General features: G+C 44.8%; 1 protein-coding gene and 2 pseudogenes across 6 annotated transcripts; 2 read left to right on the top strand and 1 right to left on the bottom strand.

Annotated features, from left to right (window-relative positions):
* Positions 1-32,249: 32,249 nt before the first annotated feature.
* Positions 32,250-108,893, bottom strand: Vrk1 (VRK serine/threonine kinase 1). 6 transcript variants are annotated; one of them, XM_048431239.3, is made up of 14 exons: positions 108,754-108,893; positions 75,755-75,919; positions 68,364-68,419; positions 61,636-61,705; positions 60,750-60,837; positions 56,845-56,953; positions 56,638-56,730; positions 54,116-54,248; positions 53,292-53,412; positions 52,889-52,947; positions 49,332-49,510; positions 37,333-37,420; positions 36,306-36,377; positions 32,250-32,647 (listed from the first exon to the last, which is right to left on the bottom strand). In XM_048431239.3, exons 2-14 carry the CDS (start codon positions 75,912-75,914, stop codon positions 32,616-32,618), a joined length of 1,260 nt encoding a protein of 419 aa, XP_048287196.1. In that variant the 5' UTR covers positions 75,915-75,919; positions 108,754-108,893; the 3' UTR covers positions 32,250-32,615. The 6 variants fall into 6 exon arrangements, with proteins under 6 accessions (XP_048287196.1, XP_048287195.1, XP_048287198.1 ...); XM_048431238.3 differs by having other exon boundaries at positions 37,333-37,423; XM_048431241.3 differs by lacking the exon at positions 36,306-36,377.
* Positions 41,401-42,096, top strand: LOC148120447 (small ribosomal subunit protein uS5 pseudogene; annotated as a pseudogene).
* On the top strand, positions 79,855-80,044 carry LOC148120448 (Nuclear RNase P; annotated as a pseudogene).
* Positions 108,894-144,179: the final 35,286 nt, after the last annotated feature.

Below are 144,179 nucleotides of genomic sequence, written 5' to 3' on the forward strand. Positions count from 1 at the left end.
AATTAACCCAGGGCTTAAAACCGGGGCAGTTACAGCAGCCCCAGACCAGCCCTGGGGAAAGGGCTGATGTCATCCCTTTCCATTCCAGAAAAAGGCCAGCGTGGCTACCATCTGAGCATTGGACACCAGGCTCCTTGGTGGCCCAGAATCAATTTCCACCCTCATGGTGCTGCAGCTCCATTTGGAGTCATTAGGAGTCTGACCCTGAACCCAGTGGGTTAGGCCCTTGGGAGCTACTCTTCCCCCTGACTGATTGAAAACTGGGGTCCATCATAAAAGTCCAGTCCACAGAAAAGGTCAGCCCCTGGGGGCAGCCTGAAGGGAAAGGAAAGAAAGGGTTGTTCCAAGCTGAATTACAGCCACCAAGATTCAGAACAAGTGACAGTCTAATTGAAGGCAGATAAAATCACAGTCCATCCCTGCTCACAATCCTTCAAGGGCTCCCTGTTGCCCTGGAGTACAACACAAGCTCCTGGAGTGGAATACAGGTCTCAGTGCACATCCGGGTCCCTCTGCCCACGTGTCTTCTTAAATGACATCTCTGGGAATCCCATCACACATGAGGTCCAGACACTCTTGGCTTTCCATACCCTGGGCCTTGGCTCCCACTGAGTCCACTCCCCAGGGTCTTGATCAGTCCTGTCTTTCTTCCAGGTCTCACTGCAGGGTCATCCCCTTGAGGAAAATGCCGCCCTCAGCCACTCACCCCTCAGGTCTCTCACTGCTGTTCCCACGTCAGCCTCTTCCATTCACTGCTGACTCCCCAACTCAGCTCCCGTGACATCTAGGGGCCTGTGAACTACTGTGCCTGGTGACAAAGAAGGAGTCTCCAGGTACCGCCAGGCATCCTGTGGGGTGAGAACAGCTCCGGTTGACCGCTGGAACAGACCAGAGGCTTTAGGGACACAGAGACTGAGAGCATGACCCGAAGTGTCCCCTCTCCCTGGGCGGGGACCCAGCTGATGCAGGCAAAGGACGTGCATTCCTCTCCTTCTCACCACCGCCTTGGGTTCGAGCATAGGAAGATTAGTGCTATGCTGAGAGTCACCTGACCACGCCGGGTTTGCCAGCCAGCCAGACACCTTCACACATGCCACCCACTGTGTTCCCACCTTGACGCTCACCCAAGATCTGAGTCTTTACCTTGTTAGTGGACCATTGGAGCCACCCTCTGCCTCTAGGTCAGCTGGTGTTTCTTTCCAGAAACCGACAGATGTCCTCCCCACTGCTACCCATCCTCCATTCCCTGCTCCTGCCAGTTTCTTGGCACCTGTGTTTCCCGTTATGGCTCCGTCCCACAACTCTAGTGAGCTAGAAACTCGAGGAGGGCTGAGAGCAACAGAAAGGTCGCCTCCTTCTCCAGTGCCTAGCTTAGCACTGACATTGGTTCTGTGATGGGAGGTGGGATGGATGGATGGATGGACGGACAGACATATGAACATATGGATGGATGTGTGCTAGGTGCTCAGAAAGTGTGGAAGGAGGAGAAGGGAAGGGAAGGAACCTGTGCGGTGGGGCTTGTGCTGGAATGTTCCAGGACCGAGTGTGAGAACTGGCTACTGAGTTTCTCTAAGTCCCCTCTTTAGCCATCCAGCAGCCTCTGTGGACAGCTCTGTCTCTCTCCCCGAATTCCCCCAGAGAGAGAACACCCCCAGGACTTGTGAGCAACTCACTCTGCTGCAATCCTCTCCGCCAAGCCAACAAATAGATTCCAGCCCCAGTCACACCCATCACCAACAGGGCGCTCCCTGGCAGAGCTGGTCTACATGGTTTGCCCCAAACCATCCTTTCCCCCAGGACAAACGGAGGATCAACTGTCCCCACCCACCTCTTCCCATCCCCAGGAGAGGCAGCGAGGAGGGATGAGTGGATCCTTGGGACCTTATGCCTTCCATCTCAGGCTCATCTTTACAAAAGAAGCCGTGTTTGCTGGGAAATATTTTACAAAAGGCTCTCTTCCCACAGGCGGAAAAAATGTAATCATCTCTTTAGTGGGGAAAAAAATGCAGTTCCTTAAAAACACAACCATCGCCTGCATATGGCCTGTTTAAATGCATTTTATTAAGATTTATACCACTTAATGGTGGCTCAAAGAATGGCTACATAAACAATATCATTTCGGTGTGGGAGGGCTGGAAATAACTCCTCAATGGAGCCAGTAAAAACTCAGAACTTGAGCATGCTGGTGTGGTAGCGTTCAATTAATGTCAGGCCTTATGGGTTTCAATCTGGCTGGAAATATATTTAAACAAATGAATAGATACAAATGTTGGCTCTTCGGCCAGCCAGAGCTTTAAAAAAAAATCCATTTTCCATCCCATTTATAATAAGAACTAATTTGAATGTAATTTATCTGAAGCACGACATTCCCTAATTTTTACACACAACCATTACTTACAGCTTAAGTAATAGTTATATCCGTGGATCTCAGTGCACTTAATTGAAAATAGATGCTATTAAAATGCAAGACTTAATCCGTCAAAAATAAAAAGCATTATCCTAAAGAATAATTGAATACTCAGGCTCAGACCAAGAGGGAAGAGGGGGAAAGGGCCTTTTTTTTTTTTAAGAGAAAAAAAAATACCTCCCCTTTAAATACAGTACTTCTCTCTCTTTACATGGTATTAGAATTATGTCAGAGTGAAATTAGCCACTCTCGACCCGTTATTTCAATTCCGATTACCGTTGCCTCTCATCCGAGTGTCAGACTTGGCACAGGAGTCAAATCCGTCTGCCGAGGAGTGACATGTCAAGGGTGACAGTGACAAATTGTCACTAAGTGAGGAATAACACATGACAGGGCATGTGTCCGTAATGAGGCATATGCATGCCAGCCAGCCTCGGGACGCGCGAGGCTGAGGGCGGAATGCTGGAAGCACTCCGGGTGCCGCGGGTTCTCATTAGGGCTCTGTGCCTCCCTGGATGGGGGCTCCCGTCATTAAAATAAATAAATAATAAATGTGCGCCTAAATGAACAACACAGAGACAAAGCCCGAGTCTGCATTGTTAGTGACTTCTGCTTTGGAGGGAAAAGCTTGGGAATCAAATGAAGCCCTTCCTGGAACCTCTCCCTCCAGCCTCAGGACGGGTTTCTTCACCCCTCTCCTGCTCCCACATCACCAGGATCAGGGAAACGGGAATGGCGGGAAGAAATGAACCTCGTGCATTCACAATATCCCTGTGAGCACTTGGAGCAACGTCCAGTTTACCACAAGGATCTGCTTCCCAGCGGCAAGGAAGGGGATTTCTAACCGTCCTCGGGTGTAGATAACTTTTTCAGTCCAAGAAAAATGCAAACGGGGGGAAGGGGCAGCAGGTATGAGATGTCATCATAAAAATTAACTAAAAGAGACCCCAGAAATACAAAAAATTAAGAATGGTTTCTGGGTCCCTGTTGCTCTGCTTCACTTCGTTCTGTTGTCTTTAATTTCCCACAGGAGCTCTCTGAGGCTGTGGGCTCTTCCCATATAAAGCACTTTCATGCCCTAGCCATGCAGACATACAAAGTTCTGCTGGATTTTATTGGATGGATGGATGAGAAGTAGATGGGGGGGAGATAGGTAGTTGGGTGAGAGAAGGAAAAGAGGATGAACACAGAATGGATAGCTGGATGGGTGGGGTGATGGATAGGTGAATGGACAGGAGATAGATAGGTAGGCGGATAAGGGATAGATAAGCGAATGGATGGGAGATGGATGTGTGTTTGGATGGATGGATGAACCCAGGGATATATCAGGCTGGGATGGATCTTTAGGGAACCAGCTATCACACTGAGAGCTTAAACTATGTCAAGGTTAGGGGTTTGAAGTCGGAAGTGCCATAGTTGGACCTGTGAGCAGAAAGATGGCCTAGCTTCAGTGTGGTTGTGTGTGAACAGATGAGGCTGGGTGGTCAGAGAGAAGCCTGCAACCCGTGTCTACAAGTAAAATAACCAGGCATGAGATAAAGCCCTAAGGGAAGAGGAGAGGGGTGTGCGATGTATGGGGTAACAGAGTAGCCAATGGCAGTTGTTAGCTGGCTGAGTTATCAAGGCAAAAGAGTTCTGCTTCATTCTCAGGCCAATAGGTCAAGGTGGCCAAACAGACAGAAGAAAGTAAAAGGGAACGGTACACTGACCATGCGACGGTGCTGAAGCCCTCGGAGGGCTCTGGATTTGGGAGCACTTGGGTAGAAGGGAAACCAAAAGGGCAGAAGTAAACTCTGATCAGAGCAAAAGGAGAGGACACAAGGGGCCGTGTCTGTCCATCACACAGCACACACTTCCTGCCTGCCCATCTCTGGTGTAAAGGGTGGGTTTCTGCTTTAAATACTACTCTGTATAACTGCATTTTCCTCTTAATAAAAAATACTATGGGCATTTTCTTTTGTCGTTTTTTTCCATGGTATCATTTTAATAGCTGTTCTAAAGATTGGAGACACTCTAAATTTCCACTGATGGGAACCTAATAATACCGTGCCCACCAATAGAACACATTTTTAATTAAGAAATGATACTGCATATTAAGAGGTCTCAGGTTCCTTATCCTCTTGCCTTCTGGCATACTTACCTAGCTGAAACCTTTGGGCTGATGAGATGACTCGATGGGTAACGGTACCTGGTGTCAAGCCTGATCCTGTATGAAGAAAAATCCTTCCCAAAAGTTGTCTTCTGACCTCATGCATGCTGTGGAGCACACACACACACACACGGAACATATCCCAGCACATCTACTGGGCATCATGCTAAAACACCATTACCCCTGTGCCACCAGAAGCCTAAAAAGGTGGCAGTCCTGCAAGGAACCTTTCTGTTTACACTGCTTGCCACTGTTCTGGGTTCCAGCGGGAAGAACAAAAAGTGGATTTAGGATGATGTGCAACTCCTCAGGGAAGCTTCCAGTATAACAGTGCTTAACCAATTGCTGCCAGACTCTGGAACCCTGGAAGCAATGAATCCCACAGAACACTGCCTATACCTCTCAGCCCCAGGGTTACACAGCCCCAGCTGGAAAAGTACATCCAAGTCCAAGCCCACTGTCCTGGGAGCCCAGAGAGCAGTGAAGTTAATGGGAAGAAGCAGCTTTTCTAATGGCATCTCCTGCCCCCCTGCAGGACAGCTCCGCAAAGGCACCACCTACCCCTGTCACTGTAACTTTGCCCTCTGGTTCCAGAAAGTCAGAAGCTCCAGAATAGGTCCAGTGTTGGACCATGCTGGGTGTGCAAGGATATAAAAATGTCTACATAGTGTGCCAGCAAACTTCCTGAAATGGCCAGGATGGGAGGGAGACTGGTGCCAAGCTCAGTGCTGGCAGGGGTGAGCCTCCAGCAGAGAGGGAGGCGCAGGAAGGCTTTGGTCCACCTAATTAATTTCAAGTGTTTGGGGAAATCAGAGAAAATTTGCTGAAGACAAATCCCAGGCCTCCAATTGGACCATGGCTCCCTTTGCTTGTTTCTCCCTCAAGTCTAGTTCTCATGCAAATGCATCCCTAGCCAACCCCTCTCCTCCTGTCATGGCCCCTCCCTACCACCAAACTTCTAGGGGTGGGGGCTGCCCTTCCCTCACTCTATAATTCCCAAACTTTATAATCCTGGCAGCCTAGCCCGTCCCAGGCAACAAGTGAGACCTTGGAGCTTACAGGTTTGGGTCTGTGACTGGTCACTAGCTGTGGGGTCCCCCACTTGGGGATTCACACCAACACTCACTGTACCCTCACTGTTGATCTGGAAGCTCTCTGTGTCCTGGAACTGAAGGAAGAGACATACCTCATGAAGCAGCCAAACTCGTGCATCACACAAAGCACGGAGGGAGGCTGTGGGAGCTGGGCGAGGCAGTGGGAACACTCTCCAGGGGCAAAGATTGAGGGCTGAGGGCAGAGGGCCGGAGAGGAGGAGGAGTACTGGGGGAGGGGCACACGGGCTACTACAGCAGCGTGGTTCACGTGGGCCACACAGGAAAGTGAGCTGTGTTCCAGAAACTGGAAAAGAGCAGACTGCCGGGGGCTGACCGACAGCCCAGGGATAGCCAGGGCACGATTTACTTCTATGTCAGGAAGTTATAGGAGGGGTCTCCAAATGTGGAGAGAAGGGGCACCTAGGCAGTTAGATCTGCTGCTGCTCATCCTCAAGCAGAAAGGAGAAAGTGCGAGACTCAGTAGGCCCCTGCATCGCCAGCTCCACATGGTGGGCTCACCTTGCTGAGGATGGGCATTACTGCACGAAACTTGCCTTTCTTTATCATTACCTTTTAGACGATAAAACAGATATTTAGTCAGCATTTACTTCGTAGCTCTAGAGGAGACTTAGAACGCAGGCAGATGTGAATAGACAGATGTGAACAGGTGACATGCAAACACCAAACACCCTTTTACACAGACTCCACATCCGTGGACTCAAATTCACTAAAGTCCTGCAAGCTGCCGCCGCCGCCGCTGCTGCTTCTTCTCCTCCTCCTCCTCCTCTTCTCTCTTCTTCTTCTTCTTCTTCTTCTTCTTCTTCTTCTTCTTCTTCTTCTTCTTCTTCTTCTTCTTCTTCTCCTTCTCCTCCTCCTCCTCCCCCTCCTCCTCCTCCTCCTCCTCCTCCTCCTCCTCCTTCTTCTTCTTTTAAATCAGTTGCTTAATTTGTAAGGGTGTTTTGCCTGGGTGTATGTATAATGTTCATGCAGGTCCCATGAAGGCCAGAAGAGGGCATTGTACTCCCTGGACCTGGAGTTGTAGAGTCACCATGTGGGTGCTGGGAACTAACTAAATCTGTGTCCTCTGGAGAGTAGTAAGTACTCTTACCTACAAGCAATCACTCTAACCCAGAGCTTTTCTTAAGAATATTTGTTTTATTGGATTATTTGTTCTTTTGGTGTCCAATTTCTTGAGTTCTTTGTATATTTTGGAGATCAGACCTCTGTTCGATGTGGGGTTAGTGAAGATCTTTTCCCATTCTGTAGGCTGTCATTTTGTCTTGTTGACCATGTCCTTTACTTTACAGAAGCTTTTCAGTTTCAGGAGGTCCCATTTATTAATTGTTTCTCTCAGTGTCTGTGCTGCTGGGGTTATATTTAGGAAGTGGTTCCTTGTGCCACTGCATTCAAGTGTACTTCCCATTTTCTCTTTAATGAGGTTCAGTGTGGCTGGCTTTATATTGAGTTCTTTGATCCATTTGGACATGTGCTCAACTATGTTCATAGCAGCTTTGTTTGTCATAGCCAGAACCTGGAAACAACCTAAATGCCCCTCAACCGAAGAATGGATAAGAAAAATGCGGTACGTTTACACTGTGGAGTACTACACAGCAGAAAAAAATGACGAGAGCTTGAATTTTGCAGGAAAATGGATGGAGCTAGAAAACATTATTTTGAATGAGGTAACCCAGACACTGAAAGACAAGCATCACATGTACTCACTCATAAGTAGTTTTTAAACATAAAGCAAAGAAAACCAGCCTACAAACCACAACCCCAGAGAACTTAGATAGCAATGAGGACACTAAGAGAGACTTACATAGATTTAATCTACATGGGAAGTAGAAAGTAGAAAAAGACAAGATCTCCTGAGTAAATTGGGAGCATGGGGACCTTGGGGGAGGGTTGAAGGGGAGGGGAGACACAGGGAGGGAAGCCGAGAAAAATGTAGAGCTCAATAAAAATCAATAAAATAAAAATAAATTTAAAAATTTAAAAAGACTATTTGTTTTATTTAATTATGTGCATGTGTGCTATGTGAGTGCAGGTGTCTGTGGAGGACGGAGGCCTCAGATTCCTCCAGAGATAAAGCTTAAGGCAGCCGTGAGGCTTATAACACGGATGCTGGAAACCAACTCAAGTCCTCTGTAGAAGTGTACGCTCCTAACCACAGAGCCATCTCTCCAGCCCCCAAATTAGCCTCTTACATAGCTGTTGGATGGAATCCAGTGCACATAGAAACATCACGAAGAAACGAGGAGACAAGAGGAAGTCAGCAGGATAGATAGGAAAGACATCCATCAGGCTTCTCACAGAAGAAACACCAATAAGGCCACAAGTATTAAAGACACCATGTGAAAGCAATCAGGAGGCTGAGGGTATAGCTCAGTGGTAAAGCACGCACTTTGCATGTGCAAGGCCTTGGGTTCAATTCCTAATACACACACACACACACACACACACACACACCTGGGACATACAAATGCGTGTCTTGTGAGTTTGAGACAGTGTAGAGGCTCAACAGGGGTGATCATTCCACTCGGAAACAGTGGCTACTGGGGAATAAAGTGAAAATATATTTCAATATACAGGGACAGGATTTCAAATGGCCACTAAGTCACCAAGATGTAACAGACTACATTTGGGGTTCTGATGTTTACTAAACACAGCTGTTGGCTACTTGTGATTGGAAGTGCTTGAGAAAGCTTGGACACATTAAGGAGCTGAGCCAGACCTGAGGACAGTAGGGACCTGAGGGTTACAGAAGTTAGAACTATCCTGGGGTGGGGTGAAGTCATGAGGCTACTGACTGTGACCACAGAGACTGGGAGAGGGCAGAACCAGGTAAACCAGGAAGGCACTCTGCTGGGGATGGTGACAGAATGGATTGCCCCCGAGACTGTCAGGAATGTTACCCTCACTGGCTTCTACGTCAGGAGAGGTTCAACATGACTGACAGCGGTGAAGGTCAGAGATTGCCCCAACACTGTACAATGAACTGAACTGGGTCTAGGAAGATGTGTGTTCAAGCTGGATCCCCTACAGCTTGCCATAGAAGTTTCTAGAAAATGAGGAATTTGTAGAAGCTGGTTCCAGAGAGCATTGCCACCTAGGGTCTTGCTGGGTTGAGAATAGGCCCTGACCCATGATCGTGAGCCTTGTGAAAAGGTGGGCAGTGAGGGATTTGAGACAGAGAACCAAAGAAAAGGCTATGACATGACGACAGAAAAAGAGAGCTGATCCTATCCCATAAGCAAGGGCTGGGCCCTATCAGAAGTCAGCATGCAGCTGCCCCACTGGGCTGAAAGCCAAAGGCCAGCTTAGGCTTTGAGATAACAGCGTCCTGGTGAGGGATCAGCATTCTCTCTAGGCACAGAAGGTTTAACCGAGGGAAGTAACAGGCACATGCATGATCTTTAGTCAGGACAAAGAGAGATAGAAGCCATACTTGCAGTGGGGTCTGGCTCCAGCACCCTTGCTTTGAGCTACGCAGTTTGGGGTGTGACGTTTCCCCCTCTGGGAGGTCAGGGCCCATGTGCCGGGGGCCTCATTGAGAATGTGTTGGCAGCTGGACCTCAGGAGCAATCACTGCTCCTGCAGGGTCCTACAATGTGTGCTGGGTTGAGAAGGCTCAGTCAGTCACCACAGTGTCCTTTCCTCCTTGTGGAGGCCTGGGACAAGTGGCTTCCAGGACACAGGGAGAAGATTGGGTGCTGTAACAAATAGCACAGAGAAAACAATCCAAATATTCTCCCCGCTCTGGAGCTGGCAACACGAAACCAAGACTTCAGGTGGGCTGGCTTCTTCTGGGGGTTGGAGGCAGGACCTGTGGGCCCCCATTTCTCCGTGTCTCCATACCACACCCCCTCCCCTGAACACGCACTTCCTCTAAGGTCCCAGTCTTGCTGGATGAGCCCCTCCATGTCCTCCTTTCAACACTGGACCTCCGTGAAGACCCTTCTCTAAACAAAAGCCACGATCCCAGGAACTGGGGGGTTTGACCATATCTTTGCGGGGGGCTGTAATGTAACAAATAAAGCTGGAACTCCTTACCCAGTGGAGTGCCTGGACGTTTCTAGAACTCAGTCCACCTCCAGTTTCCTGGGGAAGTGAAGAGACGAAAGGGTAGAGACGTGTGTGGAGACAACACAGTGAAGGGCCAGGCCCAGGGCCATGCTGTGTGCTTCAAAGCACAGCTTCATACTTAAGCGAGTTGTTTTAGTTTTGCTTTTAAACCAAATAAGCTTCAGTTCTCTTTTCTGTAGATGAAGGGTAAAGTGTACTGTCCCAGAGTGCCATGAGAGTTCCATGTGAGCAGGCCTGGGATGCCCGGGCCAGTGCCAGCACACAGTGATCTTCAGTAAACTGACAGGCTCCCCACTACCAGTGTCTGCCACACCCGTGCTTAGCTCCCATGTAAGAAAGCAAGAGGATGAGGAAGGCAGACATACAGGCCTGTATGTGAACAGGCCATTTATAGGCTCTGAAAGGCCACTTACAGTCCCCACAGGCTCGTTTGTTTGAAGACTTGGTTTCTAGTTGGTGGTGTTGTTCTAGAAGTTTTTAGGAGGTAGCAATTTGCTGAAAGAAATGGGTCAAAGGAGGGACAGACACTTAAGGTTTATTGACTGGCCCTGCCCACACGCAGTCCTCTCAGCTTCCTGACTGCAGAAGCAATGCCATCAGCTACTGCACCTACGGCCGGGCCCTCCCCTAGAACTGTGACTCAGAAGAAAGCCTTCTCCCCATGACTGCCTTCTTGTCGGGGTCTGGTCAGAGCCATGGGCGAGTGGCTACAACACCCTCACTGTACTTGCTCACGGAGAAACCCATGCCCCTGGTGATTCGGAAAGATCCCCAACGCTGCAGTTGGTTCCCATCAGCACATCCTCCATGGGAAAGGCGGGTTCGCGGCTGCTCCCACCACCGACTGGCAAACGTTTTATACTTATTTACAAGGCGGCGCAATTATGTGTAATTATTCCATAATGCAAACACATTACCAATCCTTACAGCGCCATTTTCCCCTCCTCCTAAGGAATCTGGCTGAACTCAGGGTTAAAGATATTTTGTGTAATTGAAATTTGGAGCAGGTGTGAAAAGGGGAAGCAGCCTTCCTGACTGGGGTTAAGGAAACCACAATGAGTGTTCTTTGTAAAGCTGGAAAGCTTGTCCAAAAGAAAAGTTTTCATGGATGACAACAGTACACTGACAAACCAGGAACTCTACCAGAGACCACAGCCCCATCCCTGTGGTGTCATTCCTTCCCATTTTTATAAGTGCGTGTGTGTGCGTGCATGTGTGCGTGTGTGTGTGCGTGCGTGTGTGCGTGTGTGTGTGCGTGCGTGTGTGCGTGCATGTGTGTGTGCGTGTGTGTGTGCGTGCATGTGTGCGTGTGCGAGTGTCTGTGTGTGTGTGTGTGTGCGTGTGTGTGTGTGTGCGTGCATGTGTGCGAGTGTCTGTGTGTGTGTGCACCTGTGGAAACAGTTTTTCTCCTTCCACCATATGAGTTCCAGGCATGGAACTCAGGTCTCCAGCCCTGTGACAAGCACCTTTACCTGGTTAGTAAGTTCTCTTTCCTGCACTGCCACCCCTTCCCCATCCCCGGTGCCTACACTCCTGACATTTTTATGATCCTGCCTCCCTGCCTCAAAGGAGAGGCTTACTAGCTCATTTCATCCACTGGCCTCACACCCAGAGATGCAGGAAGTGCCGAGGACACTGGAAGCATGCGATGAATGCCTAGTCAATAAGCAAGTGTGGGCCAGTGAGATGGCACAGCGGGAGGAAGCATTTGCTGTGCAAGCTTGATGAGCTGAGTGCAATTCCCCAAACCCACGCCTAAAAAGCCAGATATGGTGGCTCACGTTTGCTCCTACTAGGAGACCAGAGGAGGCCACAAGACAATCAGCAGAAGTTTATGTCCACAGTACAGCATAAGAGAGACCCTACAAGAGAGACCCTACCTCAAAAACAAAGCAGAGAAAATACTTGGAAAATTATCCTCTGACTTCACAATGTCTGATATGTCATACATATACTGCATTACACATGTGCTGGTGGGCATGCACACACATACGCAAATAAATAAATAAGCTTTAAAAATAAGCAAGTGTATAAATCTTCAAGTCATTCCCTGAGGGGAAGTAAAGGACAAAGAATTAGTATTTTGTGAGTGCTTCCTGATCTATGCAAGCCACACAATTTTGTGTCATCCTGACATACACTCCCAGGGTGTGCAGTTTCATCCCTAATGACAAAAGTGGGGGAAGGCAGAACCCCAAATCATGAGGCTTTCCTTCTGAGTTTCTCATTGGTAAACACTGTATCAGCTACTATTGCTGCATAACAAATAACCCTGAAGCACAATGGCTTGAGGCCTGGAGAGATAGCTTAGTTGGTGAAGTGCCTGCCAGGCAAGCATGAGAACTGAATTCACTACCCAGAACCCACATAAAAAAAAAAAAAATCAAGCATGCTAGCACATGCTTGCAGTTCTCATGCTGGGGTGGCAGAATTAGGCAGATCCCTGGGGCTGGCTAGCCAGCCAGAGTACCAGGTCCCAGTGAGAGATCATGAGTCACAAAGCTAGGTGGATGGAAGCTGAGAACTGACTCCAGGTTGACTTCTGACTTCCACACTAACCCACATACAGGGTGCTACCTTCAAGCCACATCCTCACAGGCTGCTTCTCCCTCCATTGGTCTCCCACGGACACCAGCACTACTGGATTAGAGCCACCCTGTGCCAAAGTCTCCGAACCCAGCTGACCATTCTCAATTCAGCTCCAGTGAGTCATACTCCAGAAGTCAGGGGAAAGTTTTGGAAACAGCCTGCGAAGCAAGTATCACAGATTCAGGTCCAGTACTTTCCACAGATAAAGGAACAGACAAGCGTTCGGACATTTGACTGTGGACGGCCATTCATGCTGTTAAACCTGCCCTTCTGCAGGGATTCCGGTGTCCTGGAGTTAACCACACATGAACCAGGGAAGAAAGCTGGGATACCATCCCACCAAGGCTATCTGAAGTTGTTCCCTTTCTCTTTAATCCCCAAACACAGACACCTGATAAAACACAGCCCAGTACTCTCCCCAGAAAGAAAGTTAAGGTATCAGTATTACACACAGTTCCAGTTTGAACTCAACTTGTAACCACAGCTAAGGAGCACTCTGCTTGAAGTCACTGTTCTGCGGGATGTGGAAGGTTATTCCTTACCTGTTCTTCATTCCAGTCACATGTTTTTCATCAACACATATCTTTTGAACTCTTTAATATGAATGAATTTCTGACTTGAGCATACAGCACACATACTAAACCTAGGGATACCCTTGACTTGAAAAACAAAATGAAGTTGAATTGACTCTTTTACCTGGGTCTGACCACAGGCCTCGGGGTGGGGATGGGGGGTAACACCCCTCACCTAGTAAGGAGACTCCACAGGCCTGAAAGGCAGGGAAGGTCTGTGGATGCCCCCAGCTTCTACATATTTGGGTCTGAGAAGCAGGGCATTTGTGACTCTGGACCCAGTCCCAGCAATTTCATGCTCTGGCTTGACATAAGAGTGTACCAGCCAAAGGCTCATGTGCTGGAAGCTTGATTCTCAGTGTAGAGTCACTAGGACATGGAGGAACCTTTAAGGGCCAGAGCCCGGTAGGAGGTGACTGGGTCTTGGGGGCCACTTCTTGGTAAGAAGGGATTAAGGTAGTTCCTTTAGGACCTGGTTCTTACCAGCACAGAGTAAAGATGTGTGTCTGCACCACTAGCCCAGCCCTGCCTATTATCCCATTCCTTGCCAATTACCCAGCCCTGCCCACCACCCTACCCCCTGCTCACCACCCCAGCCCTGCCCACCATCACTCCCCTTGCCCACCACCCCAGGCCTGCCCACCTTCCTGTCTCACCACGTGATCTCTAACTTCTGAGGCCACCATGGTGACACCATCCATAGTAGGTCCTTATAGGTGTCCCTCAATGGGACTGCCCACTCAATTTCCAAAACTGAACTAAATAAATCTCTTTTCTTTGTAAGCAAGCTATTCAGCCTCATGTACTCCATTGTAGTAAGAGAAAATGGATATATACTCACCTCTTAGCCCACTATGCCAAGAGGGCAGCTGCCGGGGGTAAAGCAGAAGGCACTCTAGGTGCAGAGCCAGGGATGGGGAGGATCGTTTCTTGTCTTGGGGATTCCCAGTGAGCTTCATGACCTCTCTTCTACCAGCAAAGTTCCACTCCTGCCGTCTTCTTCAGGACGCCTCATCATCCTTCGTGCCCTGTGCCTGGCATGGCTCTCCGCTGCTTCCCCACAACGAGAATGTGTTGGTCACTAGTGTGCAGGTCTGTGTGCTTCTGCCAAGCTTACTCAGAGCTTAACGTCTCTTCCAAGCTTAGAGATTACTAACCGGCATGATGGAGATGCCAGAACGGCAGGGGTCAGACCACAACTCTAAGTTAAACAGCTCTGGCCTGCAGGTCAGAAACTGTGAGTTGAAATCAGGTCCCCACCCAGCGTGAGCATTCTCCATAAGCAACTCTGTGCTGCGTTAGAGGAAGGTGAGGAATGCTGAGGGGCCAGGATGACCGGTCACAGCAGAGACTGCCGGGCAGTGCTAAACTCTACCATGCCTCCCTCACCCTGAGAAATTAAAGGAACAAACTAAGAGGCAAGCGGCAAACAAACAGCTCTAGGCATCTGGACTCCAGAGGACAGGAAACAGAGAGCTGAAATGTCTAAGGCCCGATAATGGTTTAGTAAGTGCTTGCCATGAAATCCTGAGGAAAGCCGGGGATGACAGAGCATGTTTTAGCCCCAGCACATGGAGGCAGAAACAAGGAGATCCCTCGAGCTTGTGTGCTAGCCAGCTGAACCTAACTGGTGAGTTCCTGGAGAGTGAGAAGCCCTGTCTCAAGAAAAGAAAGTAAATGGTGTCTGTTAATTGAATGCAAGTTCATCCTTTAGCCAGCCAACACTCACTCTCTCTGTCTGTCTGTCTAAGCCAGCAACAGATTACTATATAGAGTGTTCAAGAATAGACCAGATCAAATAGATAAATGGGGGAGAAAGTACAGGTAACCTTCAGAGAATGAAAACAGAAAAACTAAGGGCCACATAAAAGTGATCATGTGTTATTAATCAGAAAAAAATCATCGTGAAGTAATGACCTGCAAAAACAAGCAGAGTGTCCTGGTTGCCTTTAACTGTCAACTTGACACAACCCAGAACCACCTGAGAAAAATCTCAGTGAGGGACTGTCTACACTGGGTTAGACTGTAGGCATATGTTTGTACGGGTTGTCTTAATTGATGTGTAAAGACCCAGACCATTGTGGGTGGCACCATTCCCGAGGCAGGGGTCCTGAACTGTATCCACGGAGAAGCCAAGCTGAGAACAAGCAAGTTAAGTCCGCATGCATTCATTTCTCTCTATTCTTGACTGTGGATGTCACGTGATCAGCTGTTTGACATTGCTGCCTCAACTTCCCCACAATAATAGAATGTAATCTGGAATCACAAGTCAAATAAATCCTTTCTCTCCTGAGCTGCTTTTTGTCAGGGTATCCGATCATGCATAGGAATATTAATAAAACTAAAACATAGAACCATGCTTGGTTACTATAGACACCTGCCATGAGCAAGCTCAAAAGTGGGTTCATAGCCAAAAGAATTCTCACATTGGCCCAGAGGGAATGTGTGTGCAATACCGATGTAGCAGCATTATATAGACACCACAGCTCACTGCTCTCCAAGTCCCACCTGTGTTTTATAATTTACTAAGAAAGAAAAAGATACTTCTAATTAAGGGCCAAAAGCTTCCCATCACTTTGAGTTTTTATCTTCATTAAAGGACTCTCATCCTGGGTTTAATCTTAAGAAGATATAAAGGCAGTCACTGGTACTAGACTCTACTCTGTCACCACCACCTCAGAGCTTTCTGAGTTACCTTCTGATAGAGTTGTGTCTTGGACACTTAACAGTCACAGAGAAGCAGAGTCTGGTGTCCCTTTTAATGCATGATTTATTGTTCACACATCACACTCCAGGGAAAGAGAAACACAGCAAACGAGTTTAACAACTTAATCCAGCTCTATGTGCTGCTACTGATATCTGAAGGCAGGACCTCACTCATGGACTGTGGGTAGGGCTCACACAAGCAGTCCAACTGCCCAGTGCACAGGAAGCCACCATGTCCACCTCCAATGTTGGGTGTGGGGGGGGTGGTGGAGGGGAGGATGCTGTCTCTGCAGCAGCTGCAGAGGGATAGTCCTTGTTGATGATGGCGGCTAGCTGGGCTTGGCCTCAGCTGTACTTAGCCAGGCCAGAGACGGAAGATCCTGACTGAGGATACAGTCTCTGAAAGGGTCCCTTGTTGCTAGCATAGGGGCTCTATGTGCTGAGGGATGTTGGAGAACAGTGTCTGCTGAGCCTCCTGGAGCCTGGGATTGTATGAACCTTCAGAGTCCTTCAAAGGTTTATCTCTGTCTCAAAGACTTTTTGGTCCCTGCTCCTCATGGATGCAGGCAGTCAACTCCCAGGACTTTTCTGGCTAGAGCCAGGTGCTCATTTCTGATGTCAGCACACTCTGCTATAAGGACATTGAGCAGGAATGCCTCCATCTTTGCATTTGTTTCCAATTTTGTATCCTAAGTGTTCACCTACAAGTTATCAATGCCAGTTTGTTCCACACAGCAGCATTATAAGCATGAATCGAGAAAAGTGTGGTAGAACAACCTTGTAATCCCAGCTCCATAAGTGGACAGAATCACGCACGCATACACACACACTCTCTCGAATCATTGGGCATCTCCTAGCATGCGCCACCACCATCCCCAACACTCTCCTAAGCTACGGTCGCCATTTGTGCAGCTCTAGCCCTGGAGAGGTGAGGCAATGCTTTTGTGGGGTCAGAGAAGCAGCGTTATCACAGCCCACACAGCAAGCATAAGAGGTTGAGCAGATTTGGGTGTTACATCGTGGGCTCTTCAAGGCATAGTATTCATAGGTGGAACTGGTGGGCATCTAGACACAAGGAAGAAGTTGACACAGAAACATGTCACAGAGCACCAGGCAGGAAATGCTAACCACACATTGGCAAACTAAAGCAATGTGGCCCAGGAAACAGAACCTTCCTGTGGGGAGGGAGGGTAAAGAGAGGAGTAACAAATTAAGTCAGCACTTAACCAAGATAACCACATTGGAGAGTTTTTAAAACCCATGAGAGGTCATTTTTTCACCTAATGCAATCCTCCTGACTCCTTCCCAACACTGGGGAAACTGAGGCTCTGAAAGAGTGAGATGGGAAGCAAGCACATATCCACAATTAAAGTAATTCATTAAAAATTATTAATTTAATAAGTAACTAAAAATTTGAAGCCTCATCAGGAGCTGGGGAGAGGGCTCAGTAGGTGAGAAAACTGGCTGCTCAAACATAAGATCCTGAGTTCAAGTCCCAGGCACTCCATGAAAGCTGGGCATGGCTGTGTGTGCCTGCGACTCCAGCCCTAAGGGGAGAGACAGCAGGGTCTCTGGCCAGTCAGCCAGAGAAGTGGCGACAGAAGGTCAAGGGAATAAGGCAGAGAGAAAGGAAGACAACTGGTGCACGCATGCACACACATACACACACACACACACATGCACACACAAACACACAATAAACAAATGAGCGAAATCAACAAAGAAAAGCAAACAAACAAAAGGAAAGTCTGATCCTCAGTTACTCAGTACAGCCAACTCTGGAGAGAATGGCAAAGCATTCTCTATTAAAAATACTCCCAGAATCGGTTTCAACAGAGAAGCACAATTTGAAAACTAGACAGGTGACAGGGACTAAGAGTCCGTTTCTAAGCCAGCTAGTCACAGGCTTCTCCTTCCATGCTCTGTGTACCTGTCTTCATGCATAAGGGAACCCGGCGCCCCGCCACCCCCACCTGCCCAGAGGCATCACCCAAGGAGGAAACTAGTTCTCAGAATTACATGCTGTGAACTATTGAGAGGAAAACCACAGAGTCACCCAGGGCATCCGAGAGGAGCCCTGGCATTTCTGGGCTGGGAATCGCAGATTGCGTTGCCTTGGTGAGGTCCTGGGCCCTTGCTCCCAAGGGCACCTGGGACAGCAGGAGCTGGCGAACAGTGTGACACTGTCACTCACCAGGAAAAGTCACTTCCCAAAATACCACATGCTGCAGGTAAATGGAAAAAAGGTCAGAGTGGTGTAGGTGTGCGTGGTGTCAGCCACCTCGTACATAAGAATTGCCTAATTACTGAGAAGATACTGAAAAGCGCAGAATATTCCTCTAAGTGGCTCACCCTCGAGGCTGGCGACAGCAAAGCAATCTCAGAGCAAGCTAAACTCATCAGAGCCCAGGTTAACCCCAGCCTTGCCCATGCTTACATATAAATCAGTCTTAAAAATCAGCAGGAACATGCCCTAAGTATCTAAATCTTTGTGTTCATTTCATACTTAACTGACGTGACTAATCATGGGTTTCCCCCTTGCCATTGAATTTTCATGATGGAGGCTCAAAAAGTATAAATTCTACCCATTCGGTTCAGAGGCATGTATCACATAATATTTGGATAAATTACATTTTGTTGACTTTTCACCATTTAGCCAAATTCTGAAATACGATGGAATGGTACTGTGTCCTCCTTCCATAGTTAAAAGATCAAACCCATTTTGAAGCAATATAATTCTTTTCAAAATCGCTTCAGAATTCCTTTATTCAGTTCTATTGTGTTCTAGGCATTGGGCATCAAGGAAGCTGGGGAAAAAAAGCTTTCAAGTGTTTCTATGAACTTGCTGAAAAATGCAGATACATAGTTTCCAAAAGGAGCTGTTTGCACAAGAAGGAGACACCAGATTGGTGGGATCAGGTAAAGCTTCCCAGAGGAAACAATGCTGGACTCTTAAGAGAATAACAGAAACCGAGTGGGAATCACAGAAAGGCTTTGGGCTCATGGAGAGGCCCCTGCAACAACAGGGAGGCAGCTCTAGGGAAAGGCAGCTTGTTTGGGGTGCCTGGGAGTGGCAAACCCTGTGCTTCTCACTGGGTGTCTGTGCATCAGAGGGAGGAGCTCCTTCCGCCACCCTTTTCCAGAACCGTCAGAGTACAACTGTGAATGAGGTCACTGAGTGTCCCCAACTGCTCTAGGAAATACGCAACCGTGTGTGTGTGTGTGTGTGTGTGTGAGTGTGTGTGTGAGTGTGTGTGTAGGTGGTGGATGCAGACAAGGTGACAAGTTTCCAAACTTAAAATTCCTGGGGGAGTGGGGAGGCTCTTGGATAAAGAGGATTCCCTTTAGAGGTCAGAGGTCACAGGAAGTGATCATCACAAGAGAAGACTGGGCTGGTATCCAGTTCAAGCAGCATCTTCACTGTGTCACAGTAGAGCTGTATCTCTGGGGCCCCAAACATGGGGAGCTTGGGCTCAAGCACAAACCCTGCAGTCCAGTATGTGATGTGGATGAATAACTCTAAACACAACTGAATCTCATTTTCATATGAAGCAACATGGCTTCAGTAGAAACATGTACTCAAAAGTCAGGTCATATTTGTGATTTAAAAACAAAAAACAACTATCTGTTGTTTATCTGAAATGCAGATCTCACTTTGCTTCTGATGCTCATGCCCTTCAGGATTTCGAGGAGAACTCAGACGCTGGGCCTTTGGGGAGATGATGAAGCCCCAAAAGTTTCACTCTTGGGGCGGGATGGAATGTCCTTTCAAACTGGTCTTAGAGCCCTTCAGCACTTTGCTTTTGTGCCACATGAGGACATCATTATCCCTTCCGTCACTTGAAGCAGCAGTGGACATGGCTATGCAACACAGACTCTCCCAGCTTCCTGACCTCATAGTGCCAGCTTCTAGAACTGTGAGAAATGAATTTCTATTATTTAAAAATTACCAAGTCTGCAGTGTTAGGTTACAGAAGCAGAAAGAGACTAAGGCAACATCCTGTACTCCTGTACTTCTATCTGACAACACTGATCAAAGTGTAAGTATTGGTCAGTCCTACTTCACATCTGGGAGATGTACATCCTTCTAAATCAGTTCACTGTGTCAAACCCAATTCTTTCCATGTAGTAGCTAATGGAGGCTCAGACACTATTAGATAGTTCATTAACTATGTGGCATTGGGCAAGGCAACAGAGAGTACTGGGAAATCACAGCACTCTTGTTCGGGGTGTTAAGACTGAATGAGATCTTGCTATACTTGAAATGCTACACAGAAGATAGAGAGGTAGCCATTTCAAAAACTGAAGAATTATTTGCGCCCAGATTCTATACCCAGTTAAGCTTCTATATGCAAAGATAAAAATATTTTCAAACAATATATAAATATCTTGCTATGAACCTTTAAAAGAAACTTTTGAGTACATGCTAGTGAAAAGCAGAAGACAAGAGAGAGAGAGAGAGAGAGAGAGAGAGAGAGAGAGAGAGAGAGAGCGCTGTCCAAGGGAGGAGCACCAGCTGGAGAGCAGGGGAAGGGGCCCTGGGACTCCCTGACATTAGACTGAACTAACATAAAGAACAGCCCTAGGAGGGAGGTCTCCAGTTAAGGGGAAGAGGGGATGCTGAAAGAGCCTGGTGTTATAATAGACACAGAGAAGAAGCTATAGGCAACAATATGCAGAGAACTTAGAATAAAATTAATAAGGCAACTTTTAGTTTCAGGAGGGAAAAGGGGGGATTTTATTTTAAAAATAGGAAACAGTATTACAGTTCACCACAGTAGCAGTGGTACCTGATGTAACAAGGGAGCCACAGAGCAGCCATTCATCTAAAGATGCAGCTGCACTGAGAAGTGGACACAGGAGAGCGAAGAGCTCACTGGTCACAAGAAAGGACTCAACATCTAAGCTTACAGAACAACAGACACCATCCGTGTCATAGGATGCAATATCAACACAGGAACACATACATACACACACCTTAACACACAAGCACATACACATGCATACATTAGACACACACCTCAGTTTTCACTGTTTCATACTGAGGTACAATCTTACCAGGCTGGCTTCACGATCTTCCTGCCTCAGTCTCCAGAATGCTAGGACTGCAGGCATGAGGCTTCATTCTGAACTATATATTAGACATATATATTATTTATATTTTATGCAACAATGGTCTGTGGAAGCTGAATTTTTTAAATATAGCAATTAAGAAAATGAAATAGGTGAAATAAACAAATTAATAAAGTGAGTACGAGACTTGTTACCTAAACTTAAAAACAAGTGAAAGAAATCAAAGATACTGGAAACAAATGGACAGATATATTATGAGGTCAGTCATATATGAAAAATCCCAACTCCTCCTTAATGGGTCAGTTAATTTTTATGCCGTTCCTATCACAATCCCGAGGGCTTTGTAGACATATCAAACTTATTCTAAAACCTGAAATGCAAAGGCTCTCAAGCAGCTGTCACCAGCTGTAAAAGAGGACAGAACAGAGGAATAAGGCATATGGCTTAGAAACATGTGCTGCACATGTGTGTGGGTGCATGTGCACATGTGAGGATCAGATCAGGTCAACTGCAAGTATTGTTCCTCAGAAGCCACCCACCGTGCTGCTGTTTTTCCGAGACAGGATCTCTCACCGGACCTGGGGCTTACCCACCAGGCTCCACTGGTTAGCCAGAAAGCTCCACAGATCTACCCGGGATGGAATCATACATGTACGCCACCACGCCTGGGATCAAATGCAGGTCCTAAGGCTTGAACAGCAAATACTTTACTGACCAGCTACCACCTCAGCCCCCAGATAGAGTGACTTTTAAGTGACAGGGGCAGAGGCAAGAACACAGCATTCAGCAGAACCAAAGAAAAATCCCAGAATAGACTCATTCACACCTAAACGATTTTGAGTCAGCGGCAGAAGTTCCTTGCAAACACTGCCCTGCAGCACTTCCCAACCACAAGCAGAGAGCTGAACCTCTGCTAGAAAGCCAGGACGTCTTCTCCAGGGAAATGACTGGGCTCACTGTCCCAGAGGAGACGAGAAAGGGAGGGGAGGCAGCACTTCAAATCTTCCCATCCCTGCCCAGGCACAAGAACATAATTTCCCCGAAGTCCTGAGTCTGACTGCCAGCCCTCTCCTTCCTTCTCTAAGGGTGGCTGGCACACCTGCCAGAACTGTGCACCTCCCTTGGTGCAGCTCAGAAGTGGAGAGATGCTGGTCCCCAAGGCCAGCTTGTGAGATGCACTTTGGAGAAACATGAGTGCCAGGTGCTCTCAGCTGTGGTCTGCTGAACGACTGGCCTTTGCCCCATCCTCAGAGTAGCCTTCTCTTCTCACTGAGACCACATGCAGAAGCCATCTGCACTGCATGGAAACCTTCGTGTCAGACTCAGCTTCCTGGAGATCGCAGGATGGATTAAATTCTTCTAAAAACCACCAGTCAGGCTGAAGAAAATGACAGCTCCAAACACCGTCCCTCATAGAGACTCCAAATTCCAGTCACCTGACCTGGCTGACAGCTCATTCCTGCACAGCCACAGAGCACCTGAGAAAGCCATCCCAGTGAAAGACAACCAAGACAAATGACATCCCTTGAAGAAACTCATTTGGATCTGGAGAGATGGCTCTGTGGGTAAAGGTACTTGCCACCAAGGCCTGAGGACTCGGGTTCCATCCCTAGATCTACATATGAGAAGAATTGACAGCTGCAAGCATACATATCCACATACAGACACACACACACCACTAAAAAAATAATAATTACAATAATAAAAGAACTATGTGGAGGGGCAGGAAAGAGCGTTCAGCGGTTAAGAGCACTGACTGCTCTTCCAGAGGACCCAGGTTCAATTCCCAGCACCCATATGACAGCTCACAACTGTCTGTAACTCCAGTTCCAGGGGACCTGACACCCATGGGAAACACTAATGCATATAAAATAAAATAAAGTACATGAAGACAGGAAGCACTAATGTACTACAATTAAAATCTTTGGGGATGTAAACGCCTGCAGCTACAAACTAAGACCAGGATCGTATTGTTAAAATTAAGTTAGAAAACAGAGCAGAACTCCTGGAAATTAGAAACATAGTATTTTTTTTTCATTCCAGAGATTTGGAAGAGAACATTAAGAAAATCTCCTTGGCAGTACAGCAACTGAGAGGAGACAATGAATGTTCTGGAACTTCATGAGAGAACAGAGGAAATGGAAAGGGGAAACTGTCAAAAAGATATTTCAACAAAAGTTCCAGGACACACCCAGGAAACAGCCCCGCACCAACTCACTCTATGAAGACAATCAGGGAAAGACAGCCCGCCATACAGCAGGGAGGGAAGTGGCACACACAGAACAGAAGCCAGAGCAACTCTGAGTTTGCTAAACAGCAGTAATGGAGCCAGCAAAGTTCTTAAGAAAAATTAATTCCTATCTATAATCCGCTATGAGTCAAACTATCAGTCAAGAGGAAAGGCAGAACAAAGGCATTTGACATCAGCAAGACTTCAAAAGGGTTCACCTCCCACATATCCATTCCTCAGGCAACTGGTGACGTGTCACACGGAATGACAGGTAAACTGAGGAAGAGCACGCTGACTCAGGAACGTGACCCAACACTGCAGGCATGGGCAGGCTAGGGCTGAGACCAGCAGCCTGGGACACGGCGGCAACTGGAGCAGGTCACTGGGGGCTTGTGGGTCTGCGCTCAGGCCTGAGTAGACTCCAGGAAGCCACTCCCCAAGTTTTCTCTGGTGAAGGTGGGCGACTCAGCATGCAGTCCACCGAACTGCTCTGTCAGGCTCATGCTGCCATAGCATAGACACGGTTACATTTTATTTGGGTCAGGAATTCTCTTCCTTTCTTAGCACAATAAGCAGCATTTTTCTCTATGCAGCTTCTGAGAGGTTTGGAATTCCCGCTGCTCACCTTGATCCCGATCTTTCTGTCATGTACCACGTGCACATGTGTCCCAATGTCAGAGGAGGGCTGTGTATCCACAGTCCATCGGGGCCAGCCAACAGCTAGGAGGCCCTCCAGGACCGTCTTGTTTCACACAGGAGTCATCCCATCCGACCTCTCAGAGGGGTGTGGTCTGATTTTCTGTTTGTTTTCTCAAGACAAGGTCTCTAGTACGTAGCTGTCCCGGAACTACTAATGCAGACCAGGTTAGCACTGAACTCAGAGAGATCTGCCTGTCTATGCCTCCTAAATGCTTTGACTAAATGCATGCATTGCCATGCCTGGCTTTAAAAAAATAAAAAATAAACAAAAGCTCACATTCTTGTTTTCATCCAGGGTACCTTCAAAATAAAATGTTTGTTTTGTAACCATGGCTCCATGGGGGCTCGAACCCAGACCTTCTGCATGTAAAACAGCCGTAGGGGATAACTGCTATACTCTGCAACCTTCACTGGCCTGACTTTCGAAGCTAGTTCTACTTTATTCAAGGCCGATTCATGTTTCACACACATTCTCATTGTGCTGGCTTCACTGCATTGATCTGGGTGAATGAAGTTGGCCCTTCTGTCTTTTTTCCCAGCGTCTGGTACAGTGCAAAAGTCAGCAGAGCCCTGCAGCACTGGCAGTCCTGCCCTGACAGTAGCATCTCTCACCCACTTGCCTCAGACCTCAGGCAAAGGCTGTGAATGGGAATGGGATGGAAATACGAGGACCCCAGCACACATGGAGCGGGGTGGAGGGCATGAAAATGCACACGGGCTTCTCTGGATCCACCTCCATTGCGGCTGTCAAGTGGCCTCAATGCCACAGAAGTGGACTCAGTGGTAGCAGGACAACAGTGCTAACTTTAGGAGTGAGTGCAGAGACGTAAGAACTCAGCAAACATGTCTGCTTCAAAAGCAGTGTGGCACAACCCCCAGAACCTTCTGTGTGGAGGAAAATGCTATCACTTCGGGCTGGGTTTTTAATTTGCCTATTTTTGAGGCAGAAAACACGACATTGGCAAAATGGGGGCGCTTAAGGGAGGACAACTGCTTTAGACATTGAGCTGAGTCAAGGAGCAGGACACATCCTGGCTTCTCCCTGAATCTTCATTTCCAGGGTCACAGTGATTAAGAGATATAAACCCACCACACCCCAGTACGGTTAATTTCTCTTGACAGTCTGTAGCACAAATGGTGAAAATCTGTGAAACTGAGTGTCTCTGAAACGGGAGAACTAAAGCAAGGATACATATTGAAGGAAGGACTCAACACAGAAACTAAAATCTGAAAAAGCGAGGTGGCAGGGTGGGGCTGCTCGGCCAGCCTTCTGATCCTAACAGGGCAGCAATGGGCCTGTCAGTTAGGCAATGAGCGCTCTGCGCCTATGGGCTGGCTCCACTACAGTTTTCCTTTTTTTTTCAGTGTCTGCCAGAATGTTTCACAAAGCGAACCCAGCAAGACTACACTCCTACCAGAAGGTGCCTCAGATGGTTTTGTTAATAATTTTGATCAGCTGAAAGGAGAAAAAAAAACATCATTTCAATTATTCACTTTTCAAAAACTGTCAATTTCAATTTGGAGGATTCAGTGTGTCTTTCCTTCTCCCTCCATCACTACCAACCAAACAATTCAAACCTGAAAAGCAGCCTCGGGCAGAAGAAAGAGGACCAGGCAAGGTATGCCCACACGCTAAACATCTTGTTGACCACCTTCTCCCCTGGGGAGGAGGAGTCCAGCGCACACAGAACTTTGTTAGAAGGGAGCACATTCCTTTAGGCTACAACTGCTACTGTGAAGATACAAGCATGAGCCACCATACATTGGCTTCAGTTTTAATAGCCTTTTAACCAACTTTGTTAATGGACTGAATGCAATTTAGATATGGAACTTGGCTAAAACACAGCTTCTATTGGCTATTAAAATTTAAGAGCCAACTAAGATAGCTAATTACAAAATAAAAAAAAAAGCCCCAGTGATGATGCTAAGCAGAATTAGGAGCAGCAAATGACAGTCTGTCTAGTCTTATTCCCATAGGGAAAGAGACTCTTAACTGAGAAGTCAACCAGACACTGCGCAGCAAACCTAATTGCATTTCTGGTATTGCGGCATACAAATCTGGCAGCTTGCTGCCACCAGCCAGGGAGGAAGGCCCATGGAACTCTAGTCTGAAGGCAGCTGACCTCTTTCCACACAGGTTCCAGCCTGTTTCAGGAACACTTCCTCTTGTGGAGCAAATGCTATGCCTGAAAAACAATCCTGCACAACTCCAGTAGACGAAGGAGTAAGACCAGAATAAGAGACCCTCCAAAAAGCACAGCGCAAAGGAAAAGCTCCTTCACCTCCACAGACTCCATCTCCCTCTAATATCTAGGTCTAAATAAAGACAACAATAAATACGGGACTGCTCAGAAGCTGAGCTGAAGAGATGCCATGCTCCTTTGCTTCATTACAGATCCCCTCGTTATGGCATCAGCTGAGTGCCGCCCAGCTCTCCTGTGAAGATTTATCGCATGTGCGGTGGCCACTTTGAATGGAGGTACTGGAGTCTTTAACATTCCCTAGTCAAGTGTCTCCCTGCTGTGCCTGTAAATGTCAGTCCAGTTTTTTCACGGCTGTGCGCACAGATTAGAAACAGCGGGAGAGCCGGGTAGTATGACTACAGTGCCAGGAAGGACACTTGTCTTGTGGCACAGCTCAAGTGATTCTTGGGATGCAGGACCCTGCTGTTTTCTAATATTTACACACAACTGGAGTCATCAAGAGCAGTAAATGCAGCCCAAAGATGGCTCGCTTCTTTTGTGCTCAGAACTTTACATTCAAATAGGGCTATCAACAATAACACCAAAAAAGACACCCGTCTTAAAGTTTCCTATTTCCCCTTGATTTTGCTACACTAACAGACAACTGGGCATTACTGCAGCTGCTCACTTAGCCTGGCCCCTCCAACACTCTGTGCATCACCAGTTCCCTGGGAAAAGCGGGTGTTAGGATTCTTGATCTCAAATTGTGTTTCTGCAGACTGTAGTTTCTCTGACCTCTACAGGGACAGGAACCCAGACACAATTTTGATGTAATTTCAGCCACCCGATTTTTTTAACACTTTGCATGGCATATTGAAAGCACACCTTGTAGGGTGCAGCACCTGGATACATGAGCTTTGCAAATCCCTGGTTTGGGAATTTAGGAGTGGGGAGCGGGGTTCTGAACCAAAACTATGCACATCTTAAAAAATACTTGAAAAACTCTTCAAATTACATAGTATGAAAATTATATTTTCATAAGCTTTTAACTATCAGCTAATGATTTCTGTTCTCACAATGTGCATGTGTTAAGAGGCACACGGGAGCTAGACGATACACCTTGGAACTACAATATCAACCAGCCTAGGATATGCACCTCTCCAGCTTAATGGACTCCATATTGTTAGTCACTGAATAAAGACAGAATGTCAGGGTGCTTTTACACTCTTGGATGGGTGTAAAACAACCCATCAAGTATGTATGCATGTATGTATGTGTGTGTATATATAAAGCTTTATTGTTGGTATGCACGTGTATGAGAGCACATTTGCATGGTGTATATTTGTGTGTGAGTGGCTTCTGTGTGCATATGTGTGCAAGTCAAAGGGCAACTTTAAAGCTAAGCTCTCTCTTTCAACCATGAGTTCTGGTACAAACTCAGGTTTTCAGGCATCCATGGTCAAGGGCCTTTGAACTGCCGAGTCATCTTGCTTGCCCAGCCTTGGGGGCACCAAAGATATATCTCCTGCATATAAACTCCTCTCAGGCAGCTTGCTACCTTGCAAACAGTCCTCGGGCATGTAGAGGAGGCAGCAGACAGCTCTCTGGGGCTGCTGTACACCGGTGCTAGAATGCCACTCCTCCTCTCTTTCCAGAACCTCTGTGCACTACCCAGCCAGAACCTGCCCAGCCCCAGGACCTTCCAGTCCTCATTAGCTGTGCTCAGGTACTCTGATGCTGTAAGGGCTACAGCACACTGGCCCCGGATGGGGAAGGTATGAGGACACGTGCAGCACCTCTCTCAGAGCCGAGAATTATGTCACCCCAAATTTTGTACCAATTTCCACCAAGTTCAGAAGGTTAAAGTGAGTACTTTTCTCAGTTTTGTAAGATCTTCTTATTATCTGTACAAATGCTTTGCCTCTATGCATGTCTGTGCACTGTGCATGTGTCGGGTACCCAAGGAGAGCAGAAGAGGGAGGGCATTGGATCCCCTGGAACTGAGCTGAAGAACAAGACCCAAAAAGTGAATGCTGTAAAAGGTTTTCATGTACACATCTGGTAGTGTTTATCAGCGGCTGCACATAGGCACACCCTTGACTGCTTGTGGGGTTTCGACAGATGAAATGCTGCCACCCCCACTTCCTAAGGCTGCACTCACATGGATACAGGCACAGCTCTAGGACGGCCTTACCGAGGACGCAGCAGTTTGTAGCTTTGGAGCATTCCTAAATTTGTAGTGTAGCTTGGGATGCAGTAGCATTTCTGCACTGAGCAAATTCAGCTGTTAGCAATTGCAGAAAATAACCACAGAAAATTTCTCCCTCTGTGCATGCATGTGTGTGCCTGTGTGTGTTACACAATGATGCATCAACCTTTAAAAACTAAAAACCATTATCTGACCTACTGCTACAAGTTAGTACATATGCATGAAATAGACTAGAAATAGCATTGTCAAAGGTAGGAATTGGAAATTTAAAACTTTATTATTTGGGGGACAGGGGTGTGACAGATGTGTGTGTGTGTGTGTGTAGAGGTCAAAAGCTAACTTTGTAGAGTAAGTTCTATCCATGGGTCCTGGCAACCGAGTTCAGGTCACCAGGCTTGCTCAGAAAGAACCTTTACCTTCTGAGCCGTCTCACGGGCCCAAGATTTGACTTCTGTAGTGGTGGCAGAATAAGCTAAATGTCTCCCATTTCCATTTCTGTTAATATAACCTGGACAATGAATAAGAATCAGCAGACTGGTGACACTTAAGAACCGACCAGGGAACAGACCTGAGATGAGAACTGGAGAGAAATGAAGCAGAGGGAGGGGCTACTGAACGGACATCCCCAAAGTATCAGTCTCACCTAATGGCACACATGTACCACAACAAATCCTACTTCAACTGCAAACTCAGAAACTTTACAACAGAATATTTCTGACTTCTGGTTAGAAGATATTTTAAAACACTGGCAGAAATTACAATGGTAAACAACAGACCAAAGCCATAAAAACAGATCCTTATGAAAACTGGAAAGACAAACAAAAAGACATGGCAAATGGCTCTGGTCATTATCCTATGAGCAATAGACACAACTCACCGAAGAGAAGACAGAAAGCTAATTTACAAATAAAGAATCATTTAGCTAGCAACAACAACAAATTCATCTGACCAAGGAAACAATCACAGCTTGGCTGAGGCTAGAGCAAATCCAGAAGTTGGTAGCTTATACAACGGGCCAAGATGCAGACACTATTCCTGGTGAAGCCATACACAGGAAAGAGACCACACCTTCTGCTTCCTCTTACAAGGAACAGTACTGACGTCACTCAGCAGGTTCCACCCTGGGTACCCCATTATTTTCCAAAACCCCCTTCTAATACTCACACCTGAGATTAGACTTCAGCTTATGGTAGGGGACAGGTGTGGCTCAGGTAGAAGGCAGATGGGACACCAACATTTGCCCACAGAATTAGATGCCATCAAGATGGAGACCAGGCAAATGAGGGTAAAGTGCTCACAGACTTTGATAATGAGAGCACACACCAGTTCAGCAGCTTTCCTAGTCTTTAACCTAGTGTTCACTTCTTTAAAGCTAGGGAATCACAGATGTTGACAATGATTTCTGCCCAATTTTGTTCAAGAATATTGTTTATAATGTGAAACACTGATAAGAATTTTAAGTCCAATATTAAAGTTATAAAAAGATGAGATCAAAAATCCAGAAGAAAAGACACATTATAGCTATGTCCATGAAATAAGTACAACATTTAAAACATTGTAGGACTTAAAAAAGAAGACCATGGAGTGGTATATTAGGTATTTAAAATAAAGTATAAAAATTCAAAATTAAGTGACTGTGAACAGTGAGTACCTGAACGTGGTGGTGAAGGCATTTTTCTGTATACTTTAAATCTTCTACAATGGTTCTGCATTATTAAAACCCTCCAATCACTGTAATACACAACATTAAAGAAAAGAAATATAGTACTCTACAGCACGTATCCAGATACACAAAGACAAACCTTGCACCCCCACACTGAATAGTGTTGGGCAACTATTCAGGTCTGGATAGGCACAGCTAATTCAGTAATTCAAGGAAATGAGCTTGTGTTTACGGTTCTAATAACAGTGTTCTGTCTTAAGAAATCACTATTGAAGAACACAGGAAGTTGTTTCTCCTAGGGCTCAACAGGTTACCACCACTGCTGAATCCTTCTGTGCTCGACAGAAGAGCCTGTCACAGGGGATGACCCTGGGGCCAGGAGACAGCACATCGCCGAGAACAGAACTAAGCGCACAGGTTAGAGTGTGAGTGCTGCACCACGAGAGGAGAACAGAGACTGCAAACCCACTCTCTCAGGAACTGGCAAGATTAAAACTCAAGGACCCGAAACGGGCAGATAATACAGCGATTGTAGGTGCTGACGTGGCTGGACCTGCGAAGAATCGTACTCCATAGGGAGTGAAGGCAGAAGAACAAGAGACCCAGCTAGTTGGTGGTAATCAATCGGGCTACTTCTGGCTAGTAGTTCTTTGCTAATTTATGTAGCCCTGCCAATATAGTAACATTTGAGAAAATGTCAGCACTTGTTTAAAACAATATGTGAGGAAATATTTGTTTTCTTAATATTTAACCAACAGGTTGTGCTGTTTTGTATTTTAAAAAATAAAAAAGGCTACGGCACATAGACAAAAACACATCACACACATTTTATCCTATTTTAAGCATCAATGTGTTTAAGACAGAACTTGGGAGTCGATTTAGGTATTACAAATAGACTTAGGACCCAACACACTGCTCAGTATTATAATCCTACATTCTAAGGAAAGCAGCAGCCTCTGCCCAAATGAATTCCTTTCCCCCAGTCCTGCAGCTGTAACTTTGGAGCACTGACTTACCAGCCTCTGGGAGCTGCAGCTCAGCTTTGCACTCCTGACAGCACCTTGTCCCTGTGATGACCATGCCATGTGACAACTCAACAGTTCACAGAGCCGCCGAAGTCACAGCCCTGTACTGCTGTCCATCCACACAGTTGTTTACTCAGTGCTGTCTTTAAGCACCGAGATGACTTTAGGATTGTCCAAGGTTGTGCCAGTTACAGTGAGCATACACGATGGCTGCCCACAGTACCAAACACACTACACATAGTATAGGCAGGCAACTTCTTCACCCATTACAACATTATGTCCAATCCTGATTACTCTAACTAATTTTTGAGGAATGTCTCTTGAAATTGTTCAGAAACATGCTATATTTTCTGAGCTTTATTCCTCAAACAACTTGGAAAGCTATCTTATATTTTCTAATCATGAAAATTTTCTATCTAGCATGAGTGTACACACCTATAATCCCTGCAGTTAATGTGGGGCATACAGTTGTAACCACTGTAGCTAGTGTGGGGTGTACAGCTGCAACCCCTGCAGCCAGTGTGGGGTACACATCTATAACCCCTGTAGCCAGTATGGGGTACACAGCTGTAACCCCTGCAGCTAGTGTGGGGTACACATCTATAACCCCTGTAGCTAGTGTGGGGTACACATCTATAACCCCTGTAGCTAGTGTGGGGTACACAGCTGCAACCCCTGCAGCTAGTGTGGGGTGCACAGCTGTAACCCCTGCAGCTAGTGTGGGGTACACACCTATAATCCCTGCAGCTAGTGTGTGGTGCATGACTGTATTCTCTGCAACTACTGTAGGGCAGACGCACACCAGTAATCCTAGCCCTTGGGAAGTAGAGGCAGGCAGGTCAGGAGTTTGAGGACAAATGAGCTATGTAAATCAGAATCAAAGCACCAGAAAAACAACTACAAAAAAAAACCCTCTACAGCACTTAAATTTGTTTTACAAATTATCATTTTTACAAAAATGAAACTTGCAAAAAAAAAAAAAAACATCTAAATGGGGGGTATCTTAGGGTTTCTATTGCTGTGAAGAGACACCATGACCACAGCAAGTCTTGTCAAGGAAAACATTAATTGGGGTTGGCTTACAGTTTCAGAGGTTTAGTCCATCATCTTCATGGCAGTGTTTAGGCAGACATTGTGCTGGAAAAGGAGCTGAGAGTTCTACATCTTGATCCGCAGACAGCAGCCCACACTGGGCATAGCTTGAGCATCAGAGACCTCAAAGCCCACTTCCACAGTGACATACTTTATCTAACAAGGTCACACCTCCTAACAGTGCATTCAAACACAGGAGACTATAGGAGCCATTCCTATTGAGACCACCCCAGAAAGGTTCTGCACATCCTGCGCATAGGACTTCCTTGGAGGGCACCAGGTACTTAACATCTTTGGTCTTGTACCACTGGGTGATCACTGTCTACTGTCCTCCTATCATTTACCCTCCACACTAGTCTTACATAATCTGACTTTCAAATGTGCATGTTTCTCTCAGATACACTGGATTTACTGAACTCCTCCTTTGTGCATACAGCAGGTATTCAATTCATGCTTGTGGAAAAGAACAGAATCCATGTAGACCAAACTTTATTGTCGTAACAAATTGTATAGTTACACCGAGCAAAAGAGACCTTTAAGTTCTGTACCTCCCTAAAACCGAGCCTATTCACTCTGGAGAGTGCATAGCAGCCAGGGTTGGCACACACTCTCAGGCCCCCCAAACCACATAGGTTGTAACGACAAAAGATTCAGGGATTTTATAAACTATCCTTCAATAAAGTACACAAAACATTCATTTTAATAAAGTTTGTTTTTAAAAAAAATAGCCATTTAATTATTACTACGACCCCACAAGACTCACATGAAAATAACACATAAAGTAGAAAAGGAGAAAAAAGTCAAATGAGTATGCAGAAGTTGATTCCTGGAAGCTCGCTTACTTCTGGGCTTTCTTCCTGGTTCTTGAACCTTGAAGAGGAATCAGAGAAAGTCACGTCAGTAATCATTACTTCACAAAACGGAGGGTCAGAAGCCCAAATCTCTTTATGTCTGCCTGCCTGATGTCTGTGGAGATGAACTCCACACAGGGCCTAGCTGTGGCTGGAGAGTCTAGGAACGTCAGTTTACTGTCCAGTCGCAGCTCACCAGGGAAAGCACATCCCAGCATTTCTCCCCAAGATTGGTATTATAAAATTTGAAACATTAACTTCCAGTGCAACTTCCGAGTTCACACTTCCTGGGGATACACTGGGGTTACACAAGGCACAACAAGCAAGAGGGTTGCCTTTTACAGCCTACTCCCCAAGCTCACAGGCAGGAATGTACTGAGTTGAGCTAACAGGGCAGTCATCCCTGCTGCCACTCACAGCCAATCCTGATCTAAGGCCCTAGGAACAGCTCCTTTCCACCTCACAATCAAAAGGGGATTCTTCTCCCTGGCCTGACCACACTGCCTGGCACTGACCTCAGGTTCTTCCCCAGCCTCAAGCTCTCTGGACTAGAATGACCCACAGTACTAGAATGAGGGCATCCTGGTAGTCGATAGTTAATCAACTTCTTTTTGAAAAAAGAACAGAATTTTCTTTGAATCTGAGATAAAATTTCTAATCCCACACAAGTAATTATAGTTTCTAAAGGTATTCTGATCATGGGCGGTTTTAGTTACTTAGCTGGAAAATCAGTTTTAAAATTAAAATTTTTTTTTCAGTTAGTTTCTGTTCAACTGTTTACTTCAGTCACAGTAAACCTCAGACTTTAGTGAGCACCATCCGCCACTCACACAGCCAGTACACTATGGCTGACTAACAATCTGGGATTTTCTTAACTATAATATAGTGGTAGCTAGAGGGGCTCATAAAGCCCCGCCCCTCCATGAGTGCATACAGGCGGTAATGGTTGCTGGTGTGGTTTTGTAAGTAAAGCCTCAAGCAGGACTCTCTACCAACCCTAAGGAAACTAAGTAACCAGGTAGGTAAGCAGATGAGAAGGGAGTAGGTGGGAAGAGAAAAGGCGTATATGGGAGAGTGGCTAGAACAAAGGCATTCTACAGAAGAATGAGCACCACGACGAAACCATTATCATGTACAATTAACCTACACTAATAAAAATAAGCTAAAAAGACTGACCCATGAAGAAATGAAAAGCTTTGATATTGCAAAATAAATTCCATGGTATATTTTGAGGTTTTCATTTCTAGAATGTTAAAGTTAAATCTACAAAGAAAACAAAAAATGTTGTGACTGTGAGGCTGTCCTGACAGCCATCTCCAAACCAACACCAAGCAGCTCTCACTTCCAGTGAGCTTTGAGTCCAGAGGCACACGGCAGGCACCGAGGTAACCGCCACACTGCAGTTAACCAATGTTCTCTGACAAACACCCTAACCTGACACTCTTATGCTAATTATTACTGCTTGTCCCTGTGGTCTAGACTTAGACCACTTGCTGCAGTTCAGAATGCTACTGCCTCTTGGGATCTAAAGATTCAGACCCACATTCATCTGGGAGTCTCTGATGCACATGGCAGTTCATTCAGTGTTTCCTATATGTCTCTTTAAAATAAAACCATATTCACAACACAGTACTGCTGGCAACAGATCTAATCATAAAAGTAACGTGTAAAATATGGTACTTGAAAAATAAAATATACAAGTTTGGGGAAACCCTTTCACCATTTTATAAATAAGTGAACATGAGGTGCATCCAGCAGGGTTTTCTTACAAACATCTGATCCCTGACTGGTATTTTCCCAGCCCTTAGTGCTTGATGACTAAGTAACCCCCAGAAGAGTGGTCCCCCACTGTCCGACAAGGACAAGCACACAAGCCATAAGGATCATGGCCACATCAACTAATTTTTGGTACAATTCTGAAATATTGGCACAGTTTTAAAATACCAGAATATACATGGTTTTTAAGACTTATCATTTTGTAAGAGGGGGAAATTACTTGCAGCAAATAACCAAATTTTCTCAATTGATAAAAATTATGCCTTGCATAAAAATAAAAGGATTAGAGGCCTCAGCTCGTTCTGGGCACCACCCGTCACCCTCTCTTTCTCTCACAGCCTGAACAATAACACAGAGAAAGCTTTCAGAGTGTGTGCCCACACAATAGACCCCCAACTATTCAAAATGAGTTTAGGTGTATCAAGAAAATTACACACGGTTTTAAAATGGTCTAAATAGATATTAAAGGAGAGTTGCTCCCATTTTGCGAGGCACAGCATTCTAAAAGATCACACGGTGAGAAAAGTCTCTCACCACATTGTAAACCAGAAACTGTGTTTGAAAATAAAATTGTTAATGAAGAAACTGACATTTCTAGAGCTGCCACTAAAGGCAGCCACTCTTGAAACACATTTATGACACAAAATCCTAAAGCTCCAAACCACAAAATTCATGGAATTTATTGTATTTCTCAAAATATTAAAAAACACAAAAACAGCAAGGTGCCCTCTCCATTAAGTGACTTAAGTTGATGACTATAAATGTATACATTTACATGACCATTGGCCTGTTTTTTTTCTTTCCCTAGAATCAACATTTACCAACTACCTCAGGCCATACTTCTCCCCTATGAATATTCTAATAGTAAAATAACTACCCTTGTACTTTGACAGAGAGTGGGGGTGGGGGAAGAGTGGCCTGCAATGAAAAAAAACAAACAATCATTTAAGCAAAATGTTGGGCATAGTGGTGTACCCCTTTAATTCCAATTTGGGGTGGGGGCGGGGGCACAGAGACAAGTGGATCTCTGAATTCAAGGCCAGCCATGGCTACTTAGAAAGCTACAGGCCTGCCAGACATACATAGCAAGACCATCTTAACAGGGTGTGTGTGCAGATGTGTTAACTAAGCAAAGTAATTCTGAGTTTGCATGAATACAGAAGAATCTGATTATTCTTAAGATGTTAAAGCAGCTAGGCATGGTTGCACATGTCTTTAATCAGGAGGCAGAAGCAAGTGGATCTCTGAATTCCAGGCCAGCCTGGTCTAAGGCTGCAACAGAGAAATCCTGTGTTCAAAAGCAAAACAAAAAGTTTTCAAGCAATCAAGCAGTTCTAAATAAGGAGTATCACCTAAGCTTAGTGATACTTTCTCATAAGAACTGCCAGTTACAGTTACTACATTCCTTTTTTTATTTATTTATTTCGGGTTTTTTGAGACAGAGTTTCTTTGTGTAACAGTCCAAGCTGTCCTAGAACAGCTCCTGTAGACCAGGCTATCCCCGAACTCACAGAGATCCACCTGCCTCTGCACCCCTTCCCCGCCCAAGTGTTGGGACTAAAGACCACCACTGCCTGGTGAACAGTTACTATATATTCTTACATCAAAACTGCCAGCATTGAAGTGCTCATAGTTAAATGGAGAATTTTAAGTCACACGCTCTCAAAGCGAAGATCCTCTGTGTTTATCGAGTAGCATTAAGGTCGCCAACAACCCACAAGCTAAGAGTGTCTGTCTGACTCAGGCACATCTGGGCCCACCTGGACAGACTCCTGGTCTGGCCTACTACAACATGAGACTTGCATCAACTGCAATGACAAGGCTGCTTTAAAGCTTGAGGGTGTGTTCAAAGGTAAGAACAGAACGTCTTCATCAGAGCTACTTAGTTCGTTCCCACTCACTGTCAGAGCTGCTGCAGCTCGCCTCTGGCTGAGACATGCTTCCATGTATTGCACCTTGGGACTCCTCACTTCCTAGTAACAAAATGAACAAGACAGGGAAGGAGGCAGTAAAAAACAAACAGTAGCAAATGGGAGATGGCAGCATTAGAAGGAAAGGAACTACTGCAGAGTTTTGGCCTCCAGAGTGAACTGACGCCCTCCTGACATCCCAGGGACTCTCTGGGTAAATGCAGATGAACTCAACCATGTTGGAGCCACAATATATAAGGACTAATTGCTAATAAAAATCAGGATAAAGGTGGCTGATTTTCAAAAGGTGATTTCCAGCATGTACCAGAGCCACTGTTAAAATACAGTGCTGGCCTAAGTCAGCAGGGCATTTATGCTATACTGACATTTTTGTCCAAAACATGGCTATTCATCAGAAATTAAGAAATGCCCCAGGACCAACAAATAAACAAAATGTTGAGAAAGAGGAAAGAAATCTTTAAAAAGCACTCAGTCCAGAACAGCACTGCAAGGGGACACCAACACACAGACAAATCGTCTTAGCTGGCCCGTGCAGAAGCTGCCTTTGCTGACACCATTTCTAACTGTGGTTTTACAGGCATTGCCTTCAGTGCTAGCCTCTAAAACTAGAAGTGACTTCAAATCTTTGCTTTTGCATCAACTCCCCTAAACAGGGAAGTTTCCAAACTTCCTAACTGGCGGGGTGTGCTGCAGGGAAGTGGGCTGTGGCACAAGCATGCTGCGAGGTATAGACTCACTGTAGGGAGCGGAAAGCTGTGGGCCTGACAGGCCGTTCTGGCCTCTACCTCCTAAGTCCCAGTCCCGACCTCTGTGAAGAGCAACTGACTAATGTGTATATATGAAAGACACTCCAATGCACACTGTGCAACACAAACCTATCCACAAGATAGTTTATCATCAAATGGAAATTCTATGACTCAAGTGGTTAGCCTGTCATGTGGGAGGAAGTACAACTTGGGGCTGTACAAGAAAGGACTAAGCAATGCTCCTCACTTACGAGTCTGTATGGCCTCTTCCACCTGTGTATCTGAGCACTCCATGTCTTCCACACTACACGCTGTGCTTTCTTCTACTTCTTTCTTCCGCTTCTTACATATGAAAGAAAGTTTAAAAGACAAGAGAGAGAGAGAGAGATGTAGTCTTCTGCCCACAAAAGCAAATATACATAAATTAGCATATCTAAGTGTAATAGTCTCAAAACAAACAGAAGAACCTAACAGAAGGATCTGGAACACAGGCCTCCCTCCAGCAGTCAGGGTGGAGAATCCTTTCTTCCACCACCTCTAACTTCCCACGCTTTAGTCTACCACTAAATCACACTTGATCTAGAAGAAATTCTTCCAGGACATGAAATGTTTAGCGATTTGTTGTTGCCTTCACAGGCCAGTGACACTCATACTTGTAACATGAGGGGGCCTGCTTGTTTGTGTTTCTGTCCTGTTCTGTTCCCCCAGCTGTTTAGTCCCAAAGTAGAATCACACAAGAGATCTCTATAAGTTATAATGCTGACTGGCCCGTTAGGTCAGGCTTCTTACTGGCTAACTCTCACATCTTGATTAACCCATTTTTCTGATCTATGTTAGCCATGTGGCTCAGTACCTTTTTCAGTGGGGCAGCTCACATCCTGCGGCTTCGGTGATCTGGGCAGGAGTGGGAGGAATCAACTTCCTCCTCCCCAGAATTCTCCTGCTCTCCTTGCATCATTTCCACTTCCTGTCTGGTTTTCCCACCTACACCTCCTGCCTGGCCAATCAGCGTTTATTTAAAACATGATTAACAGAATACAGACAATTCTCCCGCACCATTTCCCCATCTTTTTTTAAAACAAACAAACAAACAAACAAACAAACAAACAAAGGAAAATATCCTAGTCCAGTTTTTGGGAATGTGGGCATAGTATTCCAGGCTACTTCCAGCTGGTTGGGGGCACTGATAATCTTATGGGGACGTAAAGAAAATTTAGAGTTATGATCAAGTCCAGTGAGTCTTGATCATCTCAGGTAGCAGTCTTGAACCTGTTCTGGATGAAGAACTCTGATATCGGGCCATCTGTTCCTACTGGAGATTACTCAGGTGGTCTCCCTTGGTCAAAGATGATTTTTCTTAACTCTGAATAAATCCTCGGCTCGGCCTCTTGGTTCCCGCGCTTGGTTCCGGTTCCTGCTCCAGCGACTAGGCTCCTTTCCTGACGATTTATGTGCATGTAAGTTTACCCCCCAAAATAAATGCCCCTTTAAAACATAACTGGTATGGGATTGATTCGCCATTACATACTTCTTCACAACATGGATGGAGGAAGATGCAGAGGCTGTGAGCCTGAGAAACAGAAACACATACACACACCTCACCTCACCTAGCATCTAAATTTGGTGGCAAATTCTGTCCATGAACCAGCGTTTCTTTAGAATGCTTCTTAGCAAATACTTGAGTGCCGTAAACATTGTTGAGGACATTCTAAGCACAAAGTTCTCCTGATCGCCTGGAAGTCGTTCAGATTCTCCACACCAGTCCTTCCATCTTCCATGTTCTTGGCTGTGGCATCTGGAGAATGGGCCTGTGCTCCTTTGCCTTCCACTCTTCGCAAACACTCTACAAGACTGAACTAGTCCAATTCTGTGCTGACTCATTTAATTAGTTAACATCTCTCTATAAGAGTATTTATAGAAAGATGCTGGCAATAAACATAAAACACATTTTTTTCCTGTAGTCTTATCCTATGTATACCCAAAGTAAAACGTGTAGCAGTCCGAATTCAAAGATTCTCCAAGTTCCTTAAAGTAATTCTGGATCATTTAGATATGCATCTGACACATCCCAGACTCCACAGCACAATGCAACAGGACGCCCTCACTTACACTGTCTAGCAATTGAGTTCAACTTCATCTCAGAGTGCTCCTTGCTGCAGGCCATTTTGTGTACACTGCAGAAGATAATATTCACTGACAGCACAGCGTTCTCTCCCTAATGGTAACCACAGGTTCTGCCCCAGATAACAAAGCCAACGTGTGCAAGCTACCATGATTCATATTCAGTGCTTAGAGCCGCTGTAGGTGCATCACTACCAATCCCACTGTTTTAAGGCATGTATAAGGTTTCTGTAGAGGAACGCGGAGGAACCTAGACTGTACCTGATGAATAACCCAATTAAACCTTAAGGAACTTTCAATGGCATTCACTTAGAAGATTTGTATAAGAAGGTACTGCCTCTTAAACATAGCCATGAGAACAGTTCTAACTTCACACAGCTGATGAGGGAAGGGGAGAATGCCTTACATCTTTCTTTTCCAAAGTGTTGCTTCATGATTACCATCTAAACCCTGCTGGGCTGAACAGATTGGCTCGATAATTACATACAATAACTGCAGTGGGCAGGTAACCCTCAGCTGGCACGGGCAGCTCCCCTGTGAGAGCCTCCATATGCAAGTGCACTGATGGAGTGCGTTAGGTACGTCTTTCCTGCCGGTTCACAGGCCTGATTAACGGCAGCCAAGACTCCAAGGTTAGTGTGTCAGCAGACTTGTGATGCATTAGGCAGGGATAAACACAGACACTTTTGTTCGTTCAAATCCAAATTAAGAAGGAATATTTCAGCACTGTTCTGTGCTCCATATAGGCTAGAAAGCAGTTTCCAGATTTTAGAGGGTAGTTTTGAAGTGCTCATTATAAAGGGAGCTAGCCAGTATTTCTGACTGCAGAGCCTAGCACATTCAATCTGTTGTGAAGCTTATTTAATAAAAATGAGCTTTCTTAATCTCCATACAGGTGAATTACAAGGAATGAAAATCAGACAGCATTCAGCTGAGGAAAGGAACACCTGTGCATCAAGGAAGGTGGTGGTCACATTCACCCACACACCAGTCAGGAAGCTCTTACCCAACTTTTCTGACAGCATATGATGTCTGGGGAGAAAAGGCCCATGCAAAATAAAACGAAGTCAGTCTAGCTGAACACTGTAAGGATGGCACATGGTTCATAGGGCAACACACAAAATCCCAAACAACAAGCTGCTGGGCTCTCTTCTGAGCATTTCTGCAGCATCCTTATGCTTTGGGTGTGCGCGTGTGGGTTCCATCTGAAATGAAAAGCTTCCCAAGTGACTGTGCCAATCTCTGATTCTCTGACAGTCTCCACAATGTCTCGCAGGTACCTTTATTTGCATTTATAAATGAAACCAAAATACTGTATGACACACAGGGGCAACTTACAAAATACACATGGGATAGAGTTTGCTTTTAATTCAACATAGAAAAAGGTCTTAAAAAATAGGTTTATTTCAAAGGACATTAGTATACACCCTACACATTATATTTTTAAAGTGTTCAGATATGTTAGGTTAAAATTCAGCTAATTAGTTGCTTCTCACATCCAATTTAGAAAACAGGAAGACAAATCAGCTGAATGTACTGGACTGATAATTTACTAACAGTCTAAACACTGACTGGAGACCAAGAGAGCTGTTTCAACAAAAAGGACAACAAAAATCTTCAGAGGCAAAACCAGAGACCGATTCTCTGCTCAAGTCAAGCCTATAAAATCATACGCAAGAGCACATGACAGCCTTTAGGAAACACCATCCAGACCCATGGCCATCTCCAAACAAGTAAGTGATCCTCTCAGGGTGCCCTTCCCCTTACTACAGGCACCATTTTCATTTTAAAAACAAAGAACATACAGCCTAAAATTCGCAGGCAAAGATCTCCAGGCACAAATATGCACAAAACAGCTCATCTTAGTTGTCAGAGCCCAGTAAAGGCACCATGCAAACGCACACATTCAGACTGCTCTACTCTAGAGCAACTACAACAGAACATTAGTTATTAAGAGCAACGGGGGAGAATGACATGAGGGACAGCAAACACGGTGTGCCACAGAACCTGCAGCCTACAAGATTCAGTTAAAAAGTACTAGATGGCTTCTTCTTCTTCTGGAAAACACCAATGGCGGATGACGCCGGTGCAACAGGAGGGCCCAGAGGACCCGGGGGCCCAGGATTAGGAGGCCGTGGTCGGGGGCTCGCAGAGGTAAAGCTGAAGACAAGGAGTGGATTCCCGTCACCAAGCTGGGCCGCTTGGTTAAGGACATGAAAATCAAGTCCCTAGAGGAGATCTACCTGTTCTCCCTGCCCATTAAGGAGTCCGAGATCATTGACTTTTTCCTGGGAGCATCCCTAAAGGATGGGGCTCTGAAGATCATGCCTGTGCAGAAGCAGACTAGGGCAGGCCAGCGGACCAGGTTCAAGGCTTTCGTCGCTATTGGGGACTACAATGGTCACGTAGGTCTCGGTGTTAAAAGCTCCAAGGAGGTAGCCACTGCCATCCGAGGGGCCATCATCTTGGCCAAGCTTTCCATTGTTCCTGTGCGGAGAAGCTACTGGGGGAACAAGATTGGCAAGCCCCACACTGTGCCTTGCAAAGTGACAGGCCGCTGTGGTTCTGTGCTGGTGCGTCTCATTCCTGCCCCCAGAGGCACTGGCATAGTCTCCGCTCCTGTGCCCAAGAAGCTACTGATGATGGCTGGCATTGATGACTGCTACACATCAGCCAGGGGCTGCACTGCCACCCTGGGCAACTTTGCCAAGGCCACCTTTGATGCCATCTCTAAGACCTACAGCTACCTGACCCCTGACCTCTGGAAAGAGACTGTGTTCACCAAGTCTCCTTATCAGGAATTCACTGACCATCTTGTGAAAACCTGTACCAGAGTCTCTGTTCAGGGGACCCAGGCTCCAGCTGTGGCCACCACATAATGGTTTTTATACAAGAAAAATAAAAGTGAATCAAGTCTGTTAAAAAAAAAAAAGTACTAGATGGAAAAATGAAGAGAGGGACACAGGAAAGCCAAGGAGAATGTGCTCCTTGTTTTTCAGCTCAGGGCAACAAGGAGACTAGAACCCACTGCAGTCCTCGGGCAGATGTCTCCCCGTTACGTGACTGGTGAGTATAGAACAGCCATTGTTAACCACTGTGTACATTTCCAAGGAGGAAGAACGCACAATCTGTGCTCTTGTCGGAGTTACTTTCACATCTCTATTCCCTTAGGTATGCTCTTCCAGGGTAGGGACTCAGCCCTACCCATTCCTAAACCTAGCTGAGCTTTAGCACAGCACTGTACATGGATCTGCACGGACAGCAGCTATTCAACTACTGCAACCATGGCAGAGATTAGTTCAGTCTTACCTAGGTCTGCCAAATGCTGTACTATTTGAGTGGAAACTAAATAATTAAGATACATTTGAAGAAAACATTAGAAAGTATCATTCACAGTTAGAAGAAGAAATTAAAAATGGGAAGTAGGCTAGGAAATGAACAAATGACTTTTTTGAGAAAGACGTATGATTTGAAGACTCATCCAACACTGTTAGAACGCAGTAAAATGCTTGTTGTTTGAGGTGGGGCAATGACGAAGACTGCTCCAAGAGTAAGGGACGCTGTAACATCTTTCTCCAGAGCACCAGCCTCTACCCAAGTGAAGACAGCATCTACTGTGTGGCTAGCATGGTGACTAGCTTCTTCTGAACATTATAAAAAACAAATAAAATAAGATTAAAATCATTTGAGATGATGCCACAAACCTTTAATCCCAGCACTCAAAGAGGGCAGATCTTTGTGAGTGGGGGGGCCAGACTGGTCTACATAATGAGTTCCAGGCCAGCCGGGGCTATACAGTGAGACAGTCTCGCCTCCAAAAAGGAGGGGATTAAAGTAGAAAAGTACTGAGGATTTTATGAAAGCATTAAATATACACATGTTCAGTCTCTACACCTGGTTGCCTTTTCATACACTGTGTATAAAAATCCTTTCCACAAACGGATGCTCCATATAACCCTAATTACATGGAATTTCATTCTATGAAGTATTCATTCTTAAGCAGGCATAACATAACATGCCTTCATGGCCAACTCCCAATTTTCCAGTTATTTATCTAAATTTAGACATTTGTCTAAATTTAATTCTCTTACTAACAATTTTAATCTGCTCTGGGGATAGGAAGAAGAAATACAATTCAAGTAATTTTGCTAACTATTAACAAGTTTAGGGAGGAGAGTTTTAAAAAGGAAAATGTTTAAATTCAGTGTTCATTCCTACATGGAAGGGTTTACCATGAGCACCTGAAAAGGTACACCAGAAATCACCAGCAACCATTTGACTGTGCAACTACTACCGATGCAGTTGTCTGTGTCGGGCATCACAGGATAGGCACCCTCTTTACCATCCACTTGCTTATTATGGAGCATATTTGTGTCCCCTTTGGCTCACCTCTTGAAGCCCCAGAGAAAAAGCTGTTAGGAGTCCTCCTGATACTCATTTTATTAGAAGAACAGCTGATGAACAGGTGAGCAGAAGACCCAGCCAGAGCCACTCTGGGACAGCTCTGCACATCTGAGGACAGCATGTGCAACCTTTGCAGCAAGGGCGCTCCTGGACTAACGCTGGCATGAGCAACCTTGATAGTTACTTAGACTAAAGTGTTCTAGAGCCAATGACTGAGCTCTGGAGACCGACGCCTGTGTATTCTCTACCACGCTGGAATTAATGCGAAGTTCTGTCACCCATGCTTTCCTCGGAGGGCTCCATCACTTGTACCATTAATGTCAAAAACTTAAGATTGTTTTAAGGACAATTCATGGGAAAAAACAAAAATAGGCAGCTGGTTAAGCCTTAATTATCTATAATACTTTATGACTAAAATCACTAGGAGATTTTCTTTTTAAGTGCCTTGAGCTTCTCTGAGGCAAACTACCCTACAGATGTTACCAGAATGGCCCTAAGCACTCAGGGTGCCTTTTCTGAGACTGCCCCACCCCAACACAGACAAAGAATTTAGTAATTGCGGGTTTGGGTGGATGGATATGTGCATATGCAACCAGAGAGCACGTGGAGGCCAGAGAACAACTCTGGAGCTAATGTCCTCCCTTCACAGTTCCATGGGTTCTGGAGATAAAGCCCAGGTCACTGGACTTGGAAGGCCAGCAGAGCTGCCAGCCCCTTAGAAGCTATACCACAGTGATTCGTGTGAAGGTCACACTGTCCGTAAGAAAGTAGGTGAAAGGTGGTTCTGAAGTAGCCAGTTGACAGTCTGAAGTTTGAAGGGTTACCTACTCCCAGCATCAAGTCCTCTGCAGACTCTCAAGTAAGAACAAAACCCTAAGGCACTCACTGCAGATGTGATACTAGGTCACATTATAGCTGTCTGTCTCCATGATGATCAGTAAAACAGCAAACCCCACCTGGGCATCACACTAGGGCTAACCCTGTTTGCCATAGTCGCAGGTGAGCCAGTCCTGAGGGCATGAGAATAGAAGAGCTGACCTCCCCCACCCCCTATGTCACCAAACTCTCTCATTCTCTCACAGTGGCAGTAGACACTGTAGGAAAAACATTAAACAGGTAAATGGGCAACTAGGGTGAGGAACAAAATCTAAGAAAAGTTACAAAACCAAAAAAGAGACACTAAGCTCAAGCAGCACACAGAATTTCTATGTTCAGAATCATTAAAAAAAATTAAAAATAGCAATTCCTATCTATAAGGAGACATAAAAGGCCACACTGGTAACACAGTCAGTTATGGATAGGAGAGGCTACTGGACCCTACCCATCCCTGCTGATGTAATGGCCATTAACAAATTCTGGGAGAAGGGGAGTCACCGTCCTCAGCTGTGCATCAATGGGTGACCCCACCAGGCTCCAACAAAGACCTCAAAACCTATGGTTACACAAACTGCCCTAGTTAAACTTAGTGGGTCACAAAACAAATGACAGGGATGTGAGAGAGATTGATCTGAAGGAAGAAGGAGATGGGGTGGAAGAGGTTTGGACAGGGTGGGGTAAGAGGTCAGCATGCATATGTACACATGTTATGGTGACACAAAGAAAATCATTATTTCTCCTAAACTATGACTGAAAAGTAGAGCAAATGAGATGAGTGAGCTAGAAGCCCAGAGAACAGTTTTACCAAGAAAAGAAAACGTGCAAAAGTTCAATGTGAAGATGTGAAGGAAAGGTAGATTCCAGTTCTCCCAGATACCAGCAAAGGCGAGGGACTGGGAGGTGGGGGGCGGGGAGACTTGCATGCTTACAAAGATGAATTCTCAAGTTCCAAGATGAATGTTACATCTTTACACAAGGGTTCACCAAGTACCAAGCATACATGAGGTTTAAACTAACACACACACACACACACACACACACACACACACACACATACACACACATTCTGTGGGAAAAGCATGATGACGGGGTAGAATAAAAAGCAAGAGGTCTCAAATCTGGGGGAGGAGGGACAGAAATCTAGAAACAAACAAAATTAACCAAACTGGAAGCTGAGAGATAACACAGCAGTGTCTTTGGCCAAATTACTCTTTCAGCGGAACAAATGGCACCATTTTTGGAAATTGTGGATTCATAAAGTTTACCACTTACAGCTTTCTTCAAAACAAAAAAACTTATTTGAGCACATATTCTAAAAAAATGAGTCCAAGAGAAAAGACACAGTAACAATAAAAAATACCAACAGAAATATAAAACTCAGGAATTCCACAGCACCAAGGACAAGGAACACACAAAGAAACAGAAGACTTACATTAACAACCTGAGACGTGGGCTGTAGGCGGGAGACATTCGTCTTATGTGGGAATGGATACAGATTCTAATTAAGTCTAAACGTTCACACACAAACAAGTTAAAATGTGTTAGAAAATAACGGTGAGGACATTTGGGAGACAAGAATCCACAGCTTCTTCCTGTCTAAAACCTAAAGAAACGAACCCAAAACAACCATTTAGCGGCATTTCTGCCACTAGCACTATGGCACCACTTTACGAACAGCTGCTGACAGCAGTGATCAAGAAGAATGGAGTCACATCCAGGAGTGAGGGTGGGTCCTATTCACCACTAAACCACACTGGGGATACCTTTCTCAAAACCTGTATCAGTAATCCCCCAATAAGAAAGTGCAGCTGGGTGGTAGTGGCACTCAGAACCAGAGGCACTTGAGGCAGAGGCAAGATGATCTGTGAGCTCGAGACCACCCTGGTCTACAGAGTTAGTTCTAGGACAGGACAGTCAGAGCTACACAGAGAAACTCTGTCTCAAAAAAAAAAAAAAGAAAGGAAGGAAGTGCTGGCCAGGTAGGGGAAATAGGGGTGAAGTGGGGGGCTGTACATTTAAAACCCCTCTGCAAAGGAGACACACCCTCCACAGTGACCTGATAGCAGAAGAACCAAAAGCACTCATTATGTGTGAGTCACCAGAACAGGTGTCAAAAGAGAAAATAAGAGACACACAGAGCAAAACAGAGACCAGATCTTGCTTTTATGGAAGATTTACCAAGACCCAAGCAATGACTCAAGAGCTCACCCCTTTAACTAGGGAGAGAACTAAGGCACCTAGCAAGGAAAAACAGATCATAGGTCTGACAGCACAGGTTCTCCAACAGGTAGGTAATATCATTAACAACACTGAGCTCTAATCTCAAACTATGAGGAAAAATAACAGCTTTGTAAGATATAAAAGTCAGATACACAGACACAATAATCCAGCAATCCAGCAGAGTTTCCCCACTCAATATAAGTACAATCAAGAGAAAAGTCACACCAGCAAGTTAAACACCAAAGGCAAAAGGAGAAAATAAAAGAGAGTGGAGAGATGGCTCAGTGGTTAAAAACACAAAAATTTATAAATCTATTTGACGATTAAAAAGGGATTTTAAAAGCTAATGGAAAGTTTTTACAGATTTATTTTTATTAGGTGTGTGCACATACATGCATGCACACACCCAGACACACCACACCACACCACACCACACACACACACACACACACAAAAGTAGGTACTCACAGAGGCTGGAGGCATAGAAGCTCCTAGAGCTAGAGTTACAGACAGTTATGTGCTGCCAAGCATAATTTCTGGGAAGCAAACTTGGGTCCCTGCTTAAGCAGGTGCTCTTAACCACTGAGTCATCTCTCTAACCCCACTGAAATTGTTTTTAAAAGCAAAAGCAGTTCAGTTTGATTCTACATGATTATAATCTCAGGACGTAGGGGGCTGAGGCAGGAAGAGCTAGTTTCAATACAACCTGGGCTACATAGGGAGAATGAATCAAAAGAGACAAGAGAAGAGAGAAAGAAAATGCCCAGCTAAACAAATAGAACAATAACCATCACAGTATTTATGTATTAAAAACAGCCAAATCTAGAGGACAACTGAATGGCACGAAGGGAAGGTAGGGAATTATCAGAGACAACAAAAGACACAAAGAAATAATTAAACTGCTGAAACAAATTATACATGTATGGTCTCCACAGCAGAAAACCACCAAGGACGGGGAACCAATGAGCTGGCGAGAGGGTACAGGCACTTGCCACCAAATCTGTGTCCAATTCCCAAAACATGGATGAAGGAATGAACAAAACTCCCCCACAAGCTGCCCTCTTAACCTGCACAAGGTGTGCACATATGTACACATACTTATCCATTTAGGCACTCACTCTCTCACTCTGAGAGACAGAGTGTGTATGTGTGTAGGTTCATGTGTGTTCTTTAAAATAACTATTGAGACACAACAGAGGCAGGTGAGAAAACACAGAAGGAAAGCTGAGGTAAGCCCCATTCATGGAAGAGACTGGCGTAAAGAGAGCCATTCTTCCAGAACTGATCCATCACATCCATGCAATCTCAATCAAACTTCACACTTGTTTTTGTGAGAATAATCTGACTTTTACATGCAAGTGAAAGGACCCCAATTAGCAAAGTCAATTCCAGAGAGTGACAATAAAGGACCCTCACCATCTGATGTAATCATGAAGTCAGCATTAGCAAGAGAACACTAGGTAGACACTCACTGGATAGCAAGTGTCCAGAGCAGACAAGACAAGTCAGCATTAGCAAGAGAACACTAGGTAGACACTCACTGGATAGCAAGTGTCCAGAGCAGACAGTGACATGAGAGTCACTGCAACACTGTGGGGACCCAAGAGTCTTTCCAGTAAGTGCAGATCAACCAGCAGTTCAGCACGGGAGACCCCATCTGCAATTATAAAACTGGCGAGGCTGAGGCAAGGGGACTCCAAGTTTAAAGCCAACCTGGACTACACAGTGAGTTCAGGCCAGCCTGAGCAGTTAGTGAAAGCCTCTAGGGAAAATCAACAGTGATGCAGTCCCGTAGGAGTATGTACATAGTGTGCATGGAACCCCAGGTTCACCCTCTAGGGAATGGTGGCAGGGGTGGGGTGATAAAGCAAACGAAACGCTCCTGGTCTGCTCCACTTCATTTTACAAACAAAAAGATGAAAATCGAGTCAAACTAAGAATTTACTTCAGTTATATGACTACCAAGCAGCTTCATAATCTTGCCACAGGCAAATCTGAGTGTTTTGTAATTCCTTTCAAAATAATTAAAAAAAAAAAAAAAAAAACAACGAAACTATCTTTTCTCATTTTACATGCCAATTCCAGTTCTCACTAAAGGCACCAGCAGCTCTTCCACCGAACTGGCCATTACTTCTCAGTATTTCTCTGCTAACAGCTGAGTCCCTTGAATGCAGATAAACCAGCATTCCTTTAAAGATCCCGTTCATGTTTGAAGACATGCCAAGCCAAGCCATATGCCAACTTTCAGAGACATTTTCACCATATCCATAAACAAAGAGAAACTGAGGCAAGACTAAAGGTGACCCAGCAGAAATATATTCAAGTTTCAGTGCCCCATCAACACCCATCCTCAGATCCCAAGTGAGGCCATTTCAGACATTTAGTAACCTGCCCCTGTAATGATGTAAGAAGTCCATGTCCTCCTGTCCCCAGTGCTGTAAGAAGTCCATGTCCTCCTGTCCCCAGTGCTCTGCGCCTGCTCTGCTGTCAGGCTGCCCCCACAAGGCAGCAAAAAACCCTTCACCTGCAACCCACCTAGACTTTCTTGCTGAGCTAAGGTTTCACCTGCCTACAATGCCTATTAAACTGAATCCAAAGAAGCCCAGAGTCACTCAATACCCAGACTCACCTTTGAAGCTGGCTTTGTCTTCATACTTCCATTCTCCACAGCACTAAAATCCAGTTTGCCATCATCTTTACTTCCTATAGCTTTTAGTCCTTGTGAAAGAATGTCACGTAAATTTTGATAAAGAGGTTTTTCAGTGTAGTCCAGTAATTTCACAGTTTCCATGTACTTAGCAATTTCACCTAAAACAATGACACATTTTATCACTTTTAGTCACAAACCCAATATGTCTGTCTCATTCCTAAGAAAACAGTCCATAGACAATGTAAAATTACAATACAAGTGGGCAACATGTTAAAATAGAAACCTTGTTCTTAACCAAAGCGCAGTGCAAAGTATGCTTTTAAGCCCAAAAATTAACAGGTAAGTAAAACAACATATTTTGAGACACAATGTAAAAGACATTTCTGCAACTATAAGAGACAATAAGAATATATTCAAACATACATAAAATGTAAATATAAAAGGAATTCAGAAAGTAGTTTGTCCTGAGTTGCAGTGACCCCAGAAGCTATCGGTCCTACAATGAAAAGCTGTATGCTATAAGGTGAGAATCAGAGCCCGAGAGCAGATTCAAAAGCACAGGACAGGGCCAGAGAGGCCTGGATTTCTGCATGAGAAGAAACCTACCTGGCAGGATTGGCCCCTCACAAAGAATTTCCCTTGACACACACAGGCGTCCACTGCTTCATCATCAGATCCTTGATTACACAACCACTACCACAAACCCCAACTCCTGACCGAGCTTAAAAACAAACAAACAAAAAAACTGCACTCCATCAATCTCTCTGGTGTGTGTCACTGGAAATCTTACCCTCCCAGCTCAAACCAACATCTTTTCAGTCTTCCCTCTATTCAACATCAATATATGATGCTCTTTTGTCAGAGTAGTATCCATGCATAGATGCACATATAACTAACTACTAGTTTAACTATGTAAGTGCCACTGTATACCAGGCTCTATTCTGGACAGCTGAGATACAGCAGGGGAACAGGGGTGGTCTCAAATCTGTACTATCTTAACAAGAAAAAAAGAAATCTGAAACACCCAAGACAGTATGGTCAAAACACACTGTATGAAAATATGAAAAAATTAATAAAAATATATTTTTAAAACTCGTGAAACAAACATTAGTATATCTGGCAAAATAACCAAAAGCTTTTGTTTTAGATGAGAGGCAGAGAACTCCGCTTTCACCACCGTCTACGGAGAACACAAGAGTCAAGTTTGCTTTAGCTGGCATCTAAAGGCAAGAAAGTAGGTCAGAGGGCATCAGAGCACCTTCAGGAGCAAACAGCATGGCTGGGCTTGCATCAAGGTCTATGAAAGAAAGGATTTGGTATGAAAACTTGTAATCCTAGCTTTCAGGAAGCTGAGGCAGGAAGAGTGCAAATTCAAGGCCAGCAAGGGCTACACAGAGGAACCAAGTACTGGCACAAAGGGATGGAAGGAAAGGGAAAGGAAACAACAAAGCAAAATTCCTACAGCACAGTATAGAATACAGGGTGAAAATACATAAAAATCTGCCCTATTTTTATATACTGTTAGAACTTGGAAATGAAATGTTCAAACCAGAATACTTAACATAGAACAAAAAAAAAAAATCAGTTACCCAATGTGACTGTGATGACGGCAAGATTTCTGTGGAGACCAAAATACAACCAGAATTTAAGGAGGAATTTAATGGAAGAGCCGCCACAGTGGGCTGGAAGACAGGATTACAAAGGCAGTGGCTCTTTAAATCACAGCAGACTCACTCCGAAAGCCCAGCAAACATGGGGGGGTCTGACAGTGACTTCAGCAGAAATGCAGTCAAGATCAAAGTCAAGGGGCTGGAGAGCCGGCTCAGCAATTAAAAGCACTGGCTGCTCCTCCAAGGATGTGGGTTCCATTCCCAACACCCACATGGTGACTCACAATTATCTGTAACTCCAATTCTAGGAGATTCAATGCCCTCTACTGGTCTCTGTAGGCACTAGGCATACCTGTAGTATTTAGACAGAGAAAAAATTCAAACACACACCTTTTTGTTTTTTGAGACAGTTTCTCTGTGTATGTAGTCCTGGCTCTCCTGGAACTCACTCTGTAGATCAAGCTGGCCTTGAACTCAGAGATCTGCCTGCCACTGCCTCACAAGTGTTGGGATTAAAAGCATGTACCAGTAAAAAAAATCTTTATTGAAAAAAAAAAAAAGTTGGGTTTAAACAACAACAACACTTAAGTACTTAAACCACCAGATACTGCCAGGCAGCAAGACCAAAGAGAAAATTGCAATATCTGATAAGTACGGATGAGGACGAGACAAAAAGAACAATTCAAAGAACAGAGTCCACACAAGAGTTCTGACAAAAGAAACACCAGAAGATAAAGGAAGTCTTTAAGATAGGACACAAAGTCAACTGACTATGACCATTCTCACACATAGTCAAACTGAACCCCATAGTCTGTATGGGAAAATCGCTCCTGTGCGGCAGACAAGACCCAGATATGCAGTAGCATAGTAAACAATGGAATGTAGATATAACAGAGCACCACACAGACAGACAAACAACGTAAGTCTTAGTGCACTCAGCCCAAGACTGAGGACAGAAATGAATGGTAACAGAAGGACACCCTGCAGAGTGCTCCCCAGTCCTACCCTCAGCGGTCTTCCCTCAACCAGGACCTAGAGGTGGTTGTCTCTAGAATAGTGGTTCTCAACCTGTGGGCCACAACCCCTTGGTTGGGGGGTCCAAATGACCCTTTCACATGGGTTCCCTAAGACCATCCTGCATAGAAGATATCTACATTATGATTCATAACAGTAGCAAAAATACAGGTATGAAGTAGCAGTGAAAATAATTTCATGGCTGGGGGTCACCATGACATGAGGTGTATTAAAGAATTATAGCATTAGGAAGGTTGAGAACCACTGCTCTAAAAAGTAAAGCCATTGGCATCCCGTCTATTTCAAGCTCTAGACTCTTGATCAAAGTAAAAACGAGTGACCTCATGATGACCAAAAAGGACAGAGTCCTCACATCCTCTAGAGCAGTCTCCCAACCTCCACACAGCTACTTCTTCACCCCTTCCTTACAATAATGCTGCAGTGTCCCATCCACAAGGTTGTCCTTGGCCATGCTACTCAAAATTTAAACTCTCTTTCCTACTCTCTGTGCTATCTCTACATTCCCAATTCCCTTCCTGTCTTCTTATTCTCCAGAGGACTAACACATAATGTGCTAACAAAAATCACTGCTGTGTACTTAGCTGCAGCAAGAGTGTCAGCATCCTGAGGGCAGAGGTAAGATGCAGCCTGCACTGACAGCAGTCTCTGGCATATAATACAACCTCCATAAACACTGGCTAAGCGAACAAAACGTGTTTCCCTGATGAAAGCCAAGGGTAACCATATGAGGCTCCAAAGCTCACTGACTGGTTCACTGTGCAAAGTTGCTTTTGGGAAGAAGGTATACCTCCGACAACAGTAATGTCCTAAAATGCCCAGGCTCACAGGCTGAGGGATTTTTTTCCTTTCAGAACCTAAAGCTCTATGAAGGTCTATGGAAACCTTCCCTACCTGGCTTGTTCTTCTCAGGAAAGCATTTCTCCATCAAAGCTCCGACATTATCCCTGTATCTGTTGAGGAAGGAAGGAATGCTTAGTGACAAGTGCCATTCTGAGCTCAGTCCCCTACTGGGACAGCACAGCAGGCTTCCTGCTACCTCACCAGCACCTTCTACTTTACACACCACTGAGCCAGGTGTGGTGACTGTGACATGCCTATAACAGCAACATTCAGGAGGTCGAGGCAGGAAGGCTGCTCAGCAAAGCACTGTCTAAAAATATAAAATAAAGTAAAGCAAAATAAAATAAAATAAATAATCTAGAAAGCAAAACCCAATAGGTCTTGTCAGGAAATTCTGACTAAAATCCTCTGCCCTATCACCACCCAACCCAAAATAATGTAAGATGTCCCTTACCTAATTTTAGAATCTCTAACGTAGTTGGGATCTTTCAAGTTATCCTCCCAAGGAAGACAGCCACTAAGCCACTGGATCATGCAATAACCAAGTATTTCCAAATCGCCACGTCGTGATGGGGCTACAAACACAAGATCAAGCAGTGTACAACAGCTTTCCAGAAAGACAGAGCAGTCCACTCAAGTCTACCTTGCGGCAGAAACATTTGTGTGAATGTATGAAAACATTGAACATTGGTCTGTATAAAAGAAATATTTATCTACAACTAATAACCCAAACTGACTTAAATTTACTTAGCCCAAACTTACTTAAAACCCACACTGAGAAAACTTAAGGTTTCAAACTGCTACTACCGTCTAAGAAATACAAGTCTGAAAGCACCTCACATGCACTGCTATCTTTGGGGGACGGTAAGCTATTAAAATGTTGACACTCTAAATACTGTGAGGGCCACCACAGCAAAAGACACAGACACCAGACTAAATTACCTTACACAAAAGCTACTCGCCATAAAGGCGTAGTTCATAAGAAACCAGGATGTAGAAAACAAAGCCGCACAGAGGTGAGCTATGAGAACCCAAAGATCCAGTTCTCCCTGAAGGGCAGGGGCATGCACAAGGGCCTTACTCCACTGTAGGAGCCAAACCTTTGCCCTCTTTCTCATCCCACTCTGCTTCTTCCAGTATTCTTATCAGTCTACTTATTTCTTAGCATAATTAAGTATAGAAATTCAGAAGAAACACCAGTACAGACCACCGTGGACACACCAGGTCACTGTAGACACAGCAAGCTACTGTGGACACAACAGGCCACTGTGGACATACCCACGCCATTGTGCGCATCGATGCTGGTGAACTCCAGTGTGCCATCATGGCATCTTTTGGGATCTTCTTTGTACGCTTTATGAACTCCATCTGGGCAGTACCGATAAGCAAGTCCATAGTCTACCAAGTACACCTATAAATTTCCAAGTGCCAAATTAAAGACAAAAATCAATCTACATGGATCACTCAAAAAGTACAGAAATAGCCGGGCGGTGGTGGTGCACACCTTTAATCCCAGCACTCGGGAGGCAGAGGCAGGCAGATCTCTGTGAGTTCGAGGCCAGCCTGGTCTACAAGAACTAGTTCGGGGACAGGCTTCAAAGCTACAGAGAAACCCTGTCCCGAAAAACCAAAAAAGTACAGAAACAAAAAAAATATAACCACTTGGGGGTAGATTCATCTACGAGGGCAAATTAGCAGCTCTCCAAACAAGTCAAATCTAATGTGAACACTGTAGAAGTACTGAACCGACCCCCTAACTCCTCTGGAACGCTGGGAACTGCACCTAAAGCTTCATAAATGCTAAACATGAGCTCTGCCACTGAGCTATTATCTCTGAGTAATTCTTTTTTTTTTTTCATTTTTCAAGGCAGGGTTTCTCTGTATAACTTTGGCTGCCCTCGAACTCACAGAGATCTACCTGCCTCTGCCTCCCAAGTGCTGGGATTACAGGTGTGAGTCATCATTGTCCAGCCCTAATTCTTACTTTTAAGAAATCTTATTTTGTTTGCAGTATTGAGTCTAACTCAGGACCTACCTCTGCCACTGCGCTACCCAACCCTCTCACCCAAGAATTTTTACTTTTAATAAATGTTAAATGACCATGAAGCAACAGTTCTTAGAAAACTATTTCATTTTGCATATTTTCTCAGAAAAGTATGTGCTAAACTTCTAACTAATCCTGAGCAAGGATTACTGGTGTCAAGTTTTTCTCAGAGTCTAGAACATAACTATCACACAAAGTAAGCTTTCAAGACTCTTTCCACAAAGAAAAGAGAAATGAACAATATCAGCACACAATACAACAGTTGTCTTCTCTTGATTCTTCACCTGCAGGCCTATTTACATCATAAAAATTGTTCAAGGGCTAAAATAATATTCAAAACTCTTATATGAGGTCTTTATCTACAGTTTAAAATACTGTATATTAAAGTCGAGACTTCCAGATTAAAGCTAATTTGTAATGCAGACAGAGGAATCCAATGAGCAAAGTCTGTTGCTCTAGCACACAACCTTAGTACATGTGGTGCCCATTGACAGCCACACATTAGACCTGATTCTCTATCACAAATGCATGCGCCCATATACATGTGAGCACAAAGACGGACTAAGTACTGGGAAAGTAACCTCATCCACACATGCCTGAAAGGTAGGAGAGATGCACATGGCTGTCATAAGAACAAAAAGTTGCTCGTGTTAGCCAAGCGCAAACTAACAGGAGTCAATCTTTTGTAGGACTAGGCAAGTCCCTCCTACTCCGGCTAAAGGGACCCCTACTGTTCAGGTTCTTGGCTGTGTTCAAGGAAACAGCTCAAATGAGACGGCTGTGGAGAGGTGAAACTGGCCATGCCTCACAGAGCGCCCAAGCACAGCAACTCTCTTTCTCTTGGTGCACTACACATATCCCGGATGATCTCCACAGCCTATTGAGGGGAAGCAAACACACTGTGGTAGAAAAGAAGGCAATCAAAAGAAAAAGGGAAATCTAAGCCATAGGTGGTTGCGAACAGGTAGCTCTATGAGAAAGAGCCAAGTTCATAGAATGTGGACGGACCACTGCAGCAAACCAAGTTCATAGAATGTGGACGGACCACTGCAGCAAACCAAGTTCATAGAATGTGGACGGACCACTGCAGCAAACCAAGTTCATAGAATGTGGACGGACCACTGCAGCAAACCAAGCACTCAAAGCTTCCTTCTCATACAATACCAAGAAGTGCCATTCCAGCATCTTCTTTGCACAAAACATGGAAATGGCTACAAGCATCCTGTATGTCACTGACAACTGAGCTGACTCCAACACAGGTATACAATAGAGCTTTCTCCTCTTAAACATAAAACTGCAAAGGGAACGAAGCAGACTGAAAACGCACACCTGCACTGCAGCCCTAAAGACAGACAAATTCATACCAAACTTTCCGAGTAACAGACATATCTGATGGAGTTCTTGAACAAATGAAATTTTAAAAGGTGACAGAGCGGACAGGCAAAGTTAATTCATTGGTGCACTACATAATTTTAAGCTTCCACCCCCAAATAGCTATTTGAAATTCATTTTGTATCAAATACTTCTGAATATTATTTAGAACAAATCAGCCAACTTGATAAAGTGCCAGCAGTTCAAACTGCAGCAAAAATTCAGAATGGTAACTATATAAAAGTGTCTGAAGAAACAGTACTGTTAGTATATCTTAAAAAAAAAAAAAAAAAAAAAAGCAGAGCTTGTGGGGGGTTCAGTCCAGAGCACCCTACTTGCTCATGCAGCATGTTTTACAAACAATAAAGATTGACATTCTAAGGACCTGGTCAGGGTTCTTGTAGCTCAGAAGAAGGTTGGAGGCTTTGATGTCCCCATGCACATACTCATGCTCGTGGATGTATTCCAGGATATCCAGCTATGGAGAACACACACAGTAAATTAATGCAGTACCAAACACAGCCAGCAGAGGACTGAGCCGTGACAGAAACAGCCCTCACTGCATCCACAACAAGGATCAGAGCTCACATACAATTCTCAAGCTTAGCTGCAAAACAGTTTTCCGAGAAAACCTTTTGGCATTTGCTTCATATATTTTCTGAAGGTCACTCCCAAAGCGGTCCATTATCATAAACCTGTAACTGAAGACAAACAAGGAGAGTCAGTGAGGGAAATAACTAGGAACATGCACTAGCAATGAATATTCTCCCTTCAGATTATGTCAAATTATGCTGAATAAGGCAGTATTATAAAAGAGGAGGAAAGGGGCATGAACACACACCATGAAGAATTTCTCCCATCTAGACAGAAATCTCAAGAATTCAGAATGTTGCACTGTCCTGTCTTCCTGGGTCTAAACTAGTTTTACAGGAGACAACACTCAATTTAAGACAATGCCCACACAGACTTGAGCAGACCCATCTACAGTGAAGCACATTCACTTGGCTTTGAGAGCGGGCACTGATTCTTCTCCTGAAGTTACCTGCTGTTTCTAAACAGGAGCGTCCTCCTGTGACTGTGTCTCCATTTTTAATGTATATTTCAGCAATAAAATGCTCTGTTAAATCTAGACTGTCAAGAGGTGGCTTAAAAATCACATTCAGTAAAACTGTCCAAACGGTATAAAGCGATTATGTAGTAAACACTCAATGGTCAAGATTTGGAAATGAAATACCCTGCAGAAATGACAAAGTTTGGGTTTACCATTAAATTGCATGTCACCTTGACCAAGTGATATTACTTCCTCAAGCCATAATTCCTAGAAATGAAATGAGGAGGTGGGTCTCATCCTTCCTAGGGACTCGAACTCTAAGCATGCATGTGAGACGCACTAGAGACCTGTAATGGTGCTGCTCAACTCCTCTAAATGTCACTCTCTCCTTCAAGAGTTAGCCAGAGACTACTGTGTCTACTGAAATCATGAAGACAGACACACAAGACAGAACTCCTCATGGGATGAGCACACAGCCACAGAAGTCAGCTGGTGCACCTCACCCCACGGTGTACCTCACCCAGGGCACTCACCAGGCAGGTGCTCTTCCATCCCATTTTACATAAGAACATTTTAGTGCCCTCCCCTCGTTAGAACCACTGTCTTCCACACACTGGAATAATAACAGTGTACAACACAAAAGTCATGCTTCCATAATGTAGGTTTTTATGACAATAAAATATGGCGAGTTACAAAACAGTCAGCTAATACTAAAAGATTGTATCATAAGGGCTGGAGATATGGCTCAGTGGTTAAGAGCACTGGCTGCTCTTCCAGAGGTTCTGAGTTCAATTCCCAGCGGGCACATGGTGGCTCACAACCATCTGTAATGATATCTGGTGCCCTCTTCTGGCATGCGGGCATACATGGAGGAAGAATGTTGTATAATAAAAAATAAATAAATAAATAAATCTTTTTTAAAAATTTAAAAAAAGATGGTGTCATAATATAAAATAAAGAGTCCTATTCATTTTTGAGACAGAAGAGAATTAGAGACTCTGTCTGTACATTTTTTAATAAGATAGCAATGTTTTAGGAGGTAAAGTTTATGTCAAAGTCATACGATCAAGTAGGGGCAAATATCCATTTGTATTAACATTCCCACAACCCTGGCCTCTAATATAATACAGAACAGTCATGTGACTTCCCAATATCCTATGTAGGCAGGTTTTGCAAAGCTGAGAGAGGAGCAGGATATACACCTCTGCCTCTTCCAAAGACTGTGTGATCACTACAAAACTGATTAACAGTGTAACCTTTGACCTTTGCCGACAGTTTGTACCCTAGGGTCACTACTCCTGTGATGAAGCACCATGACCAAAGCAACTGGGGAGAAAAGAGTTTATTCAACCTATACTTCCACATCACTATTTATCACTGAAGGAAGCCAGGGCAGAAACTCAAACAAGACAGGAACCTGGAGGCAGGAGCTTATACAGAGGCCAAGGAGGGGTGCTGCTTACTGGCTTGCTTAGCCTGTTTTCTTATAGGAAAGAATCTTGTGGAAGTATTTTCTCAATCAAGTTTCCTCCTCTCAGGTAACTCCAGCTTGTGTTCAGTTGACACAGACCTAGCCAGCAGAGTCTGGAAGATGGTAACACTGTCTAATCAACACAAGGCCCACCACTAAAGCAGATTAACCAGGCCTTTGCTTTTACATGCAAATCACCCTTTCACTAACTCTGAACAAATGGCCCTAAAATCTTCTCAACATTCCTAAATTATAAACAAATGACACACACAAACTGTTAGCATGTTTTCCTGAGAGAGAGCTCTAAGACTGAATATTGAGAGAAAGCTGCTTCCAAATATGTCAGGTAAGGCCTTTTTCAGGGACTTGGCTAAATGCTTCAAGTAATGAGAAAATATTAATCAGAACAAACAATTCCCAAATGGCAACATAAGTATTTTTTACAATCCTCATACTGTCCCAATCACTCCCCATCACTCCCAAACAGGTTAAAGTAAGGGTGGCTGGCAGGGGAGGTGGCTGGAAGTAGAGTCCTATGTTCTATTTCTTTACTTCTGAAAGACTTATGTGATTATTTTTAGTGCTTCAACCTATAGTCAACACTTCATCCATGACCAGTCTGAGTCTCGTGCTCCACTGAGGAAAATCTAGTAAGCTCAGTTTCAGAAGGAATGGTCATTACTAACAATAAACTAAGACACGGCTGGAGACTCGCTCAGCTATGGTTACCCACTCTGAGTCCTCTGAAACTCCTCCCAGGTATCCTTTGAACAACCAGTCTTCCACACACTACCTCTCTCTGGATTCCAGGGAGCCCCAGACTTCCCAAGAGGACATGCATGGCTCTCTAGTAAATAAAACTGGCAGGCTTACACACTGGTTGCTCCATTCTCAAGTCTTTGCTAACACAGTACCAATTTGGCTTGGGCATTCCCTCCCCTTCCAAAGAGACCAAGAAACTTGTGTGACCTGTGTGACCACTTGGACCTTTCCAGTGGCAGGTTTAAGCATAAGAATTACAAAACTGTGACCAAGAAAATGTATAAGGAAGTCTCATAGGACTCCAGGAGAAGTTCCTTGATATGAAAACTCAGAAGACATTGATATCAATTTCTGACACTGGCACTGTGTCTGCATGTGAGGTCCAGAAATGGAGCAGCTTTCCCAGTGACACAAAAGGATATTAACAGAGTGCTAGACAATGAGGGTAACTGTGCAAGAAAAACAAAAATGTAGGTACAACCCCAGACTCAGGAGGAGCAGGCCAGAGGACACTGTCAGTCTGGGCTCTGCAGTGAGTTAAGTCTAGAAAGCAAGACCTTAGCTCAAAAAAGTAAAGCCATGGAATTAGGCCTTTGGTGACTGCTTAAAATAGTGGAGTCACAGTTGTTCTTCACCTAATACAAACACATTCTAACAAGTAGACCTCCAGTTTCTGACTAGGTCTGGCCTTCATGGTCTCCTACAAGTTTTGAAAAGAGCAGACTGCAAAGGCATTAGGGGTTTTCTTCAACTCCAACTCCTGAGACATCTAAGAGGAAAGGGTTACACAAATTAGCACCCAGCTTTTCTCCCATGTTTCAGAAATGTTGTCTCTAAATGTTTGTCACCTCTAACCAGCTAAACTAAAGCTCTCATAAAGAACAAGGCTCTAGTCTCCATGAATGATTAGACATTAACTATGAGATATCAAATGGGATCTTGAGGGCTCTTTTGCATAAAGAATGGGAGAGGCAGGGTGCAATCTTTTGGTTTTGTTCTTGTCAATGGAGCTAGCCACCTGACACTGCTCCCTCCATACAAGTTCAAAGATAGGCTGCCCCACACTATGGTGGAGAGAGGGAAGCAGAGTTCAATCTTACCCCTCCCCTCTGCTGCCCCACAGCCCAGATGTACACCTAGTTATTGTGGGTGCTCAGCAATAAACTCCCAACTAAAACAACCCAACAAGAAATGCTTAAATGTAGATTTTTACCTTTTTCCATTTTTATCATGTAGACCAGATCCCCAATACTTAGGAACACCAAGGTACTTCAATTTATGTGTACGAATCCATTTCTGAACTAGAAGTTGAAAGAGAGGCCTGCGATGTCAACTTCTGTATGTAAATGGTCATTTCCAAACAAATGACTAAGGGTAGAACATACTTACATGAGCAACAAAACCACTCCTACTCATAACAGGATGAAAAGAGCACAGAGGAACATAAAGGATCATAAAAATGGTGCTCTGCTGTTACCTTGTCCGAACTGGCCACCCGTGAAAACTGTTCTGAAGCACACAGCGACAGCACTGCCTAATGATGGAGTTTGCCTGCTTCCACAACAAGACTGACTCTCACCCCAGTCTCTAGAAACACAGGGCTGTCTCCTTCAATAGTTACATCTCCTCCTCACCTTGCAAATCAAGATGTAGGAGACACGAAGTGCTGTTCCCACTCCCTTACCATAAGGAGTTTGGGCCTCAGATGAAACAAGAGATGAGAGCAGCCAGGAGGCTGTTCACTGCACTGGGTCTCAGCAAATCCAGTGCCCATCCCTCTTCATGTGCTTGAGGTTTTAGCAAAATGCTCAAAAAAGTTAGAGACCATGTATTCACACTTGTCAATTAAGGTAATTCGTGTATTTCCTAGACCACATACCATTGATTATTCACATACCAACAAACCAAACAGCAAACACATCAGAATGACTTCCTGCAAATACCATTTGAATGGAATTTATGTATGAAACAAATGCAAACAAAGCCACAGGATGTGGCACTTTAACCTAGCTTATGTGAAATAAAGTCAAGCAAACTGCTTATTTTTAAATATTTAAACCTTTAACAAGACAATTTTAAACATATTTATTGTTTCTTACTTTGCTCTGGTTTAGCAGCCCGCTGGTAAAACTTCAATTCAGTGAAAAGAGGTCCATTGTCACTGGGTTCCTTAGAATACAAAAGTCAATTAAAATTATTGAATTATTTTCACTGAACCTTCAAAAATGGAGTAAATGTAATTTTTCCTACAACAAAAATGTAACTTTGGTATTTAAATTTTTAAGCTATTAAAAGATTAAATTCAACTCCTTAGAAATATTTTCCATGTTCTCACAATAATCTTTATTTCTCTGAAGCTCAACTTTCATAAGTGATGAATTATCAAAAATTTAGTTTTCTTTGCAGAAGTTTAAGACAAATGTTTAAACTAATATTCATCTTTATTAAGCAAAGGCCAGAAACCATGTTAAATGTATCACCACCAAGGGCCTACAAGACATTTCTGAGATTTAATAAGATTCAACTCTGATTTAACCAAGGTTGGACTCCCATTCCTTTCCTTCATTCTTCCCTTGGTTCAACCTAGTTATCAGGACTGGCAGGAATGGATCTGGATCTCCAGAGCAAAACAGCACTCTGCTCTTTGCTTTCTGACACTGACTCCTATGTTTCTCAGACAAAGAACCCTCCAACTTTTGTAAAATCAAAAGGAAATTAGAGCTAAATAACTGTTTTCCCCAACTTTACTACACAGCATCTATTTCCTATTTCAAGGGATATTAATCATTTGAATTATTTGTAAAAAGACAAACATGTACAAAGAGATATTTTACACAACAACAGATAACAGTCACGTTGTTTAATAAATATGGATAAGAAATAAGTAATAATTTTGTTGCCTTTTTAAATACTGAGTTTGGTCTGGCTTATTGATAAAGTAGTATTTACTTAATGTTTGATATTTTATACTGATTTTAAAGAAATGACAACTTCAAATAGGAAAGCAAACATTTCTAAACTAATCTGAGCAAAATATTTCAGACAGAAAACCTGCATGGCTGGAGTTAAGGTTCAGAGCTCATTAGACCTGGCAAAGATCTGAGCTGAAGCTCTTCCCCACCTCAGCAACATCTGCTCCAAACCCTGAAAATAAGTACATCTACATTTTCTCCACTGACGAAACCCTCCATTACTACAGAAGTTAATTTGGGTCCTCGAGATGTCAATTAAAACCTTTATTCCATGAACAATTCTCTCAGCTCACAAGTCTCCAGGTAACATGTTTACCGGACTCTACTCATCAGCAATCAAGCATACCTAACCCCAGTGAGCATGTAAGTCACAAATGGGCAATGCTCGGATCAGAAAGAACCCAAACGGTTTGCCATACTTGCTATAACTTAGCCTTAGGAAATCAGTGTTCAAGCGCCCTACATGTCACCAAGCTCTGACCCAGGATCAAGTCCCTGTACTCAAGTGCAAATGTCAAGAGCCTAATTGATGTGAAGCAAGAAACTCTCCCGGAGCCAGAAACATGAGCAAATGTGACTGAGTAAGTCACAGAATAAGTGAAATTAAAGAAAAAGAATTTTGGTTAACTTTCAGAATGACTCATTAATAAAACCCAGGCTTAAAGGACGCTTTCCCAAGACCACTCCTGGCTTACTACCAACAATGTAAGGCTTTTGATTTATTCAGTTTCAACCTACATCCTATCAACTTTAATTTTCAAATTTCCTTCAAGCAATAATTTATTAAACTTCTAATGTGAGTCAACCATATAAATGAGGACGCTATAATGCAGACTTTCTGAGCACTTTCTTACATTAGCTATCCAATAGGCTTCCATTATGACAAAGTAAAGGAACTACTTCTTGGCACTGTGCTTTAGCTGAAGCAAGCTATCTGTGGAGAAAATACCTTATCTCAGAACTAAAATTGTATTAACATATTTCAAATCTAAAATACTTTGCCAACTCTATAATAGCCAAGATTTAGAAAAGAAATTGGGACTGACATTTTAACTAGAATATCACTAAACGTTTCCTTAAGACTTCTAAGTGTCAAAATGACTATGACAACAGGAAAAAAATTAAAATGTGATATATTTCAATGGCACCATCCAAAAGCAACTGGCTGCCATTTAAAAATGAAGCTGTACAAAGTTTCTCCTTCTTAACAAAAAAATTAAGATATCTGAATTGAAAATTCCAAATATACATCACAACATCAGGCAAAGTCCTTCCCAGGAGGCTGTGAGATAGAGACCATCAGTTCTCCAAGAAAGGACCACCATGCACCAGCTCTGGGTGACACAAACTGGAAGCTACCTTCAGGCTTCCAATTCTGTTCCCACAAAGATGAGAATGACTCAAAGAACTAATTTTTACTAAGTCTTCGGTTAGATGTGGGAGGGAGGAATTAGAAAAGTCTGCTCATATTATCCAGTTTACTTATTTACTGCTTCTTCCTGACCACCTAATTTCATATGCACACGTGCACACAGCCACACATAGCTAACTGTTCTGATGACACAGAAGCACTATCCTACAGCACCTTGCATGGTCAAGGATGAAGAAGGCCCTAAACACAAACAGGAGGCAGTGTATAGGAGATGCTGAGACATCTAACGTGCATGTGTATCTTATGTTCACATCAATACCAAATGCAGGTCTACAGAGCTCATTCACAAAGCAGGCATGTCAGAAGTAACCAAGTTTTCAAGGTGGAGACTCAGAGCAGAATCATGGGAAAGAATCTCAGAGTCAAAGTCCAGATCTGCAGACATAATCCCATCTGACACAATAATATAGCACAAGGCGGCAGGTTCTAATTTGGATCTCCACCTGACAGATTTATCAAAGCTTGGTTAAAGTTATGTGATTACATAACCTTACAGTAAAAACCAACTTAGCTGTATGTCTTAAATAACTTGCCCATTTTTGTTCTAAAAATAAAAGGCATGCTCATTTTTCCAATGCACAAGTATCGTGGTGTATCTCTTCATAGAACCATCTCATAAAGACCCTTGCATACTAAGCTTCACATCTTGCTGTTCTGGTATGGTGCCCAGTCAGTCATTCATGTTCTCTGAAAACACAAGCCTTAGCTAGCACTGCAGCAGTCACAGAAACCTGCCTAGCAGCCAGCAGGCTTTGCACCCATTTCAGCACCACACATACAAGCACCTGTCACAACCCTCATGTTTATGTCTGAATGGCAACTGTTCTGGTTTTAATGCAGAAAAGGTTTATTAATCGTCCTACATGCTTGTATTTGATGTCTACTTCCACTTTGAAGACTACAAAGCTGTAAGAAGAGAAATGATGACCCGGTCTATTCCCAATAGAAAAGTGAATCAAAATGATAAAAATAAATGAGCAGAAAAACAGGTAAAAGGTGATAGAAAATGATACCTTAATAAACAAACAAAGAAAACAAAACAGGAATGTAAGAACTGCAAAAGTAAAGAACATTTGAAAAAAGGTCATTATCGAGTAACTTAAAATCTACTTAGATTTTAGAGAAATACAAACAAATTTTTTAAATGGCATCATAAGGATATTAGAAGTGAAATTGTATAATAAATGACAATACAGTGATTGACACAGGAATTTAAAGAACCCGAAGGCTTCAGTCACCAAAAGAACAGCATCCAACTATGCCTGGAGTCCCCTCTGAAGGCTGGGCAGCTGTTCTTCCAGGACCACAGACCACAAGGCTGGAAGAGCTACTAAAATACGAATCACAAGAAATCAAGCACTCATCACCATCTCTATTACAAAGAGAAGAACAAAGGACAGCAGAAGACACAGAATACTAGACTAAGTCTGAAAATAAAAATCTTTAAAACTTAGAAATTCAATGTGTTATGATTAAATAACTAGAAATACTGATTCTACCCATTTCCTCTCAGCCAGGTAAGTAAAAAAGGTGGAAAAGTGAAGTTCATTCCACTTACAATGAAGCTCAAAGTTCTAAGGTAAAACAGAAGCTGCCAGAAGTTCAGCTCACACAGAACAAAACAATGGCCATCACTTAGCACTCTCCTTCCAAGACTTGGAGACAAATATGTACATTAGCCAGCTGCAGAGGGGTCTGAAAGCCTGGACCAGTTTGCTCCATACAGTCTTGAGTCATAGGAGGCTTACTTCCTTCTCAATGGAATCCTCTGAAGACACTTTGGAAAGAAACTAATCTTACCCACAGGTGTCATGTTTCCGTCTACACAGACGACAGGTACAGACGACTCCCCGCAACTGATGCACATGACTAGTGTCACCCTAAGAACTCTAGATCCTCCGCCTGCCAGCAAGCCCAGCAGTTCAGAAGGAACACCATTCCACAAGGAGAAAGAGAGCTCCAACGTGGAAGGACAGGAGACAAGGGAACGAATGGCAGGAGACACAGGCACTAGGAAGGGCAGGGGCTGACTAAGGCCTATAAATAAAGACTGGGGAAGCATTCATCTCACATACTCCACAAAGGCGTTCAAGACCTGCCTGCACTCTAGAACATGAGACATGAGACAGAGGTCCTTGGGATAAGGAGCCAGTGTAGCCACTGGGAATCAAACAGCCAATGCCGCTGACACCAAAGTCAGTCAGACTCAAAGAGTCTAACATAGAAATACTTCTGGAAAAAGTAAAGACCATGATGCCTTATGAATAAAGACACAAAAGTCCTGAGCAAAGCAGTTCCAAACTACATAAGAAGCCTACTTCAGTCTACCTAAATGGGGTATATGCTACAGGTTTAGTTCAGTATCAGAAGTCATATTAACCAAAGAGGAGAAAAATCTAACAAGTCAGCTAAAAAGATATATAAAAGTATTTAAAAATGAATAAGTCAAATACAAACTAGAAGGAAATAGTTATAACACACATATCAGAAAATAATATTTAGCCAGAATAACTCATCCTACTCAACTATAAAAGGCAACACAACCCAGTTATTACAAATAATTTTCTTAAGGAGAAAAGAAGCAAGAGACTGAAGAAGCAGTCATCACACAAAACTGCACAAATGGTAGACATACACAAGGAAAGGGAGCTCACTGATGTGCGTGCAGTAAATGCAAACTGAAACCACAAGACACCACTACAAACCTTCCATAAAGGCTAGGAAGTAAGCAAGCTCACAAAGCTGGCACACCACTGTGGGCCGTCAGCAACCATTGGCAATGTGAAAACCAGCAAGTCATTTCGGAGATAGGTCCGGAACTTTTATAAAATGTAAATGTGCATCCTTCCTACAGAGAAGCGATTCAGCTAAGAGAAACAAAAGCCTATCCCCACCAAAAGATCACTCCAACAACCTACATGGAAGGTTTCTTGACAGTAGCCCGAACTGTAAACAGCCCAAATGCCTTCAACAGGTCAACAAAATGCAGTAAATGACTGATAAACTAAAAATACAGTGATCCTTTACAAATATCATGTTGAACACACAGCATTTTATCTCGCATAAACTCTAGACAGGGGAAATAACTGAGAAGGGAACAGGGCTCAAACTCAGGACACAGAGTTCTCTAGAGGCAGCAGAGATGAGACTGCCTGCTCCACAGGGGCAAGGGTGACACACTTGCAACATGCCTGTCATGTGTCTTCAAAGACTGATTTATTAGCTACATGCTTACTGAAAAATTACACTTCTTAGTAAATGCTTTTTAAAAGCTCACTAAAACAAGGGCTAGCAATAGCTCAGCAGTTAAGAGCGCTGGCTGCTCTTCCAGAGAACCTGGGTTATATTCCCAAGACTCACACCACGAACAGAATGTGATTGGCTGAACTCCCCTATCATCAGAGGATCCAATGCCCTCTTTGGCCTGCAGGGCACCAGGCACACACATGGTTTACAGACACAGATGCAAGAAAACACACATCAAATAAATAAATTAGAAAGAAAAGAAAAAAAACCTCAATTCTAGTCTAAATTAGCTCCTAGGGAGTCAAATATATTTATATTTGAATACAATAAAATGAACCAACAAATTCTGAGGCGCTTCTAACTTCCAGGATCACCTTTAGTGGAAGGAAAAAAAAAAAAAAAAGATGACAGGGAATGGGCACTCAGCTCTCCAAGACCCCCTCTGCTGGCTCTATTTAACAAGGATCTACACATATATCAAATATGGGGTGGGGGGAACTACAAGCTCTGCTGAGCAGAACAATGTCTAAGTGCGGAGAAAACAAAAACGGTGACTAAATATAAAGATGCCTCAGTTCTCCAGTCTGTAACTGACCTAGTTACTCAGTGTCCAATGAGGTCTGCCAATCCCTGCACATGCAACTAACTGCAGTATGAGAGCAGCAAAGAAGGCCCCGCCACCCCAGGGGAGAGAATCACAACTACTTAAAATGAACATGGAAGGGAATAAAACTGACAGCAGGCAAAATAAATAAATATACGAATGGATGAATGGATGGACAGAAAGAATGACAGACAGATAGAGGGATGGATGGATTAAAAAGCCAGGACAAAATACAAAAATAAAAATCAGCTTAGAGTGATGTTCTAGGATATAAATATAAAATGTGCCTGCCTGGTGTAAACAGCTAAAACAGATACTTCCACCCCTGCAGACCTCTGTGATTTCCCATGTACCCTCAAATTGTGTCCCTCTAGTTCAGGAGAGCTGAAGACTCTGAGCTCAAATTACTTAAAACTATAAAACTACTTATGTACCTCATTAAATATTTATGAAACATAATTAACAAAGCAATACCTTATGGTTTAACTAATTCTAGTCATCAAAAAAGATGTTTTACAAAATAAATACCAACTTTTACACTGATAAAAGAAAAAATGAGCAGTATTTTCTTACCACTTTCACAACACAGGGTGCATCACTGCCAACCGGTTTGGAAGAATTTGTGTCCGCTGTTTAAAGAGGAAGACAGTCACATCAGAACAAGCAGTGTTGCACAGACAGCAAATGACAGACACATAGGCCTACAGCCCTGCAGCCCTATGAAGGGGTGAATCCCAGTCCCCAAATGGCATTTCCGAGCATCATTACAACATTGCACCTAGTCAAAGACTTTTTCATGTGTAGAATGTATCTAGCCATTTTTGGTTTCTTCTATTTGATCAGCTGTTATACAAAGTTAAGGCTATTTCTTCTATACAGAAGTCCTCTGGTCGTTGGTATGCTGATGTACAGTGAATCCCTGGAGGATGCAGACTGGTAAAAGCCCAGGGTCTAACAAGCTATATAGCTCTTTAGGAAAGAACAGCCAGAAGCAGAGGTGCTGACCCCAGACACTGGTTACATAGAGCAATATTCGGAGCACTGTCATGCAGAACGGGAAGCCTTTCCAAACTCACCAACAAGTACCTATATTGTGACATTTTCTAAGAAATGGGAATTTCCAGCTGGGCGTTAGTGGCATATTCCTTTAGTCCCAGAACTCGGGCAGCAGAGGCAGGTGGATCTCTGTAAGTTTGAGGCCAGCCTGGTCTACACAGTGAGTTCTAGGACAGCCAGAGTTGTTACACACAGAGAAACCCTGTCTCAAAAAGAGGGGAGGGCGAGTTATTTGCAAGTGGACAGGGGCAAAAAACAGTTCTTCTGGCTGCTATTTGTGCAGTAAAACACAGACATCACATAAAATATAAAGCATGTTTGATGTGATAGGAGAAATGGAATTTTTAAACAGTGAAGGAGGTAGGCAGTGTTGCAGTGTGTCAAGAAGAGCCTGAGGTATCACTAAACCATGAATCAGTTTAAGCCACAGGAATTCACAGGAACAGCATTCTACATGGACTAGCACCAAAGGCCCCCATATGGGAGTGTTACAAGCATTTGTAAAGCCAGGAGACCAATGTACAGAGAAAGACCATGACACAAAAAGGGCAGAATACCCATTAGAAAAGCAGCAGGGATCAAACATGAAGGGCTTAAAAGACAATGTCAAGGTTAGGACTGCTGCTGTAACAGAGACAGGAAGCCTCCAAGGTTTTGCCAAAAGGACTAGCATAACCCAACTTTGATGGGGCTGCTTGGGAGAACTGTGTGCAGGCCAAGAACAGAAGTAGGCAGAGCAATAAAGAGATTTTGATAGTATAATGGGTGGGGCGGAGAGTGCTCTGACAACTACATGGGCCCACCAAGGTGGTGCTAGCAGACTGTGATCATAGGCTCAAAAGGCAGCTAACAGGGCCTCGATGGACTGGATGCAGAGGATGAGGCGCTTCTAGGGTTTGAGCACAAAACTGCATCAAAAGCTGCAAATGGAGAAATGCAGGAGAGTGCTTTGGGGTATCTTGTTTGGGACACCTGCTAATCCAAGTTCAGATGTTGCTGTGGTCTGAATCTAAAATGTCCCCAGACTTGTATTTTGAATACTTACGCTCATCTGATGGTACTCTTGAGAGGCAGCAAACCTTAAACAGGAAGTAGGTTACTGGCTGAGGACCTCTGATAGTTACAGCCCCCCTAGTTCAGACCAACACTCTGGTCTGCTGCACTGTGAATGGCTGTCCTCCACTATGCACTCCTGCCACTACCAGGTTCCCCTCATACGTATGAGCCGCAACTCTAGACTCCAGGTCTGTGAGCCAAAGCAAGTCCTCCACCTGAGGGTGTCTGACCATAACAACACAGAGCTGTTGATGCAGATCTAACTTAGTCGCCACTGCATATACAAGTCTCAAAGTCCTAAGTAATTAGCTGAGAAATGCTACCTATCAGGTTGAGGATCTAGTTCAGTAGAATAGCACATCCATCCCTGCAAAGGTGAGGTCTAGGTTCAGTCTCCAGCACAGTTTAAATGAAGAGACTATTTATTTAGAGCTTCACACTGGAAGAAATCTCCTCAGGAATGAACACAGAGAGAAAAGAAATGTTAGGACAGATCGCAAAGGCACCCCCACCTCGGAACAGAAGATAGGCAGACTCAGAAAACAGGCAATGGAAACCAAGGGGGAAAAAAAAGAAGAGTTGCAGCCAAAGCACTTCAGACACAGGACAAACACCAGCTTCTAAAAACACTCACTCAGTGAGAAAGAGCTCTGAGCTCCCTAAGAACAGCCCCAGGGAGCAGCACTTAGATGGTGAATTAGGAATAAGGCAGGTTCAGAATCTTTAACAAACATGAAGATGAAGATAGCATCCCAGTATTACTGCACACTCCAGTGAGAAGAGACACATGCTTCTCCACAACACATGCACACGCTATGCCAGACACAAAGAAGACAAGAGCTATGCCGTGTCAACAAGGAGGTCTACCCTGCAACTGAGAAAAGTATTCACGTGTGGGAGGCATCATGAAAGAGGATAAGGGGAATAAACATGAGCAAGCCCTGCCCAAAGCTCAGCTTTGCAAAAGGAAAGCAACAGCACTACGTAAAACCAAAATGGAGAGAGTCAACACTTCCGAGTCCAGACATTATACACAATTGCCGCCACTGACCTCACACCGGGCAGCTTCAGTGGAACAGTGCACACACAGCAATAAAGGCATCAATCTTGAAGCAAATCCTTCTCTACACAGAGAGCAAAGTCCTAACTCACAGATTGTTTATTAAGTATTAAAAATATTCGAATCCAAGAACACATCAGAACCATCATCTACCATGACCAAGTCGGCTTCATCCCACAGATGCAGGGATGGTTCAACATATGAAAATCTGTCAACGTAATCCACCATATAAACAAGCTGAAGAATAAAAACCACATGATCATCTCATTAGATGCCGAAAAAGCTTTTGACAAAATACAACATCCCTTCATGTTAAAGGTCTTGGACATGGCAGGGATACAAGAAATATACCTAAACATAATAAAGGCAATACACAGCAAACAGCAAACTAAAAGGAGAGAAACTCCCAGCGATTCCACTGAAATCAGGAACAAGACAAGGTTGTCCACTCTCTCCATATCTATTCAATATAGTGCTTGAGGTCCTAACTAGAGCAATAAGACACCAAAAGGAGATCAAGGGGAGACAAATAGGAAAAGAAGAAGTCAAACTCTCACTGTTTGCTGACAATATGATAGTTTACATAAGTGATCCCAAAAATTCTACCTAGGAATTTCTACAACTCATAAACACTTTCAAGCAATGTAGCAGGATACAAGATTAACTCAAAAAAAAAAATCAGTAGCTCTCCTGTGCACAGACGATAAAAGGGCTGTGGAAGAAATCAGAGAATCAACACTCTTCACAATAGCCACAAGTAGCATAAAATATCTCAGAGTAACTCTAACCAAACAAGTGGAAGACTTGTATGACAAGAACTTTAAATTTTTGAAGAAAGAAATTGAAGAAGACACCAGAAGGTGGAAAGATCTCCCAGGCTCCTGGGTAGGCAGAATTAACATAGTAAAAATGGCAATTTTACCAAAAGCAATCTACAGATTCAATGCAATGCCCAACAAAATCCCAGCAAAATTCTTCAAAGACCTCGAAAGAACGGTACTCAACTTCATATGGAAAAGCAAAAAACCCAGAATAGCCAAAACAATCCTGTACAATAAAAGAACTTCTGGGGGCATCACAATCCCTGACTTCAAACTCTACTACAGAGCTACAGTACTGAAAACAGCCTTGTACTGGCATAAGAACAGACAGGAGGACCAATGGAACCGAATAGAAGACCTGGATATCAATCCACACATCTTCAAACACCTGATTTTTGATCAAGAAGCAAAAAATATCAAATGGAAAAAAAGAAAGCATATTTAACAAGTGGTGCTGGCATAACTAGATATCAACATGTAGAAGAATGAAAATAGACCCATATCTATCACCATGCACAAAACTCAAGTCCAAATGCATCAAAGACCTCAACATAAAGCCAGCCACACTGAACCTTACAGAAGAGAAAGTGGGCACAGGGAACCACTTCCTAAATATAACCCCAGCAGCACAGACACTGAGAAAAATAATTAATAAATGAGACCTCCTGAAACTGAAAGCTTCTGTAAAACAAAGGACATGGTCAACAAGACAAAACGACACCCTACAGAATGGGAAAAGATCTTCACTAATCCCACATCAGACAGAGGTCTGATCTCTAAAATATACAAAGAACTCAAGAAATTGGACACCAAAAGAACACAGAGGAATCTAAAATGGCTGAAAGACACTTAAGGAAATGTTCAACATCCTTAGTCATCAGAGAACTGCAAATCAAAACAACTCTGAGATTCCATCTTACACCTGTAAGAATGGCCAAGATCAAAAACACTGATGACAACTTATGCTGGAGAGGCTGTGGGGAAAAGGGAACACTTCTGCATTGCTGGTGGGAGTGCAAGCTGGTACAGCCCCTTTGGACGTCAGTGTGGTGATTTCTCAGAAAATTGGGAAACAACCTCCCTCAAGACCCAGTAATACCATTTTGGGGTATATATCCAAAGGATGTTCAATCATGCCATAAGGATATGTGCTCAACTATATTCATAGCAGCTTTGTTTGTCATAGCCGGAACCTGGAAACAATCTAAACGTCCCTTGACCAAAGAATGGATAAGAAAAATGTGGTACATTTACACAATGGAGTACTACACAGCAGAAAAAAATGACATCTTGAATTTTGCAGGAAAATGGATAGAGTTAGAAAACATTATTTTGAGTGAGGTAACCCAGACACAGAAAGACAGTTATCACATGTACTCACTCATAAGTGGTTTTTAAACATAAAGCAAAGAAAGACAGCCTATAAACCATAATCCCAGAGAACTTAAACAACAATAAGGACACTAAGAGAGACTTACATAGATCAAATCTACGTGGGAAGTAGAAAGTAGAAAAAGACAAGATCTCCTGAGTAAATTGGGAACATGGGAACCTTGGGGGAGGATTGAAGTAGGGAGGGGAGAGGCAGGGAGGGGAGAGGCAGGGAGGGGAGAGGCAGGGAGGGGAGAGGCAGGGAGGGGAGCAGAGAAAAATGTAGAGCTCAATAAATATCAATAAAAAAGTATTAAAAATACCAACAACTCGATGGCACATTCTAATGATAGAAATAAAACATCAAGCATACATACAAAGCAAGTTCCAAACTTGCAAAGGTCATAAGAGCAAGGACATTGAAATAGAAACAATACTATGCAATAATGAAGAGCACAGGGTAGCATGGTGGCTCAAGCACAGATTCTAGGGAGAGGAAATGAACAGTCTATTTAGCAACAAGTTTCTGTTAATGAATTCCAAAGTCCTGCAGTGACCACAGCACCTCCTCTAAATCAGAAACTTGAAATACATATTCGGCTGCTATGATTAATGTAATGGCATAAGGAGCAAGTGATCCCATAAAAGGCTGAAGCATACACAGCTGATGGTAAGTTCTAGAAAGTTTAGGAGGTGGGACACAGCTGGAGAAGACAGTGGGGGAATCTTGCCCTGGAGCCTTCTTCTACTTCCAGTGCATCAGAGGTGACTCTCCTTGTCACATGAGCCTACCATCATGACACTCCGCCCAAACACATGGAAACACATTGGAGTGGGGCCAAACAGCATGGACTGAACCCTCTAAAATCAGGAACTACAGTGGCAGTGTCTGCTGTCATACCCCAAGGGTTATTTTATTACAACAAAGTGATCATTTCATGAACACCTACGTTTTCGTGGTTTATGAGGACTTTCACCTTACATAAATATAGCCTACATCATTGGGACAGCTCCTGTTCTAAACAAACCAGAGAAGCAGCGTATGCTTTTTCAAAGGCAAATACGATCTCCATCAGGAGGCTTGTACACAAGATAGGGTGCCAAAGCGCTGTTTGTAAGCTGTTTCAGGAGCCCAAGGGCAGAGCAGAGCTCCCAGTTACGGAAGTAAAGTAGGGTCAGCCCAGTGAAAACAAATGCTCTTCTAGTGTGGCTCTCAAGCCTCAGTTTGCACCCAGCCACCTAAAGAGCTGTTCAAACAGCTCCGCAGGCCTTCCCCAGCCTCTGAACCACGGGTCGGTGGGGGACGAGAATGGCAATGCTAACAAGTTTCTAGACGATGTCAACCTTCACTGTAGTATTGACACTCCTAGTCAGATGTTGCTGGAAAGGGACAAAAATTAGGTTTTCATTTTACAGTAACTATTTGAAAGAAAACCACTTAAGTAGTTACATTTTATAGATCTTTACAGTTGTGGGTTTCAAAAAAAAAAAGCCTATACATTTCATTTTATGTAAACTGTTACAAACTGAAACTTCCATGGCTAGAGTGATGGCTCAATTGTTAGATGTCCTGGCTACTACTCCAGGGGACTGGAGCTCGAGTCCTACCATCCATGGTAGCTCACAACCATATGTAACTTTAACCCCTTCTTCTAGCCTGTGCCAGAAATAAATAATTTCTAAGAGCTCTGTAGAACTGGAGTTACAGACAGTTGTGAGCTGTCATGTAGGTGCTGGAAATTGAACCCGGGTCCTCTAGAAGAGCAGTCAGGGCTCTGAACCACTGAGCCATCCATCTCTTGTTGCAAAAGGAGTGGCAGGCTGTGTTCCCACCGCCCGGCTCACGGCTAGCTTTACCCGAAATAATTACACGAAAACTGTATTCTTTTAAACACTGCCTGGCCTATTATCTCCAGCCTCTTATTGGCTAACTCTCACATATTGATTCAACCCATTTCTAATAATCTGTATCTCACCATGAGGTTGTGGCTTACCGGGAAAGATTCAGCATGTCTGACCTGGCAGCTTCATGGTGGGCGGCTCTCTTGATCCTGCTTTCTTCCTCCCAGAATTCAGTTCTGTCTTCCCTGCCTACCTATGTTCTGACCTATCAGGCCAGGCAGTTTTCTTTATCAATTAATCAATGTAAGCAACAGATAGATAGAAGATTCTCCTACATCAATCTCTCCTGCCCCAGGTAAACCATTTTTAATGTTGATAATTCAGTAAACTCACAGAAGTTCAGGGTTCTAACCTGGTTTCCAACTATTCAAGATAAGCACGTTAACTAATAGAACTAACATAGGTCAAGCCTAATATGGAGGGAAAAGGATCTTTAGTCTCAAGATAACTTAGACTGTGTAGAAATCTTAAGACTCTTAGGATATTGTGTTTACCAGTAACAATATCATAGCATTTTAATTTTTTTCGATAACAAAATGAGCCATCTTCTATTTATATACCAAAGATGATCTTATGATCAAACCACACAATCTCAGCGAAGACAATCAACAGCACCTTGCAATAGCTTAAATGAGAAACTATTTCATAAGAAATATTTGAGTCTTTATACTGATGATTAGTAATCACCATACACTTACCAAGATATATGCAGCCAAAGCCACCCTGGCCAATAGGCAGTCCTAGTTTCCATTCTTTTTTAGACATGTCGGTTATGATCTCCCCAGCAGCAAACTGCTCTGCAAGGCGCCTCTTTGCAGGACCCTGTCTTCCAGCCTGAGCTGCTTTTGCACGTGGCATTTTCTCTGAAATAACAAAATAAAGCAATTTTGCTCACAATTATAACCTTAGAAGTGTTTAAAACATTCCCCTACAGAAGGCTTCTACTCAGCAAGGACTGCCCAAGACTAAAGAGAAGGATGTCTACTAATTCTTGTCTGTAACAGCTAGGATCCCATTTGATTGTCACTAAGTTTTAAATAGGAAACCATAAATATAATGCAATTATGGAAAGCACTGCAAGTTCCAGTGGCATATCATCCATAACTAAAATACTATTTAGTAACAACAAAACAAGAACTGTTTTATGCAACTGAGGGAAGACATGCAATTAGAATGCACAACACCTCATAATGCAGCTAAGAGATCCTAAGAAGTAGGGACGCGCTAAGTCCAAGCATGGACTACAATCCCAATTAGGTATGCCCAAGAAGGAAGGACAGGGCATTTGGGACACAGGAGTAGGTGCTGAGTAGGAACGCTGCACCAGCACCATTTACACAAGAACAGAGGCTCAGCAGAGAAGTGGTACACAGCACCAGCCAGCTCCACAAAGTCTCAACCATACAATGTGTCCCTTCTCCCTGGGCATCCTAAAAAAGCAACTCGCTCACTTTTCTCACCAGCACAAGTGTAACAGAATGTTCTGGGAAAAGTTTTACCGGGGAAGAGCATGGCTGGACCCCAAGGATGTAACTGGCTAGATGGGAAGTCCTGATCAAAGCATCTCTAAGCTTCAAATGCACTCAGGTATAACTCACTGTACCATATACAATTTTATGTACATAAAAGTTGCATGAGTTCAAGTTCTTCTTTCTATAAATACTAACTCAAAGGTTTCCCTAAAAACAGCAGAAGACAAAGCAGAGAGATGGGAGCGGCTGAAAAGCCTGGTCTGCAACACTTAGAATGCTAGTTCAAATGGGCTCTGTTAAGATGCGACATTCTGAACCCAGACATACTAAACACACTTTATTAAAAGATTTGTTTTCTTGAGACTGGAGTGATGGCTCAGTGGTTAAGAGCACTGCTGTTCTTCAGAGGTTCCAGGTTCAATTACCAGCATCTACATGGTGGCTCACAATCATCTGTAACTCTAGTCCCAGGGGATTCCATGTCCTCTTCTGGCTTTCTCAGAAACTAGGTATGCACATGGTGTAGACATATGGGCAAAATGCCCAGATACACAAAATAAAAATAAGCAATAAAAAAAAATAGTGATTTTCTTATTTTTTTAAATTATGTACATAGAATTCTGTGTGGGCGTCTGAGGAGGCCAGGAGAATGAGATAGAGGTTGTTAGGAGTCACCTGACATGGGTGCTAGAAACCAAACTCTGGTCCTTTGCACCAACAGTATTTGCTCTTAACTGCTAGACTGTCTCTCTAACCCTAGGCCCCACCCTCAACACACGCCCACACATAGAGTATTAGACTGAAATATTTCAGCAAATACCCTCCAATTATCACTACACATGCACAAATTCCATATATGCAAATAGAAATACTGTGATAGCTAATCCTGGTTGTCAACTTAACTACATCTGGAATCAAGTAAAACTGAATGAAGCAGCTGAACTGGGCACACTATGAAGGGCTTTTCTTGAGTGGATCATTTGAGTTGGGGAGACCTGCTCTAAATCAGAGCCATACCTTCTGGTGACAGCCCATGTAAAAGGACATGGAAGAAGGAAGGTTTTGTTTTTGTCTGCCTGCCATTAATATCACTGGCAAGTTCACTTACCCTGTTGCTAAGGCATTCCTTCGCTGGTATTAAAACCTACTTCTTTAGGATTCCAACTCAGACTAAAGACCAGCAGCTCTCTTAGGACTTCCCTGGAAATTCAGCACCAGTCTGGAAAGGACTGTTGAGACATCCAGTCTGTCTGTTTATTTGTTTGTTTGTTTGTTTGTTTTGTTGTTTTTGGTTTTGGTTTTTCAAGACAGAGTTTCTCTGTAGCTTTGGAGCCTATCCTGGAACTAGCTCTTGTAGACCAGGCTGGTCTCAACTCACAGAGATCTGCCTGCCTCTGCCTCCTGAGTGCTGTGATTAAAAGCGTGTGCCACCAACCGCCCGGCTTCAGCCAGTCTTTTCTTTTCCACCAGGAGACAGTCACTGCTGAACTACGAGGACCACAGCCTCCCCCTATATATTCATTGTACCAGTCCTGTTCCTTTAGAAAACCCTAGTGCAAATACTTTATTAACTGATGGAGAAATCTTTAAATCTAACTTTTCCCTAAAAATCACTGTGCATATTCCCAAATTTCAACCTTCTCTGAGGTGAAAATCATCTTCAAAGCAAAGGAACTTGGTGCCGGCACTAGTTCTCTCAGACTAGTTCTCTCAAGGTGCTTTTACTCTGTGCTGAAATCTTGCCCAGCAGAATCTTGGTAACAGCCATGGCAACCAGGACTCAAAACACTGAGAAGAGATTAACTTCTGTGCCTCGGTGGCAACTCCACAAGAAGAATGAACTCAAACACACAGCAATCTCCAGCACTAACATGATTTCTTCTCAACTTCATCCAGCTTTATCAAATCACAGCAATTTCCTATTTGATTATTTTCTTATAGTTGTCAAAACAGTTTTAAATGAGTTTAAAACTCTCTTTTCTGTAATTCAAGTGCTGTTGGGAGCCACCTGGAGGCACAGGTGGTCCTGCAGTTTGGAGGTAGCCACGTGGGGCTGAGCAACCCTGCCTGCACCCTTGCCTGCACATGCTCAGACCAGCAGAATGGCATTAACCAATCAGGACAGCGTTCAAGCCGCTCCACCGTTTAAAAGCAGCTGCCTCGGGGCCCAACTCTCTCTAAGCTTTCTCTCGTCCCTGCTCTATCTTCCCTTCCCCCAATTTTCCTCAAGGAAATGCTCCAAATAAAGATGTGACCAGAGAAGGAATTCTCGTTTTTGGTGGCGTTCATTCCTGCGGGACAGGATGGCCCCCCGCAACTGGTGCCGAAACCCGGGACGCTGAGGGACCCTGACAACTACGCCGGGGGACCCTGAGAAGGAAGCGCCCAACAACGCGCTGAAAGCCAAGATCAGACACCAGCACAGAGAGCCTTGAATTTCAGAACTCTGAGAACATGGAGCGGTGAGTGACGTCGGTTGAAATCCCCAGAAAGGGGAGGAAAAGAAATGTAAAAAGGAATTTCAAAGGATAGGCCTAAATAGAAAAGAAAATACAAAAAAAAAAAAAAAATCAAAGTTAAGGTATCTGAAAGAAGGTACAGAAAGCAACGGGGAAGAAAAATCCCTTAAGTTCAATGCAGGAGGAATGTAAACAGCAGCAAAAAAGGCGAGGTAACTAAGGCGGGACTTTGAGGACGATGGGGTACGGGAGACCGCGGCTTCCGCTCCCTCTCCGTCCACCTGCGTACTCGCTGATAGAGACTGGAGGCAACAGTCTCATAGGGAGGCAAACTTGATCACTGCCTTCCCTGTTCTTAAAGAGCCACAGAGCTTTTGGAGATGATTTTCGCCTAATTTTGTTAAGAGAGCTCAGTCTCTGGCTCTCACGTACAAAAAACTTTAATTTTTGACTGAGAAAGACAAGCTGCTTGATCATGCTGAGAGTGCTGGCGGCAGCCGGCCCGCCTTTGAGCGGTAATGCCTGATTAAAAACACGGAAGTGGGCCAGGCACGGTGGTGCACACCTGTAATCCCAGCTACTCAGGAGGGAGACGCAAAATTGCACTCTCCAGTGCTAGCTCGTTCGGGAGGCATGGCCATGCTAACCAGTTGCTGGCGGGAAATTTGCTGGAGTCCTCAGAGGCCTGCGAATAGCCAGGTCGCGGGCAGGCTAAAGTCCGTGTGACATCAGAGGCTATATGTCCCGGCCTTCTGGCGGGGCTATGGTTTTTGGAGGACTTTTTCAGCACCTGAGCGGACTCGCCTGACTGAGGCGGAAGCTGCGTGGTGAGCAGCGGCGCCATAGAAGGCAGAGAGGAGCTAAATCGGCTCTGCGGAAAAACTGTGTTTCCATAGCAACATGGGCGAGCGGGGAGGTGAGTTCCCAGAGAACGGGGCTCTGCGCGCGGGCGGACCGGGCAGGAGAAGCCCCTCCACGGGTGGGCGGATGCCCCCCCTCGCCGGAGCTTGAAAAAGACTCACAGCCGGTGGTGCGAGTTCATTGCCTGAGGTGAAACGGCGAGCCCGCGCACGGCCCGGGGCGGGGCCATGCGGAGCGCGCCACATTGGGCTTCAGAGGCGGAGCTGTGGCAGCCGCCGTCCGCTGCTGCCGCCGCCCTCAGCCAAGGTCGCTAAAAATTCAGTCAGATAAGAACATTTGTCGCCAAGAATTCAGTCAGATAAAAACATTTATCCCCCCAAACATCGCCCCTTTGTCAGCAGGAAGTAGCCAGATGATCGACGTCCATTCTCCCTCAAAGAACTGGTCCTAATTATCATAATAAAGGCGCGTCAACCTGGTTATCATTACCTATTGCCCCTGGCAACGGATGAAATAAACAATGTTACCTAGAGGTTTTTCCATCTAAATAGGGGAGCTGGAGAGATGGCTCAGCGGTTAAGGGCATTGCCTGCTCTTCCAAAGGTCATGAGTTCAATTCCCAGTGACAACTGCTTTGGTTTTTAAACAATAGAGGGGGACTACACTACCAGTGACAGCTTCCCCCAGAGAAAGGATTTCTCTTGCATTCTATACACTTAATTTTTAATTCAAAATTTTGCTGGTACAGGCAAACAAGATTTGCTCTTTGAAACGGAGACATGCAAGTCTCTAAGTTCAAAACCAGCCTACTTCCAGTACTGATTGTGCTGAATTTTTACACTGAGAGTTTTTAATACTCTTAAATGTTAATTTGGGAGGAGAGTTTTGTTTATGTTTTTCTAGGAATGCTGACATACATCTGGATGCCAGCGAGACCGACCAGAGAGATAAAGAAGACGACCCAGTGGATGCTGAGTGTCCTGCTGTGGAAGATTCGTGCGGAGGCAGCAGAGATGACCTTCTGGGCGGTGCCAAGAGCAGCTGTTTCACACCATCGACTTGAGCAACACCCTGTGCAACCTCTTATCTCTGACTCTATTTTGCCTTTTCCCTCCTTGGGGATGGATGGGAGCAGATATCCTTGGCATGCTGCGTCTAGGTGGGGACCAGATTGGAAAATAGTTTTGCCTTATTGCTCTTAAAGACAATAATTAGGGGGAGATGTTGGGAGCCACCTGGAGGCACAGGTGGTCCTGCAGTTTGGAGGTAGCCACGTGGGGCTGAGCAACCCTGCCTGCACCCTTGCCTGCACATGCTCAGACCAGCAGAATGGCATTAACCAATCAGGACAGCGTTCAAGCCGCTCCACCGTTTAAAAGCAGCTGCCTCGGGGCCCAACTCTCTCTAAGCTTTCTCTCGTCCCTGCTCTATCTTCCCTTCCCCCAATTTTCCTCAAGGAAATGCTCCAAATAAAGATGTGACCAGAGAAGGAATTCTCGTTTTTGGTGGCGTTCATTCCTGCGGGACAGGATGGCCCCCCGCAAAGTGCCTGGACAAATGGTTCATTCTAGAATTCCTTTCCATGTGCAATAAAGATACCATACAATAAATTAAATCTGCCTCAGCATTATTTCATACAGATTTGTGATTTTTTAAAAAAAGTGATGTTTGTGTGTGTGTGTGTGTGTGTGTGTGTGTGTGTGTGTGTTTCTCCAAGTAAAACTATTGGCTCTTATTTTTAACTTTATTCTTAGGGCCAGCTATCTGGAGCCTACTGTAATAATTAAGACCCGGAATGTCACTCTTAAAACTAGTTCTAGGAAACTCTGAAACAACACTGAGCCTCCCTGAATTCCCTCCCCTTCACACCCCCAAACCATACACGAAAGCACTAGAGCGAACTCTAAACCCTAGCATACCATTCACAGCAAACCTGGGAAATGGTTCCTGTCTCCACAACACAATGTTAGCGGATACCGACAAGACTGGTACATACAACTCTTCAAACTTCAGAGCAGTGTATCCTACGCACACACCCAGCTCAAGAAGATGCTGCAGCTACAACCAAGTGAGCTTCACAAGGAAGACTAGGTTTGTGAGAACACAAGACTGAACAAAAGGGAGAACAGCAAGCAACGATTTGCAACTGGGAAGCCATGCCCACTCAAGAGACACCAGGAGCAAGGGAGAGGAGGGTATGGGATGGACACAACACATCCTTTCAGAAAAACATTTCCTTTCCCCCTCCCCCCACCAAAAAAAAAAAAAAAACGAGCTATGGCTATTTCAAAGTGAACTAGAAGTGCGGTAGTTTTGTTAATCAAGAATACTGTGTATAAATGTGGGATGGCACACGGAGACCAGTAACCTCTCACTAATCCCTCCACAGATTATCATGTTATCCACGGTCAAACAAGGTCCAAAATTCTAAATACAATATTCCAGAAAGAAATAATTCATACAGTTTAATACCGAGTGTCATTCAAAGTACTGGATGTATCCAGAGCTATCACTCTGCCCAGACCTTTGTGTGGGCACCCTTTGTCTAGTGCATGCCCACTATGTTTGCTGCCCTTCCAGAGTTATAGGAGTCACCTCAGTTACCAAAGTGCTTGTGTTTAACTGACACAGTCAAGGGCTCTCCGCTACCTCACGATGCTTGGTCATTCACCTCATTAATCTCATTAAGGACACAACATTCCCATCTCACAAGAAGAGATAGACCTCTGAGACACGAAAACCACAAGCACCTCTCTTATCGGACACTCTGCTGACTGCTCTAATCTTGGTCACTACTATTAGTCTGACTCCGCTCACCTTATAAACTGAAGTAGGATCCATATTATATGCACTGGTCAGCAGTGTGTATAGGCTCCACTATCAGCCTTCGTTTCCAGGATCCACTGGGATCTTGGAATGACTCCCCTGGACTCAGAGGACTGCTATAATTAGGTGACATCTTTAACCTATTATTCCTTTGTTCCTTAAATTCACAAATGTGAAAAGGAGACAGAAATGAGAGGTACGGTTTAAAATGCTGTACTTGAACTAGACATAGGTGTATGACTAAAGCATAGTGTTAGAGTCAAAAGCAAAATCATCAAGAGTTAAGAGCCTGCCTAGACTACAAAGACAGATCCTGTCTAAAGAAACGTAACTGTACTTGAAATTACTTTTTATGAAAAGCATACACACACATACACAGGCCTTCATATTTAGCAACCCAACTCACAAAAAAAGTGTAGAAACAACCAACCCTGTAACTTAATACACGTATTCCTTAGCACATGAACTATATTCTTTTTTTACTGTTTGATATTTCTTTAAATTGTTTTTATTGAGTTACATATTTTTCTCCGCTCCTTTCCCTTGCTCTCCCCTCCCCTGAACTATATTCTTGAAATACTATTTCCATTAAAAAGAAACCAGCCTCAGGCTGAGAGCTCGGCCAGTGACAAACTTGCCACAAAAGCATGAAGCCCTACGTTTAACCCCCAGGATGCAGGTGAAAAGGCTGGTTGCTGTGGCCTGCACTGGTCAACCCAGCACAGAGGAGACAGACACAAGTGGACCCCTGGGGCTGACTAGCCAGCCAACCTAGCCTAATTCTAGTGAGAGACTCTGTTTCAAAGAAGAAGGTGCATGGCTCCTGAGGACCTCTGACCTCACACACGAGCCCACAGAGCCTCTTCCTGCCATCATTAATGTCCCTTTCCTGGCATGTACTTCAGGAGGCACAGCCACCTTTGGTGAGCACTATTGTGCCAGCTCTTTCTGAGAACTAGACCCTTTACTACACTTCCATCACAGCACTGGACATCCCTCTTCCTTTCTAGTTAAGAGTAACAGGAAGTCTTCTAACTTCCGAGAACAGGGAAACAGGGTATGTCAATCTACTGTTGCTTTGCACACAATTTCTGAAAAGCACAATTTCTTAAACCAGGAACCCATGTTCACAAAAATACGAAAACTACAAATACTTGTCTTGACGAGTTAGTGAGTGCTGAGGAACTGCAGACACTCATTTCAATTAAACTACACAAGAACATTAGAGGCCTCTTCTAATAATGACGCCAATCCCAGCAGAAGGTTTCTACTAAGGAATACAAAGAATAACCAACTCATAAGAAAGTTTCGATCTGTGTAATTTCAGTACACTCTGCTCAAACCTACAGCAATAACAGCCTATGCAACAGAAGGAAGAAAGCTGTTTCATCATCACATGACTGTTACATAATCTAACTGTTTCTTTTCCCTTTGATTCTAAATGAAATGCAGATGTAACTGAAAAGCACATCAAGATGCAAATCCACACTGCCCTTTGCTGAAATCACCCACTGTTACATTCTATATTAGCATATTCACCAAATTTAATTGTAAACAGAGTGATTATAGTACTAAAGTTATTAAATACACAAAAGCAAGCTTGGAACCATACATATTCAAAGAGAGTTTCAGCGGCAGATCAACTTTTATTTCTGAAACAATACCCTAATTAATAGTCAGTTCTGATGATAAAATGGGTCCTCGGTTTTTCAGAGAACAGTCCAAAAAAGTTCCCTATGAATATTAAAATAAAGTTTTGTGAATAGATCTAAAAGCTCAATGGCTATATTTATCACAATACGATACTGTATTTAGATAACTGGCATTTTTTTCAAGCCCTGGATTCAAATTTGGTGTGTGTGTGTGTGTGTGTGTGTGTGTGTGTGTGTGTGTGTGTTTTAAGCTGGAGAGTGGATAAAAAAGCTTGAATGGAACACAATGACACTTACATTCACTAAGTCATACAATTCACAGTCACACTGGGAAATCACAGTACAGTGTGATGTTCACTACACATTGTATGAACTCGTAAATCTTCCCGAAAATAGGTATGCATAAGCTCCTTTAGGGAGTTATATATTTTCATGAAATTGTCTTTAAAGCCATAAACGTCTCTGACCCGTTTCACACTGTACAGAAGCACATTCCGTCCAGGAGAACTTAAAGCCTTTCTATTACCATGGTACCAACACCTCTGCACTAGCCTTCCTCCCACATGCTTCCTGTACGCCCTTACTGAAATTGCTCCCTTTCTCGAAGTGGCTAGTGAAGTAGACTCTGTGCCTCTTGCAGCATATGGCAAATCCTCCCTGTGTATATAAGCTCCCCAGATGAAGAAACAATCTTCTCTACAATACCTATTGTATTGTATTCTCCACTGTACTCTGCAAAAACTAAACAAATTTCTACAAACAGTAAAATGTTCTGGTTGTTTTTCCCATGCAAGTTCCTGAGCCCAGCTCACTGCACACAGCAGACTTCAGTGGGTGGCAGCAATCCTTTCAAAGGCTCAGCCACTGCTCTCTAAAATGACTATGTCAAACCCTTTGTTTTTCCTCTTAAATCCCAATTGCCCTTTCTAAACTGTAATTCTCAGCAAATGATGCAACAGCCTAGTATAAGAAGAGACCACAAGTTTCAGAAAGAAAACCCCTTTCTTTCTAAGACACAAGCACATAAACCACTTACACCCACTCCACGTCCAACTTGCTGTCCAGATCTGGCCTCTCCTGTCACAACAGATGAAGTCCTTCCATTCCCTCCAGCTCACCTTCAACCCGGAACTTTCAATAAGTAAAAGTCTTCCAGATGTGGTTTTATTGGAACCCTGTGCTGTGAGATGACCAGAGTCAGAGAGAGGCAGTGGGTAGAAGGCTGCCTGTGTTCAAAGGGTGCTGGAAACAGTGCTGTGTGCTTAGGAACACACCTTGAGAAATGATGGAAAGGTGCATTTGGATCTTGGATGCAGAGGTTACTGACAAACTTAGCAAGAGTAGAACAGTTCTCTGAATACCTAGATCAGAAAGAACTTCCCACTGGCCTAGTTCTTAGCACATTTTTCAATGTTGTGTAGCCTTTCTGGTAATATGTATAAATTCATTTTCAACATATAGTCCATCTGTTATGGTTTAAATAAAATGCTGCAGGTCCCTGAAGTGGCTGCTGCGGGCAGAGGACCATGAGACCATGCCACAGATCTCCGAAGTATCATTGGGCAGCAGGTCCTGAAAACAGCCAGTCCCAGGCAGGGATGGTGCAGTTCCCCAAGTGGCTGCAATGGGCCACGAGTCCCAGGCAGGGAGCCATGCAGTAGGTGAGAGAGACATGGATAGGTACGCCATGCAGAGTAAGGTTGGATATTTATTTAGTGGGTTATGCAGGGGAGAGGGGAGAAGGGAAGAAGATCAGAGAGAAAGACAGAGAGGGGGGGGGGGAGGGGAAAAGTGGGGAGAAGGGAGAGACAGAAGCTGCCTGGGGGGGGCAGGGACTCAGGCTTGAAGCTGAAGATCAGTTTGTCTAGGTGGGAATTGGGGGGAGTGTGCAGACCATTACACCATCTATAAAATGAATATAAACAATCTTGAACCCAAAGTCATAAATGCTTCATAGTGTCACTGTCATAAGTCACACTGAGGTAGGAATGCGTTTATAAGGGATCAAATTCCACTCATAAAAAGCAGAAGACAGGACTAAGTCCTATCTCCTTTAACAAAGTCACCAGTTATAACTGGACAGTGTTACCACAATGATGAACTTTTACAGCGTACGCCCCCCTGAAGTTAAAATGAAGACTACTGCTGCTGTTCTATCCCTTGTCTGTGCGGTCTTAAGTGGCCACTGTCCTTGCTGTAGCACTGACAGCACACTGTGCCAGAAAACAAACCATAATTTTTTTAAGAATGAAGAGCTAGAGCCAGGTGGCGGTGGCACATGCCTTTAATCCCAGCACTCGGGAGGCAGAGGCAGGTGGATCTCTGTGAGTTCGAGGCCAGCCTGGTCTACAAGAGCTAGTTCCAGTACAGGCTCCAAAGCTACAGAGAAACCCTGTCTCAAAAAACCAAAGAGAGAGAGAGAGAGAGAGAGAGAGAGAGAGAGAGAGAGAGAAAGAGAGAGAGAGAAGAAGAAGAAGAAGAAGAAGAAGAAGAAGAAGAAGAAGAAGAAGAAGAAGAAGAAGAAGAAGAAGAAGAAGAACTAAGTGCTAGGATTGCTAATCTATATTCAGTGCTGTTCTATTCATGAAAGCCAGAAACTGGAAACATTCTAGATGTATCAGTGGGTAAATGAATAAAAAAAAGGTGGTACACTTGCACAATGAAGATTCAGCTGTTAAAAAAAAAATCATGACATTCACAGGTAAATGGATGGAGCTAGAAAAAAATCATCTTGAGTGAGGTAACCCACACCCCAAAGGGCAAACATGGTATGCATTAGCTTATATGTGAATGTTAGCTTTTAAATGTTCCATAAGCAAATAACCATAGAAGTTATACTGTATGAGACTGAGGGGTGAAGGTCTCCCAAGGAAAGGGAAGCTGATATGGATGAATGGATGGGTAAGGAGGGACTGGAACAGGTAGATTAAGCAGAAAGGGAAAGAAACCAGAGAAGGGAGGGGAGGGAATGAGGAGGGACAGCTAACACTAAAGGTCGTATGAGAAGTCATAGGGAAACCCACTATAGTAGAAGCTTCTGAAAGTACATACATACATGAAAGAAACAGAAATGGAATCACCACATAACCAGGGAGAAGAAGCCCCAGTCAGACATCTCTCACCACCAAGCGAAACCTCCATTGACAGGAATGGGTTACATCTAATTAAGTTGCTGGCCAAAGTGGTCCATGGAAATCCCCAAACAACCCACGCTATTGCCAAAGCAATTGGTTGCTTTCCACAAACTGATGGTCAGTCCCTATGGTTGAAGACAAAACCTGTATAACTCATCAAACATGGAGAAGTCAAGTGATACCTACCTAGAGCCATTACCCCTACTGGAAGGTACTCTGCAAGATAGCAGAGGAGAAAGATAAAACACCAACGCAGCTACAAACCCTCTGATCTACAATGGTGACCCACCTGCATCATATGCTGGTGTAAGAGTGGCACAAAGTGGTGGGAGTAACCAACCAGTATCTTACTGGATTTAAGGCCCACTCCACAAAAAGAAACCCATGCTTGACACTGCTCAGGTGACCAAGAAGAACCTGAGACTAGATAAACCTTGGACCTAGGGGAAAACCAAATCTGCTACTGTGCTAAAGGAAAGTAGCAATAAAATTACTTGTAGCACCATTCTTCTATACTCAGATCAGTGCCTTGCTCAGCCATTATCAGAGAAGCTTCCTCCTACAGCAGATGAGAACACATACGGAGACCTGCAACTGGAAAATGATCAGAGAATGAAAGACCTCAGAACAGTCCGTTCTAAATATCTTCATCAAATCCCTCCCCTCAGAGTCAGGCTACTTCGTGGAAGATGAAGGAGAAAGTCTGTAAGAGCAGGGATGGAGGACACCAAGGAAACAAAAACTTCCAGACACAACAGGACTGACACACACACGAATGCACAGAGACTGTGGTAACATGCACAGGGCCTGCACAGGTCTAAGCCAAATGGGTCCCAGTGCTGATAAGGGGGAGTGGACACAAGCCCCCATCCCTAACCCAGAAGCTACTTCCAACATACAACCACTCGCAAAACTTAAAATCACTCACAAAGGAAAAGTTAGTTTTCCCCAACAGTCTCTCTGGTTATACAAACCACACTGAAGGACAGGCCTCACAACCAGTAGTAGATGGCCAACACAAAACTAACTCAATGATATTTTTGGAGGGGTTTTGTCTCATAATGCTTTGCCTGGGCATTTATTTACCTCACAGGTCTTTTGCTTATATATTACAATTTCAAATTTTGTTTTTATGGATTTCTGTATGTATGAGTGTGCGTCTCTGCATCTGTATATGTTTCTTGTGCTTTTAGATTATCTTTTTCTTCTGTTTTGTTTTGTCCTATTCCTATTCTGGTGTTTAATTGTCTGTTTTTTAATAACAGGGAGGAGAATGAATGAATTTGGGTGAGTGAGGAGATGGGGACGATCGGGGAAAGTCGGGGGAGGGGAAACCATGATCAGACTATTTCGCTGGGGATGAAGCTTAATGAGTAGAGCACCAGTCCAGGCAAACCTGATTTTGAGTCCCAGCACAACCTAAAATGAGATGGCCGAGACACAAGAGGCCTGTAATGTAATCCCAGCCACTCAGCGGTGAGAGGTGAACTTCAAGTTCATCCTTGGCCTCAGTCAGTTCCAGGCCCATCTAGGCTACATTAAATTCTGCCTCAAAACCACAAGAGAAAACTTAGATATTATTTCCTGGGCTACAGAGATGGCTTAGTGGGCAAACGCAGTTGATGGCCACACAGTTCAGTAGTAGCCTGAGTGCAGCTTCTGGTACTTACATAAAGGTAGAGAGACCTGACTCCATCAAGTTGTCCTCTGACTTCGGTATGCATGTTAAGGCATGTGTACTGACATGTACACATCATGCATGTATAGACACACATACATACACTAAGAGTAAATTTAAAATATACATACGCTAACAATAGTAAATTTAAAATAAGTTTTAAAAACGTTTAAATTAAAATGTCATCTCTCCAAGAGCAAAGGAGCAAACCAATAACAGCAAGTTAGGAGAGTAAGGAGAGGATGGTCTGCTGACTACACAAGAAAGTGACATTTAAGCAAAGAAATAAAATGAAGAGCAATGAGCTACCCAGATGCTGTAGAGAAAGTATCCCACACTGAGAGTGGGAGATGGTCAGCTTGTGCTTGCAAACAGTGCAGTGTGGCTGGAAAAGAACTGGCCAAGACAGAAGCTGAGAGCAGGCACAAAGGAGCACAGTGGAGAGCACACCTCACATCTGGGTTATGGTAAGGACTTATCTGTGAGTAACATGCGATTGGAAGGTCTTGAACTGACATGACTTGCTAGCTTGCAGGTCAGCAGGATCACTCCGCTGCAGCATCGAAAGCAGCCTGTGAGGGGGCAAGGCAGGAACAGCTACCAGTTGCTGCAAGGACATTGCTAATGGAATAATCAATGAACGCATTCATCTTTATTGAATAATGAGAATGTCAATTCAAAAAAGTAATTGTACCAACTTTTAGCAGCTAAACTTGACTTTTAAGCAGAATAACTTTACTTTTTTAACAGAATAACTTGGTTTTTTGTTTGTTTGTTTTTGTTTTAACTCTATATAAGCTACCCTCCCCTTAAAAAACAAGTTTGCAGTGCCAAGCAGGAGTAGTTGATATCAGTAACAGGCAGCCTAAGGCACGCTCGTCATCTCTTAGTCTGGGTGTCTAAGCTCTATGAGGAAAGCAAGTAAGCTGACCAAGAAACACCAAATAAGCCCAAGGATTCCAAAGCATGGGAAACTAAAAGGCCAGAAAACCAAAACCAAATATAACACAACCTCTGGCCTCAGTAAGCTATGGCTGGCTTCAAGCAGACATCAGTTAGAATTCAGTGCCATTCCACCAGCTTCAGGAAAGAGCCAACAATCTTCCAGGTAAGAGACATTTCTAAACCTTTGAAAAAACTGTTTATTAAAGAAAATGGGCAGCTGTAGACAGCCATGAGATCAAATCTTGCCCAGGGCATGGAGAAGAGTGGTACATCTTCCCATGACACAAGTTCTCAGAGGCTGCATTTGTAAGACTTTCTGTTGTGCCTCACTTTGTTCAAAAAGTTGTTCATTTTCAGTGCACTGCTCTGGTACCCACAAATGACTGCACCAGAAGGCTTTAATAAAAGACCCCTTGGGGCTGGAGAGATGGCTCGATGGTAAGAGTACCTGGGTTCAATTCCCAGCACCTACATCCCAACTCACCATTGTGTCTAACTCCAGCTCCAAGGGATCTGACACCCTCATACAGATACACGTGTAGGCAAAAACAATGCATATAAAAGAAAAATAAATGATTTTTAAAAAAATTTAAAAATAAAATAAATTTTAAAAAGTAATAAAGACTCCCTCTGTGGCATCTTAAAAACTGGGTTTAAAATATATATAAATTACTGAGTGAATGACTCAGGTAAAACCAAAACCATGTTTTTCCCCACCTCATCATATCCACAGCCCCACTGGCTCACATGTCCTTTAAACTTCTTGGGGATTAAGTAATTTAATTACTTGTTTTGGTAGAAATGGCTTCCTGCCAAACTATAGTTAAGTCATCAAAGAACTCCCTCTCACTCCTTTTGCTAAACTTTATCAGGAACAATCTGAAAGCAATATATCTAGACACAATTCTCTCACAAGTAAACAATCTAATCAGAAGCAGGCAGATACCTCTGAGCAGAGTTCAGAAACGTGTAAAAGTCACACACACAGACTGAGTTCCCAGAGCCACGTGCCACCAACAGGGTTTGTTCCCACAAATGTACCACTGAGACAAACCTGTAAGAATCATCAGTAAAGTCAAGCAAGGTGGCTACACCTTTAATCCCAGCACTTGGGAGGCTGGGACAAGCTGATCTAAGTTTGAGGCCAGCATGGTCTACAGAGCAAGTTCCAGAACAGCCAGAACTACACAGAAAAATCCTGTCTCAAAACACCTCATCACCCCCTGCAAAAAAAGAAATTCTCAGTAATGATTAAAAAAAGAAAGAAAGGGAGGGAGGGAGAAGGAAGAGAGAAAAAGAAAACAAGAGAAAAGATAAGCACTGCTTACCAATACTATCTGACATAAAACCCACAGTACAGGAAAGCACTGGGATCCCATTGGGGCACAAGACAGTGTTCTAGTTTTAGGGGTGAGTCACTCATATCAATCAAAGCACAGCAAATATCCATGGCTAGATGGTACCTTTTGTAACATAAACCAAGTGCGTATCAAACTGAGACTACAGAAAGCAACTCTGGAGCTGACAATCCCAGAACGTCATAGATTTCTTCCTGAAAGCACTAAGCTGAGCAAACTGTGATGGGTCTTCAACGACTGTCACACCTACTGTGCTTCACACCTAAGCTGGGAAGAGCTAGGTGACACTCACACCGCAAATCCTGGGGAAGGGAAGTGGGTATCAGCAGAAGAAAAAATGGTTTCCTAGTCCTATTTTTCACTTGTATTAGAAAATTAACATTAACTATAAAAATTTTGTAGAATAAAATATTTAAAATGTAGTATATATATTTCAACTTAACTCATTTCTAAAAGGGATGAATTAACAGCAGAACTCATATTTAACTGGGAACACAGCATATAAGCCACCTCCTCGCAACCACTTTCCCCTCAGAGGGAAGACTTCTGCCAGGCCTGTACATGCACTTCTCCTTCTAAGTCGATGCGTGCAGTAGATAATCTACCCTGAGATGCCTATAGATTTCCCAGAACAACCCCGCAGTGAGGAGGTCACTGCAGAAGCACAACTGTCCAATGCTCCATTCTTCACAGGGACAGGGTGGGAAAAGGCAAGCTTGAGATGCTGCCTCCAGGGAGGAGCCCTACTCCTTACCTTAACCCAAGGAAAAATGTTAAAATGTTTGTTTGGGGAAATTAAATGCTAAACCTTCCTGACAACTAGTTAGCTACTTAATATCACTAATATGGGTCTACGGCAGAAAAAAATATTACTAGTACGTTACACAGTATTTAGCTTTTAAAAAATAACTCAGACGTGTTACACCTTTCCTGAACCTACCTGTAAACTCTGTCCACAGCTATTCTTCTGAGGAATCTTCGTTAAATATATCAATATCTTCCCAGAAGAGCTACTGAGCATTCATCCTGACACAGGCTTGAAGCCCAGCTCTAAAGAGGATAGCCTCAAATACGCTAGGAAAATGAAAACGTCTATATAATGAAAATATGCTGGAGTCGTTTAAAACATCATGAAAACATGAAAGAACTTTTCAGTCTCTGAAAAAAAGGCTTTTCATAAGAAACACACAAAAACACTTGAGCCATAAAGAAAAATAATAAATTGACAAAATAAAAATGGAAATTCAACCACAGGTTATAAAAAAAAAAAAGGAAAAGCACCATGAACTCAAAAGACAAATGAAAACTATCTGCAAAACATGACAAAAGGTTTGTTTCACATTACTGAAAGAACTCTTTAAATTATAAGAAAAAGTAGACAAAAGCCAACAAAGAAGAGAAAAGAAGTGACAAGGACGGGCAGATTCACAGAAGCAGCACACCTGGCTGTAACAGCAGCTTCCTACAGGAATTTCAGAACTGATGAGCGGCACAGTGGCACAGTTCGGAGTCACACGATACTCACCCCCGCAACAGCTGTCAACACAGGGTCTACTCCACCAGCCCCTCCTAAAGCCATCTTACAGCATCATCGCAGAACTTCGTATGAAACATCCATCTATCATTACCTAACAAAATTAATCATTTCTCAACATCTACTAAGAATTCCAGTCTCCCCAGTCTCCAAAGGATTCTTTTTACATTAGGACTCCGCTATTCAGGACCCAAAGGCTAATCCTGATCTGAGTGCTACCTCCCTGTGCCTTCCCTCACCCTCTGCTATCTGTCCTGTAAAAAGCCATGAATTAACCTTGTTTCTTTTTAGCTGAACATGACTATTTGGAGGTCCAAACTTCCTGGCTGTCGCTGCCCTTGATGCTAGACATAACATCATCACAATAATGCTACTCTTCTGTCATAACACTGCATGATATGATCACTTACAGGGCTTTTGAACAGGGAGCTACAAGTTGATTTTAAAGGAAAGGCGTACCCCAAGTTCACAGTGGCATTTCTTGTTTACATTTAAAATCAGTGTTCCCAGCTCCTCAGACAGCACATGAGCCTTACTTTTCTCTTCCATTATAATCCTGCTTCCTAAATATTTTTACCTAACTGTAATGAGTATGCTTTTCTCTTTGAATTTTCAAAATTCTACACAACATTTATGAGGCCAAGGACATAGGCCGAGCAAGGTAAAGTGGGTTCAGGAGAACATTATTCCGCTTGTTTTCTCTCCTCACAAAACAGACATTTCTCAGTGTCGCTGCTAGGTAACAGGCCGAGTATATTGCCTACGTGTGCTTCACATGACTTCTTCCATTACCAATATATTCTGAATGCTTGCAGCAAACAGGCTCAATACAAATACAAATTAAAATTATTGTCAAGTTGATAGTTTCAGCTACAGATTACTCAAATTCCAAGTCAGAAAATACACTGGGTTGCTAAGAAAACGAAGAAAAAAAGGTACAACAATTTGGCATTATCTATCAAATCTGTAAATGATAACATCTTTGGTACCTCAAGTTCACTGCTAGCAATCATCCTGTTTGTACAACTGCAGCATCCTGTAGCATAACAAATGACCAGAAACACCGTCAGCTTATATCACAGGGAATTTAGCAATGGAACACAATTTTTTTTTAATTTTTTGAGATAGGATCTCACTATGTAGCTTCAAAACTCACAAAGGCCTGCCTGCCTCTACCTCCAGTGCTGGGATTAAAGGCATGTACCAACCACCACTCCTGGCCAGAAAACAACTTTGGAAGTGAGGTCGCTCTACTTAAACAGCTATAAAGTGACCTAAAGAGAAGCTATAAGTGAAAAGTACAAATGTGCCTTTGAGCATCCTATTCACTAATGCAGACAGCCAACCATGAGCACTGTAGATACTGGGATGTGTGTAACTGGCAATTCCAGGAGCTTTGAATCACTTTGTCAATGTGAGCACATATAATGATTTAATAACAGAATGCCTTAAGGGTAGGAAGTTTAGTCTTCATTCTTTAAACATTTATAATTGACTTTATTGTGTACCTGCATTAATTTTTAAAGTAAGCTAATTTTAAAGAATTCTTCATGAACAGTAAAACTTATTAATATCAATCGTAGCTTTTCAGTGTTCCTAATCTAGAACTTGCTGATGCTTCTGCACAGCAGAACTGGATGAATCAGTCCTGCACAAAGCCTCAGGTCACACAACCAACGCATCAACTGTAGAATACAACTCTCATCACCTCCCCCCCAACACAATCATACCTTCCTGCTTTAATAGTAAAGTCTAAGCCACTCGTTACAGAACAATACTGACTCTACCTTGAAAACAGTAATACCTCTTGAAGACTAGTAACTGAAATTGAATATTGACATAATGTTCCTACATTAGTATCATCAGTTATTTTTGCTCAATTAACCTGAAATGAGTAAAAATATGAATGAATGAATGAATGAACGAATGAATCTACAGTGGGAAGATTCAATTAACCATTAAGTAAAACACACAGCTCTTACATACAAATGAGTATAGCTAAACCCATCACTGTTAAGCGACTACACAGCAGGCTGTATGTTGAGTGACTTAAACACATTATCTCTGATTTTATAATAGCCACAAAATGTAAGTACTACAGAAAGTGTGCATACAAGGAAGCTGTTTAAGTGAAGTAAATAATTTCCCCATGTCCTTACAACTAAGTAGCAAAGCAAACCACCTATACAAAGTGTTAACTGTTGCAAAAAGCTATCTTCCTGCCCCTTAAAGAGTATATATTACGGAACAAGTGCTTTGCAAAAAAATTAATCCCAAGTTGACAAAATATTCCCTTTAATGACTAACAATACACCCATACACATAAATGCCATAAAACTACTTGGGAAAACAAGAGCAGACGCCACGCTGCTGCAAATTCACTTCTATGAACTGACTGCAGAGTGAATGGTAATGACCTGGGGGGGATGACAAAAATCGCTGCTCAGGGGCTTCAGAAAGATGCTACTTTAAAATCACACGCTTACCAGGCACAGACAGGGCTTGTACCTGTGGCACCAGCTACTTGGAAAGCTAAAAGTGCAAGGTCAGCCTCAGTAACAACAAATTTTTATGTGTTAGTGTGTGTGCCCATGAGTCCATGTCTGTTGCCTTTGTGTGTGAATATACTGACAGAAATTTTGTTGGCAAGATAAAACTACTAGAGGATATAAAGAAAACAATTCATCAGTCAACCTGGTGTCCTAAGACTGTATTCCAAGAGTCAGATTCTTCAGCAATCCACCATGGAAACAACATCATTTTTGTTTTAACATCTAAAAAGCCCTAACAAAACTGACTACTCAAAAGTCACATTAGCTTACTTACTGAAGAAAGCAGTGTTGCCAGGCCTGGTGCTTGCCTTTCAACTCAGCATTCCAGGGGCAGAGGCAGGAGGAGCCTCTGTGAGTTCAAGGTCACTGTGGCCTAAGTAGCAAGTTCTAGGCCAGCTAGAGCTATACAGTGAGACCCTGTCTGAACCGAGAAAGAAAGAAAGAAAGAATGAGAGCAAAAGAAAGAGAAAGAGCTGGGCGTTGGTGGTGCACGCCTTTAATCCCAGCGCTCAGGAGGCAGAGGTAGGTGGATCTCTGTGAGCTCAAAGTCAGCCTGGTCCACTCGAGCTAATTCCAGGGCAGGTTCTAAGACAAGAGAAACCTTGTCTGGAGAGGGAGGGGGAAGGAGAGAGAGAAAGAACAAGAAAGCTCACAAGCACAAGAACACAGTGCATGTGTCAGTCTCAAAGCTGGGAACCCCATCCTACTGAGGAATCCCTTGAGTTTATTTAGTAAATGGACCTATTGACAAGAAACCAGCAGACTGTCCTAAGAACGTGCTGATGCATCCCAGGTCCTCCACCACCACCCCATGAGCTCAGTCAACAGTCCACTTCTCCAGTTTTTTCTCTCCTATAAAATGAAAAACTTGGAATAAACTCTAAGTCAGGCATTCTACCTCCTATCTGAAGAAAGAATGGCAGTTTGTTCTAGAAGCATGTGTGAACCATCAAGGTGCTACGGAAATGACCAGCAGGTGCGCTTTTCTAATCTGAGATACCCAGGATTGGTGCCAGTGGACTGTTGGTCTAAACTGAGGGACCCAGGGTTGTGTGCTGCCATGAGAGATCACCAAAAGCATGTACACAGCCTAAGAATTCTCTTAATCACCTGCTACTACAGAAGGAACACTCCCTGAACAGAATGGAAGTAAAATGAATATGCCAGGTGGTGGTGGCGCACTCCTTTAATCCCAGCACTTGGGAGGAAGGGGCAGGTGAATCTCTGTTACACAGAGAAACCTGTCTCAAAAAAAAAGGGGAGGGGAGGAGAGGGGAGGGGAAGGGAGGGGAGAGGAAGAGAGAAGAAAGAACACTGATACATTAATCAATTCAATAAAAAAAATTAAAAGTGGGCAAAGAATTGAATAAACAATTGATCACAGACATGCAGGTGGCCTAACAAGTACAAAAAAGTATGTAGCAGATCATTAGGGAACGAAAACAAAGGGTACAACTTACTTCACTCTCACTAGGCTACTGCCCTTCAGAGACTGAGAACCTCTGGTGGTTTTGCACCCACATAGGCAAGCTCCACTCCTATTACATAACACACAAAAATACTTCTGAGGCACCCAGGTCTAAGTGTGAAAGAAATCAGGGAGGCTTCCTATCTAGACATAGGAGAGTTGATTTCAGAGTACCCTTGGGACCACAAGGTGATGGAGGAGGGTTAACTGTCTATGTGTTACTTTCATTGGTTAATAAAGAAACTGCCTTGGCTTTTAATAGGACAGCAGCTTAGATAGGTGGAGTAGACAGAACAAAATGCTGGGAGGAAAAAGGCAATGAGACAGTCGCCATGACTCTCCTCTCCGAGACAGCTATAGGTTAGAATCCTCCTGGTAAGCCACCACCTCGTGGTGCAACACAGATTATTAAAAATGGGTTAGATCCATATGTAAGAGTTAGCTAATAAGAGGCTACAGATAATGGGCCAAGCAATGTTTAAAAGAATACAGTTTCCGTGTAATTATTTCAGGGGTAACGCTAGCTGGGAGGCGAGCGGCGGGAAGCGGCCCACCGCTCCTTCTACAAGGTAGCAACAAAAGAGAAGACAGCTCTGACTGGAAGACAGTATGTGACTACAGAGTTTCAGTCACCCAAAACTGCTCCAAGACCAAAGAGGCAAGTCACACTCAGAATGTATAAATTACAGCACTTCCGTGAGACACAGAAGAGACAACTCATTAAAACAGGAGAAAGCGTTTCTTTATTCATCTGTTTAGCATTTAACTGTTTGGGAATGGTGGCTGAGGCAGGAGGGTTGCTGCAAATTTCAGGCCAGCTTCAGCTATGATGTGAGACCTTTGTTCAAACAATAAAAAAAAATACTTAGCTAAACTACAGCATGTGGAGGCAGGAATGACTGGTGAGTGGAACGCTCATATGCTAATAGGAATGTCGGCTGGTCAACCACTTTGGAAAACTGACAGTATGCTAGGATCTACTAAAGGTATATCACACATTATAATTAGCTATTCTATTTAAAATATTTATAATCAACTATTCAATTTTTTAAAAAAAATGTGTGCCAAAACATAAAAGCACATGGATTTATTGTTATAAATGGTTGTTATAGTATAAAAGACAATCAGCAAGTTAAGAAAGATGTACAAATGAACTGGCTTTGCCTTTGCTGTTGGAAGCTCAGCTAGTTTGGGTGTGGGATTAAGATTTCTTATTTTGTGAGACAAGATTATCACTCATGCAAAAACTACTGTAAAAGAAAACTATACACTGCCAAGGATTCTTGTTCTCCCAGGATCATTTAAGAAAATCTGACTTAGAGCTCATGGATTCTTTTAAAGATTCTTCCTTTGGTTCTAAAGAACTCCTCTGGTCCAAAGGACTGTTAGATTATCACAGTAGGGCAGGAAATGTAGCTCTATAGGAGAGGATTTGCCTCCCATGCACAAGCCCCATGTTAGACCCCCAGCACCAAAGGGGAAAAGGGAGTCAATACTTAAGCAGATTGTCATTTTGCAACAAATGTAATCATAATGAACCCCTTTCTGCTTAAGAATGGTTATAGGTCAGATGGCAAATCATTGGAAGAAGTCTGAGAAAACCATACACCACACTTCTAACAATCACAGCTTTTGAGTTCTCTTAACCATCTCTCTCACACGCAGCCAAGAAAGACCCCTGACTTACCAGGGCTTTCCCCTTTAACAACTAGATACCTCCATCTATTTCCAGAATAACTTACAATCTTGGAGAAGTCCATACTTCCCAGGTTCATTAAGCCTCAATGGCCTGTTTGTCTCTATATAGAAACTATTACAAAGCCACTTTACTACAGTCATGCATTCTATGTGCCAATGTTACAGTTAAAGCAGAAAGGCAGACAGAAACAGGAGCAGAACACAGCAACCATGCCCTCTGTTGTAAACTCAAGAACCCACTACAGTACTGAGCAGTCTGGCAGTTTACAAAATATTTACATCTGCTCCACCTTCCATCACTGTCCTTCCAGGTCTCCTGCGCTGTCTCTCTGTCCAGCTCCCTGTTCTCTCCTCAGTCTTCCTCTCAATCTGCAGACGTGTGTATATGCTTTTATCTTACATTTCCAGTCTCAGCTGACAGCATTATCACATACTCAAGAATGAAACATCCAATCTGACCAAAAGTTGGGATTCTAAAATATCTAAGAATGTCAAAGTTAGCTAAATTCAATAAAAGTAAATTAACAGAATAAAACATAATCTCCCGCAGTTGCAGTCCAAACTAATTCAGAACCACAACGAAGAGTCAGTTTGGTGCAAAGAAGACTTACTCAGCACTAGGCTGTGTGCACACTGTGGTGAGGAGGAAGCAAATATTAGCATAACGCGGTGTGTGTGGAAAGCCAACACCCACTCCTAACACAATTAAGGAGCTACATCCATAAGACAAGAAACTCCAGGTCTCTGCATAAACCATGACACTACAGCTTAAAGACAGAATTTAGAAAAAGGAAAACCATTGGTGAACAGACATGGAGCCAGGTCATATAACTAAGAGCTTACAGCAGGGAAGTGGTGGCACTCAGGAGGCAGAGGCAGGCGGATCTCTGTGAGTTCAAGACCCAGCCTGGTCTACAAGAGCTAGTTCCAGGACAGGCTTCAAAACTACAGAGAAACCATCTCGAAAAACGAAAACAAACAAACCACAAAAAAGAAGAAGGAGGAGGAGGAGGAGGAGGAGGAGGAGGAGGAGGAGCAGGAGCAGGAGCAGGAGCAGGAGCAGGAGCAGGAGCAGGAGGAGGAAAAAAAAGCAAACAAAGAGCTTACAAAACTTAGGTGTTTCCATTCAGGATGACTGAGAACACCCAATCCTGTTTGAAGGGGCATTCTGCTAGCACCACATGGCTCCAAGACAGAACAGTGTAGGTTTCCAGAGAGGATAAGAATTTTCTTACACTTCTAATTTAAAGTATTGTAGGCTGTCTCTAGAGTGAGGGCTCTCAACTGAGAATAAATTTGTCCCTTTCAGCTGCCAGACATCCCACAGCACAGGGAAACCCCAACCAAAGGATGAACCATCTAAATAGTCAACAAGCCAGGGTGAGAAGCACTGCACTGGATGTAATGAGTTTGCTGTCACTAGCGTTCCCCACCATGTACACCAGGAAATGTCTAAGGTAAGGTCAAAGACAGAAAGAACTGACTTGAAAAAATATTTATATATATACTGTTTCCATAACTAAAAAACAAAAACAACAACAAAAACCCTACTCCCTTCCATTATACTCAAATAATGATAGAATCAGACTTATGCGCACATTTCATAGGTAATTCTCACAATCAACTGCAAATTCAGAACTATTTTATCTTGATATGATGTTGAATTAGCTTGCCCTAATGTTATAATCAAAGTCAATACTTGATCTCGGATCTGATCCAATTTCAAAGACGTAGGTTTGTACATACGTGTATCGCTGCACAGAGCATGAACAAATTACTCTGGAAGCTTTCATGCTCCAGAAAACCAAGTCACGTTCATTCCAGAGGTACCAGGACAATTTCTAAGCAGGTTTACCCTCATTACAAATCTCTCTGGCCAGGAGAAAAAGGAAAGGATTACTTGAAATATTCCTGTGATGAAGGAGACACAGTTATCCTGATTGTCCCCAATCGCCTACTTCTGTAAGAGCCAAGGAGCTCTTACAAATCCATGCAATCTCAGTCAGAGCTGGGATTAATGATGACATCCCTTTATCCACAGGCGTGAAAGCTCAGGATGGACAGACGTTTGAACATCCCAACTGGGAATCCTGCCCTTAACAAATACACTAGATGCAGATACATGGTTTCTTGGCTGCCTGTACTCACACCCATCTGTCAGGATGGCAGTGTGCCTGCTCACATGTTGGTCAAACTGTCACTAGGGCATAGGTGCCAAGCAATGATAGTTTTAAATGGGCAGCTTGCACAGCACTGTAAGAGCCTGTTCTTCTGGAGGGGGTAATTCTGTGACAGTACTAAGGAAGAGTCGCAATCAGGAGTGTAACACTCTGATCAATCTTGACATACAGGCAGATAGGATCTGGACTATAGAAGGGAACTGGACCAAGTCAGTCAGCAGAAAGGTACTGTGAGCACAGGTGAGCGGACACAGAGCTCTGCCATGCCCACCTTGCACCCATACACACCATCCTGTCTCTTATGCAGCAAAAGCCTTTACTCAACAAGTTATCACTTTTAAGCAATGGAATGCTCTGTTTTCCATTCTAACTAAAGCAAAAACTACACTGTTTTCTAGTAGTCTGTCTAACATTGTTCTGTTTGCTAGCTGGTCACTTTTAAAGTGACAGAGTCTGATGTATATATTCAACATGATCTCTTAAATGCAAGAAACAAATGAGATTCCCACTGGTGAGCAGGAAGGGACAAGGTTTAATTTGTATGAGAAAAGAAATCAAGAACTTTAGTGGGTGATAAACAGAAGCCACATAGTTTAAGTCAGGAATTAAAAGCTTAGGACTACTCCCCATCACACCCAACCAGGAGCTGCCCTAACCCAGTTACCATCCTACCAGTAAAGAACTTTTGGATGACAGTATCTTCCTAAGACTAAACTACATCACAACATTAGGAGCCAGTGTTCTTCATTTGGTCCTTACGATCTGGAAGAGCAGCTGAGCATCACCACCCACCAAATAGGTCAGGACATACTTACGGAACACCTGACAGCCCTTCTCTGTCATCACAAATAAATCTGGTCCCACCGACTTTTCTTAACAGATTTACTTATCAACTCTTTTATCACCTCAGTAATTCAACTCTTGGACCCTTTCACATATAGTCCAAAAGTCATCTACAACAAGTCAATGGACTCCATTCTTCTTTCCAAGTGCAATTTGCTACAGGTAGCACTGAGGAGTCTTAAAAACCCAGATTTGTCAATATCCATCACTGAACACAACAAGAGTCTAAAATGTACCGTTAGCCTTTGTTATATTCTAGATAACTGCCTCTCAAAAGCCCCTGTGGTACCGGCTTGGGCACCAGCCCATGGTAACACTGAGAGGTGGTGAAACCATTAGGAGGTTGGAGAAAGGTCACTGAAGACGTGCCCTTAAAAGTGACATTGCCCCCTTCCTGTTTTCCTCTGGTCCCTGGACACTAGCAGGTAAGCAGCTTCCCCCATCACACACTCTTGCCACAATCATCTTCCCTGCCATGACCCCACAGTAACAGGGCCTACCAACAGCTAGCACCTCTATGAGCCAAAGTAACCTCTCCCTGAATTATTTTGTTCCAGTGACAGAAAGCTAACCCGTGCTCCTAGGAAATACTAGAGATAAACAACATTACAAAATATCACTCTCGTAGTTTTCCAAGGGAACTCTGTCACACATAGTGGTAAATCAAGAGTCACAGTTATCCCTGGTCCTCTTTCACATGGCCCTAAAAGATTTCTCTTAATACCATTCCCGGCTCGAACTACCACCTGGTCAGCTGTTTCTACTCACCAATAACCATCCAGTCTTAAACTGCACCTTCTTCACTCCTTACTACAAAATACCCAGCTCCTACCTGTGACGTGACTTTGCTCTACACATATTCCCATTTTTGTCAAGATTCAGGTCATTTTCTAACTACATATATCTGTAGTCATATTTACTTAACTGCTCATTCATTTCCTCCCATCTTCATTTTGATATTCAATTTATGATCTATGGCCAACTGATTGTTTGGCAAAGATTTTAAAAAGTCATTCTATGGAGAAAGAAGAGTATTCAACAGATGGTTTGGGAGTAAGTGGACATTCACAGATGAAACAAAATGAACCAAGATTTAAACTCACACCATGTACAAAACACTAGCTCAAACTAGATGACATATATGAGAAACAGGAACATAAAATTGTGGAACACCTAGAAGAAAATATACAAACATCCTCCTGACCAAGGGCTAAGCACAGAATTCTGACGCCAAGGGCACAATCCACAAAGGATGTGTGTGCTGCGAAAGACACTGCAGGAGAAGGCAACAAAGGCAAGCCTGGGAATGAAAGAATATACTCACGAGCCCTGCGTTTGGCAAAGATGGATCTAGAACATATTTTAAAAGCTCTAAGAAAACAAACAATCCAATTATAAAGTGGGCAGAAGACTTGAAGACTCGAGTCATCAAAGAAGATGTGAGAGGCAAGTAAGAGAGAAGATTAGCCCTTGGGAAGTGCAAATGAAAGTGAGAGCTGGAGCTCAGCGCGAAGGCGGGGCTAAGAGTGCGGTTACACTAGCAAAGTCTGGCAGTTCCTTAAGCTGAGTACACACCACACAACCCAACAGTTACTCATGGGCATTGATCCTAGGAAAAACGGAAGCTTTACACTCACACAGAACCTGAAAATGAACACTCACAGCAGCTTCACTGATAATTACCACACCCTTCAAAGGCTACATAAAATGACAGTCGTACAATGGATAAGCAATCACTAAAAACTAGCAAACTGATAACTCAGCACTAGTAACTAACTCCTTATTCAAACTCCAGCTTTCAGATTGTGTTTCTACACTTCATCGAGTTCACACATCCACATAACCACCACCACAATCAGAGCACGAGACTGTCTTTCCCCCAAAGAGACAGCCCTAACCTAATACTAGCCTGCCTTCTATTTCTACACTTCTGTCATTGAGAATGCTTTAAAAACACACACACACACACACACACACAGCTTGGCTGGCCACTTTCTAAGTCCGAACTCCTACACATTTGGAGGAAGGAGGCTGCTGCTCCTTTAAAAAGACTTTGGTAATGGAGCCTGGAGACGGCTTGGCTGGTAGGTGAGTTCAATCCCCAGGACCCACATGGTACAGGTTAGAACCAGCTCCCACAAGCTGTACCCTGACCTCAACATGTAGACCCATACTCACATAATAAATAAATCAACATAAAAAACCTCAAGGTTTTTTCCCTTTTGTTTCATCTAAGGTGCTTAAGAAAAACTTCTAAGAAACCAAAACCTCATTCTGTCTCTTTCAGGTGAACCAGGATAGCTGTCCTCATTATCACCCTAATGTCTGCTGAGAGCTGTTCATGGTTGAATGTTCAGATATGATCACCATCTCACACTGAGCATGTTCATGAATGTTGCACCTCCATACATGGCATCATCCCCGTGATGATGTACAAGCTTCAGTCACAGAGACGCTCCTTGGTTGTTTGGCGGAGAATAGGGCTCTGCAACTACCTGCAGAACTCTGCTCCTTGCACGAAAGCCTCTTCCTAGCCTTTTAGAATCTCCTGGCTGTCCCCAGCCTTTAGTTAGCGTTCCGCACTGAGCACAAAGCCTGTGAGTTCCCTGCTAACTGCTATGTGCACCAACAGCCACTCCTTTTGTCAGGGCCTGGTGTTCCACTGGATGATGGGGAGCTCTTTCTGGTTTGGGGCTATTATAAAGTATCTACAAGTATTAATGAAAAAGGTTTTGTACAAATGCAAGCTTTTATTTATCTAGGATAAATATCCACAAGTGCAACTGTGGGATCTTATGTTAAACCTTATGTTTAAATTTTTGAGAAGCCGGGCGGTGGTGGTGCACGCCTTTAATCCCAGCACCCAGGAGGCAGAGGCAGGCAGATCTCTGTGGATTCGAGACCAGCCTGGTCTACAAGACCTAGTTCCAGGACAGGCTCCAAAGCTACAGAGAAACCCTGTCTTGAAAAACCTAGATAGATAGATAGATAGATAGATAGATAGATAGATAGATAGATAGATAGATAGATAGATAGATAGATAGATATTTGAGAAACTGACAAATTAATTTCAGAGTGTCTGTATCTATGCATTTTACAGACCCACTAGCAAGTTCTAAGAAGATAAATTTCTAAGTCATTACTTCTGAAATATATTCTACAAACCTGAAAAAAAAAAAGGCTAAATCTTCTGAATATATTCTACAAGACTGGGGGAAAAAAAAAACAAAAAACAAAACAAGGCTAAATCTCTTAAGCATTATAACCCAAATTCAGCTTTTACAAAACACAATTTAAAAACTTTTCTGATGTCTAAGAAGACTTTTTCTCATTCCCTCCAGCAGAGAACTTGTACTATACAGAATCTGCACACTGATGGCCATTGTCGTACGGAACACTAAACCGTGGGGTTTGGGAAGCACTGATATCTATAGTAAAAACAGTAAGTAAGTACTCAGCATTCTGAGACAGGTCCATAGTGCAGCAAGACAGAGGAATGCCAAAAGGTGGGACTTGTTCAACACATACTTGGTAAACTAACTTGAGAAATGCAACCTCAAGTAAAGTTGCCATTATCCTGGCTATAAGACTTCAAACTCAATTATTTTTAATCTTATGTAAAATCGACAGCTATATAAAGCAGTCTCTCTGAGGTTCTTAAAACAAGAAGCTAAGTCTAGAGATGAAGCTGCTCATCCATCAACAGCAGTCAGCCAGCTGACTCAGAGAAACCTGACACACAGACAGCAGTTATAAGGCCCTCATTTTTACTCCATGCAACCATTCCTAATACTGAACTATCTGAGATGCACTTCCTTCCAGTGTCAGTGTGATGGATGCTTTAAAAGTACATGGCAGAACATTTGAAAATTTCCAACTAATTACTCTGCCACTTAATTACTGACTTCCATTCAGTCTCTCTTCCTTCTTAATGCACGTGACTTACTGATATATATTGATTCTCATATAGTACTACTCTAAAAATATGTCCATCTCAATTTTTGAATCCTAGAGCACAGATTCCCATCCTTTGGACCAGACACACATACAAAGTCAGGAGTTGATGCAGACTCATCAAAATGCAGTCACCAGTCACCTAACAGCCTGTCAGTCAATGGCTGAGCACAGAGGAGTCCCATAAAATGATGTCACCTGTGACACTGGAGGCAGTCAATTGTACAAGTATACTGTGATGTCTGCAGCAAATTTGTATAAGCATACTCTGTGATGTCCACAGTCAGCTTGTACAAGCTTACCTTTTTGCTGTTGATTTCAAGACAGGGTCTCACTGTAGCTCAAGTGTATTGTAGCTCAAGCTGGTCTGGAACTATGTAGAATGTGCTGGCCTTGAATTCACAGTGATCTACCTGCCTCTGCCTCCCCAGGAGCTGGGATTAAAGGCTTCTAAGCACCGCTACAGTTCCTTCCACACAGTTCATCTGTATAAGCATCTTGAGATAGCCACATAGTCTGATAATATGCTATTTTCAAACATCTGTCACTTAATAACACAAGACTACCTTACCTGAAGCCTAAATATGATTCATAACATCAACTAAGAATGGCAATAAAGTGTCCTTGCCATTAGTTAGTACTTGTTGGTAAATTTAATACCTACTCTGAGGTCAAGACACACCTCATACCTCCCTAGGCTCTGAAGAGTTTCTTTTAAAGCATTGCCTAACCAGGTGAGGCACACATACTCCCCTCTACCCCCACCACCACCACCACCAATACACATAACTGGACACTTCGGTAAACCAGGAAGATTGCTGTGAGTTCCAGCCAAGCTGAAATACACAGTGAGTTCTTGGGCAGCCTAGACTACACAGTAAGAGCCTTCTCAAAAAACTAAAATTAAGTTAATAAAAATCCATCAAGCACTACATATACACTACCCAAAAGAATGATGTGCTTGAGTTTGAGCACAAAAATCCCAGGCAACATTTAGAAATGCAGTAAGACTATCCGGGAAGTGCACCAAGTCACTTCAACGCAGCAACCTCGGCAACATGGGGCTTGGACACCATTCTCAGAGAGATTAAATGACACTGGCCATCCTTACGGCTTTAAATGACAACTGCAAACACAGTCAAGGAAACATGGCCCAAAAGTTGCCCCACTGAGCTCAGGCTGCTGAAGACACCGCCCTTCTAAACTCATCTCACCTCCTTATCGCTTTAACAAAACAATATGATAGACTAGGTCTGTGCTTAGCAGTAGCTATGTGGTCTGGTCTCAGGTGAGGGAATCAGTCTGTGTCCTCTCACTCTCAAACAGAACCTTGACAAGCATGAAAAATATCCTACCGGCCTAAAACACAGGCTCTCAGCTCACCCAGCTACCAGTCCACTAGGGACCCATCCGGACCGGCTTCCCTGACAGCCCCACTTCACTCTCACATTCCCAGCTGGCTCACAGCCTGATTCTTGGAGAGAGAGCCTTTGCTCGTTTGCATAAACTCAGGAGTCACCCTTCCACATTTGATGCAAGGTAAATTCCACTTCCAAATCTGTTTATCTTTCAAATCAAAAACGCTTTTAAGGTTTTTATTTTTCAGATCAAATCCTATTCATAGCACATCTATTAGAGAGGTCTTTAAGGGGGGAAAAGTCAAAATTTAAATCTTTGTCTTCTCTAGACATCTGGGACATTCATTTTTTTATTATTATTTGACGTTAGTTCTCAGAGTTAAGAGAAGCTGCCCTATTTCCTGTAACAAGTTTAATTTTAGGGCTTGTCAACATTTTAAATGCACTGCTGTTATTTTTAAAATATACACAGGCATACTTGAATGAGACTCGGCATAAGCTTTCCACATAACCATTCCCTGGGCACTCGATAACTTATTAGATGCCAGGCTCCTTGCTTAACACATCAACTCCATCATCTCATTTGTTTAACAAATAGACTCTCATCATTTCTGCAATGCCAAGCATAAGCAGCAGCCATTACAGCTATCAAAGTGATATCTGTACTGGATACTAGCGCTGCACCGAATCACTAATGCCTAACACATATTTGTTATCCAACTCAACCCGTGTTCCTGGTTAGCACAGACACCATCAGCGAAGCTGAGTCGCGGTGACTGCCATCTGTGCCACAACAAGGAAAGCCATTATTAAGTGATGTCAACTTGCATTTCTTTCTACAGGTAGATGAGCATTATCTTAACTGATCAGAAATTTAATGCCTGTCATAATTGTAAGTTAAGTCTCCTCAAACAATATGATTAGCATATCACAAAAAGTGAGATGCCTTCTTCCTGAACTCTTAAAAATAAGTGTTCTACATTATGTTTTTTTTCACTATTTTGAATCCAGACTCAACAGATGGGCAATTCCAGTTAGAGAGAGAGAGAGAGAGAGAGAGAGAGAGAGAGAGAGAGAGAAATTAATGAAGATCTTCAAAGATCCCCTAAGTTTAATCACCACCTTTCCAATGGTAAAATCGTCTTTTGCCAAGAGCAGGGGAGGGAAAGGAAGAATTCATACATAAAGAATGGCTGACTTTAAAAGTAAGACAACAGAAAAAACCGGGTAACCTCAACAGGACTAGAGTGTGTCAGTCACTCTCCCCATCTCTCGAAAGACACTGGCGCAGTTTTACACCTAAGGCTATTCGGGCTGGAAACGGTCTAAAATAAACTTTGACGCTGGAGGAAATCTAACTTTTGCCTTTGAAGACAGGGAAATAGAGCACTTGCGATGGAGACCAGAGGTGCAAAGCCAGGAAGGAGGTGAGAAGCTGGCGGCCCGTAGGGCGCGCCTCAGGGCCTCGCCGCACTGCTGCTAGGGGAGGGACGGGCTCAATCCGGGTCCAGGCCCCTGCCATCCCTTGTCTGCCACCCCGGCCCGCGCCCCGTTTCGGGCATCCTTCAAGAACCTGGCTTCCCGCAGCTCCGCGAGCAGGCTAAGAAGCGAGGGTTCCCGGGCAGGCCCGACTCAACCACGGCGCCGCCCGAGGCCTGAACGAGCAGGCGCCGCTCTGAATTGACGCCGTACCCACCGTCCCGCCGCCACCCGCCAGCTCCCTACCCAGAGTTGCCAATCAGTCGTCCACAGAGTAGTACGAACTTCCCGCCGCTTCCCTCGACTCGCAACCTGTCTACGGCGCTGTCCCCGCCACACCGTGCAGTACTGAGCCTTCCCATTGGCTGCGAGCGGCGGGAAAGGCGGGGCGAGAGAAAAGCGCGCTTCCCGGCCGCCTCTGAGAGCATGCCGGGAGTTGTGGTCCTTACTCTCGCTCCATGCTGGGAATTGTAGTCTTTGGGCAGCGGAGATAGTGGGGGGGGGTCTCTGAGCCCGAGGACTTCTGGGAAATGTGGTTTACAGCCCAATGACTGTCTTAAACAGATAGTGTGGCTCTCTAAGCCGTAAGAACCTAAATAAATATTACCAGAGATAAGTGAAGCTTGATTTATTAAACATATAGACAAAGAGACTTATTTCAGATTTCAAAGCCCGTCTTCTTTGCTCTGTTTCACCTGTCTCCTTCGTCTAGGGTGGAAAGACCGGGCTAAGCTGCAGTTTGGATCTGAGTCTTCTGAAGCCCTGGGAAAGGCTTTGAGTTTGGGTGGTGTTATTGTTTCTACTATTGTTTTACCAGTTTAAGATTTGGGGTGAGGTTGTTTGTTTCTTTTCTTTTTCTTTGAGACAGGGTCTCCCTAACTCTAACTATCCTGGAATTTACTTTGTAGACCAATCCGACCTGGAACTCACAGTGATCCACCTGCCTCAGTCTCACAGGTGCTGAGTTAAAAGTGCCTGCCACCACACCTGACCTGTGTTGTTTTCTTAAAGCGGATCCTAAAAAAAATAAAAATAAGAAAAAAAATAGCCCCCACAAAATCTAAGTCACTGCCCAGTGTGCAGTGTAACATTGATCTTCATATCTTGAATCCACTGCCCTAGGTAGCTCCACCTACTCCAGCTTCTTCCTGGTCTTGGGTTCTGCCGGTGCAGCTGACCCATAAGAAACTGCACTGTGTGTCCCACTGCTCCCGGGCTTCCGTTGAATTTGACCCGTGGGGGACCCCGAGAACTGAAAGAAAAGAAAGGTCAGCAAAAGGTGATGTTTCTTCTGATTTCTTCCCAACAACGACACACACAAGCAAAGAAGTCCCTTAGCTGAAAAGGTCACTGCTCCCTGGGCCTCCCACAAGTATGCAAGGAGGCCTCTGTGATTGGGGGAGGGGGGCGCGCTTGAGCAAAAAACACAATGGCTGCCTCTGAGCCACAAGTTACTGTTCCGTCCTGTGTGGCTCCAACCCCACACCTCTCTCAACAGCCTCATCGAATATAAGCGCCCCTCCACAGAACCTCCCGTGGCATCTGCTTGCTGTATACGCCCTGATGGAAATGCAGGCTCAAGGTGAGCTCTTGATGAATACTCGTCAGTAAAGAGGGCTCAAGATTCACACATCTCACGAGTGTGAAGTCCCACAGCAAGGCTCCGTGGTCGGGATGCTTTGAGTGAAAGACATTCCGCACGTACAAATACAGACACACATCTGAGCTCGGAGTGAAATTCACTTGTTACAGTGTGACCGTGTTCCCCTGACCTCGCCACAGACGTGCAGAGAAAAAGGTCCCTGCTTCCACACTGACTTGACGATTGGCTGACCTCAAAGCACAGTTAAGTCAGCGACAGTGCATCGTCTGTGGGAACAGAATGTATCCCAGAGCTCGTGGCTCTGGCACCCTCAGTCGGATGGCTCTCGGTTAAATGCTGCTTTGCTGCGGCTATGTTCCAAGGCCCTTGCCAACACCTCCAACACCACCCACGCGTGCTGAGAAGTCCTACCAGTGCCGAGCATGGCAGGAGACCAGTCCAAGCTGCCGTCATGGTGACAGCATGTCTGAAATACCACCAGTCAGGATGTGACTCCTGGGACACAGGAGACCTTCAGCACATTCTATGAGTTGATAGATTGGTGTGAAGGCCAGGCAACCTACTGAGCTTTTGAAATTAAGAGTTGAGCTCAGGAGGAAAGGTTTGAGAAGCATAACCCTGCCATTTATTTTGAAACACCTCTCCAGCCAGACCTGGGAGCACATGCCTTTAATCCCAGCACTCCTGAGACAGAAAGAGATAAATCTCTGTCAGTTCGAGGTCAGACTGGTCTAGATAGTGAATTCCAGGACAGCCAGAGCCACATAGTGAAACCCTGTCTCAAAAAATCAAAGCAAAACTAAAAACCAACCACTGTAATCCAAACAAATATTTTCGAACATTTTCTGTGAACCGGGGGTTAGAGTACCCACGAAAGATGCTCATGTAATTAATACTTCAGGACACCCTACTATCTGTTAGGTAGGAATTATACTTTTCTGTACATTTTAATTTAAGGGATTCATGATCCTGAATCTGCTTTTGGATGTTCTTCTCTTGGCCATTTTATACACAGTCTCAGGCAGTTCCTGTAAAGAAATCCTTCCTAGCCGGGTGGTGGTGGTGGTGCACACCTTTAATCCCAGCACTGGGAAGGCAGAGGCAGGCAGATCTCTGAGTTCGAGGCCAGCCTGATCTACAAGAGCTAGTTCCAGAACAGGCTCTAAAGCAACACAGAGAAGCCCTGTCTTGAAAAACCAAACCCAAAACGAAATCTTTTTAGCATGGCATTAGAGATGTGAAGAGAACAGGGTCAGAGCTAAGTCATGGGACTCCTAGCTCAGGACCATTGAGGATCAAGCAGATGACTCATGTGGAGGTTAGGGGGCGTAAACAAGGTCCTCAGTGAGGAAGACTACAATTTGGTGTGTAGACTCTGCGTTAGTTTCCCACAGAGCCAGGCCCCAGGCTACCCTCTTTTCTTCTGAGAGCTCCTATGTTCCTGGTAACCCTATACAGAGACAGGTAGACGTCAACAGCAGAAGACACTGGGAAAAGTAGAAGTGGCAGCTGTTTTCCTTCTTGGTGGAAACTCCATCCGGGAAACCCAAGCAACCAAGAGAGCCATGACGAAGAAATACTGCCCTGGCAGGCTGCCACCAGGTGCTGGCTCCACCCAAGAGTTAGTCCTGGCCCTTGTTTTCATCTGTGGAGTGGGAACAGTCATCCTAGGCTAACTAGCAATTTGCCTCTCCCAGACCAATGGGAGAAAATGAGGTTAAGCTTGAGAAAGGCTTTGATCCCTCTGGAACAAAGCCACTGAGTGTCCTTACTAATTACAGTAACGCAGGGAAACACTGCCCCTGGTAAGGAGGAAAATGAGGGGGGCGAGGAGCAGAACACGTAGGAGTCTCCAGCCGTACTCATCCAGGCCTTTTGAGCATCTTCTATATGTCAGGCATAGTGTCCCAAGACATTTAAGATCTAGTGGGAGAGCTAGGTACATGCACAAATTCCAATAAACAGTATGTTATGAAAATCTATTACTTGTAACATCCGAGCTACCACGTATACTACGGTCCTGTAGCACCTGTACTACGTGTACTATGGTATTACACCTGTAGTGTACCAGGTTCATCAGGCAAGGGGCCCAGAGATTGAAACATACACACACAGAGACACATACAGAGACAAGGGTCATCCTTGAATTCCCCAAGAATGCCCCTTTTATTGTGTTCCAGGGCAGCTTATATAGGGATCTTTAACTGATAGCCATGCCCCAGCCAAAACCTACCAGAAACCACTCCCCTGCCATCAGGAACTCCTGAGGGTCTCCTGCTCAGAGCAGCTGCAAGCGTAATAAGTCGTTTACAGAAAAATTCAGGGTCTTGGGATCCACAGTCCCCAACAATTACTTTCTGAGAAAATGATCTCTTATAATTCTGCAAGGCAAATTATATAGGATAATAGATAAACAGACCAAGCTCCAAAGTCACCAAGACAGTTCATCTCAATTGTCTACTTGATAAGATCTAGAATCTCCTGGGGAAGAGGGGCTCAGGGCAAGGATCACCTCGATTCTCTGAACTGAGATGGGAAGATCTGTCCACTGTGGGAGGCATTGACCCCTGGCTGGGACACCCCCCCCCCCCCGACTGTAAATGGTGAAAAGGCTGGTACATGCATTGCTCTCTGCTTCCTGGTTGTGAATCTGATGTGAAGAGCTGCTTCAAGCATTAAGACCTCTTGCCCCGGGAGCTGGAGAGGTGGCTCAGAGGTTAAGAGCACTGCCTGCTCTTCCAAAGGTCCTGAGTTCAATTCCCAGCAACCATATGGTGGCTCACAGCCATCTGTAATGGGATCTGGTGCCCTCTTCTGGCCTGCAGGCACACACGCAGACAGAATATTGGATACATAATAAATAAATAAATAAATAAATAAATAAATAAATAAATAAATATTTTTTTAAAAAAAAAAGACCTCTTGCCCCACCCTGAGGGACCTCACTGTGAATTATGAGCCAGAGTAAAACCTTTCTTTTTTTAAAAAAAAATATTTATTTATTTAAATATTATGTATACAATATTCTGTCTGTATGTATGCCTTCATGCCAGAAGAGGAAACCCCATTACATATGGTTGTGAGCCACCATGTGGTTGCTGGGAATTGAACTCAGGACCTTTGGAAGAGCAGGCAATGCTCTTAACCTCTGAGCCATCTCTCCGGCCCGAGTAAAACCTTTCTTACGTTAAGTTTCTGTAGTCAGGGTATTTTATCCCAGGAACAGAAGAAGTAACTAAGATGATTGTGAACTGGACTGTGAGGGCTAAAACTATGTTTTATGTTTAAATTACCACACTCCAGAGATCTGCAAAGCAAGAATGCCTCTAACCTGTAAATCCCACTTGCCCTTTGACGACTTCCAGGAATGCTGGGGGCCTGTTGTTCCCCAAGAGTAACAAACCACATGCTTTCGCTTCTGTAAACAAGCTTGGTGGTTCCAACTAACAGGATGTGCTTGATCGTAAGTTTCAGGAGGTGTAGATGGTGTTTTTTCTCCATCCCGTTATCCTGCTGGACTGGATCTATCTGCCTACCTGGTCCCGGCAACCACTTATGAAATAACCAACCAGTCTGAGGCTTAATTTCAGCTACAACTGTTCGGCCAATGGCTCAGGTTTCTTACTGGCTAGCTCTAACTATAAATTAACCCATTTCTATTACGTTATATTTTACCATGAGGCTCATGGCTTGTTACCTCATATCTTGCTTCCCCAGAGGCTATATGACAACTCTCTGACTCCATCTTCTCTCTCTCCCTATCTTTGTTTTGATTTCCAGCCGAGGTATAATCTGCCTGGCCATTGGCTGAATAAGCTTTCTTCATCAGCCAATAAGAGAAACACATAGTCACAGCATACAGAGGGCATCCTACATCAGAGAGGTACATAGGCAGGAAGTACATCAGGATGTATACTTGTCCCTGATGAAAACAGAAAGTACTACCCTTGTGGGTTATGCCTTATAAGCCTCTAACTAGTGTAATTTGGTGCCATACCCTGAATCCCAGATATGAACCTGGCCAGTGAGCATGACCACAGCAACTCTTGTAAAGGAACATTTAATCGGGGTGACTGGCTTACAATTTCAGAGGTTCGGTCCATAATTATCATGGTGGGGGAATGGCAGCATGCAAGCACACATGGTGCTGGCTACATCTTGATCAAAAAGCAATAGGAAGTGTCTATGGCACTGAGTGACGCTTAATCAAAAGAGACTTCAAGCTTGCCCACACAGTGACACACCTTCAACAAGGCCACACCTCCCAACTGTATCACTTCCCATGAGCCAATGGGGGTCAATTGCATTCAAACTACCATATTAATAAAGCTTGCTTCAAATTTGGCTTAAAAGTTGTGGTTGTGGTCTTATTCTCGCCCGGTAAGATTAACACCACCCTGCAGAGTTGACTGTTCCAAGTCCTTACAGATGTGGTTTGCACCTTCTGATATTGGAAAATGTAAGAAGGTCAGAGCTGCTATGGATCCAGTGGGCATCCGCAGCACCAGCCAATACCTGCTAGCCCAGCCTGTCAATGATGTCCAAGTTACTTAACTCCCCATGTTAAGTTCCTTTGTCCCTAAAATATCTACCATGGTTTCTACCTCCCACGGTCAACTTTGTTACAGGAGAGAAGCTGGCCCCCCAAATGCAATCTCTGACCAATTACTTTTTCAGTTTTAGTTATGTTTTTTATTTAACTATCATAACTACTTTGGTTTATTTATTGTGTGACTTTGCATGCAAGCCACAGGGCACACGTGGGGGTCAGAGGACAGTTTGCAGGAGCCAGTTCTCTCCTTCCATCATGGGGGCTCTGGGCTCAAACTCAAATTCTCAGACTTGGCAACAAGAGTCTTTACTCACTGAGCCACGCCGCTGCCCTCTCTCATCAGCTCTGAGGCGCATGCTCGTCACATTCTTAACCTCTGCTATCAGGACACCTCTTGTAATCTGTGCCTGTCGAAGTCAACAATGGTCTTATTTCTCTGTTAAGAAGCACATAATAAAGTTGGATATTACAGGGCTGGAGAGATGGCTCAGACGTTAAGAGCTTTGACTGTTCTTCCGGAGGTCCTGAGTTCAAATCCCAGCAACCATATGGTGGCCCACAACCATCTGTAATGAGATCTGGTGCCCTCTTCTGGCCTGCAGGCATACATGGAAGCTGAATACTGTGTACATAATAAATAAATAAATCTTTAAAAAGAAAAAAGTCGTTGGATATTACGCAGAATGAAGACATAGATCAAATGAGATGCTCAGGTGCCCACAGCTTTCTTATCCTCCCGGGAGATCCTCTCCAGGGCATTTCTGTTCTTCATTCTCTTCCCCATGCGAAGCCGAAGCCGCAGATCTTACATGCCCTGAGTCTTGGCAGGTGGACCTTCCTGCTTCCTGCTTTTGTGAAAACAAAGACAAACCTCTCTGGAGAGAGAGAAACCGAATGCTGATGGGAGCCAATGTGGGTTTGTGAATAAGAGAGGGCCCAGGGCCAGGTGGTAGTGGTGTATGCCTTTAATCCCAGCACTCGGGAGGCAGAGGCAGGTGGATCTCTGTCAGTTCGAGGCCAGCCTGGTCTACAAGAGCTAGTTCTAGGACAGGCTCCAAAACTACAGAGAAACCCTGTGTGCAAAAGTAAACAAAAAAAAGAAAGAAAGGGAGGGAGGGAGGGAGGGAGGGACGGAGGAAGGAAGGAAGGAAGGAAGGAAGGAAGGAAGGAAGGAAGGAAGGAAGGAAGGAAGGACAGACCCAGGATGGGCCCCTTCTCTGTCACTTGTATAAATTACCAACTTCACCACACCTGCCACTTTTACACACACACACACACACACACACACACACACACATCATCTTCATCCATCACATCAGCTGATAAGAGTACATATATAAAATGCTTCACCTGATGGATAGAAAAGGCAGACACTCCTAGACACCCCTTCTGCTTAGCCCTCTTAATTCCACCTTCTGAGCATCGTGGGGTCCCCTTCTCTCATCTCTCCATCTCCAGAACCCAGCTACAAGCAGCTGCCATTGTGTCCTTCATGGCTAGACTGGGGTCATATACAGACGCATGCTCATACCCAGCTGCCAAGCTGCAAACTGGGAAGGGAAGGCGAGCTTGTTCAAAAACAAAAGCCAATTGTCACTTTTCTTTTTGCAACCATCCAATTCTTGTCATGTTTTGATTTCAGAGCTTCTCTAAGATTCTGGGACAAAAGACACTATATATAAGCATGATTGTGGGACTCAAGGGGACTCTGAGCAAAACAAAGTCCTTTTATTACCAGAGAATTGGAGAGATTTGTTGCTAAATATAGTTACTCCATGGAAATTCTTTTTTTTTCTTTTCTTTTTTTTTTTTTTACCCACTATTACCACCACCTAGACTCTATTAGTAATCTGTTCAGAATATCTCTGCATGATTTGTTGCCAACAGGCATAGGATGTGGACCTAAGTACCTCGTGGGGCCTTTGCAGTTCTTTGGGATAAGGCGCCATGGCTAGCCCATCTTACCATTATGGAAACTAAGTCTTGGAGGTTTCTGGCCACTTATCCAAAGCCACAGAGGCAGGATTTATAATATTCATCTATATCATACCAATAACGGCTGTCTTCCTTTGTGGCAAAGGAAACAAAGAGTAGCACCAACAAGCAGGGAGAATGCTCCCTGGTCTTCAGGTAGCAGTCACCTGGTCGCCAAGGCAAGCGCCAAATGCGTGGCTCTTTCAGTGGTTCCAGGTGGGAACATCTTGGCTGGCCAGGGTTCACTGAGAGTCAGGACTCAGGGCTCTGCTTGGCTCATAGGAACCACTGAGTGCCCCTCCTCATTTTCCTAAGGACCCTCAGACCCTGTGGCTTCCTTGAAGTTCAGTAAAAAGGCATCCCAGCTGGAAGCCCCAGGGAAAGAATCCGATAAGAAAAAAGACAGGGATAGCACTTCTCGGCTTTGAAATTTGGGGACAGGCTATCATATTTTCTTTCTAAATTACTCTTTGAAGATTTCATACTTTTGAAACTCTCAGCAGACGTGATAGAATCCAGAGACTTTTTAAAGCTTGTGTGTTAAAAGGTTATCTTGCCAGGCAATGGTGGCGCACACCTTTAATCCCAGCAATCGGGAGGCAGAGGCAGGCAGATCTCTGTGAACTCGAGGCAGACCTAGTTCCAAGACAGGCACCAAAACTACACAGAGAAATCCTGCCTTGAAAAAAAAAAAGTCTATTTTAGTTTACTTTCTATTGTTGTGATAAAGACAGTGACCAAAAACAGTCCGGGGAGGAAAGGGTTTATTTGGCTAACACTTCCGTGTCCTTCTCCTTCGTTGTGGGACCCTGGAGACAGGAACTGAAGCAGAGACTGGAGAAAAGCTGTGTACTGTTTCGCTCTGCCTACTTTCTTACAAACCCCAGGACCACCCACGTTGAGCCGTTTCCTCCCACATCTTTCTTCAATCCAGAAAATGTCCCGCAGACTTGCCTACAGGCCAGTCTGGTGGGGGCCTTTTCCCAGCTGATGCTCTCTCTTCCAGGAATGACTAGCTGTGTCACATGGACAGAAAACTCGCGAGGACAAGGGCTGGAGGTCCGGGGCCCCGGGGGACAGGCTAGAGTGTAGCAGGACCCTCAGCTCCAACTGTCAGCTGCAACACGGTATTTCCTTGAAAACGAGGACAGACTGAGGAGGAGGGGAAAATAAAGCGCGACAGGGTTGTGGGGTCCCCAGAAAGAGTCAGGTGTGTGTGCTCGCCCCTCGCCCACATCAAGAGCAAGTCCGGCAGTAGAGACAGAACATAACGAGGTGGCTCAGAGAACGAGGTCTCAACTTCTCTCCTGGACTGTGGGCTACCTGCTGCTCTTCTAGCACCAAATCTGTGGTTTCTTAGACCGAATTATGTCCTTTCTCTCCCAAGTCATGTGCTGAGGTCCTGGGCACTAAGACCTCGGAGTGGCTCTGTGTTTAGAGGCGGAGCCTTTGAAGAGGTGACTAAGTGATCGATGAGGGCTGGAGTCTTTATATGAAGGGGAGAGCTGAACAGAGACCCACGTGGAGGGGAGACCGTGCTGAAGCCATGGAGAAGACAGCACTGGTAGGTCAGAGAGAGAGCAGCTCTGCCTGCAACCTGGTCTTGAACTTCTGCTTCCAGTATCCCCATTGTTTAAACCGCGAGGTCTGGGATATTTTATAATGACCGTCCTGTCATTATAATGGGACCCAAACTCAGAGTCACAGAGCTGCTTGGGCCTGCCAGGAGGCTGTGTCTGTTGCCCCAAACGGCTCTCAGGTCAGCAGTCCGTCTCTCCCCCTCATCAGTGTCTCCTAGCAACTCATTTGTGACCCAGGTCAGGAATCCTTTCTTCTTCACTCGTGATGGAGGGAGCATCCATAAAGCCAGAATGTGGGCATACCTCAACTTCAGACAGTTAAACACATTGACAGAATTCCTAGGAAAACATCAAAAAAAAGGACAGAAATGAGCCGGAGAGATGGCTCAGAGGTTAAGAGCACTGGCTGCTCTTCCAGAGGTCCTGAGTTCAATTCCCAGCAACCACATGATGGCTCAGAACCATCTGTAATGAGATCTGGTGCTCTCTTCTGGCGGGCAGGGATACATGCAGACAGGACACTGTATACATCACTAATAAATAAATCTTAAAAAAAGACAGGAATAAAAGTATTGAACTTAGGCAGCGCACGAGGCTTGTGGATGATATTGACCTACTTAATCCTCATGATCAACCCAGAAGACAGTGTGATTAGCAGAGCCTCACGGGGAAGAAAAGGGGCCTTGGCCTAAGGTTCTGGTAAGGGCTTGGTGTGGCAAGGTCACTGCTCCAAGGTTCATCGATGGTCACCAGTGTGGCAGTGTTGAAAGATGGTGAAAGCCAGGCACGGAATTCCAGCATCTGGGGAGCTGAAGCAGTAGGATCTCAAGTTCAAGACCAGACTGGGCAACAGTGAGACAGTGGAGAGAACAGTTTAAGCAGCAGGTGTAGTGCTAGGCCCTGGGGCCATCGGGTCGCCTGTCCTCAGAAGTGACTGGCGAGGACTTTCATTCTCCCCACTTCTTCCTACCATCACGTCATTGTCTGTCACGAGCTGATGTAGCCTTGGTGTCCTTGCTAACATCACCGCTGCTTGCCCTGTCAGCCTCCTGGATAGAGAGCTAAATCTGCCTCCTTTCTATCCAAGTTCCCCAGCTGTCGGACAAGGGACAAATACAGCTAGGTAGTGACAGAGTAGGGTTTTCAGAGTCTCAACTGTGCGCCTCTAACATGGTGGTAGCTCCACACCGCCTCCTTAGACGGGTAAGTGGACATTTTCCCCCTCGCTCTGCACAAATGTCCCTTGCCCAGTACCTTGGGAGAGAAGGAATAATCAGAAAGTTGATATTTCCCACAAACAAGCCAATTGGTATGTTGCCTCTCACAGGTGTGGCTTGCTTGCAGACAATTAGTGACCATTAATAAAAGAAACCTGGGCTGCCATTGACAAGTAGGTTTGAATTTCCCGAGACTTGCATTTCACACCAGGGAGCTGAGCTCAGCCAGTATTTTCACACTCTAACACCTGCATCAGAGGCATAAAGCCTTGATTTAAGGAAGGTAACATTTTTTTTTCCACCACCGGGAATTTAAATACAAACCCGAGGATAATTGGTGAACTTGATCCTTGTGTTCCATGATCACCTTTGGCCCCAGCTTACCACTGAGCTAAGCCCCAAAGGTCTTGAAAAGCATTAAGCTGCCTAGGAAGGTCCTGGTCCTATTGCAGAACCCTTTGGTTCCTAAAATTCATCCATTCATCATTAAACAAATGTTGGCTGGGCACCAGTATGGCTTTACTGTGAGGCTCTCAGGACAGGGATGAATGATACAAGATGCCTGAGGGGTGATGGACATAAACTGACAGACAGTTATAGAGTAGGGGATGGCCACATCATGAAGGGATTGATGCTCTTACCTTCCAGTTTCCATGAGCCAACAGGGGAAGCTATTGGAAAGGAAGTCCAGCTCCTTTTCTGCAAACCTCTCTGAGAAAGAACTCAACAATGGGTTCTCTCTCTCTCTCTCTCTCTCTCTCTCTCTCTCTCTCTCTCTCTCTCTCTCTCCCTCTCTCCTCCCATCTCCCCCTCTCATCTTATTATACTCTTCTGTATGAAGTAGGTGAGGTGAGATGAGGAAAGGTGAGGGGAGGGAGGGGAGAGGAGGGGAGATGAGGGAGGTGAGGGGAGGTGAGGGAAGATGAGGGAGATGAGGGGAGGTGAGGGGAGGGGAGGGGAGGGGAGGGGAGATGAGGGGAAATGAGGGGAGATGAGGGGAGGGGAGGGGAGATGAGGGGAGATGAGGGGAGGTGAGGGGAGGTGAGGGGAAATAAGGGGAGATGAGGAGAGATGAGGGAAGTTGAGGGGAGGGGAGTGGAGGGATGAAGGGAGGGGAGGGGAGATGGGGGGAGTTGAGGGGAGGGAAAGGCAGGAGAGGAGAGGGGAGAGGAGATGAGGTGAGTCCTTATGAGAAAGCATTAGGCTTCTACAGACTGTCTGACAATACATCAGAAAGACAGAGAGCTGAGGAGACGCCTTAGTTGGTAAAGCAGATGCTGCACAAGTGTGAGGACCTGGGGTTCAATCCCGAAACCCCACATGAAAATGCTGAGCATGGCAGGATGAGCTGGCAATACCACACTGAAGAGGCTGAAACAGGACAACTTCTGGGGGTGGCCGGCCAGCAGGCAGAGCCTAATTGGCAGGCTTTAGGCCAGTAAGAGAACCTTATCAAAGGAGGTAAAGGAAGTGAACAGCATCCTGAAGATAAAACTGAAAACTGTCTTCCGGTCTCTACGCACACATACAACACCCATAAAAACTCATCAATTAAAATTTAAACTCTCGAGTGAAAATAAAGACGATGGTAGCCACCAGCACTCACCTCGGAGTTCTGAGGAGCCTGAGAGACACGTGGAGGCTCCGAGAGGTGACATGGCAGAAGAGGAGTCTCAACGGCCTGGAGTGCCTCCAGAACAACTAAAAGAAAGAAAAGGCAAGTCTTAGGGGAAGGTGCTGTTTAAAAGGGGACTCTTGGAATTGGAAAGAAAGGTGGCAGAACAGAGCCATGTACAGCGGAGAATGACGCATCTATACCCTTTGCAGCACCTCAGCCATCAGGCAGCAAGAACAGAGGCCCAATGCACTGTGGGGCTGCTGACACCCAGGACCAGGAGATAAGCGGCTGCTCCCTGGAACTCCTGCAGAAACAGGTCAATACTGAATAGGGTTGGCCCTAGGCCCACAGGCCAACTCTGCCGCTTTGCTGCTTGCTCTCATGGGAGCTGCAGGCTGTGGGGCAGCAACACTGTCCACATCCGACAAGCACAACAGCCATGTCCCATGCCAGCAACAAGGACAGGGTGGTGAGCAGCAGCCTGAAGCTCCCAAGGAAATGTGTCATTACTTAATAGGGCTGCTCCTAGGCCCACAGGCCACATGGCCCCCAACATGGAGCCACTGCAGCAGCAACCCGTCCTGCTTGTCCTGCTGGGAGACAGAGTGCAGGGCAACATACCGCCTAAAGGCTAAAAGCACAAAGGGAGAGCCCAGGAACCTCTGGGCAGCAGTCAGTAAGGGTAAAGAGGTATGCCGCACGGCCAGGCGATCTCCCAGAATACCCTTAACATCCTGCCTGTCCAAAACATCAGCCTGACTCTGGGTAGCAGCAGAACCTCTGAGACAAGCCTCAGCAATGGTCCAGTATTTCTGGTGCTCCAGAAATCAGAAACCGCCGGGCGGTGGTGACACACGCCTTTAATCCCAGCACTCAGGAGGCAGAGGCAGGCGGATTTCTGTGAGTTCGAGGCCAACCTGGTCTACAAGAGCCAGTTCCAGGACAGGCTCCAAAGCTGCAGAGAAACCCTGTCTTGAAAAATGAATGGAAGGAAGGAAGGAAGGAAGGAAGGAAGGAAGGAAGGAAGGAAGGAACCAGAAACCTTGAACCAGATCAATGATTCATTGCAATGAAAATTTGCATGTATAGCTGCTTGGAAGAAAGAGAAATATGTGTGTGTGTGTGTGTGTGTGTGTGTGTGTGTATTTACATATATACACACACACACACATATATATACACTGTGTGACACCACCATTGCAGCTTCCAAGGCCACTATGACTAGCGAATACGTCATGGAGAGGTGGGAAAGACGGAGGGGCAGAGCGGCAGAGCACAGTGAGTGAGCAATGCAGAGAGGCAGAACTGCAGACGACTGCGATGACAGGTGTACTGCTGCAGGAGTACCTTCCGCTGCTTCAGCCAATAGTCGCTGAAGCACGAGCCCACAGTGTTGCAGGAGGGCCTTCCGCTCCGTCAGCCAATAGCCGCTGAAATACCAGCCCACTGGGGCATGGTATTTTCTCTTTAAAAGAAGAGCGCCAAGCTCGGCTCAGCCTCTTGGTTCCGGCGCTTGGTTCCGGCTCCTGCTCCAGCGACTAGGCTCCCTTCCTGACGGTTTATGGTGTATGTAAGTTTTACCCCCCAAAATAAATACCCCCTTAAAACATAATTGGTGTGGGATTGATTCGCCATTAGTGTACAAGAAGGCTGCAGTGGGCCGGGAAGCGTCCTTGCTGAGTAGGGCCGACAGGGCGGTGTGCAGCAGCCTGGAGCTTGTATAGACTCAGGTTCAGAACATGCTGCCCAGCTGCAGCATCGATTGCCCTGGTTGTGAGCAACAACGGGATGTCTGAGATAAAGAACGGTTCCTTTTCTAGCTTGGCCCTCCTCCAAAGACTTCTGTTGTCCTCGGTGCCCTTGGAAGCCATGCTGGTATCCATGAGCCCCTGCTCCAGGCCTGGTTGAAGCCCAAGATTCATGAGGATGTCTGTGATCCCGCAGCAGGTAGGGGCCATGTTGATGTCCATGGCCTATGTCACCACTGAAGGCTTCTGTGACAGCCCCCATCCCTGACAAAGAAAAGTAACGGACAGAAAGAAAAGGAAAACCTACACAGAAAGCCAAAAAAGAGAGAACTTTTAACAGCTGTGATAAGGCTGCTGAAGTGTAGGTGTTCACAAAGATGGCGGCTGGCAACGGTGCTGGTAGGGAAGAACTCAGTTTTCTTTCTTTCTTTCTTGTTTTTTTGTTTGTTTTTGTTTTTTTAGACAGGGATTTTTTTTGTAGCTTTGGAGCCTGTCCTGGAACTAGCTCTTTGTAGACCAGGCTAGCCTCGAACTCACAGAGATCCACCTGCCTCTGCCCCTTGAGTGCTGGGATTAAAGGTGTGCGCCACCACTGCCTGGCGGACTCAGATTTCTTTAATGGACTAGGAGTTTGCCCTTGCTCCAGTGAGTATATGGACAACACAAATTGGACTTGTCTCTTTCTTCTTTTCTTTTGGAGAGGTTTACAAGGGTAGGGGGATAGACCTGGGAGGACTTGTGTAACCGGGGTGCTTAATGTGAAATTCCCAAATAATCAATGATTTTGTCAATCAGACCAAACAGGAAGCTCATCTTCAGGTGATCCTGGGTTATCAATAGTATCAAGAAGGTAGCATGCAGAGTCTGGAAATGTTGGTGGAAGGATGCTTCATGACCTGAGTGGGATGGAACAGGACAACTAGAGACTGCTGCAGTATACAAAACATGTGTGACTCGAATTTATGAACTGGAGAGGAGATACAGGGGACCCCAACTTCTTTATGATGGGCTGGGTGGGGATGGTTCACTGAGGGTGGGTGAGCTGATGAGAATGGTGGCTGTGGTATGAGAAGACATCTTAGAGACTACAAACAGGATGTTGAAAGCAGCAGTTGGCCTGCCAAGCATGAAATAGACCAACTGAAGACCAGGGGTAGACAATTACCCTCGGAGACAGCACAGCGGAGGACAAACTGAACCTAGACAGATGCAAACACAAGAATGATGTTTGATGGCTCAAGACCTTGCAAGAAAGGGAATAGGGTGAAATATGTATAAAACACACTGACACACACACACACACACACACACACACACACACTGGGCGATGGTGGTGCACACCTTTAATCCCAGCACTCAGGAGGCAGAGGCAGGCAGATCTCTGTGAGTTCAAGGCCAGCCTGGTCTACAGAGTGAGTTCCAGGACAGGCTCCAAAGCTACACAGAGAAACCCTGTCTCAAAGAAAACAAAACAAAACGAGAGAGAGAGAGAGAGAGAACAGAAATCTAGATTTTGTATCCTGTGAAATCATCCTCCAAAAGTAAAAGGGAAGTGAAATAGTCCTTCAGAATGAAAAAAAGTAGTTTTGGTCAGAAACTCAAACATACTAGGAAGCAAGGGTGTCAGGGAAGGAAGACTAAAGGGTCAAATTTAAATGTTGGGAATGAGGAGAAGAGGGGAGGGAGGAGAGAGAAGGGGTGAGGAAGGGAAGGCGGCTCTGTTGGCGCTGGTGGAGTAGCTCAGGTCATAACATCTCCTACTACTGTGTCAAAGCAGACAAAAACCAAAAGACCTGCCCTTGAAGGGGAGCACCGTCTAATGAGACCCCTGCTGTAGGGCATTCACACCAACAGCACCCAGTGTGCCTGCCGCAGGGTGCTGGACCCAGAGAGGAAAGCCACCACTGTCTCTTCTGAGGAGTCGGAGGATGGGACTCCAGCGCAGCTGGAAAGAGGGGGCAAGAGAATATGACAGAACAGAGGGACGCATGAGGAGTGGCCCTAAATCCTCCACATAGCAGCCCTGAAATGCTGGCTGATTAATCAACCATACAGGTTGTAACAAGGTCTCCAGAGTCTGCACAGAGAAATAGTAGTTGGAAGGCTAGTGAACCAGTCCAGGTGTCAACAACTGCCCCACTGCAGGGGACGCTGACGTTAGTTTGTGTTAGAACCTTTAAGAAACATCTGAGGTATAGCTCGGTGGTGGAGGGCTAGCTCAGTGTCCTATTTTGCTTTCTCTGACCATGATAGAATGCCGTGGCCAAGAGCTTTGTGGAAGGAAAGGTTTGCTTGGCTTCTGTGTCACAGTTCCCATCCATCATGAGGTGAAGGAGGGAAGGAACCCGAGGCAGAAAGCGAAGGAGAATCAATGGAGGAACAAGGCTGACTGGCTTGTTCTTCGTGACTCAGTCTGCTTTCTTATACAACCCAGGACCCCCTGCCCAGGGGTGGCACCACCCAAAATGGACTAGGCCCTCACACCTCAATCATTAATCAAGAAAACGCCCTACAGAACTTCCTATAGACTAATCTAAAGAAGGCAATCCTTCATTCAAGAAACACTTAAGGGGCTGGAGAGATGGCTTAGTGGTTAAGAGCACAGGCTGTTCTTCCAATGGTCCTGAATTCAATTCCCAGCAACTTCATAGTGGCTCACCACTATGAATCCAATTCCCTCTTCTGCCACACAGTCACACATGCAAATAGAACACTCACATACATAAACAAATGTTTTTAAAAAAATAAAAAAGCGGTAATTAAGGTTCCTCTTCCCAGATAATTTCATTTGGAAAAACAGACAAAAACCACACCTAGCAGCCCTAGGTTTCATCCCTGGAACTGGAAAATATATATAATAAAGTATAATATATATATATATATATATATATATATATATATATACACACACACACACACACATTTTGGGCTGAAAATCAGGAGGAAGAAGAGGGGGAGACAGAACTCAGTGGTGTTCAACAGCTCTTCTAAGGTGGGATTAGGATTTGAAACCTCCAGGTCTAGCCCCAAAGCCCATGCCCTCCAAATCTATAAGCCATGGCTGCTCTCAGTCATCTGCACCCTTCTTCAACAACTTGTCACTGTCTCCAAACTCCAAATGAATGTGGCATGCGCAGTTGCCCATCCTCTGTGCTAGACTGAGGACCCCAGGGCAGAGTTCTTGCATGGCGTCTGGCACGCAGTCCATACCAAGTGTCTCTTGAATGAAGGAATGCATCGTTTGGTATGGCTCACTTACTAAAGCCCAAGCGTGTATAATGTGTGTTATCTTCCCTATTAGTTAGAAACATATCATTAAAAACCCATTCCTGCCGAACGATTTCACCCTCCTCATGATCCCAGAGTGAATTGAATCACCGATAATCACTCCGTGTGTCGCCCAGTCTATTTGTACATATCTGTTACTGACTATTTTTAAGCCCGATCAGGAGGAAGTGTGATATGAATGACTTGGTATTTTGATTAATCAGCTCAGTAGGGGAAATTTCCATGGGTAATCAGACTGAACATCAAGATGGGGTGCATGCTGGGAGTGAACGGAGGGAGGGGAAAAAGAGAGGAAAGAGAAAGAGAGATAAGAAACCCTCTGGAAACAGAGAGCCAGTCTGGGCCTGCTGCAGGACCCAGGGAGCCATCACTTTGCTCTGAAGTTAGGCAGCCCTTCTGGTCATTGCCAAGAGGTGTTTCGACCTTTACCTTGGACTCCATGAACTCTCCTGGAAATCCTGCCACAGTTCTGGAAACACGGTGGCAACACAGCACTGCTCCCTGGGATGGCTCAGAGGAAGAGCCTTCCTTCCCGCTTCCCCCGGCTGCTGGCATCTCCTGACATCCCTTGGTTGGGGGGTCACTCTAATTTCTGCCTGTCTTCACATGTCCATATTCCTTGTGTGTCTTAGATGTCCTTTTGTTTTTCACCTCAGATCTTTAAGAGTACACCGTAAATCCTGGGTGATGTCACAGCAAGAACCCAGCAAGAATCTTACCTTTCCATTAAAGCCTTGTGAGCTGAACTTCCCAGGGGTAAGAACTACATATGCATTAACATTCTCCGAGGTTCATTGGCTGACTAAAACGTCAATCACTGTAGAGCATTGGAATGATGCAGATTCCGATCCCAACCATCTTGGGCTTAGCTCCCTAAACAGTAATTTGTTGCTCGGCTCTGTGTGTGGCCTAACAGCCTTGTGACCACCAGGGGAGCTCTATAGAATGTACCCACAGACCCCCTAGAACCCATCAACCCAACAGCGCAGACATCAGACAGCACCTGAGGCCTACAGCTGGAGCTCACTTGGCTGAGAGCTACCTACTTGATGTTTCCACCAACAGATCGGAAAAGTGTCTTGACAGCCTGTGGTAGGTAGTACCTTCATTTTTGTGTTAGTTAGTACCTGCATTTTTACAGATGCGTCTAGAGTACACATGGGCTCTACCACAGCAGGCTGAGTCAGGTGGTAAGGGACGGTCGCATGCCTGGCTTTGCAGAGGACACGCCTGGACTGTTCTGGGGACAGGACTTTGTACAGATGACTCAACCAGGCCTGTTTAGAGCCTGGGGGCTGTTGCAGAATGCTCATGAGGACACTCGCTGCTGAACTGAGGTCAGGGCAGAGTCCAATTTGGGGAAGCAAGTAGCTTTCCTTGTTTTGTTACTATAAAAGCTTCATGAATCTCTCACCACATTGTGTTAGGTCTCAAGGAGACCCCGGACAAATGGCTAAATTGCGGTGCCTGTTTAATGTATCAAAGAGGACTTGGGCCACCAGGCACTCCCTACTCCCAACCTTCTTCTTCCTCTCTCTCATGACACACACACACACACACACACACACACACACACACACACACACACACACACGGCACCCACAGCCCAGTTCAGTTTGCTGGCCAGTTTCAGTCTGAACTCTCCCAATGCCTCTGGCAGTTCTGCCTCATAATTACAACAAGCCTTTTCCTCAACCACGCCTAGAGGCACCGTGTCCTCAGTTTTTCATTCACACTGGAATACGGCATTCGTAGTGACCTGTGATATGTGTTCCCAGGCCATGGTCACTCATTGGTGGCTCTAGAATAAACCATCTCCTATTCCCTCTGAAGTGAGAACTGTTCGGTGTCTCGTGGCAGGGACAGCTGGTGTCAACGCCGTGATCCCCTCTAGCGGGACTGAAAGAAGGCCACAGCGTAATATCTGCATTCCGAGTTCTGAGGTGTCGCTGCACACCCCTCCTGCAGCTACCTGCTTCCCCGAATTGGACTCTGCCCTGACCTCAGTTCAGCAGCGAGTGTCCTCATGAGCATTCTGTAACAGCCCCCAGGCTCTAAACAGGCAGCGCAGGCCCAGAAGGTTGAATCATCTGTACAAAGTCCTGTCCCCAGAACAGTCCAGGCGTGTCCTCTGCAAAGCCAGGCATGCGACCGTCCCTTACCACCTGACTCAGCCTGCTGTGGTAGAGCCCATGTGTACTCTAGACGCATCTGTAAAAATGCAGGTACTAACTAACACAAAAAATGAAGGTACTACCTACCACAGGCTGTCTCAGCCTTTTCAGAAACCCAGGCTGCAGGAGAGTACCAGAGCAGCTTCTAGACCCAGAGAGAGCCTAAGGTATATATGCGGGGAGGGGCAAAAAGGAAGTGTGCGTGTGTGTGTGTGTGTGTGTGTGTGTGTGTGTGTGTGTGCGCGCGCATGCTTGTTAATGCATGTGTGTTAGTACATGTCTATGTAGAGGCAAGAGGACTGCCATGGGTGTCATAACTCAAGAACTATCCATCTTTGTTCTGAGACCGTGTCTACCTACTTTGGAGCTCATCAAACAGGCTATACTGACTGTCCAGTGAGCCCCAGGGATCCTCCTGTCTTTGCCTCCCCAGTGCTAGGATTACAAATGTGTCCCACCTGGTTCCCCTTTTTTCCTCCCACGTGGATTCTGGGCATCAAACTCAGGTCTTCAAGTACCTTCCAAGGCCTGGCAAGTACCACCAATGAGTCACCTTCCCAGCCCCCAGCGAGCTTTTATACAAAGGTAAATTTACAAGTCAGGAAGGTGGCATTCAGAGAGGTGAAAAGGCTTGGCCATGTGTACACGGAAAATCCATGCTGGGATCAGAAATCAGCCTGGAGACCCGACTTTGCAGAAGGATTCTTGGAAAAGCATCAGCCAACCGAAGAGATGCTGCACGGCCAGGAGACTGCTATCAGTAAAGCAGGTTCAAAGAGCAAAGACGTGGCCAGGTTTTGTCTGCAGAATTCCTGACTCCACCTTCACAGAAAGGCCTTCCAAGATAAATAGTCCAGAGGAGAAATGGAGAGCATACATGGGATTGAAACAGCTCAAAGGTACCAGCACTACCCCCCCCCCCCCACACACACACACACACACACACACACGCATGCACGCGCACACACACACACACACACACACTAGCGCTTTCTCAAGCCTCACTGGCTCAATGTGGTGGTGTGAAAGCAAATGGCCCCTAAAGGGAGGGGCACTATTAGGAGGTGTGGCCTTGTTGGAGTGGGCGTGGTCTTGTTGGAGGAAGTGTGTCACTGTGGAGGCGGGCTTTGAGGTCTCATATATATACTCAAGTCATGCCCAGTGAGATAGTTCACTTTCTGGTGCCTTTGGATCAAGATGTAGAATTCTCTAGCACCATGTCTGCCTGCATGTTGCTGCCATACTCCCAGCTGCCATGCTCCCCACCATGATCACATGGACTAAACCTCTGAAACTGTGAGCTTCCACTTCGATGAAAATATTTTTCTTTATAAGTGTTGCCATGGTCATGATGTCACTTCACAGTAGCAGAAACCCTAAAACACTCAGAAAGACTGAAGTAGCCCAAAGACCAGATAGACGGCCCTGATCCCACTGCCTCCATCTTTCCTTCCTTCCTCTTTGATCTAGCGTTAGGGACAGGGGAGGACAGGAACACACCACCATCTGTGGTCATCTCAGTTACAAATTATATTTCTGTGGTGAAACACCACAAACAGCACGGGAAGGAAAGGGTTTATTTTGTTTATATTCCCACATCACAGTTCCATTCATTTTCAAAGGCAATCAGAGAAGGAACTCAAACTGAACAGGGACCAGGAGGCAGGAGCTGACACAGAGGCCGTGGAGAAGGACTGTTGCTTACTGGCTCCTGCCCCCCTCCTCGGGTTGCTCAGTCTGATTTCTTATATACCCCAAGACTACCATCCTCAGGGTGTCCCAGCCCCCAATTATCTGGGCACTCCTTATCCGTTTCTAATTAAGAAAATGCCCCACAGGCTTGTCCCTCTACAGCCTGATCTTATACGGATATTTTCTCAATTGCATTTCCATCCTCATAGATGATTACAGCTTGTGTCAAGGTGACATAGAACTAGCCAGCACAATAACTTGGACCTTGTGGATAAAAGGAACTGACCGCTTCCACTCTGGAGTGAGCATGTGACCAAGGGTCAGCCAAGCAATAGAGTCGGCACCCTAAAGACGGTGATTTGTTCAGGGACAAGCGGCATACACGTTTCCATCTAAGCCAGTGAGATTTGACCTAGAAGCTTCTGAAACTATTGGGAGAAATAAGTTCCCTTTTGCCAGTGTCCCAGGGCAGTGAGGAAGGACAGAGGTGGGCGAGGGTAGCAGGGAGAATGACCTGGATGGTGAACCTCGGAACGGGGAAAGCAAACTGTTAATGCTGGGTTTCTGGAACGCCAGCCTTTCTGGAGGCCATTTCCTTACACAGCACGAGCCCCTATGCTCTATTCCCCCTTCACTTAAGCTGCTCAAAGTCTAGGGTTCAACTCAAAAGTTTCTTGATTCCAAAGCCCCCATTTTAGGATGACAATATGGATGCCCAGCATAGAAGCGAAACTTTATCATGTAAACACCTGAAGTCCTTCGAGTCCAACCCTCACGAAGAAACTAGTGTCCACGGATGAGACATGACTTGTTATGTGTAATCAGCAGACACCTCACACACACACACACACACACACACACACACACACACACACACACACAGCCTATGAGTCCCTTATTATAATACGGAGAAAGCGTTTGTCATCAAACATTTCACACCAACTATTTACACGGAGAGAATTATTCTCTAGGCTGGCGCAGGGAAAATGCATTTTCCCATAATGGAATCTTACTCTGACAGTGTATTTTGGTATTAAAAGGCTCCACTTTACAATGTTGATGGTTCAATCTGTGATCTAAAAGGCACTTAAACGCTTTGAACAAGAGGCATTAAAGGCTTTTACTGAAAAAGCCTTGCTGGATCTACCCCTTCTGCCATCGATCCCCCTTTCCCAGAAGGCTGCTCTGGAAGGCAGCCACGCAGCAGCAAATCCCAAGGCAGGACTAGATCTCCAGTGGGGTGAGTGAGATGCATGTCGGTGGGCTGTGCTTTCTGGGGGCCCATTTGCAGATAGGAAACCTTCGGAGCAGCGCGTTAACAGTGTCTTATAGCATGACAGTCTAGGCAAAGCTCGCAGGGCTTGGTCTGAACTTCCCCCACGATTCCCAATGCAAAGCCTCAAACTGACCACCTCATCTATAAGTTTGCTCAAAATACACCAGCTTCTAGTGTCCCCGGGAGGCATACGTCAATTAATAGTGGGTAACTGACCTGAGACTTGTGGGTCCTTAGTGCTCAGTGAATATCTGCAATTCTTGGTTTCTGGTTGACACTCTCCTTCATGACTAAAGGGGTTCAGGTCCCACTGAGAACACTGACGGAATACAAAGACCCACACTGAGTCAGGTGACTATAGTTCCCCAGACTTCTCTGGGGAGGTCATTCTATTCTCTGGCCTCTGCTTCCTCCTTCCAAAGGAACACTGGAATTCACCATGGAATGGTCACTACCACTTGAGCTATACACGGACTGAGATCCCTGGCCACAGCTTCAATTCCACGTGCCACTTCAGTGCATCCGCTTGCCATGGAAGAGAGGATGCTGGGAACCCCTTTGCTAGTGGCTGAGGGATGTGTGGTGCATTGCCTGGTCAGCAGGACACATAGAAGGGGTATCTTATGTAAGAGTCTATGAGGGGGCTGGAGAGATGGCTCAGCAGTTAAGAGCAATGTCTGCTCTTCCAAAGGTCCTGAGTGCAATTCTCAGCAACCACATGGTGGCTCACAACCATCTGTAGTGAGATCTGGTGTCTTCTTCTGGCCTATGACATACATGCAGGCAGAACACTGTATAACAAACAAATAAATCTTTTTTAAAAAAAGAGTCTATGACGTAGCAGCAAAATCAAGAGTGATGAGCCAGCATTCCCTAGAGAATGTTCTATGCACCAGTGGTCCTGCCAATGAGCACTGGACACATCGCATCTGTGCTTTCTGCAAAGATTTTAATTGTTCATCTCCAAAAAGAGAAAACACAATTTTTGATTAAACCTCAGACTTCCTCAGCATATTTCACCAGAGAACTTCCTTCCTTCAGGCAGCATCCGTTACCATTTTACAGCCCCAAGGAAATGCAGAGCAGAGCTGAGGGAATAGTACTAGAAGATTCCAGAAGCTCAAACAGAAATTCAGAAGTATTTCTTACCTTGGCTATGCGCAGAGGTGCTTCTTACACTTACGGATGGGTATTCCAATGTGAAGCCATTCTTTAGGCCACACCACCCACTGTTCTCGGGGCAATCACACATGCAAGCATGGAACACCCATTGGACCAAAGGTATCCCAGTCCCCCACACTGTCCCAGACAAGAAGAGTCCTACAAAGGCGTAGCTCCTGGCTGAAAAGACTTGATTGCCTGAAAGGAAGTCAGACAGATGAACACACAAGAGTAAAAAATGTCTGTGAAGCAAAGGGCACTCTGTGGAGATGGGGTGGCATACAGGGAAGCCTCCTGAGAAAGAGGATTCCAAGAAGCCATTAGAAAGAGGAAATCTACATGGCTCTAAGGAAGCTCCCCCTAGTCGCATGGAGAAGTGTGTGTGGGGGGGGGAGCTGTCCAGCAAGCCTGCTGCCCCAGCTGGCCTAGTCCAATCCTTAGACACAGAGCGGTTTCCTTCTTAGCTAACTCTGTCCTAATGAACACGGAATGGGAAGAATCAAGGAGAGACGGCTGGCCACCAGGACCCTGACAGTACAAGCCCTGCAGAGATGGCCAGGCTGCTCCCATCACTCAAATGGCCCTCCTTGAGGCTCAGGCAATGTGAACCAGAGGCTTCGTTCCCAAAGCAGGCCTGTATCTGCCAGGGTTAGATTCAAACCTCTGCTGTCAAACCAAGCAAAGCCTCCTTTCCGGGGAAGTATTCCTCTCTCTGTAAGGTTCCAACCCAGGCTTGAGCAGTCATAGGCAAAGCAGAGCCTGGAATTTACCTTCTGCAGCAGAGGTAACTAGAAACCAGAGAGGTCTTGGGAAAGGGGTCTTCTGCTGGAAGAAGGGGATTCAGAAGGGGAGAGGAGTGAGCATCCTTATCGGGCCACTGTATCCTCCTGAGCCTTGTTCTGTGTTCACACTTGTTTCCAGACCCTGGCTCTGAGTCATTCAGTCTCTGAAATGGGGCACTACAGGGCCGAGGGAGGTAACCTTCGAACTGTCCATCAAGTCTAGAAGGAGCTTTGATCCTGATCTAAATTTTCTTCTGGATTGCACAGTGTCTCCAGGGATTATACAGCCATCCTAACCCCTATGGCTTATGAGCAGTTTGGGTCATTGTATTAGTTTAGGGGAGGAGTTGGGTGGATCCTTCATCCAGTGTGACTGATGTTCTTCTCTAAAGGGGACATCTAGATGTGGCGGGAAGACCGCCACATCAACATTAGTTCTGTTGCAACAAGCCAGGATGCTCCTAGAAGCCTGAAGAGAGGCCAGGTCTACATCCTTCCCTAACTGTCAGGGAGAGCTTGACCTGACATACACCTTGATCTCAGACCTCGAGCCTCCCGACCCATGAGAGTGCACACGTCCCTTCCTGTGTCATCCCAGGTCTGGGCACCAATGTATACTTGCCCCTCCAGAGAATCGATTCCAGGAAGTTTAGGCAGAAACTACCAGGTCATGCTCCTTCTGTATCCAAGACACTTACTCAGGGACATGTCAGTCAGTTTCTTCTGTGCTTAGGGCTTCCTGAGGGAGAAACGCCCACCCCATTCCTCACCCATGGACTGAAGTTCTTACCACCAGTGCTTCAGAATGTGCTGTGCTTACTGATATATCAGCTAATTTTCTTGTTCTGCAACAGAATACTTTGCTCATGAAACTGAGATGTGAATAGTACTAGACCCGACCCAGTCCATTCCTGGTGTCATGTGTCCCAAAGATGGGTTTCCGCACTTACACAATTTTTTTGTAGACAACTATAACCCATACACACACACACACACACACACACACACACACACACACACCTACCTCCTTGCATTTGGGTATCATCTACTCAACAAGTCTGAACATCTGCAAGCAATGCCAAGGGCCAGGGCTGGTATGCCAGGGGTTCCAACTTGTGCAATGGCAGCCACTTAGGTGTTTGACCCAAGTAGACCCAATAAATCTCTTTACTTAAATATTTTTAATGAAGACACAGAAAAAAGAGATCATGGAAAAGACAGCTGAGATGGAGTGAGTCCCATCCCTGTTACACATACACGCACGCACACACACACACACACACACACACACACACACACCCATCTGTATACATGGGATCCCCACACCCATTCACACTCCACGGAGAATCCTGGAGATGCCTACCACCAGGTGCCTCTGTGGGGTGTTTTACATTGACACAATGGAAACCAAGTGAAATCTTGGCAAATTTTAAAGGAAACACAGCTAATTGCCGCTGGCGTTCTCTCTAGATACACAAGCAAGCTCTGGGTCTAATGACATGCATTATTGTAATCGGCCTGCCAATCACATTGAAATATTTCATTTTTGACATAATTACAGTAGAATACCCATAACCCATCAATACCAGGATAAGGCAAGATTGATATTGTGTTTCCAAATGGGACCTGACAGATCCACCATAGCTTTTGTTCAGGCAGACAGACGGGAGGGGCCAGGTGTCCCCCAGGCTTGGAGATGGGGAGAGAGACTGTCTGGAATGGGACTCACGGGAGGCAGGGGACCAGCCCCACATGTGAAACCACAACGAGGCATTTTTAAATCATGTAAGTCTCAGGTTATTTTTAGGGTGCCACAAACCCAGAAAGAAAACCATAACCCAGGGCCTTTGTACTCCGTGGTACTGTGGGAAGGGGGCCTATTGTGAAGGGCTCTTTTTATGCTAATTTACCTCATTTTACTTGCTAGCGCTTTACTGTAGATCCATTTTATCCACACACACACTAGTCTCACAAGGAAACATGCCAACGAGAAGCTGTACACTTTTGACTTTCAGCTTCTCCAGGTGGTGGGTCCGTGACCCCCACCCCCAACCTCTACCGCTAACCCATCCCCACTCCTACCCACCAAACCTCACCTTTTGTCTCTTTCTTTCTAGGCAGAAGGAGCTGGGAGCCTCAGACAAACCCTCAAACGGGTTATCCTTTTTGCAGCTAGAGTCCTTTTGGTGAGCCTTCCCTCCCCACTTAGTAGGTGTTTAAAAAGGCAAGCGGCTAGGAGATGTCTTCCCCCATCCTCCCTCGTGAATCTAGTGGAGATGTAATGTGTGGCATGATTGACCCCGGAGAAGCTCGGCTCAAAACCAAAACCCTGAGCGGAGGGTGTAGGACAGAGGAGAGTGTTGATGTGCTGTGAGGATAAGCCGGACCTGAAAGGAGGCCGCACAGTGCAGAGCGTCCGCCCCCTTCCTCACAAAGGTCACTGAAAACTCCACTGGCCCATGGGGCAGACATCACATGGACAGCACAGAGCCATCCCACGGAAATGTTTGCCTTTCGCTTAGTTCGTGGAAAGTGTTTTTAGACACAATGTGAACGGATGTCTTTCTACTAAAACAGCCAGTCAGGGGTATTGTCTGACACTTGCAAGTATCAAGTGGCTCGGGGAGAGAGTTTAGTGGGTAAAGTTTGCTGCACAAACATGAGGATCAGAGTTCAGATCCCCAGCACCTACATAAGAAGTTAGGTGTGGGGGTGCACACTCGTAATCCCAGCAGGAGAGAAGGGGGGCAGGCAGGTGGATGGAACTCACTGACTCAACCCAGCCTATCAGAGAGCTCCAGGTCTGGGAGAGACCCTGTCTTAAGTCATCTACGGGGACAGTGTCTGACAAAAACCCAAGGCTGACCTCTGGTTTGCACACCTATGTACACATGTTTCCCTGCACACACCTGAACACACACATATTATGCATTAAAATTTGCTCAGCATGAAATGTACTATTGTAAGCATTTCTAAATGCACAGTTCAGTGGTGTTAAATATATCCATGTGGCTGGCCTGGGGGGTGAGCCCCTGAGCTCCACCTGTCTTCACAGCTCCCACTTCCCAGTGCTGGGATTGCAGACAGGCAAGCACCAGGCACCTGCCGGAGGCTGCTCCCATCACTCTGGAGTTAGTCCCCTGCAGCCACTGAGGCAAATGAGAACAAAGTGGGTTGTAAAACAGCAGCAGCTCACCCTCCCTCTGTGCTCCGGGCTAGAACTCTGCAGACCGATGGAAGGACTCTAATGGAAGAGCTATGTCTCACCACAGTTCTCCTAAGTGGTATCCAGTTTGCCTTGGCGTTTGACTACATCCCTTTAGTCTTGGCTTCATAGCACCACTGCTTTCCTTTTTAGCCCCGGCTGTCCTGGCACTAGCTCTTGCAGACCAGGCTGACTCGAACTCACAGAGATCTGCCTGCCTCTGCCTCCCGAGTGCTGGAATTAAAGGCATGTGCCACCACCGCCTGACTGCTTTCCTTTTTAATGTCTGTCGAATATCCTCTGCCTGTCAGGGCCCACTGAGCAATCCAAAGTAAAGAAGCTTCCTATTTTAAGAGAATTTATCACATCTGCTAAGACGCTCCCCTCCACACACATACACAACGAAAGAGAGGCTACTGAGCAGTCAACACAGGCACCCAATGGTGCCTTCCAGGCCTCCTTTCCTAGCTGTGACCATGACACTTACCACCTGGGTCTCCTATGTGCCTCCCACACTGTGACCACACAGTAGGGATGAGTAGAAGGGGAGGAAGAGGAGACAGGAGAAGGCCTCACCTCCAGGCCATCTCCTGGACTCTCCTCTCAGCTCATAGCCAACCACACTCTCGCTGTCTCACATACTCTTAGAGGTCTGTAGTTGCCTTCCTGTTTGGGATCCTTCTAGAAGACCTCTTTAGAGCCACGTGTAAATCCTAGACCCCAAACTGTAAGTTCCTTTGCTTCCTAGCTTTCCGCTTCCTCTGTCCCTTTCAACTTCTCGTCTACACAACCATGGCTCTGTCCTCTCTTTGGCCAAACCCCCATCCATGTCAGGATCAGCATCTTTATTTTTCTCTCTTTAAAAAAAATGGGGGTATATTTTATATTTAAAATTATGTGCACATGTATGTGTCTATGTGTGGGTATATGCACTACATGCATACAGACCCCCGTGGAGGCCAGAAGAGGGTGTTGGATCCCTGGAGCTAGAGTTACAGGGAGTTGTGAACCACCTGATGTGGGTGCTGGGAACTACACTTAGGTCTTTGGTAAGAGTACCACATGCTCATAACTGCCAAGCCATCTCTCCAGCTCTCAGCTTTTCTTTCTTAATTACATTCTTTATGACTTGTGAGTGACAGACAGAGAGTAAGCTTCTTGGGCTTTTGGTCCCAGGCAGTATCCCTGTTGTCCCTGGGCAACCTTGTGGGGCCATTTTCCAGAATCTCTGGGTATTCATAGCTCTCAGTTAAAGAGGTGTGGCACCTACTCACATTCTCCACCCACCGCTCACTCCCACACTTTACACGATGCCAAAGCCGTGATGGTGGTTAGTATACTACGCTGTTCACGGACTCATAACCAAAATTTAAAAACCTGCTCAATAAAGACACAATTGTATCCTTTTCAAGTATTTTCCCATCCAGAGGCAACACTCAAGGATACAGTGTTGCCCTTACTCCACTCGGCTCTTAGACTAAAGAAGGGCCAGAGCCAAGAGGCGGAAGACGGTCCATGGCTGGGCTCAGTAAAAAGGTATTAACAAAACCAGGGCGTCAGATCACAGGAGGAAGCTTGCAAAACCCTGCACTATAATGTAGCCCATTGTTTTCTTCATTTGTCATACAATTTCTCCTGTGAGAAACGTGAAGGACCAGGTGTTCAAGGTCATCCTCGGACACATAGGTAGTTTGAGCCCAGTGTGGGCTCAAAGGATGAGAAAGAGAAAGAAACACTCTTGCTATGGTCTGGCTGTGCTGTGCTGTGTTGTGATCCCAGTTCATATACTGAAACTCCCAATATAATAAAATTGGATATTGAGCCTTGGGAGGGGATTAGACCAGGAGGACAGAGTCCTTATGAATGGCATTAATGCACTTATAAAAAGATTAACAGAAGACCTCTTTGTCCCTCTCCCCTGTAAGAGCAGAACATTCATCCAAGAACCAGAAAGGGGGTCCTCATAGGACACTGGCTCTCCTCCCTTGATGGTCTCCCGCCTGCCATAACTGAGGAGCGACGGGCCATCAAGTCTACAGATGAGTCTTGGAACTTCATCATCTGTAATGATGTCTATATCGGGGAGGCTCTGGGGACTCACAAGTTGGAAATAGCTCTTGTCGGTGTAGAACAAGGCTATTCTTTCTAGATGACAATGGGAAGATGGGCTTAAATAGATCCTCCATGAGAGGTAACTGCTAATTCCTCTGAAAGAGAATTGGAAGGTCTAGCTCAAAGCAAAGAGAGGGTCACAAAAGGCAGAGGGGGCACCACAAAAGAGGGCAGCTCCTAACAAGATTGGGGGAGAAAGAAACGTGAGCGCATTCAATTCTCTTATTAGCACTCAGGGCCTGAGAGTGTGTTTTCAGACACCTAGATGTCTGACCTTTCGTGGTGGAGGAGCTAAAAGGCAGGGGGAGGAGCCTGGACACTGAGCTATGAGTGAAGATGGGGCAATCATTAGCAGAAGAAAGCTGTGTGACCACCTTAAACCCAGATAGGAAGTGGAGAAGTGTCTCAAGCAGATAGACGTCTATTAAGATGTGACCACCAGGAGATTGTTGCATCTGCAAAATAAATCATTTGAAAATGTTAATAGTGGGAGTAAGCAGGAAATTTCATGTAACATGAGAAATGTAGTCTTTTTTAATATTTCTTTCTTTTTTTTTCAAATGAATGGATAGAGGACAGCGAAAAGCAGAGGGAGACTTACACACATGCTTTTACATGCAGGATGGAAACAGGTGCACACAAGTTCGAATTTTGAGATTGTCTTTTCCGAGGATTATTTATGTCTGTCACAGATTGCTCGCAAGACCTGATCATGGAATATACTATGAAATATTTTTTAAAAAAACAGGAAAAACAATGCAAGCTGCTTTTCTGACCACAACTCATTAAAAGTAGGAAATGATAACAGCATTAAAGATGGTGAAAGTAAAGTCTACCTGCCTTGAGATAGTCAGATGCCTTCTAAATACACACAGGTCACAGAGAAAAACAAACTGAAATTAAAAACTATTTAGACGTGAACAATAAAGGGAGTATTGCATAATGAGCAACGTTTTACAGGCAAAATAAGACCCCGAGGAAAACCGGTAGTCATAAACCCTCTAGTTGAAATAAGAAAGATTGAAACAAAACCAAGCATTTAACTCTGGGGAGTGGAGAGGAGGGAGGAAGAGTGAGCCTGAAGACAGCGGAGATTAATAAAGAAAAGCAGAAGTCAATAAAACAGGAAACAAGTGAGTGGCAATCAGTAAAAAGGGAAACCTGGGCCTCAGAAAGCAGCCACCCTTTCGGAGTGCGTGCTTCATCAGTTCATGGAAAAATTCTAAACACCCTCTAGCTACTTCAGGTGTGGTTCTGCCTTCACAGGGATCAAAAGAGGAAGCAGAGATGAGACATAAAAAACCCAGGCAAGTAAAATCTACGCACATCTCTGATGACAGTGAGTGGTGTGTGTGTGTGTGTGTGTGTGTGTGTGTGTGTGTGTGTGTGTGTGATACAAAGTACACACAGAGCCCCAGACTAGGTTAGTTTGCCATCCTGAGGAAAAATATCTGGCCTTTCCCACGGAAGACAGAACCATGCGGCTACCTGAGAAGAACATCCCAAGTAGAGGAACCAGGACATGTGAATGCTCCAGATTAATCAGCTCATTTGCTGAAGATATAAGAAAAGGCTAGAGAGACGGCTCAGTGGTTAAGAGGACTGGGTGCTCTTGCGGAGGATCTGGGTTCAATCCCTGGCACCCACACGACTGCCCACAACCATCTGTAGCTCCAGTTCCCGGGCATCAGATGCCCTCTCCTGGCCTCCTTAGGTTCTGCACAGACCTACAAGTAGGCAAGACATGTACAGAAAATAAAAATAAATTTATTTTCAAAAGAGGTGAGAAATCTAGGTACTGATGAGGGAGGGCCAGGGGCAGAGGGAGGTGAGGGGAAATGGTGAAGGAAAAGACATGACAGAAATGGAGAAGAAAGGCTGGGGATGTGGCTCGGATTGTCGAGGGCTTGCTTAGCATCCGGGAAGCCTGGGTTGTCCCCGTCACCACATAAACTGGAGTAGGGCATTTGCCTGTAATCCTAACACTCAGGAGGGAGAGGCAGGAGGATTGAAGTGCAAGGTCATTCTTGTCTGTGTAGTAAGTTCAAGACCAGCCTTGGCAGTAGAGGTCCTGTTGAGAAGGAAGAAAAGGGAGAGAATGCGATGGAACTAGAGACAGTGTCGATTTGGGGGCTAAAGAAACATTATAGCTATACTGTGATACATTTAAAATCTAGATGAAATGGGAATTTTCTGCAAAAACATATTGTCTAAAAAGAGGGACATAACCTGGAGCAGATAGTTACGGGTTTTAAGAAAGGATAGTTCCCGTTGTTATGCATAGACTCAAAGCGAACCACAGAGGAATGGCTCAAACCAAAGAAAGCTTCCCAGTCAGGTCACTGTCCAGAGCCGGCACATGCCCACTCTGCACCCCACACTCAGGTTCCTTCTGCTGTCTGGATCTGCCAGACCGACCTGCTGCCAGCTCTCTCTCCACCAGGCCCCCTTCCAGGCAGCAGACTGAGGGGAGAAGAATGCGCCCACATTTCCAGGCCCACACATCCCTGGTCTCTGCAATCCACATCCTGGAATCTCTCACCGTCTGAATCTGAAAACCCAGCCACATGTCGCCATCAGAGAAGCGGGTGAGGACAAATGTCTCGTTCCAACCATGTGAGTCCACCTACAAGCCCAGGGCTCTCTGATCACAGAAAGACAACCTGTTTGTGTACAATTAGCACTCTCTGCCACACTAGCCAGAGCTATAGCCTTAGAAACAGTCACCACGCCAGATGGCTTCGAGAACAAATCCTCCCAACCAAACTCTCAAAAAAGAGTTGCAGACACAGGAGCTGGAAAAGAACTTGGGGGAGACACATAGTCCCCAGCTCGCTCTTTTAGGTTAGTGCAACCCTGGTGTGGAAGATTAGCAGAGAAAAACCTGCAAGCGGACAGCACTAATACACATAGATGCACATCCTAAATAAACGACGTCCAGTGATCTGCTAAGGGAACCCAGCAGCGTGGAGCAGATTCTACACCCAGAAACAGGATGTTGTTCAGCTACTGAGGTGTCCACTTCATCCACAGAGTGGAGAGGAACCATGTGGTTACCTCTAAAGACGTCTGGGAAGATGGAGTCCCCAGTCCCAGGCTCAAAACAAACCAAATTTCATCTGCTATTTATTTCTCTTATTGTTTTGGACAAATCCCTGTCAAGAAGTCATTGAAGGGAGGGAGATCTCTTTTGACTTGCGGTTGAAGGGTGCATGGTCTGAGTCCATCCTGACTGGGAAGATGTGGTGGAGGCTCGAGGGGCCTACCCGCCTGAGCTTGCTGGCATCTGGTTGGATCAGGAAGCAGAGGGGAGAAGTGGGGAGGACTAAAGCGTCCAGGACCACCGCCAGGCACCCACTTCCTCCAGCTAGAGTCCAGCTCCTAAAGGTCCCAGGAGTGATACTACCTGTTACTCGAAAATGAAAGGAAATTAAGTTGATGTTATTATGTGTGACAGCTTGCTCTAGTTTTTTTTTTTACTTTGTTCCTTTTATAACTGAACCTTTCCTCCCCTTTTCACCCACTGCCCACTCCCACTCCCCACCTCCCCGCCCCCCCCCCCCCTCAGTGTTAGCTGGGTCTCTGGTCACTGGGTTAGAAACTATTTCTCCAAGCTTTCCTCGAACGTGGAAGCAATCAGGTGACTAGGTTCCAGCCAATGGCCTGTGAGCAGAAGCAACACCTACACAGCTACCATCTACCACAAGTAGTCTTGATATTGTTTCCAGGGGAAGCTGTTAACTGTAGCCGTCCAGCGGCAGAGGCAACCCTGCTGTGTAGGGAGCTGCCAGTGTGAACTCTTACACACACAGAGAAATCAGCTTTCATCGAGGCTAGGATGATTTGGAGTCTCTATTCATACTGTGTTGTCTATATCCTAACTCTATGCTAATACAGTTGTCACCAGGAGTGGCCTTTGACATTGGTTCCTATAGCAAGTCATGAACAGAGCAGCGAAGGCAGGGACTACAAGAACACCTGCTTTTCTCTTCATTGGTCAGATGTGACTGTCCATATTGGAAGTGCTCCATCCCCGTGGCCAGCACCAGAGAAAAACAAAAGAGAAAACAGGTAAATTGCTGCTCATTGATTGGCTGTCTCCACGGCAAAGAACACTACAGCCTCTACAGCTCATGCAAAAGCAAAGCTCTCCCCTCAAGGTGACTAGGACTCACACAGGCCTAAATGGGCTAGGAACAAGTCATGTTCTTCAAAGGCACCCCTAGAGACCCAGCTCCTCCAGCTTGGCCTTGCAGCACCTCTCAATAGCACCCTCCCATTAGGACTCTGTCAATGAGCTGACCCATTGAGGAATCTGACCCCTCGCTATCGAACCCCTTCCAACAAGCCCATCTGCTGGCATCAGAGTCACTGATATATGAGCCTTTAGGGCACAGCTCAGATTCAACCTGCAGCACTGCACGTCCTAGCCAAGATATAAGGCCAGAAGAGGAACAAAAATAACCAGGGTAAGAAAGAAATTAACTAAAATTCCATTATGGGGGCTGGAGAGATGACTCGGTGGTTAAGAGCACTGCACTGACTGCTCTTACAGAGGACCTGGGTTCAATTCCCAGCACAGGACAGCTCACAGACTATAATTCCAGTTCCAGGAGATCTGACACCATGGCAAAACACCAATGCAAATAATTAAATAAAGTCCATTATTCCATAGTCCTACTGAAAAAAAAAAAAAAGGTATCAATGAAGCGGTTGGAATACTCATACATTCATACACACACTCACAAGCACATACATGTACATACACCACAAACATATACACACATAAACACAACACACATATATATACACTCATGCAAATATACATCCACACGCACACCAAGACACACACAGCTTTCCTATACATACAACGACCAATTAAAAAACACAATGGAAAAGATGTTATACTCACCCAAAGCCAAACAACTGTAATGAACAAATGGACAGACACGTAGAAATAGATACCATGAGAAATGTGTATGTCATGTTGAAGAATACTAAACTGTTTGTAGAAGCTCTGCTACAGAAAGGCCTGGGCTTCTATTCAGTGGTTCAAGTAACGTGGATCAACAGACACGGAGACATAGGTAACAACTGGACAAATAGCGAGTTTGCAGGGGACCTGGTGACGCTTGGTGAAACAGTGGTACACTCTACTCAGTAAAGATCCTTGGGACAACTCTTTTCCATTAGAAGTCATTTTCAAGTCTTACGACATATTTTGTTTGTGACTTTCATACCCAAGGCAAACACCTGAGATGCACAACTTAAAGAGAAGAATTGTTTATTTTCGTTCATGGCTTCAGAGATTTTGATCCACAATCCTTGCTCCATAAATTCTGGACGTGTGTGCGGTGAGGAGGAAATGATCATGGAGGGAGAGCATGGTAGAAAAGCAGAATGGACAGTGACAGAAAGGGGTAGGGCAAGACATAGTTCCTAACTACATGTCCAAAGCGCCCAATTTCCTCCATCTAGGCTCTGCCTCTCACAGTCCTGCCTCAGATTGTGACCTCGCCAGAGGATTCGTTGATGCAATTGAAACATCCTCAAGATCCACCCAGACATGGACTTTCCTAACCTACTAGGTGGCTTTCAGTCCAACCAGGCTGGAAGCCATGGTCCACCACCATGCAAGTGCAATGGAGTCTAGTTAAACCTGAGATCTAAGAGCAAAGTTCTAAGTGCCC

This window comes from Myodes glareolus, chromosome 11 (assembly GCF_982192425.1).
Source record: "Myodes glareolus chromosome 11, mMyoGla1.1, whole genome shotgun sequence".
NCBI classification, from domain to species: domain Eukaryota; kingdom Metazoa; phylum Chordata; class Mammalia; order Rodentia; family Cricetidae; genus Myodes; species Myodes glareolus.

Bases quoted from the DNA above. Each gene is read 5' to 3' on its own strand.
- Vrk1 (XM_048431238.3), bottom strand. From the start codon at position 75,914: ATGCCACGTGCAAAAGCAGCTCAGGCTGGAAGACAGGGTCCTGCAAAG. The intron at 60,838-61,635 runs GTAAGAAACAAT...TTCAACTTCTAG, and splicing joins GGCTGCTAAACCAGAGCAAA to TTCAGAAATGGATTCGTACA. The intron at 54,249-56,637 runs GTCCTTAGAATG...GGAAATTTATAG, and splicing joins GCTACAAGAACCCTGACCAG to GTGTACTTGGTAGACTATGG.